Genomic DNA, 121,896 nt, shown 5'->3' with positions numbered 1-121,896 from the left:
ATGTTCTGCCTCAAAAGATCCAGAAGAAAAACAAGGAAGATTCTCATTTAGCCTAGATTTAGCAACCAATGAATAAATGTATATTTATCCTGCTCACTGTTCTAGTACTTGTTATTGTGTACATGTAAGTGTCACACAGCTTCTGCTAAGAGTCACTGTGTACTTCTAATACTTCAGTAAATATTTTTGAGTTATCCAGGACCTTCATTTGTAAATTTTCCATGGTATAGGGGTTTTTAGGTACTGTATACTGTAATTTATTACTTACAATCTAAAATCAGGAATTTTTCAAGTAACTTACCAACAGTGACAGTTTTTTAGGTCGTTTTTCTTTCTTGGCAAAATATAGATCTCAAAAATCATCTATTCGTGAGATATTTCTGTTCTTTAACATATTAATGTCTTTTTAAATATTAATTTGTATGAAATTCAATTTGTCTACTATGTCTACTATGAAAACTATGCAAATCATTAGAGTTGGGAAGTTAAGCTCAAAATGAATATTACCCTCAAGCAAATCGTACGTCATGCAAATCAAGAGTAAACTGGTCTGCCTGGGTCAGTGAACATGAAAGGAAATAGTAATTAGAATCTCAGTAAAGAAAGAGATCATTTCAAAAGTCCCGTTAAAACAGTGGTGAATAAGATCCCAGTTTTAAATTTTGTTTTCCCTGGCGTGGCCCAAATCATCTTTGGTTTTCCAAAGTGTAAAGCTAAAAATAAAGTCTGATGAAAAGAGGTGACTTTTGAATCTCACACCTTTAGCGTTTTGCTGTAAGACAATGGATGAAAGCAGTTGTTAAAGCAGGCACCTTTAGAACAAGTAGAGTGATTCTTTTCCATGTCCTTTTGTGCTCCTTGGGGTAGGTGGGGGATAAAAAGTAGCCAATGAATGCCACTGTGCTTCCTGTTTTGCGTTTCTCAGTGAATGCCACTGTGTATTTGATTTACATTTTCTTCCAGTTCATGGGAAGGTTGAAATGAGAACGCATATGGATGGAATGAAACCTTTTACAGGTAAATAAGAGACTGTCACTTTTGTCCTGGAAAATATTTTGCTCACAGGGATGGATGATCAAAAACAGTTTGGGGAAGGGGGTCAAAATGCCACAGAGCTCTCTTACTATAAGTCACCTTTTTCTCAATTCTGCTTTCACTTGGTTGATGTACCAACCTTTGACTATTTTCCAGAGTTCTAAGGAAGTTGATTCTGATAGTTCTTTCTCACTCATTGTGTTTCGGTGGAAGGATAGTTTCATGAAGGAACCCACTCACTTCTCAGCTATTTTTGCCAATGTCGCTCAATCTTTCAATAAGAAATTACTTTTAAGTAGATCTAGAGGGTACAATGCTAAGTGAAATAAATCAGCCAGAAAAAGACAAATACCGTTTGATTTCACTCTTGTGGAATTTAAGAAACAAAGGAATGGGGCGCGGGGGTGGCTCAGTCAATTAAGCATCCGACTTCGACTCAGGTCACGATCTCATGGTTCATGAGTTTGAGCCCCTCATTGGGCTCTGTGCTGACAGCTCTGAGCCTGGAGCTGCTTCAGCTTCTGTGTCTCCCTCTCTTTCTCTGCCCCTCCCCCACTCACGCTCTGTATTTCTCTCTCTCTCTCTCACAAATGAATAAGCATTAAAAAAAATTAAAAAAAAAAAAAAACAGAAACACAAACCAAAAAAAAACTAGACTCTTAACTATAGAGACCACATTGTTGCCAGAAGGGAGGTGGGTGAGGGGATGAGTGAAATAAGTTGATGGGATTAAGAGTTCATTTGTTATCATGAGCACCGATTAATGTCTAGAGTTGTGGAATCATTATATTGTGCATTGTACACTTATTCCAGTTACATTGTAAAGCCCTGACAGGATCAAATTATTGTCATTATGAAGAAAAAAGTCACATTATTCAGAGACAAGAATAAATACAATAAATGATAGCTGAATTTATACTTTTTTCATCTAGTATCTTAATTTGCTGGCCAATTATAAAACAAATTTGTTCTCAGCAGGGCAGACTCGTTCCCAGAAATAAAAGACCTTCCTTTTGTAAACACTAAGGGGTTATGTTCTATTATGTGACTTCCCCATAATTCTGTGTAGACGTGTTTCATTTTCCCCTTCCATTTCCTCAAATGGGGGGATGCATTATAATGAGAATGAATTTTTCACCATTTCATGGAATGATTATTCTCAGACATTAATGTTCTTGTATTTTCAAAGGAAAAAAGGTTCATGTCAGTGATCTGGAGAAAGTTCTGGGAAGCATGGGGATCGAGCTCACAGCTGAGGAGCTTAAAAAGCTGCAGGAAACTCTGCCAATTGATGGTGAGCTATACAGAAGCCACAAAGACTTTCTAGGGAACTTGGTTTTGTGGCCCGTGTGAACAATTTAAAATTTTTACCTGTCGAGGGCTTTCTGAAAAATCCTGAAATTGATTAGGAAAAGGCATTGTCATTTGGATTTAGTCTGCAGTTTACCAAACCCTTCAGCCATAGCTTTGCCATCTGAGTGTCAGGTAGTTGATCAGCCTATATCCTGAGGAAGAAAAGGAAGGGAACTGGAGGGGACTAGGAAAAGAAATAAAAGGGGAAGTCAACAGAAAAAGGAAAGGTGTGATTGTTTCAACATAATAGTGTTTCCCTCAGCTGTCAGTCTCCTACTTGCCAGAAAGTACATGTATTTGTCACACTGAGACAGTTTTCTTTTCCATAACTTCTTTTTAAATTTAATACTGAGACAGAACACATTTCCCACTCAGTTACAGTTGTTTTACTGAAGTTATAAGTAAGTGAATGTTCATACCATTTCCCTTCTGACATGAATTGTTCCTTTTCCTATAGCTGCTGGAAACGTATTTCAGAATGCAATGTTGGATGGGGTGAAATCCACTCAGGGTAGGTTAAAAGCCTGATAAGAAAGGCAGAGACATCTGAAATCTTCAAGGTTCACATTTATCATTTAGACACGAGTCCTGTCTAGCTTCCTATGTATAGATTACTTAGTTACTTTCTTTTATTTTAAGTTTATTTATTTACTTTGAGAGAGAAAGATAGTAAGTGGGGGAGTGCAGAGAGAAAGAGAGAGAAGGGGAATCCCAAGCAGGCCCTGCACTGACAGTGCAGAGCCAGACACAGGGCTTGAACTCACCATCCCTGAGATCATGACCTGAGCTGAAATCAAGAGTCAGATGCTTAACCAACTGAGCCACCTAGGCACCCCAGTTACTTAGTTACTTTCATCATCATCATATTTTACGCTATAATGTCTCAATACATCTTGCTAGGAATCCATACTCACAACCCCAAAAATCTAATCATACACAGCAAATTATGAAGAAAAGAATTACCGAATTTTTAGGGAGTTGTGTAAGGAAAGCTTGTTATGAAGGAAGATTGAAGGCAAATCCATAGAAACAAAAAGTAGGTTAGGGTTGCGGGGGGCTGGGTGGAGAGGGAAGTAGGGAGTGACTACTTAATATGTATGGGCTCTCCTTTGGGGATGATGAAAATGTTTTGGAACTGGAAGTGATATTTGTACAACATTGTGAATATGTACCAAATTCCACCAAGGTGTTCACTTTAAAATGATTAATTTTATCTAAAAAAGTGCTAAGATTCTGCTTGTTTTTAAGGTTACCTTATGATCTTCACTCTGTTTTAATATTAGTTAGTTAATAAATTAATGAGGTCCTATCATCAAAGCTCATTCCTATTCTCTCTAATATTGGTTATAATCAAATCATGTAGCCTATCCCTTCATGAGCTGTTTATAATACAGGCTTCCATTCAAGGTTTAAATGAAGAATTACTAATTCTGATTTTTCTGTTGATTATTTAATGCTCTTAGACACGTTAAATGGGAGTTCATACAGAAAAGTAATAATCACATAAGTACATTTTCTCTTTTGTTTTTTATTGTAATAATGACAAAGTATATATATTCAGATAACAATTCACATTCACAAATATATTTCTAATATTTTAAACTCATTTTTTTTCATGTTTCATTCCTGTATGTTTCCTAAGGAGGCAAAGTTAAGGTGAATAACCTGGACACTGTCCTGGAAAACTTGGGAATCAAGCTCACACAAAAGGAACACGAAGATGTGACAGAAAATCTACCACTTACCGGTGCGTGTTTCACATACTACTGTATCTTACAGAGACTTTCTGCACTTGTACATGAGTGTGTCCATAATTAGTTTTACCTAGTCTCAAAATGACATTTTTGCAAAGCTTAGAGAAGAAACTAGCCTTCTCTTCATTTCTATAAGCCCCATATCTTTAACCTCTTCTCTTTTGGATTCCAAGCATCACACACAGAACTATTATAACTACTTTCTGATCCAGTAATGAATTTACAAGGAGCAAAATGAATCTCGTAAGCTGGAGAATAGAAAGGAAGGAAGAAAAATATGACTAATTTCCCTATTATTAGTATCCCTCAAATAGTTGTGTCCTAAGCCCATTAATCACTTTAACTTTTACAATTCCGTGTTACAATTCTCAGTGGATAGTATTATCCACACTCCTATTTCCAACTGTCATTATATGCTGAAAACTTCTAGATGTTTTTCTGCAGCCCAAGTTCCTCCCCAAATATGGGTTGGGTAAAACCACATCCAGATTCCTGTTGGGTTGTATCTGCCAAATTCATTCTTGCTCAGCAAAGCCTCAGATCTTAAATTCACTATATTTAAAAATACCTACCAAAAACTATCTCCTAATTATACATTCCCTTTCTCAGCTGGTGGCACCATCATGTTCTTAGTAAAACAAATTTAAAAATTGACATTTTTCAGGGCACCTGGGTGGCTCAGTCGGTTAAGCCTCCAACTTTGGTTTAGGTCATGATCTCGCTGTCCATGAGTTCGAGTCCTGTGCTGGGCTCTGTGCTGACAGCTCAGAGCCTACAGCCTGCTTCAGATTCTGTGTGTGTCTCTCTCTCTGCCCCTCCCCCAATTGTTCGTTTTCTCTCTCTCTCTCTCTCTCTCTCAAAAAATAAATAAATATTAAAAAAAAAAACGAATTGGTATTTCTCACTGCAACTTTTTCTTAGTGCCACATCTCATTGAATACCAAGTCCTACCAATTAGGAGTGCTGACTATTTCATACATCTGTGATCTGACCCTTGCTTTCCTTTTAGCTTTATCTTACATTATTTCCTGCTTCCACATTGCCCTATAACACTGAGGTGTCTGAACCATAGTATTGGATATAGGCACGGTTCAAGATTCTTATATAGTCGGCTCTCCACCCTGTTGCAAAGCAGTAGCTATAAATGGATGAATTTTAGCGGGAGCATCTCCTGATTTTATCGTTTGCTGTACGTCAACCCAACTACTCTATTACAGTATGTTTACTTGTCCGTCTCACCCCAGAAACTGACTTGTTCAGAAATTATATTAAATTTATTATTAAATATATTTTAATCTTTAGTGCCTCATATGGTGCCTGAAATTTAGTAGATAATTCATAAAATTTTCTTCAATTAATATACAGATCTTCTTTGTTATTTAATGCTTATACCATGGCATCTGATTTGATTATCCAATTGTCCTTTTCCGCATACTCTCCAACTCCTAGAACAAAAATACTTAGGCATATTTCACCAGGCCAATTCTTGTCTATAAAATTAATCTCAAAGTTTACCTTTTCCAGAGCTCCCTGATCCCTGGAATTCACTTTATTTACTCTTCCTCTTAGTTTAAAATTCATCCTATTCACACATATATTATTATACACTTAGCATATTGTATAAAAAGTGAGTGTCTTTATATCACTCTTCTTTGTTTATGAACTGTGATTTTCTCGTAAGTAGAAACCATACCTACATCATTTTATATTTAGAGGCAATAAATATTGAAGAATGAATGGAATGATGGAATAATTAGACTAAACAAATGAAAAACAGTGAAAAATACAAATAATTCAAAGTGACACAAAGTCTTCAAGAGGAACGTCAAATATAGGCTGGCCTTCTAACACTTCATTTGAGCAGTACATAACCAAAGGGCTCCATATCATTGGTATAAATGTTATCAAAGCAAAAAGACAATTGCCTAATCATCACTCATGCAGTTTTCTGCTTTCCAAAGAAGGTTTGGCAGAAATTATACTCATTTTGAAACAACCAGCAACATCCTGGCCAATTTCAGTGGTATACAAGGGAATACTTGTTCATACTTAGCACACGGGTGCAAACTTGGCCTTCTCTTGAAACCCCCCCTCAGAACCATCCTAATTCCAAGTTATTCCCAATAAGGCATAATATTCTTCTAAAGTTTATTGCTTTTTTTATGACTCATTACCCTTTTTTAAAAAAAAATAATTCCTAGTGTTACACAAGGACTTCATGAAGCCTTAGGACATAGGAGAGCAAGTCTGCACATTCGACTCATCACGTAGAATTTTTATTAACCCATTAGCTTTCAGTGAACTGTTGAATCCCCTTTGTAACTAGTTATTATGTTACCACAAGTCCTTTCAGTTTGGAGACTCTCTGAAATATCTACCCGTCTTTTAGGGTTAAAGAGAAATACATACCTATCTTTACACACAAGTATATGTAGTGTTAATAGAAGAAACAGGTCACCAATTTATGTGATCAAAAATCCCAAGATAGTTGTGATAGACAAAGAAACTAGAGAAAGACAAATTGGGAAAAGGTAAGAAGACAAGAAAGGTGGTCCCCAAAGACTCCTCTGACAAATGTGGCTGAACCAAAGCTGATAAATTGCTACACAGCCAAATAAGTCACTGGGACCTTTCACCCTGCCGGTAAGATGGAGAGCAGCCTTCACATTCAAGAGGTACATTCAAGACTCCATTTTGTCCAAGAGATAAAGACTCTCCCTCAACTAATGTGGAGTTAATTCTTTAAATCCAGGGTTTATATCCTTATAGTTGAGTCAGATAAAGCAGTGGAGCTAATGAACTTCGATCTCTTATTTCCCAATTTACCCTATTTTTTGTCTGTTTATATATGGCTCTCTGGCCTTATTACCTTATTTTGGCTTTCCTTGTAGCTAATGGGAAGGTTGAGCTCAGCACATTGATGGATGCAGTGGCCACTGTTACAGGTTAGTGAACAATTACTGTGACTCTAAGCTCCTAATTCGTACATTAAGTTATATTTTAATGCTCTATTCCAACTCTCCCATCACTACCTTTTTACTCTGCCATTTTACCATTTTATTGGGGAAGTGTTTCTACTTTAATTGTCTAAACTACAGGTTGGCAAACTCTGACCCTTGGGCCAAATCTGCTTCCGTTTGTGTAAACAATTTCATTGGAACACATCCAGCCCATTAGTTTGTGCATTATTTATGGCTGCTTTTACCATACAAAGGTGGAGCTGAGTAGTTGTGACAGAGATCATAAGTCCTACAAAACCTAGAATATTTTCTATTGTTTATAAACTTTTATAGAAAAGTTGGCTGACTCCTAGCCTAGAGTTTAACTTCAGAGTGATCTTATGTCCTAGATTGTTATTGTTTACCACTAAGGGAGATTAATTTTAACGAATTTTTTTTAATACCCTCTTTTACTCCAAGTAGTCCTTGTATATGTGATAAATTGTATGGAATTTTAACTTTTGATATTTACACTATATACTGAAGTGCAATGCTTGATTAAAAAATTCTTTATCCTCTGAGGTTTCTTCCAAACAGTACTTCGATATGCATAATCTGAATGTCTTGAAGGGAAACTGACTTTCTGCAAATGTAGCCTCAAAGTACTAGCCCAGAGTGCGCAGGACAGAAAAGCTCATGGACCCAGTTAAAATGTTTGAGTCACACAGTATTAAATCATTTAAAAACACACAGCAAAAAAACAAAACAAAACAAAACAAAATAAAATAAAAACACACAGCAAAAATGGGGCAGAAATATGGAATACATTAACAAATTCAGGGTAGAGTGAATGGAAGGACTACACTACTTGAATCTAAGGTGTGTGATGTGCATAATAAGTTTTGTGTCTCTCTCTGTTCAACAGCATTAGTTTTTCCTGCTGCTGATGTGGTTATAAGGACCAGAATTGAGATTCAAGCAGATGGACCACAGATGGAAAGTGCTCTAGCCTGTGACACAAACTCTTTCAGAAAGACTCAGGGTTAGGGGCACCTGGGTGGCTCAGTCAGTTGAGCATCTGACTCTTGACTTTGTATCAGGTCATGATCTCACAGTTCGTGAGATCGAGCCCCATGTCAGGCTCTGCACTGACAGCACAGAACCTGCATGGGATTCTCCCTCTCTCTCTCAATCTCTCTGCCCCTCTCCCCACTCTATCTCAAAGTAAATAAACTTAAAAAAACAAAAACAAAAACAAAAAAACAAAGACACAAGGACAAGTACCTGTTGTTAATAGTTGTAGCTTGCCATTAAGGCCATCAAAGAGCCATAGGTTTTGTGTTCCTTGAGCAGAGGACACAGAAGACCTAAAAATGGTGTCACCAATGGATTGCCAAATTAGAGTCATTTGAACAAGTGTCATAAATATTTACCACATCTTGAATATTTGGTGCCTCAAGCAATTTTAGAGTATCACAAATATTTAGCGCTTCTTATACATTTAGTCTAACATATATTTAGTGAACATGTTCTCCATGTGCATGTAATGCCTCATGAGTGTTAAATATTGCTCAGTTCTTTCATTCCCTTCTATCTAACTTACATACCCTTTACTTAAAAACTACTTGTCTGTACTGCAAAACATCTTAAAAGATGTAGCCCATGTTTTGTAAACTACAAACTTGAACTAATGTACTTACTTCACTTGTGTAATAGAATTAAATGTTCTCAAAGGCAAATGTACATTATGCTGAATTAAAATATTAAGTAGTGAAGTAAAACCAGACACAACACTCATAATTAAGGTAATAACAGAGACACTGAATTTTAAATATCTGTGATATTTTAAATAACTTGGAATCCCCCAAGCCACTTATATCTTGCTTAAATTGCTTTACTCAAAAAAAAATTGCTTTACTCCATAATTATAGATATTGAATTTTTTGAGTAAAGAGAACAATTCTGTTTCCATGATGTCTGATGGCACAAAGGTCTCATGCTACTTTGTTCATAGCTGCTGCATGATCTGCTGAATAGATAAATGACTTCTTTTTTTCATATTTTGGAGATTTTAGGTCATAGTCAAACTTTTCCTCTACTTACATTTCTTTCTTTGAAGGAGGAGAAGTTAATGTCAGTGATATTCAAAGTATTCTGGAGAAAATGGGGGTAGAGCTCACAGATAAGGAGTGCTCAAAACTAAAGAAATGTCTGCCAGTCAATGGTGAGTATTTAAAAAAACAATGTAGCCTTTAAGGAACTCAGACTTGTGTTTATTTTTTGAGAAGTTCTAGAATTATTTCCATTCGATAAAAACAGGATTTAGAAGGAATTATGCAGTTCCAGTTTAAGAAGTAACCCCAGCGGTGCCACTTTATTTATAGAATCATTGGCCCCTTCAGTCACTAACCTGGTATTAAGTCAAGGAAGTGCCTATTCTAACTTTTGATTCTAGTCAGAAGGCATCCTCAAGAATAAACAGGGACATACAGGAAAGTAAAAAGAGTGAGAAAATACCAGAAAGGGAAAATGGGGAAATTAAAGGGAGGCATAGGGAATTAAGATGTGTGTGTTTCAGCATAGTAGAGTGCCCATAATAACTCCCTCAGAAGCCAGGGAGCCATATTGAAAATTTTTTCTACTTGTTAATTGTTTTCTTGGTTATTTACAATTAAATTAGGCCTTTTCTGGGGGTAAATTATGATGTCTGTCTTTCCTAAATGCCTAACTTAATCTTTCATTGGTGTGGTCTGATTTCTTTCTTTCTTACAGCTGTTGGAAAGGTGTACCAAAATAGGTTGATGGATGGTGTAAAAACCCTTAAAGATGAGTGACAGCTATAGCAAAAAAGCAGATGAATCTGAATCTGAAAAGCAGATGAGAAGCCTTTACCACTGTGTGTGTATGTGTGTGTAAAACTACATTCATGTTTTTTCCAAAGATCTTTTCTGTATTTATTTTATGAAATGGCCTCCTGTACCATTCTTTTACCTTAAGATGGAAGCAAAAGTCCACATGAAAGTAGAACTCTTGAATAACTTCACCCTTAAGGAAATGGTAAACTAGAAAAATGTCTAATCAGCACAAGTAGGTAAAAGGAAGTTTATGTGTATAGTCATGGATTCTAAGATCATGAAGAAATGTCTTCTTTGAAAATTCATGACTATGGACCTATGTTCATATTGGTTCCAATTCATATTTGCACTCCCTGCATGGCCCAGGAACTCACAAAAATTTAACAAAAAGTGAGGCACCTGGGTGGCTCTGTCAGTTGAGTGTGTGACTTTGGCTCAGGTCATGATCTCATGGTTTGTGGGTTTGAGCCCCATGTCATGCTCTGTGCTGAGAGTGCAGAGCCTGCTTTGGATTCTCTGTCTCAGTCTCTCTCCGCACCTCCCCCATTCACGTGCATGTGCGTTCTCTCTCTCTCTCAAAAGAAATAAATATTAAAAGAAAATTTTTTTAAAGTTTGCACCAGCATTGTAGTAACTCTAGTATTCAAGATATTCATCCTCATATCATGGTCAGAAGAATTTTCCCTATAAAACTTTTCTTAAAATGAACTTGAAACAGAAAATTACAAAAGATGAAAAAATTTTGCCAAAAGGGAATTAAAAGCAAAAATGAACTATTGGGACCTCATCAAGATAAAAGGCTTCTGCACTACAAAGGAAACAATCAACAAAACTAAAAGGCAACCGTCGGAATGGGAGAAGATATTTGCAAATGACATATTGGATAAAGGGCTAGTATCCGAAATCTATAAAGAACTCACAAACTCCACACCTGAAAAACAAATAACCCAGTGAAGAAATGGGCAGAAGACATGAATAGACACTTTTCCAAAGAAGACATCCAGATGGCCAACAGACACATGAAACGATGCTCAACATCACTCATCATCAGGGAAATACAAATCAAAGCCACACTGAGATACCACCTCACGCTGAGTGGTCAGAGTGGCTAAAATGAACAAATCAGGTGATTATAGATGCTGGCCAGGATGTGAAGAAATGGGTAGAGCCACTCTGGAATGCAAACTGGTAGAGCCACTCTGGAAAACAGTGTGGAGGTTCCTCAAAAAATTAAAAATAGATCTACCCTATGACCCAGCAATAGCACTGTTAGGAATTTACCCAAGGGATACAGGAGTGCTGATACATTGGGGCACATGTACCCCAATGTTGATAGCAGTGCTTTCAACAATAGCCAAATCATGGAAAGAGCCTAATTGTCCATCAACTGATGAATGGATAAAGAAGATGTGGTTTATATATGCAATGGAATACTACTTGGCAATGAGAAAGAATGAAATCTGGCCTTTTGTAGCAACGTGGATGGAACTGGAGAGTGTTATGCTAAGTGAAATAAGTCAGGCAGAGAAAGACAGATACCATATGCTTTCACTCATATGTGGATCCTGAGAAACTTAACAGAAGACCATGGGGGAGAGGAAGGGGGAAAAAAAAGAGAGGAAAGGAGGCAAACCAGAAGAGACTCTTAAATACAAATAACAAACTGAGGGTTGATGGGCGTTGGGGGAGAGGGGAAAGTGGGTGATGGGCATTGAGGAGGGCACTTGTTGGGATGAGCACTGGGTGTTGTATGGAAACAAATTTGACAATAAAGTATATTTAAAAAAAATTTGCCAATATATACGACAAAAAATGGAACACCCAAAGACTGCGTATGATACAAATATTTTAGATAGACCATAAAATAAGTATGCTTTAAACGACTAAATTCACAAAAGGAAAATGGAAATACTCTTAAAAACTAGTACAGGAAAAAATGGATTTGAAAGGAGTCAAAATTTCTAGAAATGAAATGTCTAGCCTGAAAAATTTAAAAACATAATGGTTTTATTAGCAGATGTAAATGAAGAATTAACTGGATTACTGGAATAGAACTCTGAAAAAAATTACCAAGATTCCAGCATAAAGACAAAAAAGTAACAAACAGGAAGGAGGAGTAAGAGGCCTGAGGGTCAGAGTGAAAAATCTGCCAGTTTATCCAACAGTATACAAAAGAGCTAACAGAGACAAAGAAAGAAAATGCTAATTTGAAGACCTAACAGTTGGTAATTTTTTGTGATTGTTCAAAGACATGGATCCTAAAACACAGGACACGTAATGAGTCCTAAAAGGTTGCTTACGAGGTCTCTGGTTAATCAAATCGTAAGCAAGTCACAGAACACCAAAACAGAACAAAACAAAACCCTACGGGCAACCACAGTGCATTCTGACTACCTACAAATGAACAATTAGACTTATAGTGGACTACAATGAGATGCCACCTTACACCCCATAGGATGGCGATTTTATAAAAAGGAACAGAAGCGCCTGCATGGCTCAGTCAGTCAGTTAAGCATCCAACTTCAGCTCAGGTCATGATCTCACAGTTCGTGAGTGTGAGACCCACATCAGGCTGTGCTTTGGATCCTCTATCCTTTCTCTGCCCCCCCCACCACCACACCCCGCTCATGCTTTCTCCACTCCCCCCTGCTCAAAAATAAACATTTAAAAAAATAAAATTTTTTAAAAAGGAACAGAAAATAACAAGTGTTGGTGAGAATGTGGAGAAGTTGGAACACTTGTGCGCTGGTGGTGGAAGCGTGAAATGGTGCAGCCACTATGAAAACCAGTATGGCAGTTCCTCAAAAACTTAAAATTACTACGTGATTCGGCAATTCCATTTCTGGGCATGTGTCTTAGTGCATTCAGGCTGCTATAATAAATTTCCAGGGACTGGATGGCTTATAAACAACAGAAGTTCATTTCTCACAGTTCTGGGGACTGGAGTCCCAAGATCAGGATGCCAGCATGGTGGGTAAGGGCCCTCCTTTGGGTTGTATTTGTACAGTGACTTCGCATTGTATCATTCCAAGGTGGAAGGGGCAAGGGATCTCTGCAGGTTATCCTTTATAAAGACACTAATCTCATTCATAAGGGCTCTGCCCTCATGACCTAATAACCTCCCAAAGGACCCATCTCTTAATACCATCAATTTGAGAATTAGGTTTTCAATATATGAATGGCAGGGGGTAGGGGGGCACACAGACATTCAGGCTTTTGTAGTGCGTATCCAAATTTGTATATCCAGCACTATTCAAAGAGCCAAGAGATGGGCTCAGTCTGTGTGTTCATCAACCTTAAAATGGAAAGAAATTGGGACACAGGCTACAACATGGTGAACATGGAAGACATTTTGCTAAGTGAAATAAGCCAATCACAAAAAGACAGATACTGTATGGTTCTGTTAATGTAAGATAACCTGGAGCAGTCAGATTCATAGAGACAGAGGCTGGGTGTAGGGAGGAATGAGGAGTATTGTTTGAGGAGTACGGACTTTTAATTTGGGAAGGTAAAAGGTTCTGGGATGGATAGTGGGTGATGGTTCTAAAACAAGGTGAGTATATTCCATGCCACTGAACTCTATCCTGAAAAATGGTTAAAATGGTAAATGTATGTCATGCATATTCTACTATATATATATATTTCAATCTCACAAGATGAGAGAAATTATTAGACATTTTTGGGAAAATTTATTCAGAGGAAAGAACCATGTAAACTGTTCAGCAAACAAAAATAATACTTTCCTACTGGCAGAAGCATATGAATTTTGTTTTCTGTATTTCTGTAAATCGTCTTGAAGTTCTGCCACAGTCTTTAAAAGCTAATTATATAAATGGATTCCCGCAATTACTCATTGGAGGAAATTCTAATTCCGCCTTTATTACTGACACTCTTAGATACAACTGAATATACATTCGACCTTTTTCTTTAAGGTGAAACCAATATCTATAACACACAGGAATTCATAGCTATTGTCACATTCTAAGGTTATTCAATGTTGCTTACATTCTTCTCTTTCTTCCAAGGAGGGATTGTTGATGTTGCTAACCTAGACACTGCTTTGCAAAACATGGGAATGAATCTCACAGGAATGGAAAATAGCGATTTGATAAAGAACCTACCTGTTGATGGTGAGTAAGCATATAAATTTTTGCATCACTGAATATAACTTGAGTTGTGAGCTTCTATAAAATCATCTCTGAACAAGTTTGTTTGCCAGTAAGAAGATATTTGTAAAAACTTAGAAATGAGCTCAGAAAGAAAATAAAGTAATATTCTTTCTTGTCATTTTATTAACATATTTCATCAATCTTTTTAATTCTGGATCCAAAGGAATGCTAAAAACATAGTTCTTTGATTAGGACTACAAAAAGTGAGGGAATAGATAAATAATTAGGGGTGAAAATAGCATGAAAAACAGTCTAGAGGAGATGAATACAGAAAAAATCGGAAAATAAAAGAGAAAATGTGGGAGATTAAACATGAGAGGCACATTCCAAAGCCGTATGATAGCACTCATTCATTTTCTCAGAGCGGTCTGCAAACACTCAGGCTATAACATACAGAATTTTGCCTTTTTCTGAAGCTACATAATATCCCACTCCTATTTCAAATTCCATGATCTAACTAAAGGCCACATTCTCAGGCAGCTCCCTTGAAGCTAGAACTAGAAACACTGAAATACAATTGAAGCTGAATGAGGGCTGAAATGCAGTGGTTCAATGAAAATATTATGCTAAGTGAAAGAAGCCAGTCACAAAAGAGCACGTATTGTATGATTCCATTTATAGGAAATGTCCAGAATAAGCAGATCTGTATGTACTACATATTAATGTTTCCATTTGGATTTTTAGAAATCTTTTCCTCATATAATATACTGACACTTAGTCCTGACACTTTCCCTGACACAGATAGATTAGTGATTGCCTAGGACTGCGGTTGGGGCTGTAGATGGGAACTGCAAATTAATGGTATGAGGTTTCTTTTTTTTATAATGAGGTTTCTTTTGCGGAATATGAAAATGTTCCAAAATTAGATTGCAGTGATAGTTGCAGAATTCAGTCTATATCCTAAAACTGTTCACTTGTATACTTGAAATGGATGAGTTTGTTTGGTATGCAAATTATATCTCAATAAATTGTTTAAAAACGAACATTGGCCTGCTCGGTACTTTTAGAGCCAGAAGATAATAAAGAACAAAAGTGACATGAAGCTTCTATTTACATATTTGTCATCTACAAGTTAGACAAAAAATAATAATGTGTGCAAATGCAATGTCTTAGTTGTTTTTGGTCTAGTAAGGAAAAATGAATCTGAGATCCTATAGAATCCCAAATTTCTATCTTTGTAATATGCTTTCATGTTAATGTCTTTAAATATTGATTTAAAAATATACAGAATCTCTACTTTTAAAATGATCTCAAGCCAATCACTGAAGTGATCATTAATTTACTCATAGGGAATAAAGGAGTAAGAAACTCTGTGTCAAAAAAAAAAAAGTCAGGAACTACTAAGTATCAGCTTATTACATAAGGAGATCAATTGTGAGAGCCAGGTACAAACATTAATATGTAGCACACAAAAATTGTAAATTCTGTTCCTTGTGCCTGATGTAAACAGTGGAGAGTTTCCCAACGTATAGGAGTCATGAAGCCGACTCTGTGGGAAATGGTGACTTAATTTTATATCTCATCCTTAACTACCAGAGGTTTAATTTTCTGTAGTTCAATGAATCAAAGCTCTAGTAATATTTTAGAACTTCTGGCTCAAGATGAATATAGGATAAAATATTAGAGTATACATATATTGCTTTCTTTTTTAAATTCCATATTGCTAATGAGTGCCGGTGTTATATTTGTATTTGATTTACGTGGCTCTCTTAACAGATAATGGGAAGGTTGAAGTGAAAAAGTTAATGGATGCATTGAAAATGTTTTCTGGTGAGTGGCAAGTTACTATAAAATTGTACTATTTTTAAAATATCTCCTCAACTTCCCCAAACTGTTTATATGTCTTTATATTATGTCTCATTGAATACTTGTTTTCAGAGTCTTATGCTGTATTTATTTGTACAACTTAAATTTTAAAAATACAATGAAAATTCTGTGTCTTGGTAAGAAATCTGGCCCAAATGTTTTTAATAAAGCAATAATACCACTTACCTCACTAATATTCAAATAATCCCATACCTTGATAGGCATATATGAAGAGGAAAATCACATAATTTAGGATCTCCCCAGAATTCTAAGTTCCCCTGCCAAAATTATAAATTTCCATGATTTCCATCATTCTAACTTGCTGGCCAATCTTAAAAGCAAATCTACCCTCTGCTGCATTAGATGCACACAGATCCATCACTAAGAGAGTATGCCTTTTAGGAGATTAAGGACCTGTGTTCTATTTGTGGCCTCCCTGTGATTCTGCATAGTTGTACTTGTTTCCTTTTACTCGCTCACTACTTCCGAGCTGAAGGTGATCATTTTTTCATTATCTGGAATCATTAGATTCCAAATTGTCACGCACTGATGTTCCTGTCTTTTGAAAGGAAAAAAGATTGATGCCAACGATCTGCTAAAGGTCCTGGGAGCCATGGGGATCGAGCTCCCTGAAAAGGAACTAGTGAGGCTGAGACTATCGACGGTGAGCCATATAAGTCTCAGAACAGCCTTTCCGGGGACATTGGTTTTGGGGGGTCATTGTCAGCAGTTCTAAATTGTTTCTAATTTGTTCTAATTGTTCTAATTTGTTTCTCCTAAAAAGTACTGAAAATAATTTTTAAAACAAATTAAGTTTTCTGACGTACAGATTCAATCTGTCAACCCAGCTCTTTAACCATAACCATATTGCCATCAGAGTTGATGCAGGTTGTAATAACACTACCCAGTCACGCCCCTGAGAGGCCTGCATGATAGGAAGGAAACTGAGGGAAGTGAGACACAGGTTAAAAAAAAAGGGGGGGGGGGGCGCCTGGGTGGCGCAGTCGGTTAAGCGTCCGACTTCAGCCAGGTCACGATCTCGCGGTCCGTGAGTTCGAGCCCCGCGTCAGGCTCTGGGCTGATGGCTCAGAGCCTGGAGCCTGTTTCTGATTCTGTGTCTCCCTCTCTCTCTGCCCCTCCCCCCGTTCATGCTGTGTCTCTCTCTGTCTCAAAAATAAATAAACGTTAAAAAAAAAAAAAGGGGGGGAGGGGACACAAAGAAGTAGTGATTTTTTTTTTCCTGCACAATATAGTCTTCCCAGCAGTCTTCTTGGTTGCTGAACACTGGGTACATTTTTGTCACAATTTTTTTTCCTAAAATAATTTTTATTTGATGAGGAGATAGAACAGATTTCCTAGGGAAAGAGTAAAAAAGATTGCTCCTAGAATTACCCAGTTGCCCAAAAACTGTGTGTCCATGTTCTTTTCCTTTGGATATAAATTATGGTTTTTCTTTTTTAATAGCTGCTGGAAAGGTGTATAAGAACAGATTGTTGGATGGTGTGAAGTCTGTAAAAGGTATTTAAGAACCATGATTAGCAGAAAAGTCTGCTAAATGTCAACACAAATATCAACACAAACATCTTACCACCAGGTTTTGAGTCATGTCTACATTCCTGTATTTAGATTTTTTTATTTCATTATGTTAAGCACTTTTGCATAATCACCCATGGTATAGTACTGCAAGGGATCCATTCACTCTTGGAGAATATTTCTAAATAGCACCCCCAAAGAATCATTTGAAATCTAATTTATACAACACATAATATACAGAATATCATAGGCAGTTTTTCTGAGCGTTTGCCCAACAACAATACAAAGGATTTTGGAGTGATCTTTAATAATTTTATGGCACAAATCAAGTTATTTTCTTTTTTATTTTTTATTTATTTTATTTTATTTTATTTTATTTTATTTTATTTTATTTTATTTTATTTTATTTTATTTTATTTTATTTTATTTTATTTTTAAGGCAGAGAGAGACAGAGCATGAGTGGGGATGGGGCAGAGAGAGAGAGGGAGACACAGAACTGGAAGCAGGCTCCAGGCTCTGAGCTGTGAGCACAGAGCCCGATGCGGGGCTCGAACTCACAAACTGTGAGATCATGACCTGAGCCGAAGTCGGATGCCCAACCAACTGAGCCACCCAGGCGCCCCTCAAGTTATTTTCTCTAAAACATTCTTTCCTAAAGACCAGTTAACAACAATAGCAGCAACAGCAAATGTGGAAAAGAAGCATGGTATTGTGGTCAAAATGCTTTTTTACTTCCTCTTCCTGTAGGTCCTTAGAAAAAGAGACCAGAAGGGGAAGTAGGAAGGGAAAGAGGAAAAGGGTAGAAGATTTGCTGCTATTTAATGAGAGAAGTCTCTTGCAGGTGGCACTTGGCCTCCTGACATCCCAGATACTTGGAATAATTCCAGTCAGCAACATTCTTGGAGAATTTTGTGGTGAATGTGTTGTTCATGACAGTTTTCTCTTTGAGAGCATTGAATCCATTTTTATAGTCTTTTCATCTTTCATACACTTTTTGTATATTGCAATAGCAGAACATTGATGATCTGAATCTTGAACTATCCCTCTCAGCTGATACCTTGGCTTTGTTTTGGGGACAGACCTGCACAGTACTCTCTCTGTATTCCCCATGGGGACAGTCCTATCATTGGTATTCTTTTGGCCCCTCTTTTAACAGATGAGTATTACTTAATACTACAAATAGTAACTTTAAACACATAATCACAGCCTGTCACCCAGTAATGCTTCAACCTCAGAATATTTTTTAAGTAGGCTAAATGCCCAATGTGGGGCCTGAACTCACGACGCCAAGATCAAGAGTCACACATTCTACTGACTAAGTCAGCCAGGCACCCCCAACCTCAGAACATTTTATCTAAGTTGTTCTTGACATCATTTTAGGTGATTTACTGAGTCAACCTTATATGCCTGTTCACTAATACAAATAAATTGTACCTTTTTCTTTGTTTTTTTTTATCATACTAAAATGCATGTGAGAAAAAAAATTATAATCTTTGGAAATCACGTAATTTTTTTTTCATGATTACTTCCTGTTTGTTTCTTAAGGAGGAACGGTTAAAGCCAATAACCTAGACAATGTTCTGGAAAATCTGGGAATTGAACTCACAGAAAAGGAACGTGAAGCTCTGGCAGAAAATCTGCCACTTAGTGGTAAGCATTGTAGATAATAATGAGCCTTAGGAGTTTACATTTATGAGCTTGTGTAAGAGAATGTATATTAACTAGTGATATTTGGTATACCAAAAGAAATTAGAAGCATTTGCAAAGATAGGGATGAACAGTCTTCATTTAAGAACAGATCACGTATTATTTAGGGGAAACTACATTTTTATTTAAAAACAAACCTAAAATTATGTCCCGGGTAAATGCAGCAGCAGTTAAATTCTTTCCCCCGTGAAAGTCCAAGGCGAGAGTGTCTTTGGGTAATGGACAGTGGCTCTTCTCCATTCAGCGATACAGGGATCCAGGTTCCTTGCCTCTTGGATTCCTTTTTAAGGCCTTGTCATCGTTTCTATCTAATAATGGAATGGAAAGGAGAGCATGAAGGAGAGAGAGTGCACGCGTTATTTCCATAGCCATTCCTTTGTGGAGAACTGGTCACGTGGCTGCACCTAAAAATAAATGTGAGGCGGAGGTGGGGCGGTAGAGATGTAGTATCTTTCTGGGCATCCACTTCCATTTATGATTCTATGCTCTGAGAGGAAATCAGAGTATTGGTAGGTAGTTAGCTGCTTTTTGTGTTTTGTTTTGTATTCATTGACAGTTGCCTCAAATATACATGCACCATGTGATTTGAAGCCCAGGAGGCCTTCCCTAAAAAGTCTCTGTGAGACTAGAACTGAAGAAGATAAAATAAAACTAAATCAAATCAAAATAAATCCATAAAGGAAAACTGTTTCCTAGTCATCTTCATTGAGGTTAACAGTATATATTTCCAGGTAACAAGCCCAACACCAGATTGCAGCAGATAGTTTTGCTTTGTCCCCAGCTGAGGACTGTTAATGCCTAAAGGAGCCTGTAACCAACCACAACTTAGACAAGCCTTGAGTTCCGCAATGGGGAAACTGGCTCATTAACAGAAAAAAGGTGTAGTCTTAGGCTTCTTTGCTTCTCTTGCACATGCTTGGCTTCTCTGTCACCTGCCCATTCCAGCTTCACATTCTTCAAGTCGAATCACTTACCTTCTCATTATGTTTTAAAACATCACTCAGAAATGTTAGAAAGACCTAAGGAACAGGGGTTATGGTTTATTCAGTCAGCTATCCTCTTGAGGCTTTTGGTTTATAGATTTGTGGCATTGTAGGCCTTCCTTTATTTTGCTTTGGGGAATAGTGGTGTGCAACCAGTGAGGTTAGTTGGACACAGCCGTGATCTAAGTGTCATGCTTGGGGTTTAGTGCTCTGATTTGGCCATCAAGAGAGTCTTCATAATTTGCTTTTAAATTTTTTAATGTTTATTTATTTTGGAGACAGAGAGACAGAGCGTGAGCAGGGGAGGGGCAGAGAGAGAGGGAGACCCAGAATCTGAAGTAGGCTCCAGGCTCCGAGCTGTCAGCACAGAGCCCGATGCGGGGCTCGAACCCACGGATCGTGAGATCGTGACCTGAGCTGAAGTTGGACGCTTAACCGACTGAGCTGCCCAAGTGCCACAAGAGAGTCTTCACAATTTTATCTTTGAATTTGTGTTTCCTAATTGAAGTCTGATGGGAAACTAGAGCATGGCTGGGGCTTGGCACCCTGGCTCAGGCATGTGACTGCCCCTGCCATTTAGTCCCCAGGATGTATTCTGGATCAACCACTCCACAGCCTCTGGTATGGCCAACCTCCCTTTCACCACCATGCCTGGCAACATCTGCATCCCCTGACCCCAGCAGGGACCTGGGCATGGTTGCAGGGAGGGCTGGCATTGGCAACCTGTACCTGAAGGCATCTTGTGACAAGACATGGCAGCAGCAGTCCCCACTCTGGGCTGGCAGGGTCAAGCCTGTTCCTCATCCCCTTCCAGGTATCTAGTGTGTCCCCACGTCAAGGCTGCATTACTCTTGGGAGTCGCCTGTCCATAGTGAGTTGAGGCAACCAGTGCATAGGAAAGTGAGACACGTGACTCAATTTTCAGATGTGTGGTTCTGGCGGCAGGAGGAAGGAAGGAAGTCTGCTGCTAGTGAGCCTCGTGCATGCTGAGTAATGGGACCACCCAGGGTGCCTGTGAGGTTCTGCACTCAACCCTAGAAGATGCCATGCCTGTGACAGTGCAACATTTACCAGCTGACTTATAAACAAAAACTAAAACAAAAACACCACGATGACAGTTTGGGAACAAGACTGTGGAAGAAAAAAAAAAGCAAAGTTTTTTTTCCTGATTTTTGAACAAGGGGTCCCACGTTTTCATTTTGTACTTGGCCCAGTAAATAAAGTAGCTGGTCTTAGGGGGTTGATCAATCCTTCCTGATATTGGAACAATGCCATATTGCTATAACTCTCTAGCTTTAGCTAATGATTTCTTTTTTCCCAAACATAGAAAGGTAGAAACATTTACCCAAACTTTATGCATGTGCTGGTAACAAAAGATTGAGAACACATAACCAGCCATTCCAAGTTAATAGTTGAAATAACTAAAGAAAAGTATTAGTAAAAGATAGAACATGAAAAATGTTTTCAACATCAATCATGGGAAGAACCTTGCGTTTGCATCAGAAGGGCTATCAGAGACCAAACAACAACATACTTAGCCTACTGTAACATTCCTGCAAGCGTAAGACAGAGAAAGCTTTCTTGGGTTAACCCTCTATCTACCATAGAATGAATTCTTTGCAATCCATTGCATCAAAGTTTTTGGCTGGTGAGATTAAATTGTGGGGAGAATCTCTATTTCTTAATTTAGCTCCTTTATCTTTTTATAATATTGCCAAATTATGGTATTTCTTACAGCTAATGGGAAGACAGAGCTCAAAAAATTGATGGAAGCAGTGGAAACTATTACAGGTTAATTAGAAGTTTCTATAAATCTAATGTCTTTATTCTTTAGCTAATTTATATTTTTATGTAGAACCATCATTTTTACATTCCCTTTTTTATTCTATTCTACCCATTTTTCTTCTATATTGATGAATATCTGCATACAGTTGCCCAGAATTACACATTAGAACATTTGCATTTTAGCACTAATTTTTCTGTGTGAATTTATAGTAGCAAATTTCTTAGTTTCTGGAATATTTGCCAAGAATAGTCACTATTCTTGATTTTGAAAGCCTAAATTTGAATTAGCATAGCTAATGATACAGCAAACTTTCACAGAGATAAAATTCTGTTATCATTAAGAGATTAGGGGAGAGATAATATCCTTACAAAATAAATGGATCTTATGCCTACAGTGTCCTAATTTGTATTATATAAACTGCATCAGTACGTCTATTACTTTACTAAGCGTAAGAGAGAAATTCTATTTCTACTCCCAATTAATGACAGTGGCAAACAGTTAACATATTGTGTGTGTTTGCTCATTCAGCTATTGTAGCTGAAGCTGTAAAGGGTCAACAGGTTTGGGGGGGGGCTGTGGTTAGGCCCTTCTCTCTACTAATCTGTGACCATTTGTTATGTTGAAGGGGGAGAGGTTGATGTCAGTGATGTAGGAGATGTTCTGGAAAACATGGGAGTAACTGTCACAGATAAGGAATGTGTAGAGCTCGTAAAAAACCTGCCAGTTAATGGTAAGCATTTAAAATATTAATATGGTCTTGAAGGAAGCATACATTTCTTATTTTGTTTATGAGAACTTCTATATACTTTCTGATAGCATAGAAAAAATGCTTTCAAAAACTACTTAGTATGAATGATTTCACTCATGTAATTATGTATCTTCACATACTGATAGATAATATGTAGGTATATTCTAGGTTGTTAACATGAATCATCTAGGGACTTGTGGCTGCACCATAGACTGAGAAGGAAGAAGTAGAAAAAGGCACTTAAACAAAAACAAAGACCGAAAAAGTACAGCCATTGTGATACGGTTCAATTTATACACTTATGTATGCAAATAATTAAAAAAAAAATGAATGGTACGTTTTCACCTTAAAAGGATGCTATCTAATGGTAGAACATCAGTAACTGTAAGCTGAGTGTATATGGGGATTCATTGTTTCTATTCTACTTTCGTATATATTTAAAATTCTTTACAATAAAAACATTTCAAGAGAAGATTTTAAAGAAGGAATTCCATTAATTTTTAGTTGGAAATCAGTTGCTGCTTTATTCACAACCTGCCATCAGGGCTAAGAAATACCTTTTGTAGTTGTGGTTCTATAGATGGGGAATTGTAAAAGTTACACTGGGTGCTAACTAGGTGAGAGAACAGAAAAGGACATTAGAGAGCTGAAAAGGAATTTAAAAAAAAGCACTAAGATTACAAGATTAACATGCTTAAGTGTCAATAATTGAATAGAGTGGATACATTGGTGGCTATTTCATTTTTAAAAATTTGAAAGTAAATTGGAAATTTTCTAGAGAAAATTACAAATCCTCCTTACATTAAATAATGACTTGCTGCCTTGGTGAATCTCCACATCACTTACTTGTGTATGACCTGATTTATGTTTCCACGTAGCTAAAGGAAAAGTCTACAAGAATAGGTTACTGGATGGTTTGAAGTCTCTTAATGGTAAGTGAGCAGCATAATACAAAGCCAGATGATTCTAAGAGACACATTATACTATCTCCTAGATATCCAATTGTGAACTTCACTAACCTCCTTAAATACTGATATCATTCCTAGCTTCTGATATAGACCTGTGAGCAAATTATCTCCATATAGAAATTTAAATAATATTTAACATAAGAGAAAATAAAGTCTGTGTCAGAACAGTAAAATTAAAGGGAAAATATTTGGGGAATTTGGTTAGGCGTTGAGACAATCAATAAAATAAACACAAATGAGCCCACTTATTAGTGAGAAGATAAAATAATGTTTTTCATTACTATGAATTATTAAATAGTAATGCAGGCCCTTTTAAAGCTTATGCTTTGTAAACCTGTCCCCATGATCCCATTAAAGAAAGAGGTTCTTTTTAAAGAGCTATTATCTATTATTATCTATTATTGACCCGCTTTGTACTATAGACACTTGATGTTCCTGCTGAAAATAACGTTAGTATATGTCAACAATTTGATGTATTTGCTAAAACAAGTCAACTGTCATGCTATATATGAGCCTATTTAAGTTATTTAAATCCAAAAACTATGCAGCATGCTAATTGACTATAATAAAATGCATTCTGGACAATTAGTTCAAGATTTCAGTTTTGTTTTTTTTTTCTGCAGACGGAAATTTCTAAGAACTAAAATCCCCAAACAAAAATTTTAGAAAAAGATCCCTTGCTTGCAAAAGAAAAATATTTCTGACAGGGGACACCCTTTATATTTCCACCTACACTACAGCCATGTGGGCCCATAGGTTATTTAAATATATAAACTGTATTTTTCTTTCCTTTGGCTATTTCTTGACCATTTTGCTTTTCTAAGGAGGGATTGTTAATGCCAATAAACTTGATTCAGTTTTGAAAACCATGGGATGGAAACTCACAGAAGATGAAATTAAGGATCTCAAATGCAACCTGCCCACTGATGGTGAGCATTGAAAATATTTTTAAGTTCTTTGGGAAAAATCTTACCATGATGATTAGATTCCCAGCTCATTGTTCTTTATGGATCTTGGTTATGGGATTGAAGAAGTTCTACCTTTTTCCATTCTTCTTCTTCTCACATCTGAAGAAGGCATTGAAGAATAACCCCTTCTTGGGGGCTGGGGCAACTTTCTTAGTGTACTTCCTATTTGTAGAGGGCAGGAACCCCACTTTAAGTCATGAACAGAGTACCTTTTAGTTTAAGTTTTATACTAAAATAGGGTTGACTTTTTATCTGATTGATGACGACTTGCTTAATGTGCCAATAGTTACATCTACAATTCTTTTTGAGATGTGCTTCTCATTAGATTTAATTGTAGATCCCTTGAGTTTTATCAGACTACCCTGGGGAGAAGCACAACCTAAGATGTTTGTTCCTGAATTATTTTTTCAAATTTGGAGGATTTACTAGGCACCATCTTAATCAAATCAGAGGTTTCAACAAAAGGAATGATGATCACACTCTTCATATTGTCTTTGCCAGAAGCCTTAGTTTTGAATGCCCTTGGTCACTAAAAGAAATTCCAGGTGTTATCTTCTATTTGTAGAAGATGAGAACTACTTCATTTTTTTGTGCCATGTCGCACCCAGAATCTCTGGATTCTCTCTGTTCTCCTTTATCCTTGCTTGCTAGCCAGCCAGTTGTTTTCTGGGTTCATTTCTCTTTGTAGTAACTTGTCCATTGCTGCCAATATCAACCAGATACTCTAGTAACACTGTATTTCCTAGCTTCTTCTTCTTTTTTTTTTTTTAAAGTTTATTTATTTATTTTTGAGAGAAAGAGAGAGAGGGAGTGGAGGAGGGATGCAGAGAGGGGGAGAGAAAGAGAGAATCCCAAGCAGGCTTCCGCATGGAGCCCGATGTGGGGCTCGAACCCACAAACTGTGAGATCATGACCTGAGCCAAAACCAAGAATTGGGGGCTTACATGACTGAGTTACTCAGGCGCCCCACCCAGCTTCTTCTTTTAAAGTACAAGCATATTCAGTACATTATCTGCCTTCTAAGTTGTTGAAATTGATAAACTCACCAACACCATTGCAAGGCATGGGTTCATTCCAGCCTCCAGTAACAATTTCTTCACCAAACACTTCCAGGACCAGAGCCAATGCCACATAGTTTTGGTGTTTTTGCTACTACTTTTGTTGTTGCTAAGGCAGCAACACACTTGTGGTTCCAGTTCCTTTTTTTTTTTTAAGTTTCTTTATTTTGAGAGAGACAGAGATGGCCTAAGCAGGGGAGGGGCAGAGTAAGAGGGAGAGAGAGAGAGACAGAGAAACCCAAGGAGGCTCCTCAGTGTCAGTGCAGAGCCCAACACTGTGCTCGAACTCATGAACTGTGAGATCATGACCTGAGCTGAAACTAAGAGTCACACGCTCAACCGACTGAGCCACCCAGGCGCCCTGTGGTTCCAGTTCCTATTATCAGCTAGCTATGCTGCAGTAGCAACAAACAACCCCCAAATCTCAGTGGCAACAGAGTTTTTTTGCATGACACTCAATATTAGATACTGCCCATAGGTTGGCTGTCCATCTGTTCTCTACTATAGGACATAGGATGCAAGAACAGTCCCTGTCTGGACAGTGTCACTTTTGTAACAGGAAAAAGAGAGATGATGGAGCCATGTGATAGTTCTTAAAGTTTCTACTCAGAAGAGACTCAAATATTTCATTTGACAAAGCAAATTGCATGATATCATTGGGAACAGAAGTATAATCCTCCCGTAAGACAGACTTGATACAGAGGGGAAGAGAATATTTGGACAAACAAGATATATTCTCTTAAAACAATGTATCTGAAAATGCAAGGAAAAACAATTTATACCCATTTTGATGCATTTTAAAATTGATTCCATAATTACAGAACATCTAGTCAATTTAATATATGGAGCCATCAAAAGAACCAGTCAGCTCTATTCTTATATACAAATATATGCATAGAATATCTCTAAAAAAGATACACAAAAAATGTCAATGTTTGTTCCTTAGAAGGAAGAGAATTCTGACAATGGAGATGTTTATAAAGGAGATATATTTTTCACTGTATTCTTATTGGTAACATTTGAGTTATGTAATTTATGCTTATGCTGCCTAGTAAGAATAAATTGATTTAGAAACATATTATGCGAAAAGCATGATTCACAAAAGGAAAAAATTGATAAATTGTACTTCATTAAAATTAAAAGCTTTCACTCTGGAAAGCTGTGTGGAGATGGTGGAAGACAACCTACAGTCTGGGAGAAAATATTTGCAAATGATACATCTGACAAAGCAGCAGCATCTATGGCATTTAAAGAACACGCAAAACTCAGCAATATAGGGGCATCTGGTGGTCCAGTCAGTTGAGCGTCTGACTTTGGCTGAGCCTCGTCTTGGGCTCTATGCTGACAGCTCAGAGCCCGGAGCCTGCTTCAGATTCTGTGTCTTCCTCTCTCTCTGCCCCTCCCCCTCTCGTGCTCTGTCTTTCTCTCTCTCTCTCTCAAAAATAAACAAACATTAAAAGGTTTTTTTTTTATTTGAGAAAACCTCAGCAATATAAAATACAAACAAACCAATAAGAAGATGGGGAAAATACATGAAACTATATGAATGAAAATACATTGCACCAAAGAGGATATACAGGTATCAGATAAACACATGAAGAGATGCTTGACGTCATTAGGTATTAAGGAAGTGCCATTTGAAACTGCAGTGAGATATCACTGCATACCTATCAGAATAGCTAAAATAAAAAATAATGACAACACCAAATGTTGATGAGGATGCTAGAGAAACCGGACCACTCATACTTGGTAGTGGGAAGGTAGTGATACAATCAGTATAGAAAAAGTACCAGTTTCTTACAAAACTAAGCATAGAGCTACCGTAGCAATTACACCTTTGAAACTTAGGTTCGCACAAAATCTGTACATGAACGTAAGAGCCAAAAACTGGAATCAGCCCAAGTCTCCTTCAACAGGTAAATGGCTAAACAAACTTGTGGTACATACATATTATGGAATACTATTATTCATCAGTAAAAGTACACTATCTGATTCATGCAACATCTTGGACAAATTTCCAGATAGTTATCCAGAGCTAAAAAAGCCAACCTCAGAGCTTACATACTGTAAGATCTTTACATATCATTTTTGAAATAACAAAATTTTAGAAATGGAGGACAGATTAGAGCTTGCCTGGATTTAGAGATAGGGGATTGGTGGAGGCAGAAGGAGGTGGATGTGGTTATAATAGGGTCCTTGTGGGACTGGAACTGTTCAGTATCTTGACTGTGGCAGTGCATACGTGAACCTACACAGGTAGTAAAATTGTCTGGAATTTAATAATACAGAGACATACACATGAGTACAAGTAACACTAAGGAAATCTAAATAACATCGGTGGATTTTATCAATGCCAGTATTCTGTTTTTGGTATTATTCTATGGCTTTGTAAGTCTTATCATTAAGGGAAGCTGGGCAAAAACGTACAAGGTATCTCTCTCTATTTTTTTCTACTAACTTCATATGCATCTACAATTACCCAAATAAAATTTTCAAAAAAAATATTAAATTGGAAATAAAATCTGTTAGTCTATCAGTGTGATAACTGCCCCCCCCCAGTTGCTAATATAAAGGATTTGTCTTCAAAGTGCTTAATAATTTATCTTGTAATCCAAATGGAGGAAATAAATCTTTCTGGGTCTGTTAAAACATCAGGGAATATTGAATGAGAACACATTACCTGAGAAAATCACTGCTGAAACCCAAGTTTAAACATTTTTGAATAGCATGTACCAAACATAAACCCATTGTCATGGCCTGATAGAAATAAGAAAGTTCTTCAAAGTCTTAGAGCTAAAAAGTAGACCCTGGACAGTAAGTGGCTTTTGAATCTTATCCCTTGACTATTGTAGGTTTGATTTTTTATAGAAGAATTAAGTCATAGTTGTATTGTTGATGTTATATTTTTCATATTTAACCTCTTTACACTCATTCTCAAGAAGTGGGTAAAAGTAGAGAATATTATTAGTACGGAAGTGTTGCTGGAGTATTTTCCTCTCCTATTATTTGTGTGTTTCACTGTCTCTTTTTATTATTTGTATTTCTTCTTACAGTATATGGGAGAACTACAATGAAAAAGTTGTGTAGTGGATTAAAAGCTTTTACAGGTCAGTGGGAAGTTATATAAAACCAAGATCTGCAGACTTTATGTAGTAGTATAGTTTTAAATAATATTTTTTACCATTCTATTGCTGATTTGTAAATTGTAGCTTTCAACCTTTTCTAATGAAACATTTGCTCCTAATGTCCCACCGTTTACCTTTATATATAGTAATTAAAAGCCTATAACTTACTAATAACTTCTGAACTTTCTGGAGTTTTTATACTAATAATAATTACTTCAACATTATTAATAGATTCCCAAATCAGAGTATATCAAGCAACAGCAAAATAAAGCTTTTTTTTTTTTTTTTCCATTCTTGGAACTGGAAAGAATTACGCTGAGTGAAATAAGTCAGAGGAGGACAGGTATCATATATTTTCACTCATATGTGGATCTTGAGAAACTGAACAGAAGATGATGGGGGGGAGGGAAGGGAAGAAAATAGTTACAAACAGAGAGAGAGGGAGGCAAACCACAAGAGACTCTTAAATACAGAGAGCAAACTAAGGGTGGATGAAGGGGTGGGGGAGAGGGGAAAATAGGTGATGGGCATTGAGGAGGGCACTTGTTGGGATGAGCACTGAGTGTTGTCTGTAAGCCAATTTGACAATAGATTATATTCATTTAAAAAAGCTTATTTAGGGGCGCCTGGGTGGCGCAGTCGGTTAAGCGTCCGACTTCAGCCAGGTCACGATCTCGCGGTCTGTGAGTTCGAGCCCCGCGTCAGGCTCTGGGCTGATGGCTCAGAGCCTGGAGCCTGTTTCCGATTCTGTGTCTCCTTCTCTCTCTGCCCCTCCCCCGTTCATGCTCTGTCTCTCTCTGTCCCAAAAATAAATAAACGTTGAAAAAAAAAAAGCTTATTTATTGTCAGTATCAAGAGCAAATAGCATATTTCAGAAAAAAAAATTAAAATATATAGTATTCTCTGGTAAGATGGATAAATGAATTGATGTTGATATTTCATTAATCAGACAGTTATTTAGGTAAAATCTATTCTCTTCTACTTTGACTTCTTGTCAGATTAAGAAATCATACTTTTCAGTATTTTTAAGCAAATTTGATATATGACCCTTCTCAATTCTGTATGGATGTATATATCTTATTATATCTTTGAACTTCCTCAAGTTAGGAAGAAACATGCTTAACGGTATTAAATTATTACTTGAAATAATTACTCTATAAAATTCTTGAATGATCACGTTTCATATTTTCAAAGGAAAAAATATTAAGGTGCATCATCTATCAGATTTTGTGAGGAACATGGGTATTGAGCTAACAGATAAAGAACAAAAGAGGCTGCTAAAGAAGCTTCCAGTTGATGGTAAGCCATAAAGATACTTTAGTAGCTTTCTAGAATACTTAACTTTATGGTACCATGGGAGAAGTTTTAAAAGTTCTCTTTAGGGGCGCCTGGGTGGCTCAGTCGGTTGAACGTCCAACTCTCGATTTTGGCTCAGGTCATGATCTCACAGTTCGTGAGACTGAGCCCTGTGCCAGGCTCTGTGCTGGCAGCATGGAGCCTGCTTGAGATTCTTTCTCTCTTTCTCCCTAGCTCTCTCTGCCCATCTCCCACTCACTCTCTCTCTCTCTAAATATATAAACTTAATTTTTTTTAATTTCTCTTCTAGCATTTAAAATATATATATATATTTAAAGTAGTTAGAAAAGGCATATTTTAAGTTATATCTATCAATCTATATATCTCTATCTCTCTATATAACCCAGGCCACCAGGGGCAAAATAAATGCTGCCATGTCATGCCTTCTAGCCAATGACAAAACTATTAGAAAAAAAATGAAGGAATGTGATTAGGGGAGAGAATTTTAGAAGAATTGGACAAGAGAAATCAAAGGATAAAGAAACCAGCATAGAGAGACTGTCAACTGTTCTGTCAGGGGTTTAGAATGGCATAATTGTCACTATTGTATCCCGTCTCATTTTTTTGTTGTTATTCGAGGATGAATAAGAACATATTTACTCAGTAAATGAAAACTCTCCCTGAAATTCTGAAGTATATGTATTATGTTTCTGAGCATCTATATAATGCTTTGTCTGACATAGAGTGTGATTTGCATTGTAGCTTCTGGGAAGATCTATCAAAATAGATTGTTGGATGGTCTGAAGTCTTTCAAAGGTGAGTTAATGAGCAGTTTGAGATTTAACATTTTAATTTATATCATTAGAGCTTTACCCAAGCCATCCTTTTATGAACTGATTTTTAAATGTAGTTTCTTTATTTTAAAAGAGGTATTTTGTGGTGAGTTTTTTTAAATCTTTGTAGGTCCCACATTTTCTTGTATTTTTCATAACTTAATCTTGAAAGTGTAAATTGAATTCTAGGTAGATAAAACAAAACATGAAGAGAATGATAGGTAGTCTGAAAATTAGTTAAGCAAAGAAAATAAAAATAGTTTCTATTGTTAGAAATATTGGACATTGTTTCCTGATAGAATCCAAATCATAAATTAATGTTCATTATAATTCCTCTAAAAAGAATGTGGTTTTAGTGTGAGATTCAGTTAAGACAAAAAAAAATGTAGGCAAAGGTACCAGCTTTTGCCTAGGATTTGGTTTTGCTTTCCCTCCTAGTGCTTAGTCCAAAAGAAGAGAAGAACATAAAGAGAATGAAGAAATGACTTAAAAGCTCTGCCACTTGGTACCTATTGAGAGGAGTCACCTGTCAAAAGAAGAGTGCCTCTTGGCATTCCTAGGCCCTCCAGAAGAGTGGGAGCAGGATTATTTTTTAATTTAATGTGGAAGTTGTCCACCATGCTGCCCATTTGATAGCATCTTGCTATGTGTCTTTATCAACTAAATCGTCACCTTAAAAATGAGGCAATCATAGCCAGATACTTGTCGGCCTCCCTGTTGTTCTCTTTCCCTATCTATCTAGTTTTTCTAGTCTCTAGGCCTCCTGTTTTACAATGTTAATAATACATTTTCCTTTCCATGCACTCTGAGCCTCAGCTCCTGCTTCAGCTTCAGAACATTTTTAACTAAATTTTTAACATTTTAACTAAAGCCCTCTGTAAACTACCATGCTAGGTAGTTTACAAGATAATTATCTATTCTTTTTAACTAATACAAATAGTGTTCTATCTTAAAATATTCACCAAAAAATCGGTGTTCATAAACTGTTTTCACAGTATGGATAAACCAGGCGTAAAGTAATTGTCAAGTTCCAGTGGAAAGCAGTACAAGTTTTTTGGCAACCGAGAGTTTTTTTTTCAAAATTCTTCTCTACTGCAAATTCAATTAGTTGTCTTTAGCTTAAGTTGCAAAATCCCTTCATAAATTATTTCTTGTCCATAGTTTCATCAAGGCAAAGCTTAAGGCTCTTTAACACGATGTTAAAATAGAGTTTGGTACTCACGTTTCAAAGCAATGTTAATAGTACTGAAAAGGATTCTATTTTTCCTTATTCCTAGTTTTTTCATATTAATAGTAAAAACATTTTCAATATAATAGTAACAGAGCACTGATAGATTTCTAGTATTTAATGTTCTTTCATATTTTAATATTTTTTGTCATTCTTTATGTCTCTTTCCTAAGGAGGGAAGGTTGAAAGAAGTAAAGCCAATACTGTTCTGGAAAACATGGGAATCGTGCTCACAGGAGAGGAGCTTCAAAGTCTAACAGATAACCTACCCGTTAACAGTAAGCACTGTGGTTATTTCTCTGCGTTTCTGCAGAGCTTTGCCTGTGAATGTGCATATTAGAATTTTTGAAATTAGGATTATTTGATGCTGAAAGGAAATGTATCTTAGAGTAGAACCCATTCTAAAGTAAAAAGAAATCCTGCCTCATTTTTAAAATTTAAAGTTATCAACATGTTTTCATACAGAAACCAGAGAAGCCAGAATGTTTATCTGAGGAATAGTCAGAATGTAGAATAAAACATCTACGGATTAAATTTAAAAGTGATCATACGCTGGCTAACGCTTCATTTCTTAGTTCTTCCAATCTGAACCATTTGCTTTTTTGTCTTATGTGTTCTCCCTGAGTGATTTTATGAACCCCTACTTTTAACCATCTGTTTGAACCATCAGTTATATTCTTTCCAGTCTTCTCCCCAGTCTTCAAACTATTTTATTCTAAATCTTCTGAGACATTTCTATTTAGTCCACCCCAAATAGCTGTTCAAGGATAAAATTTGTAATCTAATATATTCCATATCTTTTTAAACTGATCATCCTTTTTTCTGCTTCACTGACCCTGCCAGAAATCTCTATCCACTTAATTATTGCTGCTGCCTATTTAAACTCGTAAATATTTTTAAAATCCATTCCTACTCTTTAGCCCTGTATTACTACCCTTCTTTCTATTTCTTTTTATCTCTTCTTAGACTGCTAGATAACTCTCTCTCTGCCTATAATTTTGTTACTTTTAAATCCACTCTACACACAGTGGGCAGAATGATCCATTTCTATGTAAACCTGATCATAAAACTAGTTGGGGTTTTTTTCTCCCCATCTTATCTTCCCCTCTTCTACTTTTCTGTACCTTCTTTCAAAACGTTGAAATAACTCAAGGCTCTGATGGGTTCTCTAAGTGATCTTACCTACTTTTTGAGCTCTGAATTCTATCTGTATGGTAATGAATCACTGATAGATATTCCTAACCTAAAACACTCCTTGGATCTCTATTTGGTTTATTTACTACCTATTTGCAGTCTCCACTTGGATAGCTCAAATAACTTGTAACATAACTTGTCTTAGTCCGAGCTCTTGATTTTTCTACTAAAACTCATCCCTTCCCAGTATCATTACAAGGCATTACCACTGGAGTTTGTCTTGTGATGTCTTTGTCTAGCTTTCGTATTAAGGTAGCACTAGCCTCATAGAATGAATTGGTGTTTTTTCCCACTTCTGTTTTCTGAAATAATTTATGTAGGACTGATACTATTTCTTTAATTATTTGTAATAATTTACCAAAGAAGCCATCTGGACATAGTCCCTTCTCTCTGAGAAAATTTCCAATGCTTAATTTTCTTGTGTGTTACAACACTATTCAGATTTTCTGTTTCTTTTTTATTCCATTTTGGCAGCTTGTGTCCATTTTGGAATCTATTTCATGTAAGTTGTTTAATTTCTGGCATAAAGTTGATCACAGTATTCCCTCTTTAGCCTTTAAATTACTGTTAAGTTCAATGGGTTAATCCTTTCTTTCATTACTAATTTTAGTCATCTGTGTCCTCTCTCTTTTTTTCTTGGCTAGTCAATTTTGATGATGTTTTCGAAGACTAAATGTTTGGTTGCATTGAGTTTCTCTGTCATTGTTCTCATATCCACTCTAATCTTCATTATTTTCTTCCTTCTGCTTGTCTTTGGTTTGGCTTGCTCTTACTTTCCTAGATGAAGATAAAGACTTAATTATGGATTTGAGATCTCTCTTCTTCTCTAACATAGTTATTTAAGGCTATAAATTTTACTTTAAGCACCACCTTTACTGTGTCTCATGTATTTAATTTTTATTCAGATAAAAATACATTCTAATTTCTCTTGTAATTTCTTCTTTGACTCATGGATTACTTTGAAATGTGTTGTTTGATTTCAAAATATTTGAATTTCTCGGATTTCCTTTGGTTGTTCATTTCTAATTTAACTCTGTTGTGGTCAGCGAGCATCCTTTGCATGATTTCAGTCCTTTGCATTTTATTAACACTTGTTTTACGATTTAGCATACAAGAGAATCAGACGCTCTTTGGAGTCTCCAAAAACTTCTAACAGTGTAAAGGGATTCTGTGACCAAAATATTTGTTTTAGAGCCTTTTTTTTTTTTTATGATAATTCTAACACTTGAGTCATCCAAAGATTGGCATGTGTTGATTGCCTTTTCACTTGATAATTGATCTCATTTTCCTAACTTTTTGTATGTTAAATAATTCTAATTGTATCCTCAACTTTGTCAACTATTTTGTTGTGTAGACTCTGGGTCCTTTTAAAATTCATTGAACAATGCTGGTGGGTTTTGTTTTAGCAGGTAATCAACTCTGAGATTCAGAACACAAATTCCATCTCCCATTTCTCTGGATGGTTCCAGTCTCAGTTCATTCTACAAAGCTTTGTTTTACTGCTGTGGGTCTGTCTGCATGTGCCACTTGGGTTAGTCTGAGACTTGGGCCCTGGTTTAAATCTTAATTCAGTTCTCAAAGCCGTTGCAAGAATGCTTTCTTTGTATCTGTCTCATGCATGCACAACTCAAAAGTGAGCCCAAGACTTTTACAGATTCATACACAGAATTAGGGGATCCCTTTCTCCATTGTTCTCTCCTCTCTGGAATTACCCCATATTTTCCAACCTGAAGGGGCCTCTTTTCCAGGTTTCCCTGGTCAAAGAGATGGAGTTTTTATCAGTCTTAGCTTCCTGTTCTGCCTTGCAGTTCTGTGATTGGGGCCCCACCCTCAGGACAAAGCCATTAGGGAAAAGAGAAACCCAAAACAGAAGGCTCACTCCCCTTGCCAGTCACTTCTGCAAGTTTTGGTTCTCTTCTACAGTCTAGTGTTGTTGCTTTTTGTGTTTTCTTTAGACTTTTAGTCTAATCATCAGGAAAAATAGATTGTAGAGAGCTGATACGGCCGTGGCAGAATCAGAATCAGCCTCATATTTCATTATTTAAAAAATTAAAATATATATATATGTAAATAATACTTTCACATTTTAGCATGTGAATCAGGATGTATCTTATAATTGTTACCAATCACATAGTAGAGTTATTACATTCTTGTCATTGAATCTGCATTTGTGAATTTGGTTTTAGCCTGTCACTGTGGCACATTACCACTTTAAGTTGTGTATTGTTGGTACCCCATGTGTTGAGTTTAATTGCTGTTTAAAAACTTCTCCAAAAAAATTGCATTGTCATTAAGAATTGAAGGGAAAGTTGTGTATACAGGAAAAGCATGGAAACAGTGGCAAAGTATAAATCTATTATTAGTGAAGAAAACATCTCACCATTGGAGGAAAGACCACAATTCTGTTTTTCAAAATTTTATTGCAAAGCTACAACAAAATGCTTTTTGGACCTAAGAAAGAAAGAAACCCACAAGTAGAAAATCTATACTACCTGTTGTTAATGATGCATACACAAAAGAATTGCCTATGATACACCATACAGTGTAAGTGAAGGCAAAAGAAACTGCCAAATCCCTACAAAGGTAAAATAAAGTTCCAAGCAATGAGGATGGACATCAGACATCAACTTGTCAAAATTTCTTGTTAACTTTAATTGCACCAAAAAGAATGAAATAGGAATAAATTTAACCAAAGAGGGAAAAGAATCTGTGCTCTGAAAACTATAACACATTGGTGAAAGAATTTGAAGATGACACAACAAACAAATAGAAAGATATTCCATGCTTAGGGATTGGAAGAACAAATATTGTTAAAATGTCCATACTATCCAAAGCAACCTACAATTCAGTGCACTTTACCAAAAGCGCGTTCTACAAAACTAGAAAAAATAATCCTAAAATTTGTTTGGAACTGCAAAAGACCCCAAATAGCCAAAGTAATCTTGAGAAAGAAAAACAAAGTTGGAGATGTCACAATTCCATATTTCAAGATCTACTTCAAAGCCATACTAATCAAAACAGTATGGTGCTGGCATAAAAATAGACACATGGATCAAAGGAAAGGAATAGAGAGCCCAGAAATAACCCCATGATGATATGGTCAATTAATCTATGACAAAAGAGGCAAGAATATACAATAGAGAATAGACAGTTTCTTCAACAAATGGTATTGCTGGACCATTTGTCCGGAAAACTAGACAGCTACATATAAAATAATGAAACTGGACCACTCTTTAATACCATACACAAAAATAAGTTCAAAATGTATTAAAAACCTAAATGTGAGACCTGAAACCATAAAAGTCCTAGAAGAGAACACAAGCAGTAATCTCTTTGATATCAGCTGTAGCAACATTTTTCTAGATGTGTCTTCTAACACAAGGGAAACAAAAGCAAAAGTAAACTATTGGGACTACCTCAAAATAAAAGCCTTTTTGCACAGTGGTGGAAACTATCAACAAAACAAAAAGGCAACCTACTGAATGGGAGAAGATATTTGCAAATGATATATCCAATAAGGGGTTAATATCCAAAAAATATAAAGAACTTATACAACTCAACACCAAAAAAAAAAAATCTGATTTTTAAAATGAGCATAGGATCTGAATAGATACTTTTCCAAAGAAGTCATACAGATGGCCAAAAGACACATGAAAAGATGCTCAGTATCACTCATTATCAGAGAAGTGCAAATAAAAACCACAATGAGATATCAACTCAGACCTGTCAGATTGGCTAAAATCAAAACAGTGAGAATAATAAGTGTTGGTGAGGATAACAATTGTTGGTGAGGATGTAGAGGAAAAGAACTCTTGTGCACTACTGATGGGAATGTAAATTGGTACAGCCACTATGGAAAACAGTATGGAGGTTCCTCAAGAAAGTAAAACTAGAAATACCATATAATCCAATAATTCCACTACTGAGTATTTACCCAAAGAAAACAAAAATACTAATTCAAAAAGATAGATGCACTCTATGTTTATTGCAGCATTATTTATAATAGCCACAATATGGAAGCGTCCTAAGTGCCTATCAATAGATGAATGGACAAAGAAGACACACACACTGGAATATTACTCAGCCGTATTCGTCAAGATAGATGAAATTTTGCCATTTGGGACAACACAGATGGACCTAGAAGGTATTATGCTAAGTGAAGTAAGTCAGAGAAAGACAAATATGTCAATTCACTCACACATAGAATCTAAAAAAAAGTCAATAAATGAACAAAAAAACAATCAGACCTGTAAATGCAGAGAACAAACTGGTTGCCGGAGGGGTGGGGATGTGAGTATTAGCAAAATGGATGCAGAGGAGTAGGAGATACAGGCTTCCAGTAATGGAATGAATAAGTCATGGGAATAAAAGACACTGTATAAGGAATATAATCAATGATATTGTAATAGCGTTGTATGGTGACAGATGGTAGCTAGACCTGTGGTGCTGTGGCATCACATATAAAAACCTATCAGATGATTGCGTTGTACGCCTAAAACCAATGTAGCCTTATGTGTCAACTACTCTCAAGAAACATTTTTAATTTCTTGTTAGCTTTAAATAAAAAACTCTAATGGAGCCCTCATCTAAGAAATGCTGTGTCACCAGTGCTGTTGATAGCACACTGGACAATATTTTGGAGACAAAAGCAGACACCAGTGATTCTGAGTTGAAGAGCTGAACAGCAATTTAAAAGAATTAGATTCTAAATATGAAATTAGAGTAATTGCAAGTTTATCTCACATATTTTTATGTTTGCATAAGCATGACATTTTAATTTTTTTAATTTTTAAATTTTTTTTTAATGTTTCTTATTTATTTTTGAGAGAGAGAGAGAGACTACAAGCAGGGAAGGGGCAGAGAGAGAGGGAGACACAGAATCTGAAGCAGGCTCCAGGCTCTGAGCTGTCAGCATAGAGCCCGAGGTGGGGGGCTTGACCTCACAGACTCCGAGATCATGACCTGAGCCGAAGTCGGACGCTCAAGCAACTGAGCCACCCAGGCGCCCCTGCATAAGAGTGATATTTTAAAAATCGGTTTAACTCTAAACATCATTCAATGATATAAAATAAATATTCTAAATTATAAGGAAAAAAAAGGAAGTTAGCCGATTTCCAGGCCTAGATGATTTTCATATTCTTCTTACAGTTTGTAATCTATCTTTTACAATAGGACATATGTATATTTAAAATACTTTGCTTAAAGGCAACAACCTCTTTGACCTCAGCCACAGCAATTTCTTGCTCGACACCTCTCCAAAGGCAAGGAAATTAAAAGCAAAAATGAACTATTGGGACCTCATCAAGATAAAAAGCTTCTGCACTACAAAGGAAACAATCAACAAAACTAAAAGGCAACCGATGGAACGGAACGGGAGAAGATATTTGCAAATGACATATCGGATAAAGGGCTAGTATCCAAAATCTATAAAGAACTCGCAAACTCCACACCTGAAAAACAAATAACCCAGTGAAGAAATGGGCAGAAGACATGAATAGACACTTTTCCAAAGAAGACATCCAGATGGCCAATGGACACATGAAATGATGCTCGATATCACTCATCATCAGGGAAATACAAATCAAAGCCACACTCACGCTGAGATACCACGTCACACCAAGTGATCAGAGTGGTCAGAGTGGCTAAAATGAACAAATCAGGTGATTATAGATGCTGGCCAGGATGTGAAGAAATGGGAACCCTCTTGCACTGTTGGTGGGAATGCAAACTGGTAGAGCTGCTCTGGAAAACAGTGTGGAGGTTCCTCAGAAAACTAAAAATAGAACTATCCTATGACCCACTGCTAGGAATTTACCCAAGGGATACAGGAGTGCTGATGCATAGGGGCTCATGTACCCCAATATTTATAGCAGTACTTTCAACAATAGCCAAATTATGGAAAGAGCCAAAATGTCCATCAACTGATGAATGGATAGAGCAAATATGGTTTATATATACAATGGAATACTACTTGGCAATGAGAAAGAATAAAATCATGCCATTTGCAGCAACGTGGATGGAACCGGAAGGTATTATGCTAAGTGAAATAAGTAAGTCAGAGAAAGACAGATATCATATGTTTTTACTCATGTGGATCTTGAGAAACTTAACAGAAGACCATGGGAGATGAGAAGGGGAAAAAAAAGAAATAGTTACAGAGAGGGAGGGAGGCAAACCACAAGAGATACTTAAATACAGAGAACAAACTGAGGGTTGATGGAGGGTGGGGGAGAGGGGAAAGAGGGTGATGGGCATTGAGGAGGGCACTTGTTGGGATGAGTATTGAGTGTTGTATGTAAGCCAATTTGACAGTAAATTATATTTAAAAATATATATAAATAAATAAAATACTTGGCTCGACAATAATAGATAATAATCTCCTAATTTAACTTGTTATTTATGGAAAAGGAAAATTCCTATGTGGTGTATATGGGAAAATTTCAGGCAATTTGATCAGAGGCTTCCATAAAAGTACACTATCTCTGAATTTTGTTTACTCAGCATAACCAGTTTTTCCAAACTCTGAAGTCCTTGAAAGTAGAAAGTGTACTTTAATTATCTTTGTGCCCTTAAGACCTAGCATATTTCAAATATTAGATATGTAATTTGAGGGAAATGGTTCTTCTCTAACAACTTTGCACATCTCCACCTAGGCCACATAAATATATCTTGACCACAATCTTACCATAGTCTTTCTTGAAAGCGTCACAATTCCTCCTGGAACAAGGGGAAGTAGACAGCCTTGTGAAGAGCTGCCACCAAGCAGTGTCTCCATCTGTTTCCCTATCTACAGGAGACGGTCACAAGGTCATTTCTCATTCATCTCCTTAGTTTCAGTTGAACACAACTTTCTGCCTCTCTCCTCTAGGATACAGCTGCAGATTTCTGTATAAGTCTATAAAACTTGTTGGGTACCATTTGAGTGAGCTTCCCAGCAGCAGAACAACTCATCGCATGTCCCACCAGTCCACTGTCCAGCTGGTTCCGTGTTGTATTCTGGGACTAAAGTGGCAGAGATCCAACACCATGCTGATCTTACTTCTTGGGTATAAGTAATAAACTATCTTAATCCATTTGGGCTCATTGTCTCATTACCATCAAAATCTGTGGAAATGTGACGAGCCAACCTAGCAGTTTCAGTGGCAATCTTTTGTGATCCTGTTAAATACCATACCTCTTCTTAGGAACTCTTCTTAGGAACTTCTTGACCACTTGTCAGTAACTAATGTATGATGACTAAGTAGAGTGGAAAATAAGAAAAAAAAGGGAAATTTGCCTATAATGAGATGAATGAAGTTTTTTAACAATTGCTCCAAAAATACACCAGTCATATGTCACCAGCCCTTCCATGATTATCATAGTAATTGAAAAGACTTTTTAAAAAAATTATATTGGGAATATATGAAAGATTACTTCATTTTTCCTTTTATTATACAATGATAGGTAGGCTTTATGGATATACCATAATTGAGCAGGGTCATAGAACATGGCCAACATCAATAATAGTTTCTTCCAGGTTTATAAAGTAGGGTGAATCTAAACAATTTAGGAGTATAAATTGCCTCTGAGTGGACTCTATCTTCTAGGGCAGGGTCAGCAATGTTTCTATAAAGGGCAAATAATAGGGGCGCCTGGGTGGCTCGTCGGTTGAGCGTCCGACTTCGGCTCAGGTCACGATCTCACAGTCTGTGGGTTCGAGCCCCGCATCGGGCTCTGGGCTGACGGCTCAGAGCCTGGAGCCTGCTTCCGATTCTGTGCCTCCCTCTCTCTCTGGCCCTCCCCTGCTCATGTTCTGTCTCTCTCTGTCGCAAAAATAAATAAAAACATTAAAAAAAATTAAAAAAAAATAAATAAAGGGCAAATAATAAATACTTCAGGCTTTGTGGATGATGTGATCTCTGTCCTACTTCTCAATAATGTTGTTGTAGTACAAAAGCAGCTGTAAACAATGTGTAAACAAATTAGTGTGGCTAATTTGTTCCAATAAAAATGTCCCAATAAAATGTTATTTATGGACACTAAAATTTTAAATCTGTGTAAGTTTTATGTGTCACAAATAATATCCTTTTGGGTTTTACAATCATTTGAAAATGTAAAAATGATTCTTAGCTCATGGGCCATATAAAAATAGGAGGTGAAAAAATAAAAAGATACGTGGCAGTGGGCTGGATTTGGCCAATGGACGATAGTTGGCTCACCTCTGATAGGGAATAGGGCACGTCTTCTATCATAGAATTTCTGAAGAACTGGATTGATAATTTGAGGATTGACATAGAGCACAATGAAAAGAAGTGGACTTTCACAATATAAGGTTTTCATACTCTGTTTTTCTGAGTCTGCATCATTTTATTATTTTTATCTTTACCTTTTTTTATAGATAATGGGAAGGTTGATCTTGATAAATTGATGGATGGAGTGAAAACTCTTACAGGTGAGAAGTTAATATAAATCTAAGAATATAAGTTTTAGTCAAAATTATATTTCAAAGACTTTTATTTCTTTGCTTATTCTACCATTTTATCCTTCATTTGATAGATCATTTTTTATCTAATTTCTTAGAGTTAGACTTTTAAATCTCTGCATGTTAGTAATAAAATTTAAATTCTGGGGTGCCTGGGTGGCTCAGTTGGTTAAGCAGCTGACTTGATTTTGCCTCGGGTCATGGTCTGAGGTTCATGATATCAAGCGCCACATGGGGCTCTGCCCTGAAAACATGGAGCCTGCTTGGGATTTCTGTCCCTCTCTTTATCTCTGCCCCTCCCTCACTCATTCTCTCTCTCTCTCTGTCTCTCTTTCTCTTTCAAAATAATAAATAAAAATAAATAATTTCAATTCTGTGTCTTGGTAGCAAATTCTTTTTTTTTTTTAATTTGACATTAATATATGACACCTCTTCTATGTTGGGGAAAAATATTCTGTATTAAATCAGTGAATGGTAGAGTTAGGACGGAGAGGAAGATGGCGGCGTAGGAGGACACTGGGCTCACCGCAGGTCCTGCTGATCACTTAGATTCCACCTACACCTGCCTAAATAACCCAGAAAACCACCAGAGGATTAGCAGAACGGAGTGTCCAGAGTCAAGCGCAGACGAGAGGCCCACGGAAGAGGGTAGAAAGGGCGGAGAGGCCCTGTGTTCTAGGACTGGCGGGAGGGAGTCGGGGCGGAGGGGCAGCCCACCAGCCAAGCAGAGCCCCCGAGTCTGGCTTGCAGAAGCGGAGGGGCCAGACGGAGTGTGTTCCGACAGCAAGCAGGACTTGACATCTGGAAGGTTACAAGCTAACAGCTCTGCTCTGAGAACAGGAGGGCTGGAGGACAATGGGAGGGAGAGTTGCTGAGCCCCGGGAAACAGAGCTCAGTTTGGCGGGGAAGAAAGGCGCTCGCCAGTGCCATCTCCCTCGCCCACCCCCCAGCCAAAATCCCAAAGGGAACCAGTTCCTGCCAGGGAACTTGCTTGCACCACGCAAACACCCAACGCTGTGCTTCTGCGGACCCACACCTCCGGCAGCGCGCCTGACTCCCTCCAGCTGCCGCAGGGCCCCTCCCAAAGCGGATCACAGAAGGAGAAGTGAGCTGAGCCTGCCCCTCCTACCCCCCATGCACCTTGCCTATCTACCCCAGCTAATATGCCAGATCCCCAGCACCACAAGCCAGGCAGTGTGCAAGTAGCCCAGAGAGGCCACACCACCCCACAGTGAATCCCGCCCCTAGGAGAGGGGAAGAGAAGGCACACACCAGTCTGACTGTGGCCCCAGGGGTGGGCTGGGGGCAGACATCAGGTCTGACTGCGGCCCCGCCCACCAACGCGAGTTATTCAAGACAGCACAGGGGAAGTGCCCTGCAGTTCGGCACCACTCCAGAAACTATCCAAAATGACCAAACGGAAGAATTCCCCTCAAAAGAATCTCCAGGAAATAACGACAGCTAACGAACTGATCAAAAAGGATTTAAACAATGTAACAGAAAGTGAATTTACAGTAATAGTCATAAAATTAATCACTGGGCTTGAAAACAGTATAGAGGACAGCAGAGAATCTATTGCTACAGAGATCAAGGGACTAAGGAATAGTCAGGAGGAGCTAAAAAATGCGATAAACGAGCTGCAAAATAAAATGGAAATGACCACGCTTCAGATTGAAGAGGCAGAGGGGAGAATAGGTGAACTAGAAGATAAAATTATGGAAAAAGAAGAAGCTGAGAAAAAGAGAGATAAAAAAATCCAGGAGTATGAGGGGAAAATTAGAGAACTAAGTGATGCACTAAAAAGAAATAATCTACGCATAATTGGTATTCCAGAGGAGGAAGAGAGAGGGAAAGGTGCTGAAGGTGTACTTGAAGAAATCATAGCTGAGAACTTCCCTGATCTGGGGAAGGAAAAAGGCATAGAAATCCAAGAGGCACAGAGAACTCCCTTCAGACGTAACTTGAATCGATCTTCTGCATGACATATCATAGTGAAACTGGCAAAGTACAAGGATAAAGAGAAAATTCTGAAAGCAGCAAGGGATAAACGTGCTCTAACATATAGAGGGAGACCTATAAGACTCATGACCGATCTCTCTTCTGAAACTTGGCAGGCCAGAAAGGAATGGCAGGAGATCTTCAATGTGATGAACAGGAAAAATATGCAGCTGAGAATCCTTTATCCAGCAAGTCTGTCATTTAGAATAGAAGGAGAGATAAAGGTCTTCCCAAACAAACAAAACCTGAAGGAATTCGTCACCACTAAACCAGCCCTACAAGAGATCCTAAGGGGGATCCTGTGAGACAAAGTACCAGAGACATCGCTACAAGCATGAAACCTACAGACATCACAATGACTCTAAACCTGTATCTTTCTGTAATAACACTGAATGTAAATGGACTGAATGCGCCAACCAAAAGACATAGGGTATCAGAATGGATAAAAAAGCAAGACCCATCTATTTGCTGTCTACAAGAGACTCATTTTAGACCTGAGGACACCTTCAGATTGAGAGTGAGGGGATGGAGAACTATTTATCATGCTACTGGAAGCCAGAAGAAAGCTGGAGTAGCCATACTTATATCAGACAAACTAGACTTTAAATTAAAGGCTGTAACAAGAGTGAAGAAGGGCATTATATAATAATTACAGGGTCTATCCATCAGGAAGAGCTAACAATTATAAATGTCTATGCACCAAATACAGGAGCCCCCAAATATATAAAACAATTACTCACAAACATAAGCAACCTTATTGATAAGAATGTGGTAATTGCAGGGGACTTTAACATTCCACTTACAGAAATGGATAGATCATCTAGACACACAGTCAATAAAGAAACAAGGGTCCTGAATGATACATTGGATCAGATGGACTTGACAGATGTATTTAGAACTCTGCATCCCAAAGCAACAGAATATACTTTCTTCTCAAGTGCACATGGAACATTCTCCAAGATAGATCACATACTGGGTCACAAAACAGCCCTTCATAAGTATACAAGAATTGAGATCATACCATGCATACTTTCAGACCACAATGCTATGAAGCTTGAAATCAACCACAGGAAAAAGTCTGGAAAACCTCCAAAAGTATGGAGGTTAAAGAACACCCTACTAAAGAATGCGTGGGTCAACCAGGCAATTAGAGAAGAAATTTAAAAATATATGGAAACAAATGAAAATGAAAATACAACAATCCAAACGCTTTGGGATGCAGCGAAGGCAGTCCTGAGAGGAAAATACATTGCAATCCAGGCCTATCTCAAGAAACAAGAAAAATCCTAAATACAAAATCTAACAGCACACCCAAAGTAAATAGAAGCAGAACAGCAAAGACAGCCTAAACCCAGCAGAAGAAGAGAAATAATAAAGATCAGAGCAGAAATAAACAGTATAGAATCTAAAAAAACTGTTGAGCAGATCAACGAAACCAAGAGTTGGTTTTTTGAAAAAATAAACAAAGTCGATAAACCTCTAGCCAGGCTTCTCAAAAAGAAAAGGGAGATGACCCAAATAGATAAAATCATGAATGAAAATGGAATTATTACAACCAATCCCTCAGAGATACAAGGAATTATCAGGGAATACTATGAAAAATTATATGCCAACAAACTGGACAACCTGGAAGAAATGGACAAATTCCTAAACACCCACACGCTTCCAAAACTCATTCCCATTGTATATATACCCCATATATACCCTCATATCCCATTGTATATATACCCCACATTTTCTTTATGTATCCCTCCATCAATGGATGCTTAGGTTTTTTCCATGTCTTTGCTATTATAAATTATGCTATAATGGATGTGAAGATTCAGTTATCTCTTCAAGACAGTGATTTTGTTTACTTTGAATATATACCCAAGTCATAATTTCTGGATCATATGTAGTTCCATTTTTAATTTTTTGAGGAACCTTCATACTCTTCACGTTGGCTGCACCAATTTACACTTTCACCAGCAGTGCACGAGGCTTCCCTTTCCCCCACATCCTTACCAGTACTTTCTATCTCTTGTCTTTTTGATGATAGCCATTCTAACAGGTGTGAGGTGATACCTCATTGTGGTTTTGATTTACATTTCCCTGATGATTAGTGAGGATGAGCCACCTTTTAATGGACCTGTTGGCCATTTGAATATCTTCTTTGGAAAAATGTCTTTTCAGATATTTCACCCACTTTTAAATTGTGTTATTTGGTTTCTTTGTTATTGAGGTGTATGAGTTCCTTATATAGTTTGGATATTAACCTCTTATAAGATATATGGTTTGTAAATATTTTCTTCCATTACATAGGCTGTCTTTTCATTTTGTTGATTCTTTTTTTATTATTATTATTCTCAAGTTAGTGAACATACAGTGTAGTCTTAGCTTCAAGAGTAGAACCCAGAGATTCCTCTCTTACATATGACACCCAGTGCTCATCCTGAAAAGTGCCCTCCTTAGTGCCTGTCACCCATTTACCTCCCCTCCAAACCTCATCAACCTCAGTTTGTTCTCTGTATTTAAGGGTCTCTTATGGTTATTTTGCCATGCAGAGAAGCTCTTCAGTTTGATGTAGCCCTACTTATTTGTTTATTTTTTATGTTGTTGCTTGTGCTTTATAGGAGTCACATCCAAAAAATCATTGCCAAGAGCAACATCAAAGAGCTTTTTTCTCCGTTTCCCTTGGGAGTTTTATGTATGATTTCAGGCCTTACATTTAATTCTTTAATTCATTTTGAGTTGATTTTTGTGAACAGTATAAGACAGGGGTCTAATCTCACTCTTTGTCATGTAAATATCCAATTTTCCTAACACCATTTAATGAAGACACTCTTTTCTCCATTGAGTATTCTAGGCTTGCTTGAATATTGTTGGCTTCTGTGTCAAATAGAAGTTGGCCATATATGTATGAGTTTGTATCTAACTCATCATTGGTCCAAGTGTGTGTTTTTATGCCAGTGCCATACTGTTTTGATTACTATAGCTTTATAATACAGTTTGAAGTAAAAAATTGTGATCCTCCAGCTTTACCCTTCTTTTGAGGATTGGTTTAGCTTTTGTGGTTCCAAATGAATTTTAGGATTATGTTTTATGTATGTCTAAAAAATGCCATTGGAATCTTAAGAATTACATTGAATCTATAGATGGCATTGCCTTAGTGTGGACATTTTAAGGTTAATAATTCTTCTAATCTATGAACACAGGATATCTTTCTATTTGTGTCTCTTCCAAATTTACTCCTAAGTACTTTATAGTTTGTGATGCTGTTGTAAGTGAGATTATTTTCTTCATTTCTTTTTCTGATAATTCATCGTTAGTATATAGAAACACCATTGATTTTTGTATGTTGATTTTGTATCCTGCATCTTTACTGAATTCATTCATTAAATTTAACAAGTTATTATTTTTTTTTTTGGTTGAGTCTTTAGGATTTTCTATACTTAAAATAATGTCATCTGCAAATAGACACACTTTTACTCCTTTCTTTCTTTCTTTCTTTCTTTCTTTCTTTCTTTCTTTCTTTCTTTCTTTCTGATTCTGGTGACTTTTATTTCTTTTCTTGCCTAATTGTTCTAGCTAACACTTCTAGTACTATACTGAATAGGAGTGGTAAGAGTGAGCACTTGTCTTATTTCTGATTATAGAGGAAAAGCTTTCAACCTTTCACTGTTAGAGTATGATGTTAAGTATTGAGTATTGTCATACATGGCCTTTATTATGTTGAGATTCTTTCCTTCTATACCTAATTTAGTGACAGCTTTTATCATGAATGGATGTTGAATTTTGTCATATGCTTTTTCTGCATCAATTGAGATGATCATGTGATTTTTATCTTTCATTCTATCAATGCAGTATGTCACATTTATTGATTTGCACATGTTGAAATATCTTTGCATCCTAGGGATGAATCCCACTTAATCATGCTATATGATCCTTTTAATGTGCTATTGAATTGGTTTGCTAGAATTTTGTTGAGAATCTTTGCATTTATATTCGTCAGGGACATTGGCCTATAGTTTTAATTTTTTTGTAGTATCTTTGTCTGGCTTTGGTATCAGGGTAAATGCTACCTTGTAAATGAGTTTGGCAGTGTTCCCTCCTCTTAAATTTTTTGGGAAGAATTTGAGAAGGATTGGTGTTAACTCTTCATTAAATGGTAAAAATTCAGCAATAAAACCATTTGTCCTGGACTTTTGGGGAAGAAGATTTTGATTATTGATTCAATATCCTTACTTGTTTTTGATCTCTTCAGATTTTCTGTTTCTTCATGATTCAATATCAGTAGGTTGTATGTTTCTAGGAATAATTTATCCGTTTCTTCTAGGTTGTCAATTTTGGGGTCTCTGCTCAGGCACCATTATAACCAGATCTGTAGGATGGACTATGCAACTTCCCAGGTGTTCTGGTTAGGCTTCTTGGTCAGATAAGGCTGGAAGCTATATTCATCCCTGATCAGGGCTTTGAATTTCCTTCCCAGCCCAGTCTCTATATCATAGGCTCCTTTGCTGATAAGGCTTATTGTCTGGGTACCTGAGTCAGGCAGGAGTATCCATCAATATCCCTGGCCAGATAGTGCCACTAGCTCAGTTCTGCAGAGAGGCAGAGCCAATGAGTGGGCTCTTCACTCAGGCACTGCTGTAAGAGGGGCTGTAGGGTAATCTACACAGTCTCTGGGATGGTCTCAATAGGTTTTCTGGTCAGGCAGGACAGAGGACTATCTATACTCAGCAATAGGCAGGAGCCATGAATTTGCTTCCTCATCTGGATGGGGTGATAGAAGAGGCTCCAAGGCCAGAAAGGCTTATTGGCTGGGGACCCAACTCAAGCAGAATGGTTCCCTGGCCAGAGGGACCACCATCTTGGCTCTGCAGATGGGCAAAACCACTGTGTCAGATATCTACTCAGGCATTGCTGCTAGGAGAAGCAATCTGCCAAGATTCAAGTGCTGGTTAATGTAAGCTATGTTTCCCTTCTCCATCTCATTCTGATCTCAAATGGTTAAGACCCACGGATACCCCCCGCCCCCGCAATACCTATGGGACAGGACCCAGGTGGGCCTTCCAGGAAGCAACCCACAACTCTGGAGGAGCTGGATGTCTACCTTGGGCTCTCTTTTTCCCACCAGAGAAACCATAGCTCTGGGAAGCCCTCTCAGTGCAGCACTATACTAGCCTGGGAGAGGGGCAGTGCAGTCAGAGCATAGCTGATTGTCTTACCCTTCTTAAAGTTTTTTTTTTTCAACGTTTATTTATTTTTGGGACAGAGAGAGACAGAGCATGAACGGGGGAGGGGCAGAGAGAGAGGGAAACACAGAATCGGAAACAGGCTCCAGGCTCCGAGCCATCAGCCCAGAGCCCGACACGGGGCTCGAACTCACGGACCGCGAGATCGTGACCTGGCTGAAGTCAGACGCTTAACCGACTGCGCCACCCAGGCGCCCCTGATTGTCTTACCCTTCTAATGTGGTCCTTCTCAGTCTCTGTGGTTCAGGGAGATTCATCAGCCTCACAACCATATCCTGGGATTTTCACAATGGTGCCTTGTCTGTGGATACTTGCAAGATGGTCTTTTTGTGAGGGGGACTGAAGTCAGGAAAAACTTATGTCACCATCTTGATGACATCACTCTATATATATTTCAATATAAATGTAATTTTGTAATAATAAAATTAATTATAATTTAAAGTTAAAGAAAATTAAAATAAAATGCAAATTGGTTCATATCATTCTTGAACTTATAACCAACCACTCAATGATTCTATATAACCTAGTAGATAAAGGCTAAGCTTCTTAAAATTACTTACAAATCCCTTAATAATCTGAGTCCAACCTTCCTCTCTTGTATGAACTTTCCTTTCCCAAATCCATACTTTATTCTTCTGCAGTGCTGAACTGACTATAGTTCTCCATGCACTGCATATGTATATGTTGTATATGTTGTACCCAGGTGTGGTTTTACTTTATATTTCTCAGCCTCTCTTCCATGTAGAAGACTCTTTCTTTTTTTTTTTTTTTTAAGTTTTCTAGTTTTTTTTTTTTTTTCAACGTTTATTTATTTTTGGGACAGAGAGAGACAGAGCATGAACGGGGGAGGGGCAGAGAGAGAGGGAGACACAGAATCGGAAACAGGCTCCAGGCTCTGAGCCATCAGCCCAGAGCCCGACGCGGGGCTCGAACTCACGGACCGCGAGATCGTGACCTGGCTGAAGTCGGACGCTTAACCGACTGCGCCACCCAGGCGCCCCTGTAGAAGACTCTTTCTATGCATTCCCCTTTCCTTTAGTTAAAATCTGATATTTTAACTTGCCAGGCACTACATACTCTATGATGTATTCATTTAACACTCTAGTTTGAATTAGTGGTTCCTATATGAGCTATGGCACTCATGGCTCACAGCAGTACCTGAAGTGCTACCAGAGAGCTGATAAATACCAATGATCCAGAAACACTGGAAAAATAGATCAGCTTAAATCCTTGAAATTCAGAGATTTAATATAAGTGTGTATAAAATTATGATATTAATGGAATTTATCTGGAATTTTCCATCAACGTATATCCTTTGTATATGTTTTTTGGAGCTCATGACATTGATTACATGTCTCAATTGTCCCTTCTCTTCATAGCTAATGGAAAAGTTGATCTGAATAAAGTGATGGATGGCGTGAAAGCTGTCACAGGTGATTGAGAAGTTAATGTAAACATAGGATCCTAATTTTTACAGAACTGTTTTTCTTCATGCCTTAATTGCTAGGCTAATTCTATCATTTTTACCTCCTATTTGTTTGAGGTTTTCATAACCAGTAGCCCAGAAATTGGAGAATTTTCTGATGTATTCTTCACGAATACACTTCATTTTCCTTATTTTAAGACAGCCAAAATGTACAATAAAAGGTGAAATGAATCTTTGGAAAAGTCCCTGGTAATTACTTAAAGGAGAGGTGATACATTCTTCATGTCAATAGAATTATGAAGATAAGCCATCTGCAGCTTGAAAATTGGCAAAAGAGATCTATAATACCCATTTTGTGTCATTGTTATTTTGAGTATGTTAGTCCAAGCCTCCGAAGAAGCAAAAGCCGGGGCAGGGTTAAACATGCCAGGACATTATTAGGGGAAATGCCTGCGTAAGAGAAAATAAGGAGGATGCCTGAAAGGCTGGGAGGCTGTCAGACTGCAGGGCAAATCTGTCACCAGGTGAAGGAAAGAGGAAGAAATGTTTGGGCGGAAGCATCCTAGATTGTCATGCAGTCTGAGGAGGGCCTGGCAAAAGTGCTTTCAAGAATCCTCTGGTTACTCTTGCACTGTTGGTGGGAATGCAAATTGGTGCAGCCGCTCTGGAAAGCAGTGTGGAGGTTCCTCAGAAAATTAAAAATAGACCTACCCTATGACCCAGCAATAGCACTGCTAGGAATCTACCCAAGGGATACAGGAGTACTGATGCATAGGGGCACTTGTACCCCAATGTTCATAGCAGCACTCTCAACAATAGCCAAATTATGGAAAGAGCCTAAATGTCCATCAACTGATGAATGGATAAAGAAATTGTGGTTTATATACACAATGGAATACTACGTGGCAATGAGAAAAAATGAAATATGGCCTTTTGTAGCAACGTGGATGGAACTGGAGAGTGTGATGCTAAGTGAAATAAGCCATACAGAGAAAGACAGATACCATATGGTTTCACTCTTATGTGGAGCCTGAGAAACTTAACAGGAACCCATGGGGGAGGGGAAGGAAAAAAAAAAAAAAAAAGGACGTTAGAGTGGGAGAGAGCCAAAGCATAAGAGACTGTTAAAAACTGAGAACAAACTGAGGGTTGATGGGGGGTGGGAGGGAGGGGCGGGTGGGTGATGGGTATTGAGGAGGGCACCTTTTGGGATGAGCACTGGGTGTTGTATGGAAACCAATTTGTCAATAAACTTCATATAAAAAAAAAAAAAAAAGAATCCTCTGGTTAGAATCACCATCCTGTATCTTCCAGGAACAGGGCTCCCCTAGTATCTTGGCTGCACTTGTGATTGGCCAGTGCCAATGATACATATGGCATTAGTGCAAAAAAACACAGGTTAATTTCAAAGCAGAAGGTGGGGCCCTTGGTTAATTATGTTCTCCATAGTTGGAACTCCTGTGGATACATTCTCATGACCACCGTTGAGAGTGCCATCTCTCTCTCTCTTGTTTTTTTATTAGGTATAATTTATTGTCAAATTGGTTTCCATACAACACCCAGTGCTCATCCCAACAGGTGCCCTCCTCGATGCCCATCACCCACTTTCCCCTCTCCCCTACCCCCGATCACCCCTCAGTATTGTTCTCAGTATTTAAGAGTGAGAGTGCCATCTCTTATTAGCCTTTAGAAAGCTGGGGCACCTGGGTGGCTCAATCGGTTAAGCGTCTGACTTCAGCTCAGGTCACGATCTCACGGTCTGTGAGTTCCAGCCCCGCGTCGGGCTCTGGGCTGATGGCTCAGAGCCTGGAGCCTGCTTCTGATTCTGTGTCTCCCTCTCTCTCTGCCCCTCCCCCATTCATGCTCTGTCTCTCTCTGTCTCAAAAATAAATAAACTTATTTTTAAAAAGGCAATTATGTTTCCATAAATGACATTATCTCCATGTATTTGGGCAGAGCTCAGTGATCATTACTTTCCCCAGCTCATAATCCTATTGTTTTAGCATCATAATTTAGTTTAATTATTTGCAATAATTTGATTATACTTAAATTCCATGTATGTCATTGTTTTAATCTTTTTATTAAGGAGAAAATGTTGATGTCAATAGCGTTAAAGCTGTTCTGGGAGGGGCGCCTGGGTGGCGCAGTCGGTTAAGCGTCCGACTTCAGCCAGGTCACGATCTCGCGGTCCGGGAGTTTGAGCCCCGCGTCGGGCTCTGGGCTGATGGCTCGGAGCCTGGAGCCTGTTTCTGATTCTGTGTCTCCCTCTCTCTCTGTCCCTCCCCCATTCATGCTCTGTCTCTCTCTGTCCCAAAAATAAATAAATGTTGAAAAAAAAAAAAAAAAGCTGTTCTGGGAAACATGGGGATTGAGCTCAAAGGTAAAGAATGCTTGGAGCTGGTGAAAACTCTTCCTTTTAAGGGTAAGCATTTTAAATATTGATGTATTCAAAGAGAGGTTTTTTTTAAGTTTATTTATTCATATTGAGAGGGTGAGAGCATGTGTGAGTTGGGGAGGAGCAGAGAGAGAGGGAGAGCGAGAGAATCCCAAGCAGGCTCCGCACTGTCAGCACAGAGCCGGACTCAGAGCTCGATCTCACAACCCGTGAGATATGACCTGAGCCAAAACCAAGAGTTGGATGCTTAACTGCGCCACCCAGCTGTCCCCAAAAAGAAGTTTTAGATTTCTGTGTCTGCGAGAAACTCTAAAATTATCTCCATTTCCTAAGTTCTAGGATATAGAAAATCCATTTCAAAAAAAAAATTTTTTTTTAGAATGTCCACTTACACCTGAAATGAATCCCTAAGTGGTTTTACTTTTAGATTAGGAAGCAGCATTTCCATTATGATGGGTCTTTTTATCAATAGTGAAAAACAAAAAAGGAAAAAACAAAGGTTAAACTGGGATTTGTGAAAGAGGAAAGGATTAATAATTGGAAGTGAATAAAGGCAGGATTGGGAAGAAGAACAGAGGTGCGCATGATGTGCTAAATTTCACCCGATTTTCTCTCAAATTTTATTAAAATAAGAGAAAACTCTCGAAAAGTCATTTTTCCTAATTTCTCTGTGATTTTCCACATTTCTCTGTGACTTAAATTCTGCCTTTTCTTATAGATGATGACAAGATCTTTCAAAACAGGTTGCTAGAAGTTGTGATGTCTCTAAAAGGTACGTGAGCAGCATAATGAGAGTGCAGACCAATATGGGATCCTTGCTTTTATACTGTTCCCAAGGTATTAGTGGTTGCTGCTATACTGATCATATATACTGATTGCAAATTTATGCTCCCACTGAAGATCAAGCTTCACGTTAGCTGCTGATCTTTTACTTTATATCTAGGAAGAAAGCCTTCTACTTTCTCAAGATTCTTCCAAACTTTTCAAGAGAAAAAATACCAGATTTAAAGTTTGCATAGCAAAATGTGACAGACAAGATTAGCACTGATTCAGGGAATTTAATCAGCTGCAGATAAATACTAAACTGGGAATTCAGTCATCAAAACTTATTGTTTAGAAGTAAAAAATGTTTGCCTCCAGAACTAGAATTCACTTAGCATTTATTCAATGGTATTTAAAACTTTGTATTTTATAGTCTGATCCCCAAGACAAATCTCACGAGAAGTGACCTTCGTTCTAATGTCATAGTTGACTTTCTCTATAGGCATAATAAGGTCCTTAGTCTCTTGTTCTAAAATTGGTGTGTTTTTTTTTTCACATTTTAGAACAAGGATTATTAACCTTACTACTAAGGGGGGTCTGTGAATAGGCTTTAGAGAATATATGACCCCCCCCCCGAAATGATATGTAATCTTTGTGAACACTAGCATATAGCTCATGAAATTCACGACAGGGCATGTGTCTCTAAAAGGTTTATGAACCTCTTTTTTGAAGTTACATAATTTTCTTCACGGACTCTCTTTCCTTAGATGGGAAAGTCAATGTCAACGACTTGAACGCAATACTGGATAATATGGGAATCAAGCTCTCAGATAAGGAACTTGAGGCTCTGACTCAAAATCTCCCTGGTGATGGTGAGCAAGTTTCCAGATACCATAGTTCCATGTTGGGAGAGCTTGGACAATAAAGGTTGCAAGGGAAAGGGCCCTTAGGAATGGTAATCTACACTGATAGTAGGAAGCTATAAGTATGGGCAAAGCATGTAAACAGCATATAAGCAGCCAGCTACCAAGTCACTGTGAAAACATTGCCCTTTGTATGAATGTCTTTTATGTTCTTTACCCATATTATGGTCACTAGAAGACAGTCTTCCACATTTTAAAAAGAAAGATGCAGGCCACTTAGATGACGGTACTTCTGAATTTCTTCCCATTACTAATGCATATAGCTTTGAAATGGTATAGAACTATAAGTAAAATTAATATTTTTGAAATGGCATGTTTTTATGTTTAGGCTTTTCTTTCTAGTATTAATGAAGACAATGAAAACTGAATAAATTAATAGCCTAGAAAGATATTCTTCAGTAAATAGTTCTTAAGTAAGCATATATAAAGTACTTAAGATAATGCCTGGCACATAGTAAGTTAGGATTTATTATATTTATTCCCACATTGTTTTTCACGATATTTCATGAGTCTTTTAAAAAAATTTTTTTTTTCAACGTGTATTTATTTTTGGGACAGAGAGAGACAGAGCATGAATGGGGGAGGGGCAGAGAGAGAGGGAGACACAGCATCAGAAACAGGCTCCAGGCTCTGAGCCATCAGCCCAGAGCCCGACGCGGGGCTCGAACTCACGGACCGCGAGATCGTGACCTGGCTGAAGTCGGACGCTTAACCGACTGCGCCACCCAGGCGCCCCTCATGAGTCTTTTATATCTCATTATGACTTTAATTTTCTTTTGCAGTTGATAGGAGGACTTCTCCTAAAACACCGATGAAGGAACTGCAAACTTTTACAGGTAAATGAGAAGTTGATGTAAATCTAGGGTTTCGGTCCTTTATAATAGTTTTTTTCAGTGGTATTTCTGGTATCTTATAAATTCTGATGTTTTATTTTTAAATATATGAATCATGGATTGACATTAGGAAAGTTTCTACACTAGGATACAAGACTATATGTCAATTTTAAATCCTAAGTTTTCTGTTACTTGTGCAAGTAATATGCTTTGGGTCACAAATGTTTAAATGAAAAATATCTAGAAATGTATAGAAAATGGCATGGTGAAGCTTAGAAATGATCAAGATAATGTATTCCTGATATCATCAATAATTCTTACCAAAGCAAATGTTTTTGAAGAATAATTTATATAAGAATCTGCATTATCTTAATTCACTCATCAGATTTTATTCTGAAAGTTGTTTTTTTCCAGCTTTAGGAAAAAAGGTCTTTAATTTATAATAAATGTGGTATTTTATTACCATAAGATACCATAAGATATGCTCATAAAGATATGCTTTATTACCATAAGATATGCTCAAGGGTTCTGCAATTGAAAACATCTTCGCCTAACACCTCATCTTGATATTAGGATATCATTAAACTTCATAGAACATATTTTACAACTTGATATAATACCAGAGTTCCAAAAGCTTATATGTCTATTGTTCCCTCTCTTAAAAGATGAGAAGGTCGATTCTAATGACCTGAAAATTTTCCTGGGAAGCCTGGGGATTGAGCTCACAGATCAGGAAAAAGAGAAGCTACTGAAAACACTGCCAATTGACGGTGAGATTGATAGAGGTGTCATGGAGGTCTTTTGTTGGTCTTTAGGTCTGTGTAAATATTTCCAACTTTGTTTCTATTTATTTTTCTCCAAAAGTATAAAAGAAAAAATATTAAATTGAGTTCTAAGTATATAGCAACCTGTCACTGTCGCTTAGAATTTATATTGGAAGTTAAATAACCCTTTAGACAAGAGTTGACATTAACAGCTAAACATATTGTTACCTATCAAGCTACTAATTTGTTCATATCATGAGAAGAGAAAAAAAAAGAAAGATTGGAGATCCATGACAAAAAAATAAAGATGGGAAGCAGAAATTTAAAAGCAAAGGGAAGCTATACTCATGTTTGAGCAAGGAGACTTCCTCAGGTACTGGAATAAAGAGGTTTGTCACAAGGAGAGAGGTTTCTGTTTCCAAACTTCATTATATTAGATGAAATAAACTAAAAATTAGAGACAACTCTTCTTAAAATGTTATTTTTGAAATTTATTTAAATTATTAATTTCACACCATTTTTGTGATTTCATGTTAATTTCCCCATTGCATGAATTATGGCTTTTCTTACAGCTGCTGGAAAGGTATATCACAACAGGTTGCTAAAGGGTGTGAAATCTCTCAATGGTGAGTAAGACCCAATTAAAAGTCATACTGTCTGACATTCCCCAACTTGACACTTTTATTCCAATTATGAATCCTGGCTCCTCACTTTGGTATCATTCCTTATTTATGATTCTTGCAGTCTACCCACATTTTAACTGATAACAGCGTATATTTTAGAAGTTCCATATGGAACTTTCATTTTTTTTCAATTCTGTACACCCCTTCTCCATGCACGAAAAAATCACTTCACCTTAAACAAACAAACATAATAAATAAATAAATAGAAAGTTGATATGCATGCAGAATTTTGGCATAATACACTTTTTTTTCATGTTCCTACCTTCTGTCTTTCCTAAGGGGGAAAGGTTCATGTAAATAACCTGGACAACACCCTTAAAAAATTGGGACTTGAGCTCACGGAAGAGGAACTTGCAAAGCTGTCAAAAAATCTACAAGTTGATGGTGAACACTACAGATGTCCTCAGGCCATTTTTTAATTTTTCCTTTATATCTGATATGTTTGAAAATAGATTTAATTGACAGATACATGTTAGAAAGCTTGGAGGAGAGCCCAATTTTATTTTTTTTACTTAAGTCTTTAATTTTAATTCCAATATAGTTAACATAGAAAATTGTATCATTTCAGGTATACAATATATCAACAATTCTATATATATATGTGATAAGTATACTCTTTCGTCCCCATCACCTGTTTCACCCATTCCCCCACCCACCTCCCCTCTGGTAACTACCAGTTTGTTCTCTATAGTTAAGAGTCTACTTCTTGGTTTGTCTCTCTCTTCTTTTTTTTTTTTCTTTGTTTACTCATTTTGTTTCTTAAATTTCACGTATGAGTGAAATCATATAGTATTTGTCTTTAACATTTCTCTTAGCATTATACTCTTTAGCTCCATCCATGTTGTTGCAAATGGCAAGATTCCATTCTTTTTTAAGGCTGAATAATACTCCATCACACACACACACACACACACACACACACACACACATGCGCGCACACACACACACACACACACACACACATATGTGCTACGTCTTTATCCATTCATCTATTGATGGACACTTGGAGGAGAGCCCAATTTTAAAGTCAGAATAAATCTTGGATCTTCATTACAATTAACCTAAAACAGCATCATTGTTCCGTAAATATACCAAAAACTGCAGATGGTGCTGTCAGGACTCTAATAGCCTAAATAATAAGAAAGCAAAATAATAGGGATATGAAAATCTATTTATAGAGAAGTCAACAAGCCATTCTTCTATCTATCCTTCTGTCTAATGAAATCTTCACTTGAAAACGTGTTCAAAGATTTTTATCATAGTGCATGAGACCTTCAAGCTCCATCTGCCTGTGTGGACATATCTTCTCTCATTTTTCTACTCTTTAAGCCATGTTGAGCTGCTTGTAGTTTCACATACATAGCATGATGTCCCTGGACATTTTTCTCAACTTCTCCTCCATGTGAATCTCTTCCATCCTTCCATATTTCATATCAGCTGCTCTGATACATTAATGTAGTTCACACACATCTCCTGCAGGAAGCAATCTTAGAACATACCAAGCTAGATTAGTGGTCCCTTCCTCAGCTGTTTGTGGGTACATGAGGTAAAGTTACCAGAATACCTGGCCAACTCCAATAGTATCTTCAGCTATGGCTTATAATGGCATCCAAAATACTAGGAAGAGCACACTTTTCCTGATTCAGTTTCTAGTATACAAGAGACCTTTGTATTAATGGAGATCATCTAAACTCCCTGAGATCCAGGCATTTTCTAAATGGTCTCAGGTAAAATGAAGATGTAAGGAATTTTTAATGGAATTGTTTCCTTAAAATATATGTCTTAAATTTGTCTTCTGGGCTTCTGACATTATTTTCATTGTGCCTTTTCTTGTAGCTAATGGAATGGTTGGTCTGAAAGAGGTGATGGATGGAGTAAAAGCTACTACAGGTAAGAGAGAAATTATGAATCTAAAACATTTAGTATTTATAATAATTATATTTCATCATTATTCCTCAATTGCCATATTAGTTATGGCATTTCTTTGTTCATTAAATTACTAGCAACTCATTTGTTTTCTGGTATATTTTTATTTGTATATTTTGCTCTTCTCTTTTTTAGAATGGCCAAACTCTGTACTAGTGAAATAATATATGAAGTAAAATTTTGATAAAGACTACAGATAACTGACAAAAAATGAGACTAACAGATCTTACCTTATTTTATACATTTATTTGAATAAGTAATTTATAATATTCCAATTGAATAGCAGATACATAATGTAAATCTCACAGGGTTCAGAGTTGCCTTGCCATTGTCATTGTGACTGTGACTTCTTTTATTAGCACTTAGAGATCAAATTCTTTTTCTGTGAAAGTCATCGTCAGTATATTTGGAGAGGTCTCATTGGCCTATGCTCTTTATTCTATACTGATTTAATCTACATAGCCATAGATTAATTTTCCCTGTTTGGAGTCATTAGATGATCCTTTAAATTCGTATATGTAATGATGTCTATTTTTTTAAGGAGGGGAGGTTGATGTCAAAGATGTGAAAGCTATTCTGAAAAACATGGGAATAGAGTTCACAGATAAGGAACGTTTGAAGCTGCTGAAAAATCTGCCTTTCAATGGTAGGCATTTATATACTGATGTGACCTTAAAGTCTTCTTTGAAGCTTTTAAAGATTTTTTAATTTAAATTCCAGTTAGTTAACATACAGTGTAATACTAGTTTCAGGTGTACAATTTGGTGATTCAACACATCCACACATCACCCTGTGCTCATCACAAGTGCCCTCCTTCATCCCCATCACCTGTGTCACCCTTCCCTCACCATCTTCCCCTCTGGTGACCATCAGTTTATTCCCTATAGTTAGGAGTCTGTTTCTTGGTTTGCCTGGCTTTTTTACCCCGTGTTTGTTTTGTCTCCTCTTAAGCTTTTTTTTTTTTTTTTTTAGAAACTCAAACTATCCCCATTTGCTAAGATGCAACAGTAAATAAACAAACAAATGCCAAACAAAATAATTTAAATGTTCACTCATTCTAGAGGGAAATTTCCATCTATGCAGTTTAACTCTCTGTTTTGGAATAATCATCCCCATGATGCTGACTCATGCCATCAAGGGGACTACATTTCTGAGGCTACCCTTACCTTTTTAGATACGTATAGGCAATTGTGGGAAGCAACCAAGGGAAAGAAGTGGTGTTAGACTGGAAGGGGATAAAAGGTCAGAGGTGATATTTTCCAAAAAAGCTGTGCATGTTATAGAGTGCCTTGTATGCTAAATTTTAGATAGGCTTACCATATTATAAACTTTCCCTAATTTTCTCTCAAACTTTGTTTTAATGAGGGAAGTTTCTAGGGCAAATCATGAAACTCTCAGTTTTACTAAAGTTTTAGTGAATAGCCACATCATTTCTCTATGACCTTAATTGTGTTCTTTTTTATAGATGATAACAAGGTCTTTAAGAACAGGTTGCTAGATGGTGTGAAGTCCCTTAAAGGTGAGTGAGAAACATAATAAGAATACAAATGAATATGAGATCTTCATTTTATACTGTTTCCAAGATATGAATTTGAATGCTGCCATCTGTCATATGTACTGATTGCAAATGTATGCTTTTTTGGACCTCAATCTTTATTTTAGCAGTTGAATCTGATGTTCTATCTTGGAAGTAAAGCACCACACTTTCTTGTCATTTTTGAAATTTTCAGGAAGAGAAATATCAAATTTCATGTTTACATGGGAAAAAATATAAATGATTAGCAGTGATTCAGAGAACTTAATAAATAGAAAAAACTAAATTGGAAGTTCATTCATCAAAAGTCAACCTACTATTGTTTAGAACTAAATAATGTTTGTCTCCAGTACCAGAATTCCCTAAGCATTCATTGAACACCATTTTTTTCAACCAGATTTTTTTTAATTCATTAAGAAAATTGAGGCTGGCAAGAGTGATAGCCCTCAGCTTTACATCTTCAATCCCTCCCTATTCAGGTATCTTTTTTTTTTTTTTTAATTTTTTTTTTCAACGTTTTTATTTATTTTTGGGACAGAGAGAGACAGAGCATGAACGGGGGAGGGGCAGAGAGAGAGGGAGACACAGAATCGGAAACAGGCTCCAGGCTCTGAGCCATCAGCCCAGAGCCTGACGCGGGGCTCGAACTCACGGACCGCGAGATCGTGACCTGGCTGAAGTCGGACGCTTAACCGACTGCGCCACCCAGGCGCCCCCCCTATTCAGGTATCTTTAAGCACACCCATGTTAGTATAAAGGATGAGTGAGAAGTGCCTCTTCCTCCTCAAAGCTTACCAGGATGCCCTTGACTCCACTGTCTCCCATATCTTTTAAGACCTTGCCCCACTGGCCATTTTCAACCTCTTCAGCCCATTTACATGTTCAACAGACACCATCCTATAAAATAAGCAAACTAGAACTCTCCACACCCCTTTTTGGCCACAACTCAATCTCTTTCTTCCCTTTTTCATCCATTTCTTGAGAGACTTTTCTGTACTCTGAGCCCATATTTCTGTACCTTATTCTCAAACTAATTTCAGTATTAAATGCCATTTAAAACCTTGTGTTTCTGTAGGCTGGTCCCCAAGACAAGTCTCAAGGGAAGTAGCCATAGTTCTAAATTTGTAATTGACTGCTTAAAATATTTTGTCTCTGTGCTAAAATTGTTGAACATTAATTTATTTTTTTCACTTTACAGCAAACATTTTCTGTTTGGTCCGAAGCAAATTTTGTGAATAATGATCTACTGCTTAAGAAATTCACCATGGGCGGGGGGGGGGGGGGGGGGGGGGGGCGCCTGGGTGGCGCAGTGGGGTCGGTTAAGCGTCCGACTCAGCCAGGCCACGATCTCGCGGTCCGTGAGTTCGAGCCCCGCGTCAGGCTCTGGGCTGATGGCTCAGAGCCTGGAGCCTGTTTCCGATTCTGTGTCTCCCTCTCTCTCTACCCCTCCCCCGTTCATGCTCTGTCTCTCTCTGTCCCAAAAATAAAAAAAATAAATAAAAATAAAAAAACGTTGAAAAAAAAAAGAAATTCACAATGGGATATGTGTATCAAAAAAGTGTAAGAACTTCTCTTTTGAAGTCATTTGATATTCTTTATGGACTGTCACTTTTCTTAGGTGGGAAGGTCAATATGAACAACCCGGGCACTGTTCTGAACAACCTGGGGATAAAGCTTGCAGATACGGAACTTAAAGATCTGGCTGAAAACATGCATGTTGGTGGTAAGCATGTTATCACATATACTAGTTAACCCCAGAGAGAGGTTAGTTACAAGAAACTTTGGGGGTGGGGGGGCGGGGAAATGCCCTTTTTCATAGGGAGAAGGGAAGGCCCAAGAGCAGTGTGAGGCACCATATCAATGACTAAAACACAGAGAATGTCATTTGAGTTTATGAGTATCCAGTTAACAAAGTCAAAATTAAACCAGTTTTCTATATGTGTGATATGTATGACTTTTATGTTCTCTGTAAGTATCATGTTTAGTAGTTGAGTCTTTCCAGTTTTGAATACAAGAATGCAGATTCTTTAGACACATTCACTTCTAAGTAACTTCCCCTTACTAACACAAATAAACTTGAGATATTATAGGCCAAACTGCACCATTGCGATTGCGTGGTTTTCATGTTTAGAATTTTCTTGTTATTCATGCTTGTCTTAGAATAAAAGTGGAGGGGCGCCTGGGTGGCACAGTTGGTTGGGCGTCCGACTTCAGCCAGGTCACGATCTCGCGGTCCGTGAGTTCGAGCCCCGCGTCGGGCTCTGGGCTGACTGCTCAGAGCCTGGAGCCTGTTTTCGATTCTGTGTCTCCCTCTCTCTCTGCCCCTCCCCCATTCATGCTCTGTCTCTCTCTGTCCCAAAAATAAATAAACGTTGAAAAAAAAAAAAAAGAATAAAAGTGGAGTAGAATAATAATCTAAAAAGTGTGTTCAAAAATATTTGTTTAAGTAAATATTAGCAATTATGATGGGGCCTGACACATAGTTAAGTGCAACTGTTATAGTTCTTCCCATGTTTTCCCACAAACTTTTGTATTATATCTAGAATGTAATATTTGAAGTCTATATAATATATGAGATCCATAATATATGGGATCTATAATATACTGCGATTTTATCTTCTCTTCTAGTTGATGAGAAAATTCCTCTAGAAACACTGATGGAAACATCACAGATTTTACAGGTGACTGAAAAGTTACTATAAAATTAGGATTCCAATTATCTACATTAAATTTTGGTTTTTGCTAATATTTCCTGGTACTTCATCACTGACTTGTAAATTCTGACATTTCTCTATATTTATTAATGAAATATTTGCTTCTAGTGTTACATGTATTGATATAAAATTATCTGATTTTGCAATGAAATTACCATACTATTTCTTGCTTTCAAATTCTACAGTCTCTGTTGTTTATGCCAATAATGTAATTCACTTCACCAGTGTTTAATAACCACAGTATAGTACGGCACAGCAAATTAGAGAGTGAAGCCTAAAATTGATGGAAGTAATGAATTTATTGTATTTATCATATAATTCTTATTTTTTAAATTAAAATACTTTTTCAAAGAAAAATTCATATAAGCATCTATTTTTTTAATTAATAGATCAAATTTCATTCTGAAAGTAGTCTGTCCTGATTTTAGAAGACTCTCTTGTTCACATTAAGAAAATAAATTTGACCTATCATCTACATTGATTCTGTAGTTGAAAATGTTTGTTTGTTTTTATTACTGTAGTTTTCAGTCTGAAAACAAGCAGATGGTATTAATTATCCTAAAATAACTTTTTTCATTAGAAATAATTACTATTATCTGGAGGTGCCTGGGTGGCTCAGTCGGTTAATCGTCCAACTTCGGCTCAGGTCATGATCTCGCAGCTTGTGAGTTCAAGCCCCGCATCAGGCTCTGTGCTGACAGCTCAGGGCCTGGAGCCTGCTTCAGATTCTGTGTCTCCCTCTCTCTCTGCCCCTCGCCCACTCGCTCTCTCTCTCAAAAATAAGTGATAAAACATTTAAAAACTTTAAAAAAAAATTATTACTGCTATCTGAAATGAAGATGTATACCAAATTTCTTATTTTCAAAGGTGAGAAGATTGAATCTAGTGAGCTAAAAAATGTTCTGGGAAATCTCGGAATTGAGCTCACAGATGAGGAACTAGAGAAGCTGCTGAAAATACTGCCAATTGATGGTGAGTCATACAAGTGTCTGTGGGAGCTTCCAGGGAAATTAGATTTTTACAGATCTGCATGAAAATTTTCACTTCTTCTCAAACATGATGGAACATTTTTAAAAAACTAAAATGTAAGCTACATCTTAAAACAGTAAGTGTCGTTTAGAGTTTATTTTAGAAGCCAAGCAACTCCTCAGATGTAAGTTGCCATCAGAGCCAACAAATGTCTACTGTCTCCCTTCAGGGCTTATACCATAAGAAGGAAAAAGAGAGAGATAAGCGAGCAATGGAAGAAATTAAAAATAAAAGTCAGAATTAAAAAGAAAGGAAAGAGATATTTGTACAGTACAGTAGGCCCACTCAAGGGGACCAGCTTATCATATTGAAAAAGCCTTCTCTTCCTTAATTTCACTGTTATATAAAGATGAAAATTTTAGGTGAAACATTTTTTAAAAAATTTTTAATGTTTATTTATTTTTGAGAGACAGAGAGTGATAGAGCACGAGCAGGGGAGGGGCAGAGAGAGAGGGAGACACAGAATCCGAAGCAGGCTCCAGACTCTGAGTTGTCAGCACAGAGCCTGACGCGAGGCTCAAACTCACAAACTGCAAGATCACGACCTGAGCCGAAGTCAGACGCTTAGCCACCTGAGTCATCCAGGTACCCCATAAGTGAAATATTTATAATGGTACCACTGAATTATCATCCACATATTGTACAAGTAACCCAATATAGCATACAATTAAGTGAATTCTAATGTATTCACCACATTCATCACAACAATCAATTTTAGAACATTTTTATTATCCCAGAAAGATATTCCATACCTATTAACAGTCACCTCCCAATTTCTCCATCTCCCTCAGCCCTGGGCAACCACTAATCTATTTTCTGTCTCCATCAGTTGCCCTATTCTGGATATTCCACATAAATAGAATCATATAATATGTGGTCCGTAGTGACTAGTTTCACTTAACATAATGTTTTCCAGGTTTATCTCTGTCCTGTTATGTATTAATACAGTTGACGCTTGAACAACACAGGGGTTAAGAGCACTGACTCCCTGTGCAGTCGAAAATCTGTGTATAACTTTTGACTCTCCAAAAACTTAACTACTAATTGCTTACTGATGACCAGAAGCCTAACTGATAACATAAAGTCAATTAACATACATTTTGTTGTTATATGTATTATATACCCTATTCTTACAATAGGTAAGCCAGAGAAAATAAAATGCTAATAAGAAAATCATAAGGTGGGCACCTGGGTGGCTCAGTCAGTTAAGCGTCTGACTTGAGCTCAGGTCATGATCTCACGGTTTGTGGGTTCGAGCCCTGCATCAGGATCTGTGCTGACAGCTCTCTCTCAAAACTAAATCAACATTAAAAAAATAATTTAAGAAAATCCTAAGGAAGAGAAAATACATTTACAGTGCTATACTATAAAAAAAAAAACCCACGTATAAATGGACCTGCACAGTTCAAACCTCTGTTTTTCTAAAGTCAACTGTACTTTGTTTCTTTTCGCTGCTGAATAATAGGCTATTCTATGGATATAACACATTTTATTTATCCATTCATTGGTTGATGCGCATTTGGATTGTTTCCACATTTTAGCTATTATGAATAATTCTCTTATGAACGTTCATGTACAAGTTTTTACATGGATATATATTTTCATTTGTCTTGGGTATATACCTAAGAGAGAAATTGCTGGGTCATATGGTAATTCTGTGTTTCACCTTTTGAGGAAGTGCAGGCTGTTTTCCAAAGAGGCTGCATTACTTTCCATTTCCACCAGCGGTGTATCAGAGTTCCAGTTCCTCCACATCCTGGTCAACACTTGTTACTTCTGTCCTTTGATAATATCCTAGTGGGTATGAGGTGGTATCTTATTCTGGTTTCGACTTGCATTACCGTGATTGCTAATGATGTTAAGCATCTTTTCATGTGAATATTGGCTAAACGTATACCTCCTTTGGAGAAAAATCCATTCATAACCCTCATCCGTTTTTAAATTTGGTTATCTTCTTATTATTGAATCGTAGAAGTTCTTTATACATTCTAGATACAAGTCCCTTATATTTTCTAGATATAAGTTCCTTATCAGATACATGATTGCAAAAGTTTTCTCCTGTCCTGTGAATTATCTTTTTACTTTCTTGACAGTGTTCCTTGATGCACAAAAGATTTTTAACTTTGATGATGTCCAGTGTATAATATAACTTTTTTCTTTTGTTGCTTGTGTTTGGGTGTCATATATTAAAAAAATGTCTAATCTAAGGTTAAGAAAATTTACAGTTATGTTTTCTTTCAACATTTTTATAGTTTTAACACTTACAATTAGGTCTTTGATCCATTTTGAGTTACTTTTTGTATAAAATGTGAGATAGGGATCCAAAAGAATATTCTCTTTGCATGTGACTGTCCAGTTGTCGCAGCACCATTTATTAAAAAGACTGTTCTTTCTTCATTGAATGTGCAAGTACCTTTGTCAAAAATCAGCTGACCAAACATTGGAAGGTTTATTTCTGGATTGTAAATTCTATTCCATTAATCTATATATCTAGTTTTATGCCAGTACCTCCCTGTCTTGATTACTGTCACTTTGTAGTTTTTAAACTGAAAAGTGTGAGTCCCCTATTTCTTTTTCCTTTTTAAGATTATTTTTGCTTTTTGGAGCCTGAGCTTTACCATATGAATATTAGGACCAGCTCATCAGTTTCTGCAAACAAACCAGCTGGAATTTTTTATAAGAATGTATTGACTCCGTGGATCAGTTTAGGAAATATTGTCACATTCACAGTATTACGTCTTCCAGTCCATAAACATAGGATGTCTTTTCATTTATTTAGGTCTTTAATCTCTTTCTATAATGGTTTATAGTCTCCAGAGTATAAGTTTTGTACTTCTTTTGTTAAAATTATTCTTAGGCATTTTATGCTTTTCATGCTCTTGTAAATGAAATTGCTTTCTTAAGTTTTCTTTTCATTTGCTTGTTGCAACTCTATAGCAGCAATACAGTTGATTTTTGTATGTTGATACAAGACTGCATTTTCTGCTTCTGAAATTATTCAGTTCATGCTATTTTTGTGAAACTCGTATTCATTCTACCATTACATGAATTATGACTTTTCTTACAGCCAATGGAAAGTTATATCGTAATAGACTACTGAAGGCTATGAAGTCTCTCAAAAGTAAGTAAAAAACGAAATTATAAGGCATGTTATCTAGGTCTCCAGATACACCATCCAAGCATGAATCTTGGCCCTATATAAGCTTTTATTTATAATTCTTCCAGCATAACTACATCTTACCTGCTGTTAATATACACTTTCTCTTGGCAGGAAGTCCACTGTCTTCTTAGATTTTTTTCAACTTTTTCTCAAGAAGAAAAACCAACCCTGGCAAAAACAAACAAAAAACCCTGGTTGTTATTGAAAAGCAATGGTCAGCTACAATAATCACTAATAAGTCAAGCCAGTAAACAAAAAAGAACCCTACTTTTTATGCAGAGTAATTAAGTTAGTGGTCTGCAGTTCTGTTTGTTCCAGCACCTTAACCTCGTTTTACTTTGTAGGCTTGTCCACAAGAATAGACTAAAGGAAATGCAGTTCTGACTCCATTGACTTTCTATTTGAGTCTTTAAGTGGAAAAGTCTATTCGGGATTTCAGCCTTGTCAAAGTGTAATAATAACAGAGGCATGAAATATATTTTATCTTTTGTTTCTTTTGTTTTAATAATATGTGGTCATTAAAGTTAATAATAGTTTTCCTAAAAAACATTTTTAAATTTTACTATTATACAACTTTTTTTTTTCAAATGTTGCTTTACTGTCTCTTTCCTAAGATGGGAAGATTAAAAAGAATTACCTCCATACTAGTTTGGGAAATATGGGAATGGGGCTCACAGATGAGGAACTTGCTGGATTGTCAGGAGACCTACAAGTTGATGGTGAGTACCAAAGATAGCATTCAGGATCTATTTATCTTGATCTTCGATTTAAAGGAGTATCAGTTAAAATTATGTTGTGAGACAAATTTAGCTGGACTTTATTATACTCTATAAACAAAGTGTATCTTTTTCTGAGCTCATGTCATTGATTACATGTCTCTTTTGGACTTCTGTAGCAAACGGGAATGTTGATCTGCATGACGTGATGGAAGGAATGAAAGCTATTACAGGTGAGCACAAAGTCACTATAAACCTAAATTCCCATTAGAACACTAACTATATTTTACCATTAACCTTAAATGCCATGTTGATTCTGTTACTATACTCCTTATTATAAATATTTGTCCAGAGTTGGGCTTTGTGGTATTCGTGTTTTGGTAATAAAATTTTAGCTTCAAGTCTTGGTAGGAAGACCCTTACTCTCTTAAAAATATAATCTAGGGGCGCCTGGGTGGCGCAGTCGGTTAAGCGTCGGACTTCAGCCAGGTCACGATCTCACGGTCCGTGAGTTCGAGCCCCGCATCGGGCTCTGGGCTGATGGCTCGGAGCCTGGAGCCTGTTTCCGATTCTGTGTCTCCCTCTCTCTCTGCCCCTCCCCCGTTCATGCTCTGTCTCTCTCTGTCCCAAAAATAAATAAAAAACGTTGAAAAAAAATTTTAAAAATATATATATAATCTAAAAATAACTTTTTTAGAGTCACTAAATTTCCCTCACGAGCCTTTCTCTTTCTGATTAAGGGAAAGTTGACATCAAAAACCTGGAAACCGTTCTAGGTGACATGGGAATCAAGCTCACAGACCAGGAACTTGAAGATCTGAAAGAAAACCTGCCAGTCAGTGGTGAGCACGTGAGATACCATTGGATTTTGAGCTTTGGGTGTTATGTACCGTTAGCAATGAAAGGAATGGAATAAGGGAACTTTCTACGCAGAAGAGGTCCAGATTGTAGATGGGACAAGAACACTGACAAAGAAGTTGAGAATGTAGTATTTGGACACAGGTGGCATGGCCACTAGAAGAGTCTGCGAAGTTCTGAGGACAACAAAGTTTGCCTTTACAAAATGGCCGCTTTTGAATCTCATCTTTTTGTTATCAAATTCAAGAGTTGATATTTTATGAAATAGAAAGTCAAATTTACATTTTTTAAATAAGTATATTTTTAATATTTTAAATCTTTTCTTCTGTTCTATATTCAAGCATATTCTGAGTAAATATTTGTTGAATGGCTATTTAAAGTGCATAACAAAATGCCCAGTAACAAAATGCTGTTATAATCTGAAGGGGAGGAGAGCGTTCTTATGCTATTTTATATCATTTTATGAGCTTCAAGTTATGTGTTTTTTTTGTTACAGTTGATAATACAGTTGCTCTGAAAACTTTGAAGGATGAAGTGAAAGCTTTTACAGGCAAGAATTTGTTATAAATGATTTGCAACAAATTGTGATTTACACTAAAAATTTTAATAGCATTTTCTCAAAATTCTACTACTGCTTTACAGATTCACATACTTTCAGTATTCATTTTGATAAATATGTACACCTACTGATCAACATCTTAATCTAACATTATCTGGGTTTATAAGTAAAACAAAAGGATTATTTCTTCATTGTAAGTCATATATTCTTTGATGCTTTTTTTCAGTAAAAGTGCCTGGCTCTTATTTATACACCCAAACCTAGATGATCACAGCAAAAGCAGGGTGGAGCTGTAGAAATAAAAGTCCATTACCAACAGCTAATTACATAGTTTTAACAAAGTAAAGTAAAATATGTCATACTTTGTCAATTGTGTCTTGTATCATACTAACCGTCTCTTGACCTTATTTCTGGATAATTATATGACCAGATTTGCTTCTGTACTATGTGATATCATTCCCAGTGTTAGGGATACATCCCATTTGCTAATATTGAGGGACAAATTCTATTTTTTATTTAGCATTTGACTCTTTTTATTAGAAAATCTTTCACTCCATCTTTCCTTTTCATTCTGGTATCAGAGAAAGGACTAGAGCAGCAAAAGTAAATGTTTAGATCATGTTAAATAATCAGATTGTCCGTTAATAGTTTAACCTGTAACTATTCTGTCTTTTCAAAGGAGAAAAGGTTGATTCCAGGGACCTACAAAATACTCTAAAAGACATGGGGATTGAGCTTACAGACAAAGAGGCCAAGCAACTGAGGAAAACACTGCCCCTTGATGGTAAGTGAATGCCACATAAATGCCACCATGCCTTCCAGGGAACCTGACTTTATGGGTCAGTGCGAGCCATTCTTAATCTTTTAGTAGTACAGTTTTGTCTTTTTTTTTTTTTTTTTAATTTTTTTTTTTTCTACGTTTATTTATTTTTGGGACAGAGAGAGACAGAGCGTGAACGGGGGAGGGGCAGAGAGAGAGGGAGACACAGAATCGGAAACAGGCTCCAGGCTCCGAGCCATCAGCCCAGAGCCCGATGCGGGGCTCGAACTCACGGACCGCGAGATCGTGACCTGGCTGAAGTCGGACGCTTAACCGACTGCGCCACCCAGGCGCCCCAACAGTTTTGTCTTAAAATGCCATAAATTAATAGAGAAAGGCACTTCTGACTTGAAAAGAAATTCTTTCATTACTTCTTGGAACACAATCTGAAATTCATCACTACATTGCCATATAGTAATCTGAGTGACTAATACTATCCTCTCAGATTGGTATTAGTCTTGCAATAAGAGCAAGGAAACATAATGGAGAAAGAGGATATTAGTAGAATAAAAAGGAAGAAATATTTTAATGTATTTTTTAGAATTGCACCATGAGAGAGTTTAATAAATGTCTCTAATTCCAAAGAATGGGTAAGTTTGTCACTGTGGAAAACATCTATCTATCTATCTATCTATCTATCTATCTATCTAAGAGCACATGAGCAGGGCAGGGGGAGAGAAAGAGAGAGAGAGAGAGAAAGAGTGAGTGAGAGAATCTCAAGCAGGCTCCACACTCAGCACAGAGCCTGACATGGGGTTCAGTCTCATGACAGAGATCATGACCTGGTCCCAAATCAAGAGTCAGATCCTTAACCGACTGAGCCACTCAGGCACCACAAACATTTATATTTTTAAATGTCCACATCGTATAACTATAAAATAGATGCATTTTTAAAGCAAATCATTGAAATGTATCTTTCTACAATCGTATAATTTGTAATGTTTTGGTTTTCTGGAGATCTGAATTGTACTTTTTCTTACAGCCCACGGAAAGGTGTTTCAAAGCAGGTTGCTGAAGGATGTGAAGTATAATAAAAGTGAGTAAGAAGCACAAAAATGAGGCATATGAAATATCCTTAAGCATTAAATTTATATCACTAGAATATAACACCTTATTTTGCTTCTTGTACCACATCTATGTTTTTGCTGGTAGTAATCCTTTATCTTAGATGAAAAGTTCTCTACTGCATTGTGTTTTTGAAGCTCTCTCTGAAGAAACAATTATATGAACAGAAATAAAGATGGAAGGAAAGGAAGGAGGGAAGGAAGGAAGAAAGGAAGGAAGGAAGGAAGGAAGGAAGGAAGGAAGGCAGGAAGGCAGGCGTGTGCAAGGGAGGAAGGTGGGAAGGAGAAAGGAAGAAGGTTTGGGACTTACTCCAAAATGTGAGCAGAAGCAAACAAAACAATCTCAGAGTAAGAGTTTAGGAAAGGACTATAATTTTTACTTCTTGGTGGAGATTACTGGTTATTGCTCTTTAGTTACACTTGCTCAGCCCTGCCCCACCTAACTTTTTCCTGGGCCTGTATGTTTAACGTTTGAGGAAACAAATTCTAATTCTAACTCTGCTTTTAACTCTTTATTTTTTTTTAATTTTTTAATGCTTTTTTATTTTTAAGAGAGAGACCGAGAGAGACAGAGTGCGAGTGGGGGCGGGAGGGAGCAGAGAGAGAGAGAGACACAGAACCCAAAAGCAGTCTCCAGGCTCTGAGCTGTCAGCACAGAGCCCAACGTGGGGCTCGAACTCACAAACCATGAGATCATGACCTGAGCTGAGGTTGGACGCTCAACCAACTGAGCCACCCAGGTGCCCCTGCTTTTAACTCTTTAAATTGTAACTCAGCTTGTAAAGAGCTGTACATATATATTGTAGTTTTGTTCTTTGCTTGAAAATTTTAGCAGTTATGCCAGATTGTGAAGTCATTCTCTTTTAGCAGTATATTCATGTAACAGCACCAACTATTACTATCTTAAAGAGATATTTGCACCCCCATGTTCATTGCAGCATTATCTGCAATACCCAAGACAAAGACAAAGACACAACATGTCTCTTGACAGATGAATGAAGAAAATAGAATGTATATATATATATAATACATATATATATGTATATATATAATACATATATATATGTATATATATATATAATACATAATACATAATAGAATATTATTTGACCGCAGAAAAGAAGGAAAGCCTGCCATTTACAAGGATGAAACTTGAGGGCATTATGCTAAGTGAAATAAGTCAGACAGAAGAAAACAAATACTATGTGATACCTCCTATGGGTGGAATCTAAAAAACCAAACTCATAGAAACAGAGACCTGATTGGTAGCTGCCAGAGGCAGGGGGTTGGGGAGAGGAATAGGTGAAGGTAGTCAAAAGGATGCAAACTTCCAGCTATAAGAGGAGTAAGTTCTGGAGATATAACGTAAGGCACGCTGACTATAATTAACAACACTATCATATTTTTGGAAATTGCTAAAAGAGTAAATTTAAAAGTTCTCACCATACACACAACCAAAAATGTAACGATGTGAGATGACAGATGTGTTAACTAACCTTATTGTGGTAATCATTTTGCAGTGTATATATATGCATATATTGTACACCTTAACCTTATACACTGTCATATGTCAATTATTCAATAAAACTGGGGGAGGGGCGCCTGGGTGGCTCGGGGGTTGAGCGAGGGACTTCGGCTCAGGTCATGATCTTGCAGTTCGTGAGTTTGAGCCCCGCGTCGGGCTCTGTGCTGACAGCTCAGAGCCTGGAGCCTGCTTCGGATTCTGTGTCTCCCTCTCTCTGCTCCTTCCCTGCTCATGCTCTGTCTCTCTCACAAATGAATAAACATTAAAAAATTTTTTTAAATAAGATAAAAGTGGGGGAAAGGGGGAAAACATTCATGTCTGTTGGTTGAAGATAATAATATACGTTCATGAATTTTTCTAAATATTTTGTAATCCTTCCATTTTTTCTTTCCTTTTCATGTTTTCAAGGAGGGAAGATTGATGTAAATAACCTGGATCCTGTTTTAGAAGCCATGGAGGTCAAGCTGACAGAAAAGGAACTGAATCTGTTAAAGGATCTTCTGCGTGGTGAGCATTACAGAAAACACTGTGATTTTAAACAGATGTTGTGCTTGCAGGATTCATTTTGACTGTTTCCAAGGTTTAAATTATTTGTTGCCTGAAGGCATTTGAATAGCTTGCAGAAGAACTCAGGGGGGAAAAAGGCTGGTTTTTTTTTTTTAGTTTTTTTTTTTTTAACATTTATTTATTTTTGAGAGAGAGCCAGACAGAATGTGAGTAGGGGAGGGGCAGAGAGGGAGACACACAACCCGAAGCAGGTTCCAGGCTCCAAGCTGTCAGCACAGAGCCCGATGCCCAGGAGCCGTGAGATCATGACCTGAGCTGAAGTTGATGCTCAACCGACTGAGCCACCCAGGTGCCCCAAAGCTGTTCATTTTTGTGGCTTTAAAACCTCTCATCTATTTCTTTATACATCTTGGACTAGGGGTGGATGCTAGTGACAAGGGGAGGGATTTTTGTTGTCTGGTTTTACAAAAATAGGATCTGCAATGTGGTTTTTTTTGGTTTTTTTTTTTCGCTGATCCATATATCACTGCCATTCACACCATGGTGCAGAACATCATCCATGAGAGGCTCCACTCCTCAGTGCCAAGGCCATTGTGTGTACCTGCCAAATACAGTCCTCTCTGTGTTCTGACCATTGAGCCGGATGGCTTCTTCGCTTATAAAAGAATATGAAGATTTGACAGCCACTAAGTGCACCTGTCATTGACACAGGGTTCTCAAAACTAAAACCTAGAAATGCCACACACCTGTCTGCGCCTTCAGGAGAAAGCTCCATGTGTCAAATCTTGATAATGCAGTATGTCCCGTGTAAAGAGGAGCCTGTGTAGATTGGCACATTCTGAGGAATCTGTCAGTGTAAAGTGGTAACATCTGCCTTTTTTATTTACAAATGTAAATGAAATGTAATTATTCAGCCATTCCTCATTTCTCTATTCATAGATATTGAGGTGCTTTCTTTTCTGGTCACTATAACAAAGAAAGTTAACAGAAAAATATGTATAGTATTACAATCTTTAAAAAATATATGTAATACACTTTATAAACATAAGAAAGTTCTGGAAGGCTATACACAAAACTGTTAGTAATAGGAGAGGTACTGAAGCTGAGGAGAGGTAAAAGAAGGGACGTTTACCTTTTCTTAAACGCTCTTTTTTTTTTTTAGTCTGTTACACAAAGTATGTTTTAAATTCCACTTTTTTAAGCTTAATTTATTTTGTTTTTAATTTAAGATGAATACATGGGGTGCCTGGGTGGCTCAGTTGGTTAAGCGTCCAACTTCGGCTCAGGTCATGATCTCACGGTTTGTGAGTTTGAGCCCTGCATCAGGCTCTGTGCTGACAGCTCAGAGCCTGAAGCCTGCTTCAGATGCTGTGTCTGTCTCTCTTTCTGCCCCTCCCCTGCTCACATTCTGTGTGTGTGTGTGTGTGTGTGTGTGTGTCTCAAAAATAAATAAACATTAAAAAATTTTTTAAAAAGATGTATACAAATGGTGTGGTAAAATGACAGGATTTTGGCTGTGTTTTTATCTACCAATTAGGTTCAGCAGATCACTAAACTGACCATTTAAGTGACTAGTTCCTATCAAATATCCCTCACTGCTTAACACTGGTCTCTACCTGCCCATTGCATCAACATGTGGTAACACGAGAGAACAATCCTAACGAATACTGGGAGATACATAATTTTAAAAAGTGAGGAAAGTAAGATTGAAGGATTACTCAAATCACACAAAGCCACTAACGAATGTGGACCTGGCAGAGTTAGAACATTTAATAATTGAAGAAAAAAAATTGTACATGAATAATATGTACATGAATAATATGACAGGACATTCAACATACAGTGTTTTCAATTTCAAAAGATCTTAAAGGACCTCTTAGAACAAAGTCAATCTTTTGGTAAAGGTTATTTTTATATGTCTCATTTCAAAGTTCAAAAGCTGTGGAGTACAATACCCTAATTTGCTCAGAAAAAATCACATCCCAACACACTTGTAACAGTCGGCATTGAATTCATTGTTTCTTCTAAGAATCATGGAATAGTTATAACCTGAATTTTCTTAAATATTAGGTGAAATAAACTTTGACAGTTTTCATCTTTATTATTTAATAAAACCATTTAAGATATTTTTTTTTCATTATTTATTATTAAATCTTGGTCCTCATTGCTAATGAATTATTTTCCTTGGTCATCTTCTGCAACCATAAATCTTAGATTTAAAAAAAAAACCTCCTGTCCTGTGTATCTTCTTTTTTCTGAGTCCATGTTATTGTTCTTCTCTGATGAAACTTTGTCTTACAGGCTCTAAGAAAGTTGATCTGCAAAAACTGATGGAAAAAGTAGAAGCTGTTACAGGTGGGGAAAAAGTTACCAAATACATATGATTCTGATTCTTTACACATATTTTATATTCTTCCCTGTTACTTTATACTCCTTTTAAATTATGATATTTTGGGGCACCTGGGTAGCTCGGTCAGTTAAGTGTCTGACTCTTGATTTTGGTTCAGGTCATGATCTCACGGTTCGTGAGATCAAGCCCCGCACCTGGCTCTGCACGGAGCCTGCTTGGGATTCTCTCTGTCCCTTTCTCTCTGCCCCTCCCCTGCTTACTCTCTCTCAAAATAAATAAGCATTAAAAATAATAGTAAATAAATTAGGCATAATTTTTAATAAACTGATTTCCTGGACTTTGGTTTTTCAGGGTTTTCTTTTTTTTTTAAGTTTTTCTTTAAATTCTAGTTAGTTATCATATAGTGTAATATTGGTTTCAGGAGTAGAATTTAGTGATTCATCACTTATGTAACACCCAGTGCTCATCATAACAAGTGCCCCCCTTAATACCCATCACCCATTTAGCCCATCCCTTGCCCACCTCAGTTCGTTCTCCATCAACCCTCAGTTTGTTCTCTATAGTTAAGAGTTTGCCTCCCTCTCCCTTTTTTTTCTCCTTCCCCTATGTTCATCTGTTTTGTTTCTTAAATTCCACATATGACTGAAATCAGAAAGTATTTGTCTTTCTCCGGTTTGTCAATGCTTTAACAACAAAACATAGTGCCATATTTTGTTAGGCCCTACAATCTCATTTTTTCCAGATTTTTACTAAAAACATATTAGTGCGATAAAAAGAGAGTAAAGTTTTATTACTTACTAGTAATCTCCCACAACAGAGTATTATGAAATGCATTACCCTGCACTCTGTTATTTTGTCTCTATTATTACTAAAGTTATGGAAATAAACACTTTAATATCTTACCATAACTACAGTCAAACAGGACTCATTTGACTTTATTATGGATTGAGTAATTGGTGCTAATAATTAAACAGTAATAAGAGATTTCATTATTATTTAGAATAATTAGATGGTTCTTTAAAATCTCACATGTTACCATTTCTGTCCTTTTAAAGGAGAGGAAATTGATGTCAATGACATGGAAACAGTTCTAGGAAACATGGGAATAGAACTCACAGATAAAGAACTCTCACAACTGGTGAAAAATCTGCCAGTTGATAGTGAGTGTTTAAATAAAAATGTAGTCATACAGGGAAGTGTATTGTTAACTTGTGAAAACTTGTAAAATTGTCTCTATCTTATTGCTTGTCAGAAATAATTTTATGATTCATGTTACATAATTTTAAATGACTATTATATGTTAAAATTTTCTCTGTGCCAAATTTATCTTTAGTTTGAGAAGTAACCGTTGTATCATCATGACTCCTATCATCAGGATTCAGTTATATTACTTATAACTTTTGAGTCTATCAAGAGATGTAAAATTTAATCCAGAATAAATGAGAAAAAGAGAAAGGAGTGATCTAATAGGGGAAAATGAAAATATCACAAAAGAAAAGTAAAAGATATTTTTCAGAATGGCAGAATGTCAGTATCCCCATCCCTTATAATTTCATTATTTGCCACTAACTCAGAAAATTTCTAAGGCAGTTCACAAAAGATGTCTTACTGAAATGGCTGATTTCTTACTAGACAGTAATGAAATTCCACATTACTCTTCTGTGATCTGAATAGTCCTTTTCCTTACAGATGGAAAGGTCTATCAAAGAAGGTTGCTGGATGGTATAAAGTTTGTTAAAGATAAGGGAGAAACTTAACAAAACACAAATCAGTCTGAGATCATCACGTTTGGCATTTAGACTAATTCCTTGTGATTAAATTGTCAACTCTGCCACTTAACACATTATTATATACTTTTGTTTCTTTTGTGGATGATCGTGTTCTTTAGGAGATCATCTTTTATGTTGTAACTTGGAAAGAATTCCTATGCTTTCTCGGGATTTTTCAAACTTTGACAGAAGTAGAAATTATCAGAGCCCAGGCTACATAGCAAAAGTAAAGGGAAAATTAGCACCTCTTCAGTTAGTTTATTCAGCAACAAAAGACTACTAATCTGACATTTAGACCAAGAGAGCAAGAGAGTGCTAGAAAGTCTCCACGAAACTGAAAGAACATGGGACTGAATAGATAGACAGGGAGCAGGCCAGGAAAAAGGTCATGTCTAAGCAAGGTTGCGAATACCACCTTCATGATTTCTGCCAAATCCACACACTATTTGTACTACTATTAATATTTTCACTGATACTGATTTACTTTTTACTTAAATTTTAAAAAATTTTAAATGGTAATGGAAAAACAGCATGCCTTAACATAACTAGACATTAATTGTAAAAACGAACATAATGAAAAGGAGACAATAGTGGTTAGAAAAGCTGGAATTGTTATCACCCTACTAGAATTCTCTGAGAAGTCATTCTGTCACCTTTCAGTTTTTATACTGGGCGTGCTTATATTAAGATTAAAATTGGGGCGCCTGGGTGGCTCAGTGGGTTGAGCGTCCGGCTTCGGCTCAGGTCACGATCTCGCGGTATGTGAGTTCGAGCCCCGCGTCGGGCTCTGTGCTGACTGCTCAGAGCCTGGAGCCTGTTTCAGATTCTGTGTCTCCCTCTCTCTGTGACCCTCCCCCGTTCATGCTCTGTCTGTCTCTGTCTCAAAAATAAATAAACGTTAAAAATTAAAAAAAAATGATTAAAATTAAAACAATAAACTCAAACTCAAACTCTTATTATTGACTCTGTCCTCCTGTAAAGATCTCATCAGGCTTTGGTTTTTTTGGAGGAACATGATAACCATAATCCTCTGGAGGTCAGGGTTTATCCCACATTTTAGGGACATTAACTGTTACCTGTATACTTCTTTTTCCATAAGGAGGGAAAGATTGATTCCAGTAAAGTGGATGAAGTTTTGGGAGCTATGGGCATGGACCTCACTGAAAAGGAGCTTAAAGACATAATGCAAAATCTGCCAGTTAATGGTGAGCATTTTGGATGCCACTGAACACTCCAGAAAAACTGCTTTTGTAAGCCTATTTATAACAATCATTCAAAATGCTTGTTTGACATCAAGAAGGCATTGTGAAAAGCTTGGGGAAAAAACTCAGGTCCAAAGAAAGAACGCATCCTGTCTGTCTCTGGTTTCACACGCACAGTAGAGAAAGATTTCAAGATAACTTGACTTTTTCACTCAACCTTACCTTTTTTTCCCTACAGAGTAAGGGAGAATTGATAGGTATTGCTCAAATTACAATTGAGCTCTTTGGCCACATTTGCTAATGGGTGACATCAGTATTTATAAAAAGGGTACTTAGTATAGCTGTGGCTATCTGTAATGTTGTTGTTTTTTTTCTTTGTTAATGTGGCCAGAGTATCCCTGCACTACATGGCCGCCATCTCAGTGTCTGTCTGTGTCTCACCTTCACATGGGTCCTATGGGGAAAACTCTAAATCAGTAGCCGAGTGAAGTCACAGAAGTCACAGAGCCTCCCTTCCACCAAATGCTGTTACTGAAGCATCACAAGACCCTGCCCAGATTCAGTCTAAGCTTTTGGTGGGAGATGTATCAGTCACACTGTAATAAGATCGTGTGGGGCGGGAAATCTATGTCTCAGCCATCCTTGAAACATATGTTCTGCCACAGCTCCTTTTACTCAGCATACGTGTTTTAGATTCATCTCTGGTGTTGTCTGTGTCAGTGATTTGTTTTGGTGGGAGTTAAGACGGTGGAGCAGCATGGGGACCCTGAGCTTGCCTCATCCCTGAAGCGCAGCTAGATCAGCACCAAACCATGTCAAGCACCTAGGAAACTGAGCTGAGGATCAACACAACAATCTGCGTAACTTGAGCCACAGAACTCAGCAGGTACACAGTGTGGAGAGGTGGACTGGGGGAGAGAAAAGCCACGGAGGGTAGGGAGCTGTTTTTGCTGAGAGAGGACAGAGAAAAGAGAGAGGAAGAGAGCGCGGTCCATCACGATCATGGAAGAACAACACTTCCCTGAAAGTAGCTGGAGAGAAAGAGAAAGAGAAACACTCTCAGGGGACTGAACAAGAAATCTGCCCCCCAAAATCTATGGATGGGAAGAAAGGAGAGGGTGTCAGTACCACCAGGATTCTATAAACAGTGGAGCACAGAGCCTGAAGTTCTGGAGGTCAGTGCCTGGTGGTGCTCTGGTGAGGAAGTAGGGCAAATCTCCAGGAGCAGGTAGTGGGGTTTGACGGGTCCTTGTGCCAATAGGGAGAAGCAGTTCTCCTACTTGGGGTGCATTTGGTAGAGGCCATATGGCTTCCCCATAGGCAAAAGTCCCCACAGACCCCAGAGAGCAGCCACATTTGCTGGTATTGGACGTCAGAGTGCAATGAAACCTGGAACCGGCTGTGTGTTGTGGTTTGCCATAATCCCTGACCCTCTGCCACTGCACGATCGCACAAATGTCTTCTGGGGCAAGTCAGCACCTGGCCATTGCTCAGCAAGACTCTCCCCAGAGTTGGCACCGGTCCCAGCCTCAGGGGTCTCTCAAGTGTCTGGGGTTTTGAAACACAGCCCCATCTGAGATAAACTCTAGAGGGAGGTGCCACCTGGCAGGTGGACAGCTTGGACACAGACCGGGTAGGGACAGGGAGTCGAGGAAGGCCTGAGACAAAGGAGGGGTGCTTGATTGTGTCAGTGAAAGCACAAAGTTCCAATGCCAGAGACTAGGTGGTGAAGCCACCTCTCCCTTGCACGCACATGCTCACCACACTGATCCACCCCAGCAAGCTAAGCAGCGCCACCTAATGGAGAACAGACTGTTACACCAAGCCCCACCCAACTGCGCTTCCAGGCACATCTCCTAGAAGACCAGCACAAGTCACTCCACCTGTTTAGTGTACGGACTAAAGAAGACTTCATAGTTCTAGTTCTAGGGGAAACTGGATATAACTTCATTCAGGTTTCATTCCACCTGATGGTTCATTTATTTCTTCATTTCCTTTCCTTCTGTTTTTGCTTAAATTGTTTTCTGTTTTTCCTCTTTCTTGGATACAGAAAGAGAAAATTTTATTCTTATTTTTTATACCTTATTCTTTATTTTTAAAAATACTTTCTTCCATTTCATTTTCTTTAATTTTATTCTATTATATAAATTTTCTTACCTTTTTTCCCCCCTTTTCTTCCCCTTTCTTGCCTCTATTCTATCAAGCTTCTTTTAAGAAGGATCTAGCTTCCTTCATTTGATATTTTGTCTTCCATTTTTTAATTTTTATTTTTTATTTAATTAATTTTTCTTCCTCTAAAATGACAAAGCGAAGTAATTCACCCCAAAAGAAAGAACAAGAAAAATGACAGCCAAGGGCTTAATCAACACAGATATAAGCAAGATGTCTGATGCAGAATTTAGAACCATGATAATAAAAACACTAGCTGGTGTTGAAAAAGTAGAGAATCCCTTTCTGCAGAGATAAAAGAAGTAAAATCTAGTCAGGACATAATTAAAAATGCTATAACTGAGATGCAATGTCAAATGGATGCCACAGCGGCAAAAATGGATGAAGCGGAGAAGCAAATAGCGATATAGAAGACAAAATTATGGAGAATAATGAAGCAGAAAAAAAAGAGAGAAATATAGGCAAAAGAGCATGATACAAGACTTAGAGAACTCAGTGACTTATTAAAAAGGAATAACATCTGAATCATAGGAGTCCCAGAAGATGAAAAGAGGGGAAAGGGGCAGAAGGTTTATGTGAGCAAATTATAGCAGAAAACTTTCCCAATCTGGGGAAGGACACAGACATCAAGATCCAAGAAGCACAGAAAACTCCCATTAGATTCAACAAAAACGGACCATCAACAAAGCATGTCATAGTAAAATTCACAAAATACACAGACAAGGAAAGAATTGTGAAAGCAGCAAGGGGGAAAAAAGTTGTAGATCTATAAGGGAAGACAGATCAGATTCACAGCAGACCTATCCACAGAAAATTGGCAGGCAAGAAAGGAGTGGCAGGATATATTCAACATGCTGAATAGGAAAAATACACAGCAAAGAATTATTTATCCAGCAAGGCTGTCATTCAAAATAGAGGGAGAGAGAAAGGGTTTCCCAAACATAACTAAAGGAGTTTGTGACCACTAAACCAGCCCTGCAAGAAATTTTAAGGGTGCTCTTTGGAGAAAAGATAAAACAAAAAAAGACCAAAAGCAACAAAGAATGGAAAGGACCAGAGATTATCACCAGAAACACCAACTCTACAGGCAACACGATGGCTCTAAATTCATATCTTTCAGTACTCACTCTAAATATCAATGGACTAAACACTCCAATCAAAAGACATAGGGTATCAGAATGGATAAGAAAAAAGATCCTTCTCTATGCTGTTTATAAGAGACTCATTTTAGACCTAAACACACTGACAGATTGAAAGTAAGGGAATGGAGAACCATCTATCATGCTAATGGTCATCAAAAGAAAGTTGGAGTAGACATACTTATATCAGACAAACTAGATTTTAAAGTAAACGCCATAACAAGAGATGAAGAAGGTCATTATATCGTAATTAAGGAGTCTGTCCACCAAGAAGATCTAACAGTTGTAAATATTTGTGTCACCAACGTTTCCACCCAAATATGTAAATCAATCACAAACATAAATTCATTGATAATAATACCATAATAGTAAGAGACTTCAACACCCCACTCACAACAATGGACATATCACATCAGCAGAAAATCAACAAGGAACCAATGGCTTTGAATGACACACTGGACTGAATGGACTTAACAGATATATTCAGAACTCTTCATCCTAAAGCAGCAGAATACACATTCTTCTCGAGTGCACATGGATCATTCTCCAGAGTAGATCACATGCTGGGACACAAATCAGCCCTCAATGAGTACAGAAAGATCAAAATCATACCTTGCATGATTTCACACCACAATGCTATGAAACTCAGAATCAACTAAAAGAAAAAATTTGGAAAGACCATGAATACTTGGAGTTAAAGAACATCCTACTAAAGAATGAATGGGTTAACCAGGAATTTAAAGAGGAAATTAAAAAATACATGGAAGCCGATGAAAATGAAAACACGACAGGCTAAAACCTCTGGGATGGAGCAAAGGCAGTCACTCGAGGGAAATATATGGCAATCCAGGCCTTCCTAAAGAAGGAAGGAAGGTCTCAAATGCACAACCTAACGTTACACCTAGAAGAGCTGGGAAAAGAACAGCAAAAACAAACAAAAACAAAAACAAAAATATGGAAAAAAAAAAAAAACCTAAACCAGCAGAAAAAGGGAGATAATAAAGATTAGAGCAGAAATCAATGATATTGAAATAGAAAAAAACAGTAGAACAGATCAATGAAACCAGGAGGTGGTTCTTTAAAAGAATTAACAAAATGGATAAAACTCTAGCCAGACTGATCAAAAAGAAAAAGGAAAGGACCCAAATAAATTAAATCATGAATGAAAGAGAAGAGACCACAACCAACACTGCAGAACTACAAGCAATAGTAAGAATATCATGAGCAATTACATGCCAACAATTTGGGCAATCTGGAAGAAATGGACAAATTCCTAGAAACAAATAAACTACCAAAACTGAAGCAGGAAGAAAAGGAAATTTGAACAGACCCATAACTGGTAAAGAAATTGAATCAGTAATCAAAAATCTCCCAAAAAAACAGGAGTCCAGGGCTGGATGGCTTTCCAGGGGAATTCTACCGAACATTTAAAGAAGAGTTAACACCTATTCCTTTGAAGCTGTTCCAAAAAAAAAAAAAAAAAAAGAATGGAAGGGAAACTTCCAAACTCATTCTACGAGGCCGGCATTACCTTGATTTCAAAACCAGGCAAAGCCCCCACTAAAAAAAGAACTACAGACCAATTTCCCTGATGAACATGGATGCAAAAATTCTCAACAAGATACTAGCCAACCAGATCCAACAATACATTAAAAGAGTTATTCATCACAATCAAGTGGGATTTATACCTGGGATACAGGACTGGTTCAATATCCACAAATCAATGTGATACATCACATTAATAAATGAAAGGATAAGGACCACATGATCCTCTCAATAGATGCAAAGAAAGCATTTGACAAAATACAGCATCCTTTCTTTTTTTTTTTTTTAATTTTTTTTTTCAACGTTTATTTATTTTTGGGACAGAGAGAGACAGAGCATGAATGGGGGAGGGGCAGAGAGAGAGGGAGACACAGAATCGGAAACAGGCTCCAGGCTCCGAGCCATCAGCCCAGAGCCTGACGCGGGGCTCGAACTCACGGACCGCGAGATCGTGACCTGGCTGAAGTCAGACGCTTAACCGACTGCGCCACCCAGGCGCCCCAACAAAATACAGCATCCTTTCTTGATAAAAAACCCTAAAGGAAGTAGGGATAGAAGGATCATACCTCAAGATCATAAAAGCCATATATGAGAGATCCACTGCCAATATCATCCTCAATGGAGAAAAACTGAGAGCTTTCCCCCTAAGGTCAGCAACACGACAGGGGTGTCCACTCTCACCACTGTTATTCAACATAGTATTGGAAGTCATAGCCTCAGCAATCAGAAAACGTGAAGAAATAAAAGCATCCAAATCAGCAAGGAGGAAGTAAAACTTTCACTCTTCAAAGATGACATGATACTCTATGTGGAAAACCCAAAAGATTTCCCCCAAAAACTGCTAGAACTGACCCATGAATTCAGCAAAGTCGCAGGATATAACATCAATGCACAGAAATCACTTGCATTTCACTACACAATAATGAAGCAGCAGAAGGAGAAATCAAGAAATCGATCCCACTTACAGTTGCACCAAAAACCATAAAATACGGAAGAATAAACCTAACCAAGGATGTGAAAAATCTATACGCTGAAAACTATAGGAAGCTTATGAAAGAAATTGAAGAAAACACACACACAAAAGGAAAAATATCCATGCTCCTGGATTGGAAGAAAAAATATTGTTAAAATGTTGATACTACCCAAAGCAATGTACATATTCAGTGCAATCCCTATCAAAATAACACCAGCATGCTTCGCAGAGCTAGAACAAACAATCCTAAAATTTGTATGGAACCAGATAAGACCCCAAATAGCCAAAGCAATCCTGAAAAAGAAAACCAAAGCTGGAGGCATCACAATTCCAGACTTCAAGCTGTATTACAAACATGTAATCATCAAGACAGTATGGTATTGGCACAAAAACAGACACATAGATCAATGGAACAGAATAGAGAACCCAGAAATGAACCCACAAACGTATGGCCAACTGATCTTTGACAAGGCAGGAAAGAATATCCAATGGAATAAAGACAATGTTTTTAGCAAATGGTGTTAGGAAACCTGGACCACTTTCTTACACCGCACACAAAAATAAACTCAAAATGGACGAAAGACAGGAAGCCATCAAAATCCTAGAGGAGAAAGCGGGAAAAAAACCTCTTTGACCTCAGCTACAGCAACTTCTTACTTGATATGTCTCCAGAGGCAAGGGAAACAAAAGCAAAAATGAACTATTGGGACCTCATTAAGCACGGCAAGGAAAACAGCACAACTAAAAGGCAACTGACGGAATGGGAGAAGATATTTGCAAACGACATATCAGATAAAGAGTTAGTATCCAAAATCTACAAAGAACTTATCAAACTCAACACCCAAAAAATAAATAATCCAGTGAAAAAATAGACAAAAGACATGACTAGACATTTTTCCAAAGAAGACATCCAGATGGCTAACAGGCTTAAAAAGATACTCAGCGTCACTCATAATCAGGGAAATACAAATCAAAACCACTATGAGATACTACCTCACACCTGTCAGAATGGCTAAAATTAACAACTCAGGCAATGACAGATGTTGGTGAGCATGTGGAGAAAGAGGAACCCTTTTGCACTGCTGGTGGGAGTGCCACCATTTCCAGAATGGTGCAGGCATTCTGGAAAACAGTATGGAGTTTCCTCAAAAAAAAAGAAAAATGGAACTACCCTACAGCTGAGCAATTGCACTACTAGGTATTTATCCAAAGGATACAGGAATGCTTTTCGAAGGGGCACATACACCCCAGTGTTTATAGCAGAGCTATCAACAATAGTCAAAGTATGGAAAGAGCCCAAACATCCATCGACACATAAATGAATAAAGAAGATGTAGTACGTGTGTGTGTGTGTGTGTGTGTGTGTGTGTGTGTGTAATGGAGTGTTACTCAGTGATCAAAAAAGAATGAAATCTTGCCATTGCCATTTGCAATAACGTGGATGGAACTAGAGTGTATTATGCTAAGTGAAATTAGGAAAGACAGATATCATATGACTTCTCTCATATGTGGAATTTAAGATAGAAAACAGATGAACACAAGAGAAGGGAAGCAAAAATAATATAAAAACAAGGAGGGGGACAAACCATAAGAGACTCTTAAATACAGAGAACAAACTGAGAGTTGGTGGAGGAGTTGTGGGTGGGGGGATGGGCTAATTGGGCCAGGGACATTAAGGCAGACACTTGTTGAGATGAGCACTAGGTGTTATATGTAGGGGATGAATCCCTGGAATCTACTCCTGAAATTATTATTGCACTATACATTGACTAACTTGGATGGAAATTTTTAAAAAATTAATAAATTTTAAAAACGAAAACAAATACGATTAAATACTTAACCAGAAAAAAAGAAAATTGAATCAGACCATAATCCATATTCAAATTCTAAATAAATGTTGATAAAATAGTAATCTTTGTTTATAGGTTTATGACTGTTATAATATTATTCATAAACTATACCTTTTGATGTCCCCCTTTATATCTGTTTAATGATTTGACTCTAAGTTATACTTTGATATTAATAACTGATGGTACTGGTTTCTTTTTGCTTGTATATATGCCTCATATATCTTTGCCCTTTCCTCTGTTTTCAATCTTCTTATCATTTGGTTGAAATATATTTTGCGAAATCATCATATAGCTGGGTTTTTAAGGAACCCATCTGACAATTGTTCCTTTTTTATTTTTTTTATTTAAAAAAAATTTTTTTTAAGTTTATTCATTCTTGAGAGAGAGAGAGACAGACAGAGCACAAGCATGGGAGGGGCTGAGAGAAAGGGAGACACAGAATCCGAAGCTGGCTTCAGGCTCTGAGCTGTCAGCACAGAGCCTGATGCGGGACTCGAATTCACGAACTGTGAGATCATGACCTCAGCCGAAGTCAGACACTTAACCAAGCCACCCAGGTGCCCCTATCATTCCCTTTTTTTTTTAAATTTTTTTGTAATGTTTATTTATTTTTGACAGAGAGAGAGAGAGAGATGGAGCATGAGCGGGGGAGGGGCAGAGAGAGAGGGAGACACAGAATCTGAAACAGGCTCCAGGCTCTGAGCGGTCAGCACAGAGCCCCACGAGGGGCTCCAACTCACAGACCAGGAGATCATGACCTGAGCCGAAGTCGGACGCTCAACCGACTGAGCCACCCAGGCGCCCCTATCGTTCCTTTTTTAATGAGAAATTTCAGTTTGCTCCGATTTGGTGTAATACTGGATATATTTAATTTTACTTATTTAATCTTATGTTTATTATTTATTTTCTGTTTTTTTTTTCTTTTTTCTTAGGCTTATTATCACTGATTTGTTCAAGTTGTCATTCATTATGTTTGTTTTCTTCCTAATTAATTCTGAAGTTTCAGAGGAGGGTCACATTTCATCAAGTCTTACATTTCTTTTCCTCCCATTCACTGTCATACTTACATATAATAACTATTACTGGCAATAAAATACTACTTTATTCTCCATCAAGATAGCCTTTCTGATCAAATATTTCATTTCATTTTTATCCCTTCCCTCTCACCCCCCACACAATCACAATACGGGCAAACTTTTAGAAGACTCTTATTCCTCCTACCATTTCCCCCACTCCCCACCATGAGACCTTGGGAATGTCTTTTACTTCCCCAACCATACAGTTTTAACTCCCACAAACAAACAACTCATAACATTTCTCTTAGGGGTGTCTGGGTGGCTCATTCAGTTAAGCATCCAACTTTTGATTTCTCCTCAGGTCATGATCTCACAGTTGTGAGATTGAGCCCTGCATTGGGCTCTGCACTGAGCACAGAGCCTTCTTAAGATTCTCTCCCTCTCCCTGTGCCCCTTCTCTGCTTGCTCTGTGTGTGTGTGTGTGTGTGTGTGTGTGTGTGTGTGTGTTTCTCTCTCAATAATAAAAAAAAACTATCTTAAATAATTTCCTTTCTATTTCAAGATTCTTTATTTAACACTTAATATTACATATTCCATAAAAGATTACTTTCAAGCTTCTAGAAAAGAAGGAAGCATCTGTTTTGACATCTCTGTATTTCTACCACCTCAGAAGCATATATGTTTCTGCCCACCTATCTTCTTCCTTCGTGCTCTTTTAGGAGTCAGAGGAATTGGAATGCCCTCATGCTGGCCTCTACTGATCTTCACCAGGGTCTTCAGGATTCTAAATGCCAAGCTTTTCCCCAGATCTATTACTTTCTAGTTCTCTTCGTGCACTCTGACACCTCTCTGGTGCTTCCCTAGTTGAGAGGGGAAAGAATCCCATGCCCATTCTTCTTCCAGGACACAACCAGAGCTGAAGGTTTGACATAGCCCTGGCAGCCTAGAGAGACCAGCAGCATTTGAATTTCAAAGGCAGACAGCTTTGAGGTGGTAGTTAAAGGGATATGAGCCATGTTCCAGTCTCCATGTTCACAGAAGCCCTTCCAAAATTTTTATTAAAGTAAATACAAAAGAGTAAGAATAACATTATAAATAAAGGAAAATGATCAACTTCAGTTTAAAAAAATTCCCTTGTCACCCAGATGTTTTAAATCTTACTAGTAGATTCCTCCTCTGCTGAGAGGAACTTGGAATGTTTTAATGGAACAGAATTCCCTCCCAATTAGACGGCCTATGGCAGAGAGCCCTTTCATCTTGGGTCAGAATTTTCCCAGTAATAAGCCAGATGGGCAAAGGAAAGGATGAACAGAAAACCACAGTGACCCATGTACAAAGCCAGGCCAAAAATTGTAATCCTCTCCAAGGATCCCATCTCTTTTTCATGACAGACTTGATTACTTGTAATGACCCAGGTAAACCAGCACACATTTTCCATTTTGCCCTGACCTGTAGTTGGTATTGACGCAGAAGTTATTAGTGGCTAAGAATACTTTAAGAGACAAAGAATAAGGTCCAAAAATTCTCACCACAGAATTAGCAACATTATTGGTAACTGATACACTTTTCTGGTTATTCTTTGAGTATTTTGTAGGCACTCAAAAACAAGTTTGTTGAATTCATGAATAACTACATGTTACACCGTGTTTCCTATAACACTAGGTTATAGCTAGATTTTCTCATCAACATGGAGTATTATTTTACTGTGGGGAAAAAAGCACTTTTCAGAAACTAAATGACGGGAATTAGCCACCTTTCTTCCCTGAGCATAATATATTGGAAATATTGGAGTATTACTTGTTTCAGGAAATAATTGTGCTTATTATCATTCAAGCTGACATCTTTCTTCTTCTGCCTTCTTTTTTTTTAATGTTTGTTTATTTTTGAGAGAGAGATGGAGAGACAGAGCATGAGGCAGGGAGGGACAGAGAGAGAGGGAACCACAGAATCCAAAGCAGGCTCCAGGCTCTGAGCTGTCAGCACAGAGCCTGATGCAGGACTCGAACTCATGAACCGTGAGATCATGACCTGTGCCAAAGTCAGCTGCTCAACCAACTGAGCCATCCAGGTGCCCCTCTTCGTCTACCTTCTTATGAAGGGTGTAGCAAAGGTTAAGTTTTAGTGTGTGTGCGCTTGTGTGTGATGTGCACGTGCGTGTGTGTGTGTGTGTAACCAGTTTTTATATTTTTTATATTGAGGTATAACTGACATAAAACATTACATTCAGGCATAATGATTCAATATTTGTATATATTGCAAAATGATTACCATACTAAGTCTAGTTAACATCCATCATAATATATAGTTACAAATATTTTTTGTTTTGATGAGAACTTTTAAGATCTCTCAGGGTGCCTGGGTGGCTCAGGCGATTGAGCATCCGACTCTGGATTTCAGCTCAGGTCACAATCCCAGGATATTGGGATTGAGCCCCGCCTCAGGCTCCATACTGAGCTTGGAGCCTGCTTGGGATTCTCTCTCTCTCTCTCTCTCTCTCTCTCTCTCTGCCCTTCTCCCCTGCATGCTCTCTCTTTGTCTCTCTCTCTCTCAAAGGAAAAAAACGTTAAAAAAATTAAGATCTACTCTCTTAACAACTTTCAAATATTAATATTTCAGTATTAAGTATAGTCATCATACTGTGTATTACAACCCCATGACTTATTTTGTAACTAAAAGTGTGTACCTGCAAAGGTTAAATTTTCTAAAGCAAATAAATACTGCTAAGTTTTTCTGCTCTATGCAACACATTTTCTTGGTCTCATTGTCATGTTTCTATCCAATTTGTTCCTTGCCTTACAGTTAAAGGCAAGGTTGATCTGGAAAAGCTGATGAATGAAGCGAAATCTTTTTCGGGTGAGTAAGACATTACTTAAACATTTATTTATTTATTTATTTTTTTAATTTTTTTTTTTCAACGTTTATTTATTTTTGGGACAGAGAGAGACAGAGCATGAACGGGGGAGGGGCAGAGAGAGAGGGAGACACAGAATCGGAAACAGGCTCCAGGCTCTGAGCCATCAGCCCAGAACCTGATGCGGGGCTCGAACTCACGGACCGTGAGATCGTGACCTGGCTGAAGTCGGACGCTTAACCGACTGCGCCACCCAGGCGCCCCAAACATTTTTAATTAAATTCTAACCCTATGTTATATTTTGCATAGTGTTTTCCCAATATTATATCATAAATTTATTAATGTTGATATTTTACATATTTTCATGAAGTATTTCCATTCAACTTTACTTTTCCCTTTGACTTTGAATTATCTAGCATTTGGCTACAAAAGAAAATGGTGATATTTAAGTAATAATGATATTTTTTTGTAGTTTCTGCCAGTATTATATTGATCCTAACCAGTGTTTAAATCAGAGGTTTAACAAACAGGCCACCCATGAATTGAATCCAGTCTGCAGTCAAGTTTTGTAAGATAAGGCAACACTGGCCCTACATTTCCTCACCACAATAACTGATGTATTTTCTCTTGGGACAAGGCATGTGCTAGTTTCACTCATTCCTTCTTTGTCTAGGCTCCTATAAGCTTTTGAGTTAATGACTACTGGCTTGAGTAGCCAAATATAGGTAGGCACAGAATATAGGAAGATGAATAAGTTTAGAAAATATTCTGCTTTAAATAATAATCACATGATTCAACATTAAAAAGAGAAAAACAGATTAAATATCCTAAATTACTAGCCAATTATATAACCTGATTTTCTTCTATGGTGTCTTGCCATTAGTCTTCGGAGGCCACTCTGTCTTTATGAAGAATCAAGGAATAAGTTTTGCCTCATTATTCTTAAACACTATTAGAATATATGAGAATATGAAAGTGAGGATGGTATTCTTATAAGTCAGCCTTTTCATTATTTTGGATCATTATAATGTCCTAAAATTTCCGTGTGTCAACAATCCGTTTTTCTTTCAAAGGAGACAAAGTTGATGCCAATAGACTTGAAAGTGTTTTCGAAAACTTGGGGATTAAGCTCACACCTAATGAACATTTGAACTTGCTGAAGACACTGCCACTTGATGGTGAGTCTTAGGGGTGCTATTTTGGTGTTTTAGAAAGACTAGTTTTGTAGAAGTATATGAAAAATTACAAAATAAACTAAAAATGCTTGAAAACTGTTAAAAAGCTAATGCAAATACACAGAAAAATCTCACCACTTGGATTTTGATTTAAAAATCATCTGTCTAAAAATAAAAAATAAAATAAAATAAATTAACAAATAAAAAAATAAAAAAAATAAAAATCATCTGTCTAAGCCTTTTCAGTTATAAGTTGCTATCAAAGGAAAAATTCATTACTCAGCCCTCAGGTTACTGATCAGCTGGATTTGTAAAAAAAAAAAAAAAAAAAAAAAAAAAAAAGCATTTAAATAAAAAGAAAAAAGAGAGAGAGGAAGGTGTCCAGTTTTCCCAGCACCAACTAATAATGTAGTTGTTTGTTTCTGCAGCTTCGAATATATAGTTTATCAATAAGTGGGTAATATGGTACATTGAGAAAAGGCCATAGTTCTTAACTACACCAAAAAATTTCATAAAAAATGCTTTTAATCCTCTAACCCAAAGATAATCATTATTAATATTTTCATACATTTCCTTCTAGTGCACAGTAGATACTAGATTGATAGATAATATTTATGTGTTATTAATTTATTTATAACTGTTATGTCTTCACAATGGTAACGTATGTATTTATCATAGAAATTTTGATAGTGTAGATAAGTGAAAATAAAACCTCTCTATTCCCAACTCAAAGTGATAGCTACTGTGAAAAATGAGATGTATATTTTACAGTTTTCCATCTTTGAATATATGTCCTTTTTTTATTTGACAGCCATGTGGATAAATCTTTGTAAGCATTCTGAAATCTTTTGAGATGAAATTCCTTTAAGTAGACTTACAGAATGGAAGATAGTTTGTCTTCTCACTTGCCTTCCAGAATATTTATAATTTGAACTCCCACAAACAGTATTTGGGGATGTTATTGTCCCTACATTCTCAATACAGAACAACAACAAAAAAGAATATCTCAATGATTATGATTTCCAATTTACTCCTTTACCCCTGAGAGCAAACATTTTGGTATATCTATTTATCTGTTTGTAATTTGAAATGTTCCTTACTCAAAGATTTCTAAACTCTTTCTTTCTGACTCTGTTTTCAAAATACCCATTTTTTATAGCTGATGGAAAAGTGTATAAGAAAAGGTTGATGAAGGGCATAAAGTCTCTCAAACGTGAGTAAGAAGCACTGTGAAAAGACGGAATCTGAAACCTTTAGTTGTATTGTTAAAATAGGAATCATCCTTTCCTATATAATTGTGTCTTTATTTATGTTTCTTTAGTAGATCTGCATTTTATCAGGTAAACCAAGTAGTTTCCTGCACTAATACTTTACAGAAAGTGTTAAACTGTCTGGGATTTTCCTACCTTAGCCCCAAAGAAACAAAATAAAGTACGAAGCAAAAGGTGAAGAATGAATGCTGTCAGATAAAGATTTCAATCAAAAGTAAAGGCAAATAATTTGAAAGCGCAGGCAACAAAAATACCTCTTGTTTTATGAATATTATGTCAGTCACCTCTAGCTCTGGCTTTTCAGAATCCTAACATAAAAGTGAAAGGAAGTTTATTGTCCTATTAACTGAACAAAACTGGATTTTTGGTGTTTGCCTTGAAAATCTTAACAATAATGCTAAGAAATATGTGAAATGTTCCTTATTATAATAAAACATATGCTTGATAAAGAGGAATAATAACACAGTAGAGTGAATGCACCGTCCCAGTTTTAGAAAGATTGTTTTACTATATTCCTTTCCTGCTCCTTGCTTAGGAGGCAGTGTTGATGTCAATAAGCTGGACACTCTTTTAGAAAACATGGGAATCAGCATCACAGAAGGAGAATTCATGGATCTGATAGAAAGATTGCCAGATGATGGTGAGCACTGACATTCCCCCTGTACTTTTTAAGAGATATTTATTGTTTTCATCTTTATTGAGATGCAGTCAACATATAACGTTGTGTAAGTTTAAGGTGTAAACCTGTTGATTTTATATACTTGTATATTGCAAAATGTTTATGCCATAACTAACACCCCTGTTGCATCATATAATTACCTTTCTTTTTTATGGTGAAAACATTTACGATCTACTCTCTTAGGAACTTTCAAGTATGTAAGACAGTGTTATTAACTATAATCACCATTTTGTATTGTAGTCTCAGAATTTACTCACATTAGAAATGGGAGTTTGTACCTTTAACCTAACATCTCCCCATTTCCCCACCTCCTCCCTCAGCCCCTCATAACCACAATTTTACTGTTTCTGTGAGTTCAGTTTTTTTAGATTCCACATACAAGTGATATCATATAGTATTGGTCTTTCTCTGTCCAACTTATTTCACTTAGCACAATGCCTTCAAAGTTTATCCATGTCACAAATGGCAAGATTTCATTTTTTCTCATGGCAGAATAATTTTCTATTGTATATAATATACCACATCTTTCTCTAATCATCTGTTGACAGAGACATATCTTGGTTATTGTGATTAATGTTTCAATGAACATGGGAGTGCAGATATCTTTTTGAAATCCTCTTTCAAAGTGGGATTTTGAATCATATGCTGTGGGATTGCTGGATTATATGGTAACTCTATTTTTCATTACTTGAGGAACCTCTATACTGTTTTCCACAGTGGTTGCACCAATTTATATTCCCACCAACGGTGAACAAGGGTTTCCCTTTCTCCACATCTCCATCAACATTTGTTATCTCTTATCTTTTTGATGATAGCCATTCTAACAAGTGGGAGGTGATATCTCATTATGGTTTTGATTTGCATTTCCCTGATGATTAGTCATTTTGAGCACCTTTTCATGGACCTATTGGCCATTTGTGTGTGTTCTTTAAAAAGATGGCCATTCACCTTTTGTAGCAACATGGATGGAACTGGAGAGTGTGATGCTAAGTGAAATAAGCCATACAGAGAAAGACAGATACCATATGGTTTCACTCTTATGTGGATCCTGAGAAACTTAACAGAAACCCATGGAGGAGGGGAAGGAAAAAAAAAAAAAAAGAGGTTAGAGTGGGAGAGAGCCAAAGCATAAGAGACTGTTAAAAACTGAGAACAAACTGAGGGTTGATGGGGAGTGGGAGGGAGGGGAGGGTGGGTGATGGGTATTGAGGAGGGCACCTTTTGGGATGAGCACTGGGTGTTGTATGGAAACCAATATGTCAATAAATTTCATATATAAAAAAAAAAAGAATTTCTAAAACCAGATTGATTTGAGGAGTTTAAGATATTTTTAAGAATCATGGAGAACTTGGTCTTTTTTTAAATTTATTTATTTATTTTGAGAAACAGAAAACATGTGCCTGCAAGTGGGTGAGGGGCAGAGATAGAGGCAGAAAGAGAATCCCAAGCAGGCTCCATGCTGTTAGTGCAGAGACTGATGCAGGGCTCAATCCATGAACCATGAGATCATAATCTGAGCAAAAAATCAAGAGTCAGACACTTAACCAACTGAGCCATCCAGGCGTCCAAAGAACTTGGTCTTAAACTAAGAAGAAATCCTGTCTTTTTTCATTTCTATTCATCTGAAATTATCATCCCACTCAACAGTGATTAGTGCAGAAAGGTTATTCATAGCTGTTGTCATGCCAGAGAATGGTAGAGAGAAACAAACATGGGAACAGTGGGGAAAATGAATGAATGACTAACCAAGGGGGCCTGAAATAATTGGGAGAAAAATATACATCTTGGAAGTAGTAGAACATCATTAATATTTCCACCACTAATATTATATCCAATAACCACATGTCACCAACATTTTGAGATAGATACAGGAGTTGAAAACACTCAAGAAATGTTAATGGCAAATAGAGGGAAGATGCAAAGTCCCTTGCTCAGTATCTGTGCTAGATGCAAAGTTCACCAAAAACAAAACCAGCTGGCCTCTATAAATGATATATTTTGCCATGCTTATAAGAAAGTATCTGGAGATAGTACGTTTGTCATATTCAGACCCTGTGTTCAAGGAACATGACCCAAATGCCATTGTCCTTCTTACTAATAAGGAATCAAGCACTCAAAGCAGAAAATATATTTAAGGTGAACACAAATTATTTAGTAGAATATATGGACTTTCACTGGGCCCTAAGTCCCAATTTTCTCTAACAGTTATGTCATGGTCTGAATGTTTTATGTTTTGTATTACAGCTGATGGAAATGTTTCTCTGAAAAAAGTGATGAGTGATGTGAAAGCAGTTACAGGCAAGTTACAAGTTATCATAAAGATTAAAATTCTAATTCTTGGGGCGCCTGGGTGGCGCAGTCGGTTAAGCGTCCGACTTCAGCCAGGTCACGATCTCGCGGTCCGTGAGTTCGAGCCCCGCATCAGGCTCTGGGCTGATGGCTCAGAGCCTGGAGCCTGTCTCCGATTCTGTGTCTCCCTCTCTCTCTGCCCCTCCCCCGTTCATGGTCTGTCTCTCTCTGTCCCAAAAATAAATAAACGTTGAAAAAAAATTAAAAAAAAAAAAAAGAAAGCAGAAAATAAATAGTGTAATTAACAATGAGCCTTTTTAGAGAGGAGTTTTCCATTTCATGCTAATTTGCATATGTGTATTCAACAACAAATCATAAAGAAACATTAATCCCTTTGCTCTATTTAACAGTCGTTCTCTATCAGTGCACAATTGTGTCTGTCTGAATTGTGGCTTATTTTTTTAGCTTCCGGGATGGCTGATCTGCATAAACTGCTAAAAGAAATAAAGAAATTCACAGGTGAGCAAGATGCTTTGTGAAAAGATGTAAAACAAAAAAAGCAAATACTTCACATTCACATACATATTTAAGGTTATGTTTTCTTATTCTGTCATTGGCCGTTAACTTCTACTTTTTTAATGATTAAAATTTGATTCTAATGACATGAAGATTACATTGGACATTTATGTTTTGGCAAAAATGTTGCGCTGCTCTCTCTCTATAACAAGTTCTATATTCTCTGAAACTTCATTTTTATTTTGTGACTCGTTCCAATGAGCAACACACCTGTGGTCATTTACTTAAAATATTTAACTACCGTTTACTGTAACCCAGCAATTGTTAAGGTGAAACTTTGGCAGGGATACAAATAATGCGGTCAGTGAAGGTAATCTATCTTCCAAGTAGGGCAAAGCAAAGAGTAACAGATTTTAGTGATGATAATACAATTAAAATGAGGTAGCTGCCTGTACATAACTTAGATCACTTTGTCTCCTATATATTCCTTTCTGTGATCTGGGTTAACTCCTCTGAGGTCATTAAGGGCGCTAGGAATAAATATTTTATTTAGAACTCAAGAAATACTTTCTGATAACTATAGATAACCCTTTTAAGCTTAGACGCTTCATTTGGAGTCAGTAGGCAATTCTCATCTGTTACCGTTCCCATCTTTTAAAGGAGGAAAAGTTGAAGCCAAGGATATACACAAAGCACTGGGAAACATGGGAATAGAACTCACAGATAGAGAGCTCTGGGGGCTGTTGAAAACATTGCCGATTACTGGTAGGTAGTTTCTGTATCACTGTATACGTATGGTATATCTCTATGCTAGTGTAAACTTTAATGTGAGAACATCTAAAGAATGGACCCATCTGGTTTCCTATAAAAATCTAAAAGACAAAAAGATCAACACTTAGTTGTAAAGAAATTATGCCTTTGACATTTAAGTGTATTGTTTTGGGAGGTATGGTATCTTCCAACCTAGGTTCTGCCATTAAGAGTATCATTACTCTGAAGTGAATGAAGCTTAAGCAAGGCAAAGACAAAAAGAAGGCTAATTTAGCAGGTAGTAAAGGAAGAAAAAGGAGAAATCAGGATGAGAGGGAAAGGTGTATCTGTTTCAGTGTAGAAGAATGGACAGACTGTCCACATTAAAAAATTTCTCTCTAGGGGCGCCTGGGTGGCGCAGTCGGTTAAGCATCCGACTTCAGCCAGGTCACGATCTCGCAGTCCGTGAGTTCGAGCCCCGCGTCGGGCTCTGTGCTGACAGCTCAGAGCCTGGAGCCTGTTTCCAATTCTGTGTCTCCCTCTCTCTCTGCCCCTCCCCTGTTCATGCTCTGTCTCTCTCTGTCCCAAAAATAAATAAAACGTTGAAAAAAAAAATTTAAAAAAAAAAATTTCTCTTCATCTTATTTTTTTCTTATTTATTAAGGATAGGTAGGCCTGGGAAATGTAGGCATATAACTTAAGATGATATTTTTAAAGTATGTATTTATGAAATTTCACTCTTCTTACTCTGTCCATATAACCTTAATTTTTTTAACCTTAAATATGTATTATTTTACAGCTGATGGAAAGGTAGAGAAAAATACACTGCTCTATTATATAAAAGCTTTTCCTGGTAAGTCAGAATCTCAACAAGAAGGCAAAGAAAACTAAGATCTACAGACTTTACCTTAACTTTTTTTTTTAATTTTTTAATGTTTTTATTTATTTTTGAGACAGACAGAGCATGAGCAGGGGAGGGAGACAGAATCTGAAGGAGGCTCCAGGATCTGAGCTGCCAGCACAGAGCCGGATGTGGGGCTTGAACTCACAGAGTGAGAGATCATGACCTGAGCTGAAGTCGGATGCTTAACCGACTGAGCCACCTAGGCACCCCAGACTTTACCTTAACTTTTAAAAGACCTTATCATTACACAATAATTAGATTATTGATTTTATTATCCCATTAGCCTATAGATCTACTTTAGATGCAACTACATCCAATGTGATAATTTATAGTCCTCTGATACTGAAAAAGTTTCAAAAATCTATTTGCTATCCAGAGCTCTAGTTATTTTCTAACATAATTCATCAGATTCACCATATATATGTACATATGTATATATATATGTATATGTGTGTATATGTATGTGTGTATATATATGCATATATACATATACATATATGTATATGCATATGTATATATGCATATATATACATATATATATACACATATATATATATATGTATATATATATAGGAATATATTCTATTTTTGGCTTCCACAATACATTTTTATTGTGGAATGTGTCAACATGTCCCACAGGTAGCCCTAAACATTTTGTTTTGTTTTTAATTATTGTGCTGTGGATTTGTTTCATTCAGTTGGTGTGTGAATATAGCCAGTATTTTTCTTGGATATCAGTTCCTATTTTTATCCCTATTCCGTCTTCCCTAAGGTGGAAAGTGCTACACCCCTAAAATGCAAAGCATCCTGGAAAACTTGGGTTACGAGCTGGAGGATGAGGAAGTTGAGGACCTGCAGAATCGTCTGCCAACTGATGGTGAGTTTGTTGTTCCACCTTTAGGGAAAGTGAACTCCTCTAATAAAACTTCCAAATTTATTCATATGGGAAAAAATGTATCATCTCAGATCATTATTGTTTAAATCAGACATCAGTAATCTGTTAAAACAGTGACACCCCTGCAGGCCTAAATTCATAGACACCAACTAGAAATTGACAGACCTAAGAAGCAGGTAGAGAAATGAAACAAAGGCAAGTAAAGTCAAAGAAGAAATTTTAAAACCAGCCAGGGGGAAAAAAAAGGAAAAAGCCCTTAAATCACCATACATTTTAACTAGACTAAAAGAAGGAGATATAATAGCAGAAAAGACAAGTAATCACTTCCCCAAATCTACTTGTCTTGAGGATTATCTTCAGATGGGAGAGATTTTTCACTGGTCCTGCTTCTATCTGGGACTTCCTCCAACATTGTCTGGATACACCTGGCCCACACTTCTAGCTCCACTTTCCAGAAGAACTCTTAGGCTTGTCTGTCTTTGGTTCTTACAGCACACCAGGCTGGCTATTGGAAACCTCTCTTTTGTTTTCCAAAAGGTGGAGCTACAGCTCAAGTTTGTGGTTTCTCCCTTGTCCACAGCCCCTGGAGTGTTCTCTGAGGACACTCCTGTTTACTGTTGCCACCACACTCATGAGCCTGCACAAGCAGCTTGCTGCAGAGTTGGGGAGAGGTATGGGCTTAGAACTCGGGGTGTTGGAGGTGCCCACACAGGCCAGGTGTGGGGTTCATCAGGTGAGGTTCTCCCAGAAGCTCATGGACAGGCTTATCTACTGCGTCCTGAGGCAGTCAGCAGAAACCACATCCGTTGACTGCTCTTTAACATTTTCTGCCTGTTCATGATCTTCTTCCTTTCCCCAGTCATAGTGGTCCCACCTCAACACTTGGGGTGCTGCAGGAGAGAAACCGGCTTCTCCAGCAGTGTTCCACACAGCTGGGGTAGCTGGACAATCACTCACAGCTATCCCTTCCTCCACGGGAGAGACTGTCACCAGCTAGTAGTATAGCCCTGCGCTGTGTTGCCTTCAGGGTGGGGCCACACTGGCAGGATTCCTCTTACCCTCTCCAGTGCATCCAAACACCAGTGGAGTGCTGGAATCTCTCCTCAGGAGAGGTGGACCTCCACAAAGGCCCACTCATTGTGGGTGTCTGCCCAAGTCGTCACTCTTCTGGATTTTCCCAACCACAGAGGGCCTGTGGCTGGTTTGCAAGTTCCTGCTGGTTCTACAGCCTGTACCAAGGTCTGTCTACCTGTTACCCAGTACCCATGTGGGTAGATTCCTGCTGGGTTCCTTGGCCTATGGTGCCGGATCCCACAACTCCCACAGAGACACTTTTGTTCATGGATAGATGCTGAATTCCGTTGTTAGAAAGGGGGACAAAAAGGAGGGATGTCTTATCCTGCCATGATGCTGACATTATTCCTCAATAATTACAAAGTATTAAATGCCTGCTATATACCACAAACAATATTTGGCACTTGAAATATGTTATCAATAGTCCTCAAAACAACTCTGAAAAATAGATTGTAATCCTAGTTTCTCTGACGTGGAAATTGAGAGTCAGTCACAGAAGTTAATTGACTTGACCAAAGCCACATGGCTGCTAAGTGGCAGAGTGGGGATGTCAACCCTATAGAAGCCTTTCTAGGTTTATATAAACTTCAAAGGTTTGCCCTTTCTACTAAATAATACTGCCTTGTGTAGGAGAGGTAAGGAGGGCTACATAGACTGTGGTATGAATGATACCCTCAGGGGGCTGTGTGATGTGGCCCTAGAAACGAGGATTTTCAACCAGTAAGTACACAAATGAGAGATTCAGAAAAGACTGGAAATCTTGGTGGCTATGGAATTGGAAGCTTAAAGAATGTGCTGAGTAAGGGTTGAGTGTGGAAGTAGCCACGTACAACATTTTCGGTAGGTGAACACATTGATGTTACAGTATACATTGCTTTTAAATCCTGCAATGTAAGGTGGCCAAACCTCAGAATACTCCTGGAGTCCAAAGTAGAACAAGTGAAGTGGAAGGCAGGACCAGCAATGCTTTCAAAACTTTCTAGCACTACTGGTATTTACCCAATAAATGCAAAAATACTAATTCGAAGGGATACATGCCCCCCCCATGTTTATAGACACATCATCAACAACAGCCAAATAATGGAAAGAGCCCAAATGTCCATCAACTGATAAACAGATATATACAATGGAATATTACTCAGCCATAAAAAGAATGAAATCTTGCCACTTGCAACGACGTGGATGGAGCTAGAGGATATAAGGAGCTTATATGGCTAGAGGAGCTAAGCAAAATAAGTCAGAGAAAGACAAATACCATATGATTTCACTCATGTGGAATTTAAGAACCAAAACAAAAGATCAGAGGGGAGAAGAAATAGAGGGGGAAACCAAGAAACAGACTCTTAACTATAGAGAACACAGTGATGGTTACCAAAGGGGAGGTGGTGGGGGTATAGGTGAAATAGGTGATGGGGATTAAGGGTACACTTGTAATGATGAGCACAGGATGATTTGTGGAAGTGTTGAGTCAATAAATTGTAGACATGAAACTATCAAAGTAAAAATAAAAATAAATTTAAAAATAAAACTTGCTAACACTCCTATGTACAGCATTTGATATCTTATACTGCAGCTTCTTCCTCTTTGCTATATATTTGTCATATTTAAATTCTTATTCTTGGGGCACCTGGGTGGCTCAGTCGGTTGGGTGTCTGACTTCGGCTCAGGTCATGATCGCACACTTGTGAGTTCCGGCCCCGAATCGGGCTGTGTGCTGACAACTCAGAGCCTGGAGCCTGGTTCAGATTCTGTCTTCCTCTCTCTCTGCCTCTCTTCCCCTCCCCCCCGCCTCCCTCTCTCTCTCTGTCAAAAAAAAATAATAATAAACATTAAAAAATTAATAAAATAAAATTTTGTTCTCCAATTCCATGTTCATCTGGGATAAACTTCTAAATTTCAGGGTTTTGTTCCACAATATGACATCTTTATAATGTTTTCTGGGTCTGAGTCATTATGGCTGGGTCTCATTTGTACATTATTTTACAGATATAAAGGTTAAGCTGAATATGCTCATGGAAAATTTAGAGCCATTCAGAGGTGAGTGAAAGCTTATAGGAAAAACTTATTATAAATAGCAATATTCTGATGCTTTTATGTTATGGTTTTACACATTTTATTCCTATAATACTGACATTATTAGTCTTCTTGGTATATTAATAGTCCAGATTAGCTCTGAGTTATATGCTTTTTGAACAAAACTACTAAATTTTTATGTCTCACTAAAATATCCTGTGTTCTCTGGATTTTTTTTTTTCAAAAATGCCCATCACTTTCCATTGTTGGAAGAGCCAAAAGTCTATGTTACCACAATAACTGGCGTGATAAAACATTGGTATAAATCTTTTTCTGAATAACTTATCATACAGGCAGATAAAAAGTAATATACATACCATCTTTATAGAATGATTTATATAGTCATTTATATAAGTGGTTCTAGTCTCGTATACAACTCCCATTTCAGAGTGTTGATTTATCCCATTTTTATTTGAGCATTCAAAGAGTATTTTTTTCTCTCTAGAATTATGAGATTTAGTGCTGTTTCTGACATTCCCTTAGAGTCTTGACTCAGTATTTTGACCAACCCCACTCTTAATTCTGCAATTAAACTTGGATGAAAATCATAGTTTAGAATCATTCATCACCCTTAAATTTTTCATCAGTCATAATTTACATCTTTTCAAAGGAATCAAGATTAATGTTGATGAAGTAGATGACGTTTTGAAAAACATAGGGATAGAACTCAAACCTAAGGAACGCTGGAGGCTGCTAAAAACCCTGCCAATTACTTGTGAGCATTTCTGATACTGGTTTGGCCTTTAGGAGAAAGTAGTTTAAGTGTATATATTATTGGGGTAGGTGGGGAATTATTAAACATTTATTAAACATATATGTATATTCAATGCATTTATCGAGCACTTCTTAGGTTATGGGATTAAAGACAAAAATCCTTGCCCTCATGGAGGCTGCCGTAGGGGATGGAGCTTACTTGATTGGGACTTAGCTTGAGGACTTCATAAAGAAATTAAGATTTTTAAATTGATAAAATTTAATTTAGTATATTAACTTTGAAATGTTTGGCAGCCCTAAAGCATAAAGAGAAAGAAGGGGGAAAAAGAGAGGAAGTCAGGTTAAAAAGTGTCAAATCAAAGAGATGGAAAGATTCAGAACAGTAAAATGGATAAATTTAAGACCTTCCTCTACTCCTTCCCTTTATTCTTTTTTTTTTTAATAGACATGTACTTTTTTAAAAGTTGATTTATTTTTGAGAGGGGAAAGGGGCAGAGAGAAAGGGAGACAGAGGATCTGAAGCAGGCTGCATGCTGCTTCAGAGAGCCATGCTATATCTGAGAGCCTGATACAGGGCTCAGACTCACAAACTGCGAGCTAGATCATTATGTGAGCCGAAGTCAAACACTTAAACAACTGAGCCGCCCAGGCACCCCCTCCTTCCCTTTTTCTTAAAGCCAAGAGAAGGATGTGTGGATAAGAAATGAGATAAATCTGTAAGGCAAAGCATGTGACATTGTCTTTATTAAATAGACTGTACTCTTGTTATGAATTGCTGTATCACTTTCTCTAAGACATCAATTATGACTTCTCTTATAGTTGATGGAAAGGTGTATCATGTTCGGTTGCTAGAAGGTGTAAAGACTTTCCAAGGTGAGTGATAAGCTTAATGATAACAATAGCTTAATTCTCTTGATTATAATGCCAGGTACTGTCCTAAGTACTTGATGTCTAATAACTCGCTTAATTATCACAAAAACTCTATGAGGTATGTACTTACATTAGCACCATTTTACAAATGGGAGGTATTAACTCACTTGCCTAAGGTCACACAGTTTGAACTTAGGAAGAGGATTTGAACTCCTATTCCTAACCACTCTGTTATATTTAACAGTTAGGTTATTAACCTTTTTGTTCCCCTTTATGACTTATAATTCAAGGTCAGGTAACCACTAAGTGTGTAGAAATGGTTTACTGTTATAATGGCAGGTTTCAAACTCAGCAGCCAGAATCGTGGCTGTTGTTTCGGACATATTCCTCCATTATGAATAATAAATGAAGAATGAATAAGAAATTTCATTCCTTTTCCTTGCTTTATGTTCTATAACAAATTTTAGCAGGGTGTCTTATAGCATATGTAAGGACAATGTTCTTTTCTTCACATTCCCCAGCCCTGTCCCCCGCCACCTTAGTTTTATGTTTTCCTTGAACATCTGCATGGCAACTTTGCTTTTCTCCCCCAACCCCATTGGGATTTGGTGCATAGACTTAACTAGAATTCTTTTAATAATAGGCATAGTTTCACATTTCTGTTTTGCCTCTTTATTTATTAAGGAGGGAAAATTTTAGAAAATAAACTAGAAACCATTCTGGAAAACTTGAACTATGACCTTGAAAATGAAGAAATCAAAGATCTACGGAATCATTTGAAAATTGATAGTGAGTATTTCACTTACCACTTCCTTTCAGAAAAATCTTTGAAATCTTCTCATGAAATCTGAGTATTCTTATTCAATTTCACTTAGAAAGTTAAAAGCACTTGTAGAGTTATAATCCTCGAGGATGAGAAATAGGACTTCTGATTATTATTGTTAATACCATGTGAGGATCAATAGGGCGCTGGTAGATTACAATTTAGCTAGGAAAAGCAAAACAGTACTTCAGAGGAAAACAATAGAAGTTATTGAAATAGATGCTGGAAAAAGGTCAGAGATTGACAAAACCATATGAGGAGGTAAAAAAAAAAAAAAAGGTTTGGAATTGTCTGACAAGTAGTGTACAAACCAGAGGTGATCATATTCTGATTTCACAAATAAGAATGTCGGGTTGGGTTGAAATAGAAACTCAGTGATATCTGACTTTAGACCAGTAATATGGCACCAGAGAGATATCTTTTAAGTGAAAAGGGTCAAGTGGAAAAGAATTAAAGATCTGATTTAGCATGTTAAAACATCCTCTTTAGAATTCTAGAAGGTTGTTGGATGGTTTAAGAAAATGAAAAATCAACAAATTCCCTCTATGTAAGGAATGAGAAGTTAGAAAATTTCATGGAAGAAAGGCGTCCTATTCCCAATAGCAATACATGTTTTGTTTGTGTACAATTTATGATTTGTATTCCAGAGAGTGGAAGGATTTCACTGAACTCCTTTATGAGGACAGCAAATTTATTTTCTGGTGAGTGAGAAGTAATGAGGAAAAAATGTAAAATCAGGACCTTTGTTGTATGTACATACCATATTTTAATCGTATATCCCAGTATTCCAAACTATACACAAGCCTTATTTCACCAATATACTGATGGCGTGTTTGTCTTTAAGAATATAGAAGGACTTCTTATTACCTATGGTTTTAGAAGTATCATTTTTTAAGAAGTCTATTTTATTATAGGCTGGTTGGCTTGTCCCCCTTTTTTAGAGCATTAATAAAAGCATTCTTGGGGTGCCTGGGTGGCTCAGTCGGTTAAGCGTCCGACTTCAGCTCAGGTCACGATCTCTTGGTCCGCGGGTTCGAGCCCCGCGTCGGGCTCTGGGCTGATGGCTCGGAGCCTGGAGCCTGCTTCCGATTCTGTGTCTCCCTCTCTCTCTGCCCCTCCCCCGTTCATGCTGTGTCTCTCTCTGTCTCAAAAATAAACGTTAAGGGGCGCCTGGGTGGCGCAGTCGGTTAAGCGTCCGACTTCAGCCAGGTCACGATCTCGCGGTCCGCGAGTTCAAGCCCCGTGTCAGGCTCTGGGCTGATGGCTCGGAGCCTGGAGCCTGTTTCCGATTCTGTGTCTCCCTCTCTCTCTGCCCCTCGCCTGTTCATGCTCTGTCTCTCTCTGTCCCAAAAATAAATAAACGTTGAAAAAAAAATTAAAAAAAAAATAAACGTTAAAAAAAATTAAAAAAAAAATAAAAGCATTCTTTTGACAAGGCTTAAAGGAGACAACCCCTTCTTGTGATGCAGTTAGACAAGCCTCCCTGTATCCTTGTTCTGAAGTTATATCTCTAGCAAGTTGAGATGCTGCTATGTTATTATAATTTTCTTAAATTAGAATTGTTATGCATGAAAATGTTCACATACCTTATCTCCCATCTTTTTAAAGGTGATAAAATTAATGCCAGTGACACACAACTTTATCTGAAAAATGTAGGTATTGAGTTAACAAATAAAGAAAGCCAGGATCTACTGAACATACTGCCATTGGATGGTAAGCATTTCAGGCATTGCTGTGGATTTCAGAGAATATTGGGCTTAAGAGTTTTTGTATAAAATTCTCGAAGTATAACTCTTTAAAGTCCTATTAAAAATTTTAAAAGGGGTGACATCAGCAACATGGCATGGAAGCTCTTTGTCCTTTTAACCACCCTTCTTACTCAATGAATTAGAGGGCGCCTGTCTGACTCAATTGGAAGAGCAAAAAACTCTTGATCTCTGGTCCTAAGTTGGAGCCCCACATTGGGTGTAGAGATAACTTAAATAAAACTTTAAAAACAAAAACAATGAATTGGACATTCACACACAAACAAGAGTGCCTTTGGGAGTGTTTCGGGAACTAGCACCTTACTCCAAGGGACCCAGGAGGAGGCTCACCCACCTGTGCAACCCGCAAGAGACAGCCAGCCTCCATACGGGGCTGCAGAGCCAACACAGAATTGCGTACAAATTGCGTACAACACAAAATTCCGGCAAAATTGTGTACATCTCTCTCAGTGCTGTCAGGCAAAAATCGGATGAGTGCTGACCCAGGCATGAGAGAGAACCTGCAGAAGTCTAGCCTTGCTGGAGGGAGGCTCCCAACACACCATCAGAGAAAAAGAAAGAAAGAAAAATACGAATTTGGTCACAGCGGAGGCAGTAAGAGAAACTTCCCTGGCGCCACTCTCCCCGAGGCAAATAATGCACGGGAGTGATGTATAGGCCACAGTGACCTCTCCCCTAGGGGAAAGGAAAGCAGTGAGTGAGTGCCTGAGTGCCTGGCTTCCCCAGCAGAGCAGGACCAGCTGGGAAAACCCATTTCTCTCCACCAGCACCCAGGGGACTAAGGCGGGAACTCTTAAAGGCAGAGATGAATTTCAACTGGCAGTGTTGAGATTGTGCTCAGCAGGAAGTCGACCCATGAGTCTCTGGGAATACACCTGGGGATCTCCCCATGGTTCTCAAGATTCCCAATGCCCAAGTGCTAAGCCCACACCTCCCCTTATTCTGCTGCTAGCTCCTTGTGCAGGAGTGACAACTGCGTCCTCTAGAGCGATTTCCAGTAGTAAGCATGCTCAGAAAACCGCCAGGAGTGGCAAGGGAGAAACCATAAACTTGAGCTAGAGCGCCACCTGGTGGAAAACAAAAGTTTTCAATAGCCAACCTGGTGAATTCTAAAGACCATTAAAATATATATATAAAAGCTTAAAATTTGGCCACAAAGTCATTCTGACAAGTATAAGGTAACATCTCTTTGTGGTCCTGATTTGCATTTCCCTGAGATCTCGCCTTACACCCATTAGAATGGCTAGAGTCAAAAAGACATGAAATAACTAGTAGTGGTGAGAATGTGGAGAAAAAGGAATGCTCATTCACTGTTGGTGGGGATGTAGATTGGTGCAGCCATTGTGGAAAACAGTATGGAGGTTCCTCAAAAAATTAAAAATAGAAATACCATATGATTCAATAATTCCACTACTGGGTATTTACCCAAAGAAAACAAAAACACCAATTTGAAAAGATGTGTGCACTTCTATGTTTATTGCAGCATTGTTTACAACTGCCAAGATAGGGAAGCAGCTCAAGTGTCCAATGATAGATGAATGGATAAAGAAGATGTGGTGTATATGTGCAATGGAATATTACTCAGCCATAAGAAAGGATGAGATCTTTCCACTTGCAACAACATGGATGGACCTAGAGAGTATTATGCTAAGTGAAATAAGTTAGAGAAAGATAAATACCATATGATTTCATTCATATGTGAATCTAAAAAGAAATAAAGATTATACAAACAAAAAGCAGAATCAGACCTATAAATAGAGACAAACATGGTTGCTGTGGCGCAGGGGGAGTGGAAGTTGGGCAAAATGGAAGTAGGAGTTACAAGTGTCCAGTTACAGAATGTATACATCATGGGAGTAAAAGGTACAGCATAGGGAATATAGTCAATGGTATTGTCATAGTGCTGCATAGTGACAGGTGGTATCTACGCTTGTAGTGAACATAGCATAACAGAGAGAGTTGTTGAATTACTATGTTGTGTACCTGAAATTAATGTAACATGTATTGACTATACTCAAATTTTAAAAAATATGTTGTGGGGCGCCTGGGTGGCGCAGTCGGTTAAGCGTCCGACTTCAGCCAGGTCACGATCTCGCGGTCCGTGAGTTCGAGCCCCGCGTCAGGCTCTGGGCTGATGGCTCAGAGCCTGGAGCCTGTTTCCGGTTCTGTGTCTCCCTCTCTCTCTGCCCCTCCCCCGTTCATGCTCTGTCTCTCTCTGTCCCAAAAATAAATAAACGTTGAAAAAAAAATTAAAAAAAAATATGTTGAAAAAAATTAAAATTAAATTTGGCCACAAAGTGAACAAGAAGAGTGGAGGAAGCATACCTTCACAAAGACAAAGGAAAAACTCATAATAACAACGCCATAGAATATAACACCCCATCTGAAGACAACAGGCAAAGAGCTAAGGAGGTGTCTGTTCCTTCAAATGCCAAAGTAGCAACACATGACCACAGGAAAAATTTAAAATCAAGGAAATATGGCATCATAAAAAGAAAATTATTATTCTTCAGAGACTGAGCTCAAAGGTATGCATATTGACATCTAGTGGATAAAGAATTTAAGATAATTGTTTTGAAGAAACTCAATGAGCTACAAGAAAACTCAAAGAAAATTCAGTGAAATCAGGAATAAATGTAAGAACAAATTGAGTTCTTTCCCAAAGAAATTGAAATTATGAAAAAGAACCAAGCAGTAATTCTGGAGCTGAAGAATTTAGTGAATGAAATGAAAAATGCAATAGAGAGCATCAGTAGCAGGGCATACAAAATGGAAGAAAGAATAAATTACTCAGAGGATAGAGGTTTTGAAATAACATAGAATAAAAGCAATAAATATTTTTTCCTTTTTTAAAATTTAAATTCTAGTTAGTTAACATAGAGTGCAATATTGGATTCAGAAGTAGAATTTAGTCATTCATCACTTACATATAACACCAAGTGCTCATCATAACGAGTGCCCCCCTTAATACCCATCCCCCATCTAGCCCATCACCCACCTACCTCCCTGTATCAACCCTCAGTTTGTTCTCTATTTAAGCATTTCTTACCATACCTTGAGATCATAACAGTCATATATGAAAGACCCAACACTAATATCATGCTCAATGGGGAAAAACTAAGAGCTTTCTCCCTAAGGTCAGGAGCATGACAGGGATGTCCACTCTCACCACTGTTATTCAACGTAGTATTGGAAGTCTTAACCTCAGCAATCAGACAACGCAAAGAAATAAAAGGCATCCAAATAGGCCAGGAGGAAGTCAAACTTTCACCCTTTGCAGATGACATGATACTCTATGGAAAACCCAAAAGATTCCAAAAAAACCTGCTAGAACTGATCCATGAATTCAGCAAAGTTGTAGAATATAAAATCAATGCACAGAAATCGGTTTCATTCCTATACACCAATAATGAAACAACAGAAAGAGAAATCAAGGAATCGATCTCATTTACAATTGCACAAAAACCATAAAATACATAGGAATAAATCTAACCAAAGAGGTAAAAAATCTATACACTGAAAACTATAGAAAGCTTATGAAAGAAGTTGAAGAAGACACCAAAAAATGGAAAAATATTCCATGTTCCTGGATATGAAGAACAAATATTGTTAACATGTCAATACTACCCAGAGCAATCTACATGTTCAGTGCAATACCTATCAAAATAACACCAGCATTCTTCACAGAGCTAGAACAAACAATCCTAAAATTTGTTTTTTTTTTCTTAGCATTTTTATTTTTTTATATATATATATGAAATTTATTGACAAATTGGTTTCCATACAACACCCAGTGCTCATCCCAAAAGGTGCCCCCCTCAATACCCATCACCCACCCTCCCCTCCCTCCCACCCCCCATCAACCCTCAGTTTGTTCTGTTTTTTTTTTTATATGAAGTTTATTGACAAATTGGTTTCCATACAACACCCAGTGCTCATCCCAAAAGGTGCCCTCCTCAATACCCATCACCCACCCGCCCCTCCCTCCCACCCCCCATCAACCCTCAGTTTGTTCTCAGTTTTTAACAGTCTCTTATGCTTTGGCTCTCTCCCACTGTAACGTCCTTTTTTTTTTTTTTTTTTTTCCTTCCCCTCCCCCATGGGTTCCTGTTAAGTTTCTCAGGATCCACATAAGAGTGAAACCATATGGTATCTGTCTTTCTCTGTATGGCTTATTTCACTTAGCATCACACTCTCCAGTTCCATCCACGTTGCTACAAAAGGCCATATTTCATTTTTTCTCATTGCCACGTAGTATTCCATTGTGTATATAAACCACAATTTCTTTATCCATTCATCAGTTGATGGACATTTAGGCTCTTTCCATAATTTGGCTATTGTTGAGAGTGCTGCTATGAACATTGGGGTACAAGTGCCCCTATGCATCAGTACTCCTGTATCCCTTGGGTAGATTCCTAGCAGTGCTATTGCTGGGTCATAGGGTAGGTCTATTTTTAATTTTCTGAGGAACCTCCACACTGCTTTCCAGAGCGGCTGCACCAATTTGCATTCCCACCAACAGTGCAAGAGGGTTCCCGTTTCTCCACATCCTCTCCAGCATCTATAGTCTCCTGATTTGTTCATTTTGGCCACTCTGGCTGGCGTGAGGTGATACCTGAGTGTGGTTTTGATTTGTATTTCCCTGATAAGGAGCGACGCTGAACATCTTTTCATGTGCCTGTTGGCCATCTGGATGTCTTCTTTAGAGAAGTGTCTATTCATGTTTTCTGCCCATTTCTTCACTGGGTTATTTGTTTTTCGGGTGTGGAGTTTGGTGAGCTCTTTATAGATTTTAGATACTAGCCCTTTGTCCGATATGTCATTTGCAAATATCTTTTCCCATTCCATTGGTTGCCTTTTAGTTTTGTTGGTTGTTTCCTTTGCTGTGCAGAAGCTTTTTATCTTCATAAGGTCCCAGTAATTCACTTTTGCTTTTAATTCCCTTGCCTTTGGGGATGTGTCGAGTAAGAGATTGCTACGGCTGAGGTCAGAGAGGTCTTTTCCTGCTTTCTCCTCTAAGGTTCTGATGGTTTCCTGTCTCACATTTAGGTCCTTTATCCATTTTGAGTTTATTTTTGTAAATGGTGTGAGAAAGTGGTCTAGTTTCAACCTTCTGCATGTTGCTGTCCAGTTCTCCCAGCACCATTTGTTAAAGAGGCTGTCTTTTTTCCATTGGATGTTCTTTCCTGCTTTGTCAAAGATGAGTTGGCCGTATGTTTGTGGGTCTAGTTCTGGGGTTTCTATTCTATTCCATTGGTCTGTGTGTCTGTTTTTGTGCCAATACCATGCTGTCTTGATGATGACAGCTTTGTAGTAGAGGCTGAAGTCTGGGATTGTGATGCCTCCTGCTTTGGTCTTCTTCTTCAAAATTCCTTTGGCTATTCGGGGCCTTTTGTGGTTCCATATGAATTTTAGGATTGCTTGTTCTAGTTTCGAGAAGAATGCTGGTGCAATTTTGATTGGGATTGCATTGAATGTGTAGATAGCTTTGGGTAGTATTGACATTTTGACAATATTTATTTTTCCAATCCATGAGCAGGGAATGTCTTTCCATTTCTTTAAATCTTCTTCAATTACCTTCATAAGCTTTCTATAGTTTTCAGCATACAGATCCTTTACATCTTTGGTTAGATTTATTCCTAGGTATTTTATGCTTCTTGGTGCAATTGTGAATGGGATCAGTTTCTTTCTTTGTCTTTCTGTTGCTTCATTGTTAGTGTATAAGAATGCAACTGATTTCTGTACATTGATTTTGTATCCTGCAACTTTGCTGAATTCATGTATCAGTTCTAGCAGACTTTTGGTGGAGTCTATCGGATTTTCCATGTATAATATCATGTCATCTGCAAAAAGCGAAAGCTTGACTTCATCTTTGCCAATTTTGATGCCTTTGATTTCCTTTTGTTGTCTGATTGCTGATGCTAGAACTTCCAGCACTATGTTAAACAACAACGGTGAGAGTGGGCATCCCTGTCGTGTTCCTGATCTCAGGGAAAAAGCTCTCAGTTTTTCCCCGTTGAGGATGATGTTAGCTGTGGGCTTTTCATAAATGGCTTTTATGATCTTTAAGTATGTTCCTTCTATCCCGACTTTCTCAAGGGTTTTTATTAAGAAAGGGTGCTGGATTTTGTCAAAGGCCTTTTCTGCATCGATTGACAGGATCATATGGTTCTTCTCTTTTTTTTTGTTAATGTGATGTATCACGTTGATTGATTTGCGAATGTTGAACCAGCCCTGCATCCCAGGAATGAATCCCACTTGATCATGGTGAATAATTCTTTTTATATGCTGTTGAATTCGATTTGCTAGTATCTTATTGAGAATTTTGGCATCCATATTCATCAGGGATATTGGCCTGTAGTTCTCTTTTTTTACTGGGTCTCTGTCTGGTTTAGGAATCAAAGTAATACTGGCTTCATAGAATGAGTCTGGAAGTTTTCCTTCCCTTTCTATTTCTTGGAATAGCTTGAGAAGGATAGGTATTATCTCTGCTTTAAACGTCTGGTAGAACTCCCCTGGGAAGCCATCTGGTCCTGGACTCTTATTTGTTGGGAGATTTTTGATAACCGATTCAATTTCTTCGCTGGTTATGGGTCTGTTCAAGCTTTCTATTTCCTCCTGATTGAGTTTTGGAAGAGTGTGGGTGTTCAGGAATTTGTCCATTTCTTCCAGGTTGTCCAATTTGTTGGCATATAATTTTTCATAGTATTCCCTGATAATTGTTTGTATCTCTGAGGGATTGGTTGTAATAATTCCATTTTCATTCATGATTTTATCTATTTGGGTCATCTCCCTTTTCTTTTTGAGAAGCCTGGCTAGAGGTTTGTCAATTTTGCTTATTTTTTCAAAAAACCAACTCTTGGTTTCGTTGATCTGCTCTACAGTTTTTTTAGATTCTATATTGTTTATTTCTGCTCTGATCTTTATTATTTCTCTTCTTCTGCTGGGTTTAGGCTGCCTTTGCTGTTCTGCTTCTATTTCCTTTAGGTGTGCTGTTAGATTTTGTATTTGGGATTTTTCTTGTTTCTTGAGATAGGCCTGGATTGCAATGTATTTTCCTCTCAGGACTGCCTTCGCTGCGTCCCAAAGCGTTTGGATTGTTGTATTTTCATTTTCGTTTGTTTCCATATATTTTTTGATTTCTTCTCTAATTGCCTGGTTGACCCACTCATTCGTTAGTAGGGTGTTCTTTAACCTCCATGCTTTTGGAGGTTTTCCAGACTTTTTCCTGTGGTTGATTTCAAGCTTCATAGCATTGTGGTCTGAAAGTATGCATGGTATAATTTCAATTCTTGTAAACTTATGAAGGGCTGTTTTGTGACCCAGTATATGATCTATCTTGGAGAATGTTCCATGTGCACTCGAGAAGAAAGTATATTCTGTTGCTTTGGGATGCAGAGTTCTAAATATATCTGTCAAGTCCATCTGATCCAGTGTCTCATTCAGGGCCCTTGTTTCTTTATTGACCGTGTGTCTAGATGATCTATCCATTTCTGTAAGTGGGGTGTTAAAGTCCCCAGCAATTACCACATTCTTATCAATAAGGTTGCTTCTGTTTATGAGTAATTGTTTTATATATTTGGGGGCTCCGGTATTCGGCGCATAGACATTTATAATTGTTAGCTCTTCCTGATGGATAGACCCTGTAACTATTATATAATGTCCTTCTTCATCTCTTGTTACAGCCTTTAATTTAAAGTCTAGTTTGTCTGATATAAGTATGGCTACTCCAGCTTTCTTCTGGCTTCCAGTAGCATGATAAATAGTTCTCCATCCCCTCACTCTGAATCTAAAGGTGTCCTCAGGTCTAAAATGAGTCTCTTGTAGACAGCAAATAGATGGGTCTTGTTTTTTTATCCATTCTGATACCCTATGTCTTTTGGTTGGCGCATTTAATCCATTTACATTCAGTGTTATTATAGAAAGATACGGGTTTAGAGTCATTGTGATGTCTGTATGTTTTATGCTTGTAGTGATGTCTCTGGTACTTTGTCTCACAGGGTCCCCCTTAGGATCTCTTGTAGGGCTGGTTTAGTGGTGACAAATTCCTTCAGTTTTTGTTTGTTTGGGAAGACCTTTATCTCTCCTTCTATTCTAAATGACAGACTTGCTGGATAAAGGATTCTCGGCTGCATATTTTTGCTGTCTAGCACCCTGAAAATCTCGTGCCAATTCTTTCTGGCCTGCCAAGTTTCAAAAGAGAGATCAGTCACGAGTCTTATAGGTCTCCCTTTATATGTGAGGGCACGTTTACCCCTTGCTGCTTTCAGAATTTTCTCTTTATCCTTGTATTTTGCCAGTTTCACTATGATATGTCGTGCAGAAGATCGATTCAAGTTACGTCTGAAGGGAGTTCTCTGTGCCTCTTGGATTTCAATGCCTTTTTCCTTCCCCAGTTCAGGGAAGTTCTCAGCTATTATTTCTTCAAGTACCCCTTCAGCACCTTTCCCTCTCTCTTCCTCCTCTGGGATACCAATTATGCGTATATTATTTCTTTTTAGTGTATCACTTAGTTCTCTAATTTTCCCCTCATACTCCTGGATTTTTTTATCTCTCTTTTTCTCAGCCTCCTCTTTTTCCATAACTTTATCTTCTAGTTCACCTATTCTCTCCTCTGCCTCTTCCATCCGAGCCGTGGTGGTTTGCATTTTGTTTTCCATTTCCTTTAAAGCGTTTTTCAGCTCCTCGTGACTGTTCCTTAGTCCCCTGATGTCTGTAGCAAGAGATTCTGTGCTGTCCTGTATGCTGTTTTCCAGCCCAGCGATTAATTTTATGACTATTATTCTAAATTCACTTTCTGTTATATTATTTAAATCCTTTTTGATCAGCTCATTAGCTGTTGTTATTTCCTGGAGATTCTTCTGAGGGGAATTCTTCCGCTTGGTCATTTTGGATAGTCCCTGGTGTGGTGAGGGCCTGCAGGGCACTTCCCCTGTGCTGTGGTGTATAACTGGAGTTGGTGGGCGGGGCCGCAGTCAGTCCTGATGTCTGCTTCCAGCCCACCGCTGGGGCCACAGTCAGACTGGTGTGTGCCTTCTCTTCCCCTCTCCTAGGGGCGGGATTCACTGTGGGGTGGCGTGGCCCGTCTGGGCTACTTGCACACTGCCAGGCTTGTGATGCTGGGGATCTGGCGTATTAGCTGGGGTGGGAAGGCAAGGTGCACGGCGGCGGGGGGGCAGGCTTAGCTCGCTTCTCCTTAGGTGATCCACTTCAGGAGGGGCCCTGTGCAGCCGGAGGGAGTCAGATCGCTGCCGGAGGTTTGGCTCCGCAGAAGCACAGAGTTGGGTGTTCGCGCGGAACGAGCAATTTCCCTGGCCGGAGCCGGTTCCCTTTGGGATTTTGGCTGGGGGATGGGCGGGGGAGATGGCGCTGGCTAGCGCCTTTGTTCCCCGCCAAACTGAGCTCTGTCGTCCGGGGGCTCCGCAGCTCACCCTCCCTTTGTCCTCCAGCCTTCCCGCTTTCCGAGCAGAGCTGTTAACTTATGACCTCCCAGACGCTAAGTCGCGCTTGCTGTCGGAACACAGTCCGTCAGGCCCCTCCGCTTTTGCAAGCCGGACTCGGGGGCTCTGCTTGGCCGGCGAGCCGCCCCTCCGCCCCGGCTCCCTCCCGCCAGTCCGTGGAGCGCGCACCGCCTCGCCGCCCTTCCTACCCTCTTCCGTGGGCCTCTCTTCTGCACTTGGGTCCGGTGACTCTGTTCTGCTAATCCTCTGGCGGTTTTCTGGGTTATTTAGGCAGGTGTAGGTGGAATCTAAGTGATCAGCAGGACGCGCGGTGAGCCCAGCGTCCTCCTACGCCGCCATCTTCCCAGAATCCAACATTTTTTTTTTAAGAAAGAGAGCGCAAGCAGGGGAGAGGGGTAGAGGGAGAGAGAAAGAGAATTTCAAGCAGGCTCCATGCTAAACCTGGAGCCTGATGTAGGGCTCTATCTCACAACTACAAGATCATGACCTGAGCTGAAATCAAGAGTTGGCCACTTAACCAACTGAACCACCCAGGTACCCCAAGAAGGAGTGGCATTAATTCTTTAAACTTTTGGTAATATTTGCCAGTGAAGCCATCTGGTCCTGGAGTTTTCTAGGTTGGGAAGTTTTTCATTACTGAATCAATCTCCTTACTCATTATTAGTCTGTTCAATTTTCAATTTCTTCTTAATTCAGTCTTCATAGGTTGTATGTTTTTGGAAATTATATATTCCTGTTATCTATAGTGTCAGTTGTAATTTCTCCTCTTTCATTTCTGATTTTATTTGAGTCTTCTACTTTTTTGAACCTCATTAAGAGTTGTCAATTTTGTTTGTTAAAAAATCAGCTCTTAGTTTTACTTATCTTTTTTATTGCTTTTTTTCATCTCTATTTCATTTATTTCCACTCTGATCTTTCTTATTTCTTCCCTCCATTAATTTGAGCTTAACTGTTCTTCTTTTTTTTTTTTCTAGTTCCTTTAGGTATAAAGTTAGGTTGCTTATATGTGATCTTTCTTATTTCCTAAAATATTCATTTATCACTCTAAACTTCTCTAACAGAACTACTTTTAAAGAATCCCATAGGTTTTGTATGTTGTATTTCCATTTTCATTTGTTTCAAGGTATTCTTTGATTTCCCTTTGATTTGGTCAACCCATTGACTTGCCAAGAGTGTGTTGTTTAGTTTCCACACATTTGTAGATTTTCCAGGTTTCCTCAAGTTGTTGATTTCTAGTTGTTCATTGTCTTTGGATAATGTACTTCTTTTTTTTTTTTAATTTTTTTTTAACGTTTATTTATTTTTGAGACAGAGAGAGACAGAGCATGAACGGGGGAGGGTCAGAGAGAGGGAGACACAGAATCTGAAACAGGCTGCAGGCTCCGAGCTGTCAGCACAGAGCCCGACGCGGGGCTCGAACTCACGGACCGCGAGATCTTGACCTGAGCCAAAGTCGGCCGCTCAACCGACTGAGCCACCCAGGCGCCCCGGATAATGTACTTATTTCACTGTTGAAAGTAGGACATTCAAGTTCCCTACTATTATTGTACTGCTATCTATTTCCCCTCTCAGATCTGTTAGCATTTGCTTAATATATTTGGATGCTGTGATGGTTTGTGTATATTTATGATTGCTGTATCTTCTTGATGATTTTACCCCTTTATTATTATGTAATGACTTTCTTTGTCTCTTGTTACCATTTTTGATTTAAAATCTAGTTTGTCTGATATGATCATAGCTGTCCCTGTTTCTTTTGGTTTCCACTCACATTAAATGCCTTTTTCGATCTCTTTACTTTGAGCCTATGTGTGTCCTTAAAGCTGAAGTGAGTCTCTTGTAGGCAGCATATAGTTGGATCTTGTTTTTATCCATCCAATCACTTTTGACTGGTGAATTCAATCCATTCACATTTAGAGTGGTTATTGGTATGTCAGAACTTACTAATGCCATCTTATTAATCGCTTTCTGGCTGTTTTGTGTTCCACTGTTTCTTTTCCCTTCTGTTTCTGCCTACCTTTATGAATTGGTAAGGTTTGGTGGTGGTATCCTCTGACTCCCCTCTTTGTATCTTTTGTAAATTTAATCCAGGTTTTTGCTTTGTTGTGACACCATAGGGTTTACATAAAATATCTTATAGATAAAACAGTCCACTTTAGGCTTATGGCAACTTACTTCAATCACCTACAAAGGCTCCATCCTTATATTTCTCAGTTTCACATCACTGATGCTACAATTGACCTATTTTTAATATGTGTATTTGTTAATTTATAGTAGTTATAGGTATTTTTACTAGTATTCTTTTAACCTTTATGCTATAGTTGACTGATTAACACACCATTCTATTATAGAATTGGAGGTTTTTAAAAAAGTCTAACTGCATATTTTTCACCTTTGCCAGTATGTTGTGTACATTTGTATGTTTTCAGGTGACTGGATAGTGTCTTTTCATTTCAGCTTAAATAACTCCATTCAGTATTTCTTGGCCAGACAGGTCTATTAGTGGTGAACTCCCTCAGCTTTTGTTTGTCTGGGAAAGCCTTTATTCCTCCTTCATACGTAAAGGATAACTTTGCTGAATAAAGTATTCTTGGCTGGCAAATTTTCTCTTTCAGCACTTTGAATCTGTGATTAAACTCTGGAGTTTCTGCTGAGAAATCTGTAGATAGCATATAGTGGGAGTTCCTTTCTGGGTTACATTTGTTTTTTACTGCTCTTTTCAGGACTTTTTATCAATGATTTTTAAAATTGAGATATAATTGACATATAACATCATATTAGTTTCAGGTTTACAGCATAATAATTTGATATTTGTATAGATTATGAAGTGATTATCACAAAAAAGCTAGTTAATACTATTGATTTTTGACTGTTTCAATATAATGTGTCTTAGATAAAGTCTTTTTGCATTGAGATAAAAGGATGATCTATTATTAGCTTGATGGACTTGGATGTCCAAATCGTTCCCCAGATTTGGGGGGTTCTCAACTATTATTTCTCTGTTCTCTGCCTCCTTTTCCCTTTTTTCCTTCTGGGAACTGACTATTCTAATATTTGTCTTTTGATGGAATTCTGTAGCTCGCATAGGCTTTCTTTGCTCTTTTAAAATCTTTGTTTTTCCCTCTTGCACTCTTGGTGGGAATGAAAACTGGTGCAGCCACTCTGTAGAATAGTATGGAGGTTCCTCAAAAAGTTACAACTAGAACTACCCTGTGATCCAGCAATTGCACTACTAGATATTTACCCAAAGGATACAAAAATACAGTTTCAAGGGGCACCTGGGTGGTTCAGTTGGTTAAGCATCTGACTTTGATCTCACAGTTCATGAGTTTGAACCTGCATCAGATTCTCTGCTGTCAGCACAGAGCCTGCTTCAGATCCTCTGTCTCCCTCTCTCTCTGCCCCTCCCCTGTTCTCTCTCTCAAAAATAACCAAACATTTAAAAAATACAGATTTGAAGGGATACATGCACCCTGATGTTTATAGCAGCATTATCAACAACAGCAAAACTATGGAAATAGACCAAGTGTCCATCAATTGATGAATGGATAAAGAAGATGTATATGTACAATGGAATGTTACTCAGCCATCAAAAAGAATGAAATCTTGCCATTTGCAATGACATAGATGGAGCTAGAGTGTATTGTGCTAAGTGAAAGAAGTCAGAGAAAGATAAATACCATATGATTTTCAATCATATGTAGAATTTAAGAAATGAAACAGATGAACATATGGGAGGCGGAGGAAAAGAGAGAGGGAAACAAGCCATAAGAAACTTTTTTAAAATTTAATTTATCTTTTAAAATTTACATTCAAGTTAGTTACCATACAGTGCGACAATGATTTCAGGAGTAGATTCCTTAGTGCCCATACCCATTTGGCCCAACCCCCTCCCAGAACCCCTTCAGTAACCCTCTGTTCTCCATATTTAAGAGTCTCTTATGTTTTGTCCCCCGCCCTGTTTTTGTATTATTTTTGCTTCCCTTCCCTTATGTTCATCTGTTTTGTATCTTAAAGTCCTCATACAAGTGAAGTCATATGATATTTGTTTTTCTCTAATTTCACTTAGCATAATACCCTCTAGTTCCTTCCATGTAGTTGCAAATGGCAAGATTTCATTCTTTTTGATTGCCAAGTAATACTCCATTGTATATATATATACTATATGTTCTTTATCCATTCATCCATCGATGGACATTTCGGCTCTTTCCATACTCTATTGTTGATAGTGCTGCTATAAACATTGGGGTGCATGTGCCCCATTGAAACAACATACGTGTATTCCCTTGGGTAAATACCTAGTAGTGCAATTGCTGGGTCGTGGGGCAGTTCTACTTTTAATTTTTTGAGGAACCTCCATACTGTTTTCCAGAGTGGCTGCACCAGTTTGCATTCCCACCAGCAGCGCAAAAGAGATCCTCTTTCTCCACATCCTTGCCAACATCTGTTGTTGCCTGAGTCGTTAATGTTAGCCATTCTAATAGGTGTAAGGTGGTATCTCATGGTGGTTTTGATTTGTATTTCCCTGATGATGAGTGATGCTGAGCATTTTTTCATGTGTCTGTTAGCTATCTGGATGTCTTCTTTGGGGAAGTGTCTATTTATGTCTTTTGCCCATTTATTTCTTCACTGGGTTATTTGTTTTTTTGGGTGTTGAGTTTGATAAGTTCTTTATAGATTTTGGATACTAACCCTTTATCTGATATGTCATTTGCAAATATGTTCTCCCATTCTGTTGGCTGCCTTTTAGTTTTGCTGATTGTTTCCTTCACTGTGCAGAAGCTTTTTATTCTGATGAGGTCCCAATAGTTCATTTTTGCTTTTGTTTCCCTTGTCTCCAGAGACGTGTTGAGTAAGAAGTTGCTGCGGCCAAGATCAAAGAGGTTTTTGCCTGCTTTCTCCTCAAGGATTTTGATGGCTTCCTGTTTACATTGAGGTCTTCCATCCATTTTGAGTTTATTTTTGTGTATGGTGTAAGAAAGTGGTCCAGGTTCATTCTTCTGCATGTCGCTGTCCAGTTTTCCCAGCACCACTTGCTGAAGACTGTCTTTATTCCATTGGATATTCTTTCCTGCTTTGTCAAAGATTAGTTGGCCATATGTTTGTGGATCCATTTCTGGGTTTCCTATTCTGTTCCATTGATATGAGTCTGTTTTTGTGCCAGTACCATACTGTCTTAATGACTGCAGCTTTGTAATACAGCTTGAAGTCGGGATTATGATGCCTCCTGCTTTGGTTTTCTTTTTCAAGATTGCTTTGGCTATTCGGGGTCTTTTGTAGTTCCATACAAATTTTAGGATTGTTTCTAAAATTCATATGGAACCACAAAAGGCCCCAAATAGCCAAAGGAATTTTGAAGAAGAAGACCAAAGCAGGAGGCATCACAATCCCAGACTTCAGCCTCTACTACAAAGCTGTCATCATCAAGACAGCATGGTATTGGCACAAAAACAGACACACAGACCAATGGAATAGAATAGAAACCCCAGAACTAGACCCACAAACATATGGCCAACTCATCTTTGACAAGGCAGGAAAGAACATCCAATGGAAAAAAGACAGCCTCTTTAACAAATGGTTCTGGGAGAACTGGACAGCAACATGCAGAAGGTTGAAACTAGACCACTTTCTCACACCATTTACAAAAATAAACTCAAAATGGATAAAGGACCTAAATGTGAGACAGGAAACCATCAGAACCTTAGAGGAGAAAGCAGGAAAAGACCTCTCTGACCTCAGCCGTAGCAATCTCTTACTCGACACATCCCCAAAGGCAAGGGAATTAAAAGCAAAAGTGAATTACTGGGACCTTATGAAGATAAAAAGCTTCTGCACAGCAAAGGAAACAACCAACAAAACTAAAAGGCAACCAATGGAATGGGAAAAGATATTTGCAAATGACATATCGGACAAAGGGCTAGTATCTAAAATCTATAAAGAGCTCACCAAACTCCACACCCGAAAAACAAATAACCCAGTGAAGAAATGGGCAGAAAACATGAATAGACACTTCTCTAAAGAAGACATCCAGATGGCCAACAGGCACATGAAAAGATGTTCAGCGTCGCTCCTTATCAGGGAAATACAAATCAAAACCACACTCAGGTATCACCTCACGCCAGCCAGAGTGGCCAAAATGAACAAATCAGGAGACTATAGATGCTGGAGAGGATGTGGAGAAACGGGAACCCTCTTGCACTGTTGGTGGGAATGCAAATTGGTGCAGCCGCTCTGGAAAGCAGTGTGGAGGTTCCTCAGAAAATTAAAAATAGACCTACCCTATGACCCAGCAATAGCACTGCTAGGAATCTACCCAAGGGATACAGGAGTACTGATGCATAGGGGCACTTGTACCCCAATGTTCATAGCAGCACTCTCAACAATAGCCAAATTATGGAAAGAGCCTAAATGTCCATCAACTGATGAATGGATAAAGAAATTGTGGTTTATATACACAATGGAATACTACGTGGCAATGAGAAAAAATGAAATATGGCCTTTTGTAGCAACGTGGATGGAACTGGAGAGTGTGATGCTAAGTGAAA

The 121,896-nt window shown here is 37.7% G+C and overlaps 1 protein-coding gene and 4 long non-coding RNA genes across 5 annotated transcripts; all 5 read left to right on the top strand.

The window, feature by feature from the left end:
* The first annotated feature begins 783 nt into the window (after positions 1 to 783).
* Positions 784 to 50,473, top strand: LOC124512835 (uncharacterized). The gene is made up of 20 exons (XM_047080441.1): positions 784 to 1,017; positions 2,225 to 2,329; positions 2,846 to 2,899; positions 4,034 to 4,135; positions 7,034 to 7,087; positions 9,201 to 9,305; positions 9,854 to 9,907; positions 13,962 to 14,066; positions 15,822 to 15,875; positions 16,481 to 16,633; positions 17,376 to 17,429; positions 18,991 to 19,095; positions 22,547 to 22,651; positions 23,548 to 23,601; positions 24,462 to 24,566; positions 28,717 to 28,770; positions 30,847 to 30,900; positions 32,319 to 32,423; positions 41,717 to 41,770; positions 50,412 to 50,473. Exons 1-20 carry the CDS (start codon positions 981 to 983, stop codon positions 50,471 to 50,473), a joined length of 1,575 nt encoding a protein of 524 aa, XP_046936397.1. The 5' UTR covers positions 784 to 980.
* A 2,360-nt stretch (positions 50,474 to 52,833) lies between these two features.
* Positions 52,834 to 54,485, top strand: LOC124512855 (uncharacterized). The gene is made up of 3 exons (XR_006962264.1): positions 52,834 to 52,880; positions 53,572 to 53,625; positions 54,383 to 54,485. It is a non-coding gene; the product is annotated as an uncharacterized LOC124512855 (long non-coding RNA).
* Positions 54,486 to 55,349: 864 nt separating this feature from the next.
* On the top strand, positions 55,350 to 56,748 carry LOC124512773 (uncharacterized). Its single transcript, XR_006962262.1, has 3 exons — positions 55,350 to 55,374; positions 56,037 to 56,141; positions 56,708 to 56,748. It is a non-coding gene; the product is annotated as an uncharacterized LOC124512773 (long non-coding RNA).
* Positions 56,749 to 59,356: 2,608 nt separating this feature from the next.
* LOC124513594 (uncharacterized) lies at positions 59,357 to 61,982 on the top strand. Its single transcript, XR_006962456.1, has 3 exons — positions 59,357 to 59,390; positions 60,210 to 60,263; positions 61,897 to 61,982. It is a non-coding gene; the product is annotated as an uncharacterized LOC124513594 (long non-coding RNA).
* Positions 61,983 to 70,061: 8,079 nt separating this feature from the next.
* Positions 70,062 to 77,327, top strand: LOC124513593 (uncharacterized). The gene is made up of 5 exons (XR_006962455.1): positions 70,062 to 70,098; positions 71,117 to 71,170; positions 73,132 to 73,230; positions 75,532 to 75,585; positions 77,270 to 77,327. It is a non-coding gene; the product is annotated as an uncharacterized LOC124513593 (long non-coding RNA).
* The last annotated feature ends 44,569 nt before the right edge of the window (positions 77,328 to 121,896 follow it).

The sequence above is a fragment of the Lynx rufus genome, unplaced genomic scaffold (genome assembly GCF_022079265.1).
Source record: "Lynx rufus isolate CCGP_SWC_20201006 ecotype Redwood Valley unplaced genomic scaffold, mLynRuf1.p SCAF_18, whole genome shotgun sequence".
Taxonomy (NCBI): domain Eukaryota; kingdom Metazoa; phylum Chordata; class Mammalia; order Carnivora; family Felidae; genus Lynx; species Lynx rufus.
This window is presented reverse-complemented; position numbering and strand designations above follow the sequence as displayed.

Excerpts from the sequence above, each read along its gene's own strand:
- LOC124512835 (XM_047080441.1), top strand. The coding sequence starts at position 981 with ATGAGAACGCATATGGATGGAATGAAACCTTTTACAG. Across the intron at positions 4,136-7,033 it reads AGAAAATCTACCACTTACCG|CTAATGGGAAGGTTGAGCTC; the intron begins GTGCGTGTTTCA and ends CTTTCCTTGTAG. Across the intron at positions 9,908-13,961 it reads TGGTGTAAAAACCCTTAAAG|GAGGGATTGTTGATGTTGCT; the intron begins ATGAGTGACAGC and ends CTTTCTTCCAAG.